This window comes from Mytilus californianus, unplaced genomic scaffold (genome assembly GCF_021869535.1).
Source record: "Mytilus californianus isolate M0D057914Y unplaced genomic scaffold, xbMytCali1.0.p SCAF_11, whole genome shotgun sequence".
NCBI classification, from domain to species: domain Eukaryota; kingdom Metazoa; phylum Mollusca; class Bivalvia; order Mytilida; family Mytilidae; genus Mytilus; species Mytilus californianus.
This window is the reverse complement of record NW_026262593.1, coordinates 4,858,284-5,002,462: the sequence shown is the minus strand read 5'-3', so window position 1 is coordinate 5,002,462 and position 144,179 is coordinate 4,858,284. Positions and strand designations below refer to the sequence as shown.

General features: G+C 32.6%; 4 protein-coding genes and 1 long non-coding RNA gene across 5 annotated transcripts; 2 read left to right on the top strand and 3 right to left on the bottom strand.

The window, feature by feature from the left end:
- The first annotated feature begins 66,031 nt into the window (after positions 1-66,031).
- Positions 66,032-71,605, top strand: LOC127720760 (uncharacterized). The gene is made up of 4 exons (XM_052227513.1): positions 66,032-66,068; positions 67,604-67,668; positions 68,413-68,700; positions 71,594-71,605. The coding sequence occupies exons 1-4, from the start codon at positions 66,032-66,034 to the stop codon at positions 71,603-71,605; spliced, it is 402 nt and encodes a 133-aa protein (XP_052083473.1).
- An 84-nt stretch (positions 71,606-71,689) lies between these two features.
- On the bottom strand, positions 71,690-92,023 carry LOC127719415 (trafficking protein particle complex subunit 4-like). The gene is made up of 5 exons (XM_052225519.1): positions 91,785-92,023; positions 74,960-75,134; positions 73,604-73,707; positions 72,931-73,057; positions 71,690-72,030 (listed from the first exon to the last, which is right to left on the bottom strand). Exons 1-5 carry the CDS (start codon positions 91,957-91,959, stop codon positions 71,958-71,960), a joined length of 654 nt encoding a protein of 217 aa, XP_052081479.1. The 5' UTR covers positions 91,960-92,023; the 3' UTR covers positions 71,690-71,957.
- Positions 92,024-97,450: 5,427 nt separating this feature from the next.
- Positions 97,451-109,661, top strand: LOC127719413 (EEF1A lysine methyltransferase 4-like). Its single transcript, XM_052225517.1, has 4 exons — positions 97,451-97,584; positions 106,040-106,196; positions 107,125-107,411; positions 109,313-109,661. The coding sequence occupies exons 2-4, from the start codon at positions 106,040-106,042 to the stop codon at positions 109,613-109,615; spliced, it is 747 nt and encodes a 248-aa protein (XP_052081477.1). The 5' UTR covers positions 97,451-97,584; the 3' UTR covers positions 109,616-109,661.
- Positions 109,662-111,768: 2,107 nt separating this feature from the next.
- Positions 111,769-115,305, bottom strand: LOC127719424 (uncharacterized). The gene is made up of 4 exons (XR_007990298.1): positions 115,106-115,305; positions 114,331-114,421; positions 113,822-113,901; positions 111,769-112,001 (listed from the first exon to the last, which is right to left on the bottom strand). It is a non-coding gene; the product is annotated as an uncharacterized LOC127719424 (long non-coding RNA).
- Positions 115,306-117,810: 2,505 nt separating this feature from the next.
- Positions 117,811-125,349, bottom strand: LOC127720759 (uncharacterized). The gene is made up of 5 exons (XM_052227512.1): positions 125,094-125,349; positions 123,616-123,669; positions 121,601-121,633; positions 121,110-121,154; positions 117,811-118,208 (listed from the first exon to the last, which is right to left on the bottom strand). The coding sequence occupies exons 1-5, from the start codon at positions 125,347-125,349 to the stop codon at positions 117,811-117,813; spliced, it is 786 nt and encodes a 261-aa protein (XP_052083472.1).
- Positions 125,350-144,179: the final 18,830 nt, after the last annotated feature.

The following is a 144,179-nucleotide window of genomic DNA, read 5'->3' as shown; positions in this document are numbered from 1 at the left end:
CTAAGATATCAAGCCACCCACAACAACCTGATGGACTTGGAGGACCAGAACCAGAATGTCATCACAGGGGCATGGAGAAATGACAAAGTACTTCTGGGTGTTAACCATGAGAGGGCAAGGAACACTGAAACCCAGGAGTGCAGGAAAGTTAGAATAAACCTGGTTCACTACTTTACTTCAAAGGCTTGTTCGGTGAAATAGCAAGATAAGATGACCCAGTAACTATAAAGTCAATACATAGACACTAACAGTGTGATGATGAACAAATTAGTTTTACATATTGCATGATAACTTTAAGCAAAATGTGTATGGAGTAATACATTTTATTTCTGAAATTTTGATTGAAAATTACTTTAATATAGAAATTAATAAAATAATTTGAAAAGTAAGGATAAAGTTAAAAAAAATATAGGTAATTAATCTGAATTTCCCAAGGTCGGCCAAGGTTTTTTACCATCGGGAGGTCTCGTGACGCCTGCGGGACTAAGTTCGAATGCATTGTACTCTCAATACGACATCGTATAGCCATCGTGTTGCCCTCGTTGGTCCTACGTATAAACATCATAATAAAAATTCACATCTTTGTGTTGCCTTCGTGTGTGGTTCGGGTGTCATCGTGTGACCTTCTGTAGGCATCGTACTTGCATTTGTATATATATCATTTACTGTTTTACTGTTGTCAAAATCCTCAGACACACCTAAAATGACTTCTTTTGCGCTAAAAGGCAAGAAAATGTCATAATTTCTACTCCAGTCGATCATGGATATCCAGAAATTTTGTACATTTACATTCCCAAAAGATGTGAAAAATTTGCATCTACGATTTCTGAACATAGTTCAGTTTCTTTTAATTTACATTTCAATAAAAATGAATTACAAGGTTGAATCCTATGAACAATCTTAAAATAAAAATTGTTAAAACAAGTTTCAGGTTATAATAACTGAATAAAAGGCATGGATTAAATGGTAAGACATAACTGTATAGGTACCTATCGACAAATTATAACTTAAAATACCACATAAGAGACCATTTCAATTTTGAAAAACTTCATACTAATTAATCAACTTCCCTTTCTGCGATGGCAATGTTCATGTTGTTGTATTGTAGGACATGACAATTTCACACCACGTACGCTTTGCTTGGTTATTTTCTCATGCATTAACACAAAGATGTTTAACAGATACACAAACTTTTGATTACGATCAAAAGATGTTATAGTTGGTCTCAGCTCCGTAAATGTGCTTCTTTGTTAAATATTTGTTTGTTTTTGTTGTGATTAAGATTGTGATACGGTGTTGACTGCTGTATCCCTATTTTGACATTTTTACCTATTATGTCTGTTTGTTTTATTCACGCATCGTTCCCAAAATAATAGAATTTGATGCGACTGTCATACAGTCAATCTACCATTTTCTACATAAGAAAATGCCTGTACCAAGACAGGATTATGACAGTTGTTGTCCGTTCGTTTGATGTGTTTGTGCTTTTAATTTTGCCATTTGATTAGGGACTGTCCGTTTTGAATTTTCCTCGGAATTCAGTATTTTTGTGATTTAACTTTTTAAATGTTTTCCATAAAGAATATATTAAACTCTCAATCTACCTTTTATTTTTATATGTTAAATTGAAAGAAAAAATTGAAAATCATAAATTTAAACTAAATGAAAAAAGTTCTTACATATCATAACACCAGGGGTTACAGACGTGATCTACTAGTTCGGTCAAAATTATTTTTTCTTCCGATAGTCGGACGATTGTAAATACATTAACATTATGTGTTTTACTAGTTCAACCTGACACACCATTTCGCCAAAGTATGTCTTCTAATGTAGTTTGAACAACGTACTACTATTATGTCATTCATCTCAGACGGAAAAAGTTCCATACAAATTATAATCTTTGTGATTATAAGGAAAGAAATGATAACATCTGCGTTTACTAATACAGCAATACATTCATTTTCAAATTTGGTCAAAATGTCAGACTTGTATAATGGAAAATAAACACGCAAACGCAATTTACATCAATTAGTGAAAGATAATTACAGACCGAACCATTCTATAACATGACATTTCCATGCTAACGAATCTAAAATAATGTATTGTATTCCAAAAAGAACGATGTATTCAAATATTTGATAATGTGATGAATACAGAAGAAAAAAGGAAGTAACACATGGACTTAAAAGAGACAATAATAGTTTATGTATGTTCATCACTCATAGATGCATTTTGAATATACAATCATGAGAAAATAAAATTATGGAATAGCCTGCACTTCAAAAAGAGCATATTGCGTTTCGAATCCAAGCTAATTAGATAGTTCACATAGGTCTGGTAAGTTATCAACAATCTTGTTGACAAATTGTATTAAAATGTCAAATATTATAAAACCATCTTTCATAATATAGTTAGTGCTTTAATTTTAATTTGATTCAAAAAAAGTTTGTTTGATTTAACTTATTAAAAAGTAAGGAGAAGATAACAAGGGGGGTTATCAAAGTCCAATAAACACAAATAACCCTATAACAAAACAAAAAGGACAACAGGCAGTTCCTTGTGGAGCCTCATTTAGACATTACAAATATAAAATTAATCATATTGATATCATTTAATTATACTTTAAAAGGAACTTTACAATTCTGTACGCCAGACGTGCTTTTCGTCTACAAAAGACTCATCTCTGACGCTCGAAACAAAAATGTTACAAAAGCAAAATCAAATACAAATTAAAGAGAATTGAGGTTTGTATTGCAATCACAACGCATAAAGAATTCATTTTTACGATAAAAATCACGATGACTTATATGTGCTAACATCGACGACTTTTAAGCCTTTAATGGATAGTTCTCTCATTCTCAATCATACAACATCTCTCTTTTTATACTATTATTATGATCTGATTTATGACAAAACAATTAAACAAAGTAACAACCAACGACAACCACTAAACTCCCTAATTGTGATGGGCACATAAGGAATGTGGTAAGGTTAAATATGTTTCTGAGCGCTCAACCCCCAACAAAGCTTAAGATATTGAACAATATAAGAACCAACTAAAAAATCAGTTTGATATGAAGAACATAATTTCTAATGAAATACATAACATCAAATTATATGTCATAACAACTGAATTATTGAAAATTGCAAGGTTATTTCTTAATATAACTCACAACATGTTATCCGTATAAGCCTTACAAAGAAGAAGCGTTAATGGTGAAACCATTATATAGACTATTGCATGCTACAGCGGTCATTCCTAAGACTATTGGCCGATCGGTAAACAACATGCTCAACAATGGTTATCTATCAAAGGTCGAACGTTATTTTAATTTGAAGTGTACAAATAATGCAGTTCTAAAGATTTTTAAGAGTATGAAATGGCAAATTAAATAAGTGTTAGGACATGTCAATAATAAAACTACATCTTTCATAAACATGGTTAGTGATTTTTCTTTAACGCCGGTGTATAGATGCAATGCAACTTAAAATGTCAGTAGGTCATTTGTATGATTTTCTGCAATATATACATCTTAATGGTAGATTAGTCACTATTCTGGTTTGAATGCATTCAACTATGCTTTCCAATTTTTAAGGATAATCTTGTTTAATTGAGAACCATTATAAACCTGTACGTTTTAAAAAGGTTAGAGCATGATACTTTTCTTAGATGTACTGAATATATGGGGTTGATTAGAACTAGTTAATTTCAATGTAAATCTGTAATTTTACACATAGGCACTCAAATCAATTTGAAACTTTATGTAAATATCTTATGCAATACTTCACACAACATGAGTTTTAATGACTGCTCAGTTTCTTGAACTTGATTTGAATTTTTGATTATCTTAAAAACCTTGCAATTTTCGTTTATTTCACTTGTTATGACATATAGTTTGATGTAATGTATTCCATATCGTATGAATTAATTAATTGAGGAATAATTCGTCCAAATAGTATAGACTAATTAAATATTCAAAGTCATATGTCGACTTGGATAGCTATTTATACAGTAGTTAACCTGTGTTTAAAAAGAGAAACATGTATTAGAAAGCTCGAGATGTATAACGAGAGAACGATACCCACCCAATCAGGAACCTGTTTACGGATTTATCGAAATGACGTCATACGCGAACTTGTGCCATTCCAAAATTAAGTTTTCGACAATTGCATTGTTAAAATTTGAAGCCTTTCCTTAACTTTCAACAGCTATCTGCATCTAAAATGACAGCGGTATATAGGAAATGATAGTTGAAATAAGTAAAAAGCATATGCATATTGCCATTTGACCTAAAATAACACATCAGATCATCTACTTTTGTTTAACTTTGGAACTAAAAATGGTTGTGTTGATGTATAATGAATATGACGTAAATGTAATAATGTTTTTATCATTCACATACGGTTTGCTGCTAAAGCTATTTTTCGCTCATATCAGTACTCTTTATATGATTTATATACGATGTGATAAGAACTTCAGTTTATGATAAAAGGCTGTCATCCTGAAATCTCTTCTCATCGCATTCTACAGTAATGTTAAGCTACATAATAAAATTGAGAATGGAAATGGGAATGTGTCAAATAGACAACAACCTGACCATAGAGCAGACAACAGCCGAAGGCCACCAATGGGTCTTCAATGCAGCGAGAAACTCCCGCACCCGTAGGCGTCCTTCAGCTGGCCCCTAAACAAATATGTATACTAGTTCAGTGATAATGAACGCCATACTAAACTCCAAATTATACACAAGAAACTAAAATTAAAAATGATACAAGACTAACAAAGGCCAGAGGCTCCTGACTTGGGACAGGCGCAAAAATGCGGCGGGGTTAAACATGTTTTTTGAGATCTCAACCCTTCCCCTATACCTCTAGCCAATGTAGAAAAAACAAACGTACAGCAGTACGCACAGTAAAACTCAGTTTAAGAGAAGTCCGAGTCCGATGTCAGAATAGGAAACAAAAGAAAATAAACAAAATGACAATAATACATAAATAACAACAGACTACTAGCAGTTACTGACATGCCAGCTCCAGACCTCAATTAAACTGATTGAAAGATTATGTCTTCATCATATGAATATCAGGCACAATCCCTCCCGTTAGGGGTTTAGAATTATACCATCACAAAATATATGAGAAGAACATATCCCGTGTCATGCCAACAACTGGTTTTAGAATAAATATGTTTAATTCCGATGCAAAGAACCTATAAGTGAATCAATATTAAAGCCAAAATATGCAATCTTTAATGACCTGACAACAGTATCGTAACTATATCCCTTCTTAATAAGTCTGTTTAAAGGTTTTGTTAGCTTTTGAGGTGAATACTGACATTTTTGTGCTTTGTAAAGAATATTACCATAAAAGATTGGATGTGAAATACCCGAACGTATAAGATGTCTGCATGTTGAGTTATATTTACGAATGATGTCCTTATACCGATGATAAAATTTAGTAAATATTTTGATTAGTTTATGATATCGAAAACCCTGGTGTAATAATTTTTCAGTAACACATAAATTTCTCTCGCTAAAATCTAATACGTTGTTACATACACGAGCGAATCGTACAAGTTGAGATATATAAACACCATAAGATGGTGACAAGGGAACGTCACCATCTAAAAATGAATAATTAACGATAGGAAATGAAAAATCATCTCTTTTATCATAAATTTTTGTATTCAGCTTCCCGTTAATGATATAGATATCAAGATCGAGGAAAGGGCAGTGGTCATTGTTAGTATTAGCTTTATTTAAAGTAAGTTCAACAGGATAAATTTCTTTAGTATACATACTGAAGTCGTCATTATTAAGTTACTTAGAATTGAAGGGTTGTAATCACAGTATAGTTGATGGTTTAACTCAATTTTGTGGTGTGGAAGGTTTCTGACGTTTATGTTTTACATCAAGATTATTGAAACGTACTGTTGTTAACCACAATACATGTCATATAAATTAAATGAAATCTGGGATATGCTTTAATTAGACAGCATCTAACTACATAGAAAATACACCACTTGACGTGCGTAATAAAAGACGAACACTAACAAGAGGTAAAGGGGTCTGTAATTTAAAACTGCAACTGTGCGAGTATTTAGTGAGTCCATCTGTTGGTTAACTAATCGTGCAGCCAATTTGGCTTTTACCAATGAAATTCAATACATATTAAAGATCAAAGGGAGAAAGCATCTACATTTATGTTTGCGATAATTTTGTGTGAGTTGTTGTTATGATTAATGAAGCTCTGATTATGAGACAGAGGGACATTTTATAGTACAATTATAAGATAGATGGATATTTTCTGATGTTGTAGTACACTACGATTTTATCGATTGTCATTATATGACTGCGATATCTTCATTAGCCATAAAGATACTTTATCATTTTGATGATTTTCTGTTTTGATCCAAAACCCTATGTGTGAAATGACTTTTAAATTAAATATATGCATTTCAACAGGTGTAGAACGTTAGTAAGTAAGAGTGACTTCATAAGGGAATTTTCTGAACTAAGGGTCAAGAATATACCACTCTATTCATTTATCAGTAGACCTTGAACAAGAAGAAAAATGCTATTTTATGCAATTTTCTGTATATAATTTTTATGTGGATCAAAGCACAGCCGAAAAAAATAACAAAGTCAGAGAAGCTTCCTTATAACTTATAACATAATCTGGCCAATATGGAATTGTAATTTGAGTGTGCCGATTTTTTTTCCAATCTGAAAATATACGAAAAACATTGATAGAAAATAAGAAAAACTAGATAAATCAACAAAGAAGAAAGTATGACAACAGCCATATTATTGGGCCCTGAAATTGAAAAATTGTAAAATTATTCTAACAATCTAAAGTATGTTGTTAAATCAAGAGAGGTATTTGCTTCAACAAGCAAAAGTACTTGGTGATAATACTAATGGTCAATAATTTAACCAAGATATCATATGAAATGCTGACTTATTGTTTTCTCAGACTAGTCATAAGTGAAGCACAATATTTTAGGCATAATCGGAATTTATGCATACACTGTAGGCGATGCAGGCTTTATAAAACCTTTAGTTCTGCATTACATTATTTATATAGATGTGTCATAAAATACGTTTATATCTCAAGATCTTAATGTTAATTAAGATATCAAATCCTGATTATAGGTCGTATTAGTAATTTATGATCGGTCATTATAGGTGTTAAAAGAAAGAATGGACTGCTTATTCAATAACATATCATGAACTTCCCATGTGAATGTTATGAAATACGAATAAGTATTAATAATCAAATTGATATATCTATATAAGGATTTAAAGGTAAGAGAAGAGTGAAAACAGTCAAAAAGTGGCGAAGAGATTTCTCATTGGCAATCATGCCATATCTTCTTATCTTTTCATATATATTGCTTATTGGTATATTTTAAACCGATAATGAGTTGATTTTTTTTTTTGCATTTCGTTTTAGAAAAAACTAAAACTCATTCAATGATGTTTGATAAGTATTTGAAGTTTTGTTTTTGGAAAGATGTAATCACATTACCTTTCGAATAATAAACTCCACCCAAAGCTCTTTCCATCCCAGCTTGTTCTTTGCTTAACAAAATCATATGATACGCTATCAATGGTTGCCAACTAGTTCCGGTTACATATTTAGCGTCTGTTATTACAGATCCTAACCAATCTAATATGACGTCATTATCGTAAGAGTAAAAGCTAATTACTTCACTGGAACTCTTGTTGAGGCTGTCGAAAGTATTTCTATGTGCCCGAAGTCGTTGAAAATATGTATTTCTGGACCGGAAGTAACCAGGGGTTGACAATGATATCCATTCTCCTAGAGCGTTTAAAGATATGTCTGTCATTGTTCTCTTGCTTTGTAGAACTGGTAGAATATCCATCCTTCCTGACGAAACGTACATTGTTGTGGTTCCCCTTTCAATTTGTAAATTATGAACGAGTTGTCCGATTTCTACACTAAACTTTATATCTGCTTCGACTTTGTTTTGTATTATTACATGACTGTTATCATCAGCAATTGTTATCCCTCCTTGAATTACTAGAACAATGATAGGAATGATAGCCAATACTAATATTTTGACGAGTATAATATTTTGTCCACGTTTAGTCGAAAGATTTTCATTGCAAGTGCAACAGCGCTTAAATGGAACAAATAAATCTGTTTGATCCATATTACTTTGCAATATAAATATGAAGTTCGTAAATGCTGTTATTAGAAAATATTCCTCGATATATGTTGTGCAATGGAAGAGATCTGTAACGTAAGAATGTTCAATACTATTGTTGATATGACATTTATTGCTCTTGAATAGTTTCTGTGTTTTTTTAAAGACTAAATGATTGATGATAATTAAGATCCTTCAAGAAAAAAATTTCTCTATATTTTTTATTTATCCTTTTTTAATCTGTGCGTACTATATCACAAAACAAGCAGTGTCTGATTTATAATTTCATCAAGCTTATGCTGCCAACTCAAATTGATATAGAACAGATTAAAGGACTGTATTGATTATGAATAATGTCATGTTACTCCTGATTTGTTGAAAGTTATATGGTGTATGAATATGTTTAATTATCTAGATTCCTCTTAATCATTGAAGATTTTGTTAGGAAGTGTTGTGTTTTCAATGGATTTAAGTAATGTTTATGTAATAGTAATACACTGAGGGATAGGTGTGTCTGGATAAGAAACCCAAGAGGCCGGAGGGGTTTCTTATCCAGACACGCCGTATCCCGAACTAACTTACACCCGATGCTAAACCCTATATTTGTTTACATTGAATATTAAATGAAAAAGAACGGATAGCATTTTTATTGACAATACCAAACCATGATTAATAAGAAAAACAGTTGTGTTTATATGAAATACCACTAGTAACCTTACTTTGACGATATTTATTCAAACTTTGACAAGTGAGTAGATTTTACAAATGTCAACGTTGCCATCATCAGCTAACATATACCCGTTAAATCCATGTGCTAATATGGACCAGCAGGTCAAGGTTGACCGTATCTTGCTTTCATATTACAAAAAAAAAACATCATGCTCCTTGTATGCAGTTGTCGATATGAACGGGTATAAGACGAACGACATTTTGAGTCAGGCGTTGGATTTGGTAGATAAATAAAGGCAACAGTAGTATACCGCTGTTCGAAATTCGTAAATCGATTGAGAAAAAACAAATCCGGGTTACAAACTAAAACTGAGGGAAACACATTAAATATAAGAGGAGAACTACGACACAACAGAAACACAACATTAAAATGTAACACACACAAAAACGAACTATAATATAACAATTGTCATTTTCCTGACTTGGTACAGGACATTTTAAGACAAAAATGGTGGGTTGAACTAGGTTTTGTGACTAGCCAAACCTCCCGTTTGTATGGCAATGTTAAATAAAACATTAAAATGACAACATTACATAACAGGACTGCAATACAAATACATGGGAGAACATATAGGACAGAGAAACATACGAATAATAGCTAAAAAAAGGTACCAGGTTTAAAATTAAATACGCAATACGCGCGTTTCGTAGAAAAGACTAAAGATAAAGGCAATATTTATAACCCAAAATACGTACATGTATCAGTTAAATGAAGGTAATCATAAATGTATTTTATATATTTTATATGTAACGGTTTTATAAAAAAATAAGCCCCCCTCTCTTCTCAACATTTAACAAACATTCATATTCGAACATACTGAGGGATAGATGTGTCTGCATTAGAAACCCGATGACCGGACACGCTTTACATACAAAAATACAGATTGCATATTTAGCAACTTCTTTTTTGGGGGCCATCTAGGGGGGAGGGGGTTCCGGGGGTTAGAACCCCCCCCCCTTTTTTACGATCAATGCTTTCGAATAGAGACATATGACTGGACCCCCTTTTTATCCTGGGTTGGCATCGCTTTTTGAAAAATGCCTGGATCCGCCCCTATGTGCAATCATTAGTCTTCAACAATCCAAATATTAAAATTTATTTTATGATTAAGACTTTGTCTAAATGAAAACTATATGTTTTTAATGCATAATTCAAATAAAAATTCTTTACATGTATGTTCTTTAAGACATTGCCATTTGGGATCAAAAATTTAAGCTTCACGCAAAGGAGAATTTAAATGATTTTTTTTATTCAAAATAGATGCTTAATATTTTTTTCGCTATTCGAATTTCCCGAAATGTGTTTTTTTAATATGTCTTGAATCAACTTGCAGTGAAAACTATTAGTAATCTCTAATGTTCATGTTATTTAAAAAAAACAACAATTTCTATTGTTATGAATGACAATGGATTGTGTTTTCGGGATGTAGAAGCAGGGATTTCCAGGAACCCCGTTCGGCGCACCCTGTGGTCAAAATCCATTGTTATTCGTAACAATAGATCTATTCAATTTACACTTGTTTCAGAAATAGAAACTATGAAGTGTAACAATAGAACTGGGGTGTAAAGCGTTTGATATTTCATTAACATCAAGATAAATTTACATTTTTGTTCACGTTTAGTTTATAGAAAAATAGAAAACTTTAAATAATATCATATAGCCCTTCACATGTTATGGTACTTTAACATCTTTGATTTTCAAGTATTTAGCTTTTTGCGTTTCTGATAAAGGTACATTCAGAAAAGAGCGTCTGACGCAATACATCTACAAAGAGATATTTTCATGTTTAAAAACATAACTTGCACACATCGTTTAAAATAATGTTTGCAGTTCAAAATGCGTCTCGTTTCATGTTCAAATTATGTGGTAGGCAGTGAAACCCTGCAGATGGCAAAATCTTACGTACTTTATTCATGGAATTTGCACCAGGTGACTGGTCCTTTTAATGAAATTACTTGCCTTAGTAGATTGAAAATATAAATTATACCACTCTTTTTGAGGATAACGTCTTTGTCCGTCTTGTATATAAAACTAGCGTGTCTTTGAAAACTTAAATGTGCGGGTAGTTTAAGGGGTAGAAGCACTTATGTTGACTGCTGTACCCCAATTATTAACATTTTACTTTATTATGTATGTTTGTTTTGCTCACACATTGTTGTCAATATGATGGAATTCTATGCGACTGTCATACAAAAGAGCGGTTTAGCTCGCTATAAAACAAGGTGTAATTCACTAGCTTCTACATAAGAAAATGCCATTACCAAATCAGGAATATAACAGTTGATTTCCGATCGTTTAACGTGTTTGAAATTTTGATTTTGCCATTTGATATGGGAATTTCTGTTTTGAATTTCCTTGGAGTTCGGTATTTTTGTTATTTTACTTTTTGCTTATATCATTGACCTTCTACCGATTCCTGAAGTAGAGCTAGACGTTAATAAAAACAAAGCTAAGGTAGATTTATAACAAAAATCATCCAATTTGTAGACGGAATGACAGGATGTATAACGACTATCATAACACTTCCTAATGATTAATAAAGAAATTATTAAGAAAAGTAGGTTCAAAAGATCTCAGGCAAAGTTGAACTTTGATGATTTGGATGTTGCTATACCCTTTGAGTCGTTTTTGGTCATATAGCTACTGACGTTTCTACTTATTTATACATGCCTGGCTTACAACATCTTCGCTAGCCAAGGGTTACGATCCACTTCCCTCCTCTCCACCCTTGGAGGATTGAGATAGAATTTCGGAGACACAAGGTAATGATTTGCATTGGTTGCAGTCGAAACTCGCTGCATCAAATCAAAAAGCGCCTATAACATGATCACGTGTAAATGTAGAAAGTGTATGTAAACAATTGCCACGTGCTTATTGTGCAACAAGTCTTTACATCCCTAAACATACGACTATATTTAGTGGCAATTTGAATGTTTTCAATCAACAACTAGAAGTTCCTGTGTATGTTTCTTGCACAAATGCATAAATGTCAACGTATATTTTCATTTCCTGCTTTACAAAGTGTGTAGAATCTAGACGCTACCGTGTTTTTACCTCCAAATTGAAGAATTCAAGTGCTACCATTGGTGAAGAATAATGTATTCGGAATGGGCGTGACTTTAATCTACCGATAGATGGCGCAACATTGTTATCACAAATGTTGGCTTAATCTGCCAAGGGTGGAGAGGAGGGAAGGGGATCGTAACCCTTGGCTAGCGAAGATGGGCTTACAAATGCTTAAGTTTTGTCGTTCCTGATGAAGTTAAATTCAGACACCTGAAAAACAAGATATTTACATATTGTTATATCCATTTGATAGTTTTGCTGGTGGGGGACTATTGGTCGCCATAGGTATCAACAGTTCAGTGGTTAGTGCCCGAAGCACTGATATGATTTATAACGGTCATCTGAAGAATTCTTTCATAAATTAAGAAATCATTAAGGAACAAAGGTTCAAACTCCCTAAGGCAAAGTTGGCCTTAAAGTTAGATGAGGATGGTTATTCTTTTTAATGTCCTTTTGGGTCATATAGCTCCTAACCTTTCTACGTATTTATACATGCGTGGCATTCAAACGTTTAGTTTTGATCTCTTCTGATAAAGGTTTATCCAGAAAAGCGAATGCAATTTGTAGAATTATCTCATTTCGAAAATAGGATCGATACCACTGTTCGTGGACTATTGGACCCCGAGGATATCAATAGTGCAGGAGTTTATACTGACATGATTAATAACAACTATTCTAAAGTTCCCTATTCACAAAGTAAGAGATGATAAATAAACGAAGGTGCAACTCCCTGTATCTTAGTTGGCCTTAGATGATTTGGCTATTCTTTGAAGTCCGTCATTTATCTCCTAACGTCTTTACGTATTTATACTACATGCCTGGCTTTCACATGTTTTGTGTCAGAATTACTGATGAAGGTTAACCCAGAAAATGGCTTATTATCATATACCTCATTTTCGTACAAACTTGTACACTATGCACATGTTTACTATAATTTCCGCATTCGATAAGATATTTCATAACCCGTTATCTACAATGGATCACTACAAATAGATACAATCTGGCATATTAAATCCGATAAAGTGTCACCACGTTCATTACCCAATACACACTGAGTTGAACCCGCTAGTATATATCCTGATGGAATACTATTCATCCAGCAACATCACTGACTAGTGGGGCTAATATAAAAGATTGTTTATGTACGTACCCACGACACGTGTCCCCAGTAGAAATATCCTTGTCCAGTTTGCTAAAGACCAAATGATTTGGATTTTAAACAAAAATATTTAAATACAAGGAACGATTGTAGAAAGCATTCGAACCAAAAAATGTGAGGTAGTTCAAGTTGAAATTTACCCACTATGTGTTTTCGTAATGTAATTCTTACCGGTAATTTCTATGTGGATTTTTCTTTTCAATTTAGTCTGGCCTTTTATTTGAACCAATTTATCTGTAGTTTTGTAATGTTAAATAATAAATTTCAAAGTTCCCAAATCTTTATGATGGAATTAATATTCTAAAGATTGCTTGAGATTTATTTGTATTAAAATATCAAAATTGTTCTTAATATATTTATCAATTAATACATTTATCAACCTGCTAATGACTATAAGAAGGAGATCATTTCAAACGTGTTGAAAAAAAATTGTATTGAAATCTTTTGTTAACATTTTTATTTGAAATAATTTGAATATATATGAAATCTGCTGTATGAGATTTTTTTAGGTAAATACAAATCATACTAGACAACAATAGCTTCTAGTTAGAAAATGTTCTCAATTTTATCTTTAAGTAAATCTGTTATCGATGAGGATGAGATGATAAACCAAAGAATAGAATAACATCTGCGATTGGAGTTTCTCCTTGTAGTTGAATGACTGTCAGTGTTTGCATTAAAATATTAAAAAATTCTTTGTGTCTTTATGTTTGTTTTATTTTTTGCTTCATTCAGATCTAATGAAACAGGCTATTTCTAATTGATGTTTACAGTTTGTTCTTTTGTTGTGCGTTTGTACATCTGTCCAAGTAAGGGAGGATTTGCTTTTGCCACATTCTATATGTACGGGATCGGGAGCGATCAAAAGTTGCTATAATCTGCTGCATATGGACTCCGTTTGATACAATTGAAAACAATCGATATAGAAAATATCGGTAAGTATAAAATTAAATTAGAGGTAAATTTTAACTTAAACTACCTCTGATTTTCTGCTACCACTGTTTTCGTATGATTTCTACTATCATTCATTGTATTTAAATATTTTTTAATTAAAATCATAAAAGTTTGGTCTGAAGCAAACTGGACGAGGATATTCCTACCAGGGACACTTGTCATAGGTATGTGCGTAAACAATCGTTTATATTAGCCTCACTAGTCAGTAATGCTGCTGGTTGAATAGTATTCAATCTAGATATATACTAGCGGGTTCGACTCAGTGTGTATTGGGCATTAACGTGGTGACACTTTATTGGATTTGATATGCCAGATTGTATCTATTTGTACTGATGCATTGTAGATAACGGGTTATGAAATATCTTATCGAATGCGGAAATTGTAGTAAACATGTGCATAGTACACACATTTGTACGAAATGAGGTAAATGATAATAAGCCCTTTTCTGGGTTAACCTTTATCAGCAATGCTGACACCAAAACATGTGAAAGCCAGGCATGTATAAATACGTAAAAACGTTAGGAGCTAAATGACGGACTTCAAAGAACTGCCAAATCATCTATGATCAACTTAGTTAAAGGGAGTTCCACCCTTCGTTTATTTATCATCTCTAAATATATCAACAAGGAATTTTAAAATAGTTGTTATAAATCATGTCAGTGTTGAATCACTGAATTTTGCTCTGTTGATATCCTCGGGGAACAATAGTCCACCAACAGCGGTATCGACCCTGTTTTCTAAATGAAAATAACCCTACAAATTGCTTTCGCATCCGACGCGAACCTTAACGTTTGAATGCCAGGCATGTATAAATAAGTAGAAAGGTTAGGAGCTATATGACCAAAAAACGACTCAAAGGGATATAGCAATAGCCAAATCATCAAATATCAACTTTGCCTGAGATCTTTTGAACTTTCGTTTCTTAATAATTTCTTTATTAATCAACAGGGAGTTTTAAAATAGTTGTTATACATCCTATCATCTCGTCTACAAATTGGTTGATGTTTTGTTATCAATATATCTTAGCTTTGTTTTTGTTGTCGTTTAATTCTTTTTTAGGAATCGGTAGAAGGTCATTAATATAAGCAAAAAGTAAAATAACAAAAATATCGAACTCAAAGGAAATTTCAAATAGAAATTCCTTTATCAAATGGCAAATTCGAAAGCTCAAACACAACAAACGAATGAAAAACCATTGTCATATTCCTGACTTGGTACAAGCATTTCCTTATTTAGAAAATTGTGGATTAAACCTGGTTTTAAAGCTAGCGAAACCTCTCTTTTGTATGACAGTCGCATAGAATTTCATTATATTGACAACAATGTGTGAGCAAAACAAACAGACATAATATATAGGTAAAAATGTCAAAAAGTGGGGTAGAGTAGTCCACATTGTGTTATAATCTTAGTCACTATAAAACAAACAACTATGTTAACATGATTATGTTGATGAATTGTTGTTGACATAAAGTTTAGGGAATATATTTCATTCAAATTGGGTGGAAATGCTAAGAATCGATAAAATGCAACTACTCTAATACACAAAGATATAAAAAAACCAAGTGAACACAAACTCGTTTTGTTTATGTTTTAAAAGAATGTTGTAAAAATATCGCAGAAAAATATTAAAATTACATTAAAATGTATGACGCTAAAAATTTTCTAAAACATTTTCCTTAACATGTTCGAGACATTTTCAAAACGTCTTTAAAATGTTACTGAATTTGTAGACAATGTTTGTAAAATATTTAAAAATGTTTTGAATGAATGTTTTTATATGTTTATATAAAATATCATTGAAACATTTTTAAAAAATAAAAAAATCATTTAAGCAGGATAAAATGTGGTGAAAATGTTCAAAAAACATTTTACTTAATGTTTTAATAATGTTCATATTCTCAAAACATCATTTAAATGTTATATGAATATCACTAAAATAATGTTTTCTAACAACATCTTTCAAATGTGCTCTAAAATATTCTTTAAACATTTTAACCATGTTTAAATACTGATCTTTATCATACATCTCCCTTTACACTTGTTTGTTGTTGAAGAAGGTTGAATCTAGGTTTTTGTGGGGGTTATATTTGTCTGATTGATGTCTCATTAACATTACTCCACTATTTCCTGTTTAGATATCATTATCAATCACAAATCTGATTTTTTATTAAATGGTCCATTTTTTAATTTGCAGTAAGTCCCATGAACACTTTACACTTTGTCATGGTTTCACTTAGAGGTATTATTTTTTTTCAGATTTTAAAAATCTTTCTGCATTTTATATGGTCTACACACTGAACAAAACATTTTTCAGAAGTATTGTTAATCTCTTCAGTCTTGTTAAATCAGTCTTCTGATAGATAGTTATCTCATTTTCAATGAAACAACATCTTCTTATTTGTATAATGAAGGTTTGTGGAAAAATTAAAAATTTTCCACACAAGAGATTATTTAATTTGTCTTCTCATTGTGAATTTATCTTTTCTAAGCATCAACATTCCGATAGCACCTACATTGTGTGCATATCTCTTATGCTACGATATATTGTCATTGCATTGTCAGTTTGTATTTGACTTATGAGTTTGAATGTTCCTTTGGTGTCTTTCGCCTCTCTTCTTGGTGTTATAAAACATTATTATTCAAATTATCCTGTTTTACTCTCAAATTACAGCCAATTAGTATTAGAGAACGGGAAAAAAAGATGATAATTGCAGATTATAAAAAGTACATACATATTTTCTAAATAAATTGCTAAATGATTTCAATACAACTACTTATGTGATCCTATTATAATTTAAGATGCGATTTTCTCCAATTATCTGCCTGTCCCTAAGACATATGTGATCATACTGATTCCGTTGTATTTTGAGATATGACAATTTTGTAGACTGTTGTTTGTCTTTTGATATTTTTCATTTTTTTCACAGCATTGTGAGATCTTTTCGACCTATGAGTTTGAATATCAATTTGGTATTTGAGAGATTTAGCAATACAAATAACAAATGCTATAAAAATTGTTCAAATAATTCACTCGACAGATTGGAATATTCGTCTTTCATTTAACTCGGGTGTTGTTGAATATATGTCCGGTACCTTTACACGACGTACGTTTTTTTTTAATATGGTAAAAGAATGTATTCCTTCAAAATTTTATACCGTTAGGAAGTCATGAAATTCGAAAAAAGTACGTTGATTAAATGTTTTTGTTTTATTTCAAATATCAAAGAAGACGACTGTCGTCATTTCCTTTCTCCCTAGATTGAAAATTAAACATGCGTCATATTCCTATAATTTAATGAAACCGTTGATATAATTCAAACTCACGACTAATAAAGATTAAGGCTGCAATGTATTTCAAATTTCTCCTAAAATAAATTAGCATTATTTCAGAAATGATTTTCAATATATCGCCTCAACAATGCTCATTTTTATATAGATTAGACCGTTGGTTTTCCTGTTTGAATTGTGTTTTACACTAGTCGTTTGGAAGCCCTGTATAGCTTGCTGTTCTTTGTGAGCCAAGGCTCCGTGTTGAAGACTGTACTTTGACCTATAACTGGTAACTTTTTATACATTGTGACTTGGATGGAAAGTTGTCTCATTGGCACTCATACCACATCTTCTTATTTATAATTTGTCTACAGCTTAAAGATTTCAAGTGTTATTGCAATTTACAGAAAAAGGAGGATTCAATTTTCACTTCCAATTTACAAACCAACCTCTTTTATAAGTTGTGTTTGTAAAATTATGTTTCCAGTTGTATATCAAAATGTATTTAATTTATTTTTAAAACTGTGTTTGATTATTTAATGAGAATCCATGTTTCTCATATATTTCAACGTATGCATGAATGTATGCATGAATGTCTTCTAAAAGGCACACCACATCAATGTGTCATACTGTTTTTGCTTTTTTGCTACTCGTGATTCTGGTTGCGGAAAATCTTGGGTTTCTTAACAATGGTCTTTCCTCGTCTATATGTTGCATATCCGGTCTTTCGATGAATTCCCGTGTGTTATCGTGGTTGTTAATAAATGTAGATGTGTTGCCACAAAAATTTAGATAACGGCCCAATATATAAGAACGAACAGTTTGATCACAAACACAAAATAAAATAAAATTCCAAAAAGCCTGCGCACCATAGAAATTGTCGCCTTCTTTTTTTTCTGGAAATATAAATATTTTTTACTAATAATCAATGTTGACACTTTGACAGAGTTGCGATTTGCACGGTGAAAGATAAATAAATATCGTCAGACGGCAAATAAAATAAAACACTTTATAATTTTATGCGTCCGAAGCGCTTTTCTAGATTTATCTTCATCAGAATCTTACACAGCCGAATATCGGAAAGCAAAAAATAAATAAGAACCGAAACAGTTGAAGAGCAATATGAACAAAAAGGATCTACAAATAATAGCCAACTTCATCAAAAGCCAACTTTGCCTGAGGGAGTTTAATAGTGATAATTTATAAATCTATAAACGGACAACTAATGAAAGGATTGTAATAAATGATGTCAGTACCGAAGAACAGACTACTGAGCTGATGATAACATCGGACACTGATAGTCCATCAGCAGCGGTATTGACTGAAATCTATAAAAACAAATTAAAACAACGCTTTATGAATTGACTGCTTCCGAAGAGTTTTCCTTGTCGAAACAGTTGTAGTTGTAGGTCTCGCACTGTGGGATTGATGTGGTCCTTCAGATTTTTTCCTGTGGTTGATATGTTTTAAACCAATTTAAGAGTGTTAACATTGTTTAAATACTATTGCCTCGTATTTTCTTTAGTTCCGGGAAACGTTCACATCATGGTACAAATGAAACTTTTACCGATTTCACAATAGATCAAATCAGTTAAAAGTAAAATACTAGTAACAAAAATACCGAACTCCAAGGAAAATTCAAAACGGAAAGTCCTTTATCAAATGACAATATCAAAAGCTCAAACACATCAAACGAATGGAAAACAAATGTTAGATTCCTGACTTGGTACAGACATTTCCTTATGTAGAAAAATTTGGATTAAACCTGGTTTTATAGCTAGCTAAACCTCTCACTTGTATGACAGTCGCATAGAAGTCCATTATATTGATATTAATGTGTGAGCAAATCAAACGCAAGATTAATGGTTTCAACCATATTTTCAATGTAGACACCCAACCTTTCAAACTTCCCGGCAGTTCCAGTTCCGTTCTGCACCATACTACTCTACACTTGTTGATGGATTTCCGGACTGGAAACGATCACTGTACTGAGTTTGCCAACCTTCGAAATAATTTAATGTTAATAACCGAACCAAAATGCAACTATTTTAAATGGAGCCGAAACTTGTTATTATGTCTTTCCAATTCAGTTGTATTCTTGTATTCATACCATAGGGTGTTAATGTGCTATTTAAGGCATATTTTCGGTTTTATTGTGAAATCTATTCGCCCATTGTCCAGACTGGGGCTGTTTAGTACTTTCAGTTACATTATTCTATGATCTAGATTTCTTTGCGTTTTATGATGATCATATGTTTCATAACCTGGAAGTGTTTTGATGGAAATAATGAGAATTGGTATGATTATCTAATATGCAATGTCCAACCGACTGCTACTTGTAATAAAAATATCGGTATTTAATAAACTTTACAAAAAAAAAAACCAAAATAGTGCATATGAATAAAAATCATGTATCACTCCTACGACTGGTGCTGTCAGCGTAAAGGTGTGGTGTTGACTGTCAAAAACCTTGCTTCATTATCAGTCAAACCATCCATCCAGCCATATATATCGGTGAAGTGATGAAAGAATAACAAAAAAAAGTGACATAATAATATATTAATTCTCCGGAATTTTATTCGAGGACATTGATCGAACTAGAAAAGTACAGTCGTCTTTTAAGCCAAAAGGTAAGCTTAAAATATTTTTAACAAATAAAGGGGGGTTGGTGCTTTCAATCATGTTTAAACCCGCCACATTCCCTATGTGCCTGTCCAAATTCAGTAGCCAGTAGTTCAGTGGTTTTCGTTGATTCATGTCTGTCATATTTATATTTAGTAAACTGTTTTGCTATAAATTAGGCTTTTCGTTTTCACAATTGAATTCATATTTTTCATGTCAGGGCCTTTTAAAGCCGATTTTACGGTATGGGTTTTCTCATTGATGAAGGCCGTTTTGTTGCCTATAATTGCTTATATCCACGACATTTGAACTTCGATGGATAGTTATTTAATTGACAATCATGCCGCATCTCCTTATTTTTAAATCATTATACGTTTAACATACTTGCAAACTGTCGGCTTTGATTTCATAATTCTGAATATCGAATGCACTACTAACGGCAAGTTGGATTTCCTTACAGCGAATGTTGACAGCGAGTACGATGTAAAAATTATTCAACGAACATGATACACAAAACCGTAGATCTGTTAATGTGTTTAAAGAATTAAAGAAAAGAATAGGAAAAATAATAATATAGGTATAATCTAACTAAAGGTAACATGGTATTAGTTTTTTTTTACGCATTTTTATAGATTTTGCATACGAATATTAGAGATAAAAAGGAATCATACAGTCAACACGACTGTAAGATTAAACCATTAAATCATTTACAAATGTTAAATGTGAGCAGTTTCCACAGAATATACGAAAGTAACGAAACAATGTTTCATTTTAGAGTAAAACAGGTAAATCGTATCGCAGCTACCGGCGTTTTACTGTGACACATACTTATCCTTTAAAGAAATACTTCCAGGATAAGAGTATTTATATTATAACTCAAATTGCAGTCTCAATTATTTCCGATTAATGCAAATGTAGTTATTAGAATTGTATTCCAAAAATACAATAGAACATAGTTTTGATTAGTTGGTTAGAGATATCCACCTAATAAGTGTGTAATAGACGTAAACATGACTATTTATTTGGTCAACGATAGACAATTCCAATGATTTAAGAGTCGGGTCTTCCATTACAAATGCATAATATGTAACCGTATAGAATGCACTTGTTATCGTTCTTAGCATACAACAACTCGTAATTCAAAGTAGCGGGGACAGGTAACAGCTATCTTATATTTTAATTTCAAAATTATCAATCTCCCCACCTACGTAGCAATATACCAAATTCACCTACATATGGGATATTCATTTCCCAACTCATTCGGTATTCAAGAGCTTGCAGCTGCTACTCAGACTTTATAAAACGTCACCAGTGTCGGAGCAGAAGGTTGATCAACCAGGGTTATGCTAAATAACGTCTCGTCCTTTTTTCTAAAAAATGTTCATCGAAGATACTAGGACCTTGTTGATAAATATTCCGTATCAACTTCACAAACAATACATGATGGTCTTCAAGTATAGATTCTAGGTACTGACGTTGTTTATTATCTTAATTACGTGTTATAGTGTTCTTATATATTTTTGTTTTCTTTGTAAATTATTAGCCTTTACTGTTTAGTCCATTTTTGGTAATATTCTTTTGGCGTGGATCGGTACTTATGCATCCCGCCATGGCGTTGTTTTGCTGTGGTAATTTTTTGTATTCTGGTCTTTCATTTTTGCTGATGTGCTTTGTCTATATGCCATTTTGTTTTACTTTGTCGACATATTTGTTTGTTTTTATAGTGACTAGGATCTTAACACAATGATGACTTTTATAACATAACGTAAATAAGGACAAGACCTCCAACGAAACACCTTACTTTTGGATGAGTTGTATCTATATGTTGTAACTTGAATCGGAAATTAACACAACTAGCCACCCAGTAAAATTAATTCTGATTTTCTTGACATAATACGGAAAAGCAAATTGATGCACTTATAACATTTTAGAAAAGGTAACCAAACAATTGATGCGTATCCTATATGTTAGAAATTAGAAAGTATAAATGTTGAAAAGTAATCAAAATGCATTTAGTTATAAATAACGCCAACGTGAGTTAAACTTGTCGCTTGTCCAGAAAAATTCCAATTTGTAAATCGTTAAAATGCTGAGTTAGAAAAACATACATACCTGGAATTCACCATGCTACAACATGCACAAATATATTCTTAACTCCAGATTAATGTATAACTTGAGAAAACCAAATGCAAATGAAAAGATAAATGTCAATGAATGATGTCCACAGAAATGAAGCAATACTCAAAAACGTCGTAATAAAACTTTGAACTTTGCAGAAGTCATCCGATTCGGAAACACTAGTGCTGCCATTATGCATTCCAATTGCATACCATCTTGCACTCGCCGTTAAGTAGCCGAATGCTCTTAATATATCTGATAATGTTAGAGCTATTAACATACAACGAACAGTATTAAATTTAACTTTGTCGTTGAAAACCGATGCCATATTCACGTAGAATTTTTTCCGCGGTACCTAAATTGAACTGTACACGTACATCACACTTTACAATAAACCTCACCTAACTGAATGAGGACATTCTATTTTTATCTTATTAGAAGAGATACCCAAGAATACGATTGCATAAAAAAACCATACAAGTAGACATGTAGTATTATTTATTTGTTAATATTGGAAATTTGCGCATTTCCACATTAAAAGGTTTATAGTGTTGGACTTCCCTGTACGATTAAAAAAACCCTTTTAGAGTGTTTTATAAAAATAGCAAAAGGATAATCAAACTCTGAAGTCTGAAACAAACTGACAATGCCATAGCAATAACCGAAAACAAACTGACAATACCATAGCAATAACCGAAAACAAACTGACAATGCCATAGCAATAACCGAAAACAAACTGACAATGCCATAGCAATAACCGAAAACAAACTGACAATACCATAGCAATAACCAAAAACAAACTGACAATGCCATAGCAATAACCAAAAACAAACTGACAATACCATAGCAATAACCAAAAACAAACTGACAATGCCATAGCAATAACCGAAAACAAACTGACAATGCCATAGCAATAACCGAAAACAAACTGACAATGCCATGGCAATAACCTAAAACAAACTGACAATGCCATAGCAATAACCGAAAACAAACTGACAATGTCATGGCAATAAACGAAAAACAAACTGACAATGCCATAGCAATGCCATAGCAATAACCGAAAACAAACTGACAATGCCATAGCAATAACCGAAAACAAACTGACAATGCCATGGCAATAAACGAAAAACAAACTGAAAATGCCATAGCAATAACCGAAAACAAACTGACAATGTCATGGCAATAAACGAAAAACAAACTGACAATGCCATAGCAATGCCATAGCAATAACCGAAAACAAACTGACAATGCCATAGCAATAACCGAAAACAAACTGACAATGCCATGGCAATAAACGAAAAACAAACTGAAAATGCCATAGCAATAACCGAAAACAAACTGACAATGCCATAGCAATAACCGAAAACAAACTGACAATGCCATAGCAATAACCGAAAACAAACTGACAATGCCATAGCAATAACCGAAAACAAACTGACAATGCCATGGCAATAACCGAAAACAAACTGACAATGCCTTAGCAATAACCGAAAACAAACTGACAATGCCATGGCAATAAACGAAAAACAAACTGACAATGCCATAGCAATAACCGGAAACAAACTGACAATGCCATAGCAATAACCGAAAACAAACTGACAATGCCATGGCAATAAACAAGAAACAAACTAACAATGCCATAGCAATAAACGAAAAACAACCACAAGGAAAAGAATAGTATACAAAATACAAGACAGAAAAAAACCTAAAGACTGATCAACACGAACCCCACAAAACACTTGGGATGATCTCTGGTACTCCAGAACAGTAAACAAAATAATAGTAATGCATTATTAAAATTTGACGTATGATGTTATAAATAATCGACTGTGTCGATACCGCTGATGATGGAGTGTAAGGACACGAGAGTTTCATCTACTCAGTAGTCAGTGATTCTGTACTCACGTGATTTGTAACATATTTTTTTCTAATATTCCCCGTTGATAAACTAAGAAATTACTCAGAAACTAAGACTCCAACTTCTTCACGCAAAGTTGACTAATGCTGGATTTGGCTATTCTGTTTAGGTCCCTTTTAGTCATATTGCTCCTAACTCTTCTAAATATTTATACATCCTTTGCTTGTAAATGTTGGGTTTGAGATTAATAAGGAAGGTAAATCAAGAAAAATGCTTTGGACGCACGAAATTTATTAAGTATCATTTTCATTAATTCTAAGACATGCTATACCACAACGCCATGCAATACGCCTCTTTCCATGAAGGCCTATTAGAAAAATATAGAAAACAAATAAAATAACATAAAATGTGGATATGATATAAATAGCATTGCAAGGACTGTAATGTATCAAGCAAACTTATCAATATCAATTATGTTTATATTATATATGCACATATATCTTATATTCAGCAAAATGCTGACACAATTCTAAATCTCATCTTCCGAACAATTAATTTAAAGATGTTTGTGATTAATTGCTTGTAGTTTGTAATCTTGTAGACGAGGCCTGATTTATTATTTTTCTGTACTATTCGTCCTTTGGGAGAATTCTTCCATTGCCTGACCAAATTATTTTATTCTGCGTCCTTATAGTAAATTTGATAATACACTGTAAAATACATATGTAAAATTCAACGCTTCGTTACAGTAAAGGGCTTTGATCAAGTCAACTATGTTAAATTATACTGATTAAAAAAAATAAGTTCATGATTTATTTCTCTGTCTGTTGATATTGTGTTCGGAAGTGTTTTATTCCTTAAGGAATAACTGTTGTGTTGAAACTTAAAAACAACTACTTTGTCCTGGTATGCTTATTCTGTGAAGTATAACGTTGGCGTTGTAAATGTGTACAAAATATTGTACCCTGAAGTGTTTTATTCCGTAAGGAATAACTGAAGCGTAGAATCTATGTACCCACTGCCTTGTCCTGAAGTGTTTTATTCTATGAGGAATAACTGCAGCGTAGAAATTCTGTACCCACTACTTTGTCCTAAAGTGTTTTATTCCGTGAGGAATAACTGAGGCGTAGAAAGTATTTACCTATTACTTTGTCCTGAAGTGTTTTATTCCGTGAAAAATAACTGTGGTGTTGAAACTCAGCACCCAACATTGTTTCCCCACTTCTTTGTCTTGAAGTGTTTTATTCCGCGAGGAAAAACTGTGGCGCGAAAACGCAGTCGCCACTTTTGTTTCCTGAAGTGCTTATTCCGTGAGGAATAAATGAGGCGTTGAATGACTCAGCAACCAATATTGTGTCCAGAATTATTTTATTCCGTGAGGAATAACTGAAGCGTAGAAACTATTTACCCACTACTTTGTCCTAAAGTGTTTTATTCCATGAGGAATAACTGCAGCGTAGAAAGTATTTACCTACTACTTTGTCCTGAAGTGTTTTATTCCACGAGAAATAACTGTGGTGTTGAAACTCAGCACCCAACATTGTTTCCCCACTTCTTTGTCTTGACGTGTTTTATTCCGCGAGGAAAAACTGTGGCGCGATAACGCAGTCGCCACTATTGTTTCCTGAAGTGCTTATTCCGTGAGGAATAAATGAGTCGTTGAACTCAGTAACCAATATTGTGTCCAGAAATATTTTATTCCGTGAAGAATAATTGTGGCGTGGAAACTCTGTACCCACTACTGTGTCCTATCAACCAGAAGGTCTTCATCTGACCCTTTCCCTGTAAACATAAGCATATTTGATAAAATATATCACCCCTAGTTTTGGTAGGTTCATGATGCTCAGTCTTTAGGTTTTTAAGTAGAGCGTAATTTTTCTTTTCGTGGTTTTTGATCATGATTTTGTCGGTCAATCTTCAATTTATGCATTTGAGTTCACCCTTGGTACTTTCTGCCTCCTTTATGCATCCTTTCTTTTGTCATGGCAGTTCAAAGGTATCGGTCATCATCAAATAAAAAAAACCACTACAACTACCCACGAAAAGTTATTTCATAAGATGAATAAACTGATAAAAAAAATATTTCTCAATTTAACATATTTTGTGGGAGACCACTATAATATTATATAGGTCATATAAGATACGGAAGTGACTTTAGCTAAGGTGTTCGTGCGATTTTCTTTCTGTTTACTTATTATGAAGGCAATATATAACAAAAAATGAATGCATGTAACGGTTTGACTGAAACGTATAACACGTTAAAATAGTTATATCTTTATTGTCATCTCATCCCTTTTTCTGACCTACGACGATGTGATTAGTTACCTTTATCGTTATGTCACCTCGGTCTCTGATGAGAAATTCCGGATATGCTTCTAAAGCTTCCTTTGTAGCTGAAGATATCTGAATCATACCAGCTGAAACATAAGCAAATTGATCTGTATTTGCGAGGATTAAATTAATAATGTAGATAGAGGGAAAATATCGTAACTAGATATGTTTGGATAATGTTACTGGTTTTATGGGTTTTTTCTTCTTGATGTTTGAAGTAAGATTGCAGATATTTTTCAGTACTTTATGTCACAACTCATGTTATTTTGGTATAAATCTTATACATTTTGTTGAAATACGTACAAACATTTTCGCTTTGAGGAAATATTTTTATGCAACGTTTTCACTTTTCTGTTAGGCTGGTATTTTGATTAGTAAAATTTACATTTAAGATAACTGGAAATAAAATATTAAAAAATTCAAGAAGTTCGTTTAACGCCTGCGTTCAGATCGACAACTGCACATGCGTATTTACTAGTTATACTGCAAAGACAATCTACACATGGATTATACAAGAAATAGTGGTCTGACTTCTATTTCAAGTTCCCCTTTGTGTTGTACTGTTACATCATTGTTCCAGGTTAAAGAAGAGTTACACGTTTAACCCTTCCACATTCTGTATGTGCATCTCATATGTCAGAAATCTGTGCTTCAGTGGTTATCGTTGGTTACTGTCTGTTTTTCAGAGGTTATCGCTGGTTACTTTCTGTTCTTCAGTGGTTATCGTTGGTTACTGTCTGTTCTTCAGTGGTTATCGTTGGTTACTGTCTGTTCTTCAGTGGTTATCGTTGGTTACTGTCTGTTCTTCAGTGTTTATCGTTGGTTACTGTCTGTTCTTCAGTGGTTATCGTTGGTTACTGTCTGTTCTTCAGTGGTTATCGTTGGTTACTGTCTGTTCTTCAGTGGTTATCGTTGGTTACTGTCTGTTCTTGGTTTACTGTTTTGTCATAAATCAGGCTGTTGACTTTTTCAGTCGAGTTGTTTCACATTTTCTCATGTCGGGGCCTTTTATAGCTCACTATGCGGAAAGGGTCTTGCTCATTGTTGAAAGTCAACGTAGAGCAGGCTATAATTGCTTAAATCCACGTCATTTTGACTAGTTGAGTTCTCACATTGGCAACCATACAACATCTCCTTATTTTATATGATTGAAATTGTAATTTTGTGATTTAACTCAGTACATTTTGTGTCTTAATACTATTTTATTGGCTTTACAACTTACTCGTGATAATTACTATCTCCATTTAATTTAGTTTATCATTATATTGAATAATTTTCTTTTATACAGTACGTGTTTAGGTAGTACATGTGATGTGCATGTGTTTAAGATAAATAATAATATATTTCGATCAAGGTAAACAGCTTCGTTAAATATCTTTTTGCTCACGTTTTCCAGACGATTCCATTCTAGATGCTACATTGACTGTGTCACCAAACAAACAGTATCGAGGCATCTTAGTACCAGCTACTCCAGCTACAACTGGACCTACATTAAATATTTCAAGAATTCAATATCCGAAAATACAGTAATTGTAATTATGTCGATTTTTTTCAACGTTTGGCAGCCATTAGTACATTACATAGGTCTGTTCACGTTTACCGATAATAATATATTTGGCATTAAATATGAAGGTAATAATCTGATTCATTAACAAAACTTACCATGAAAGAATTTAAAAGTTTTTTTTCAGATTTGAAACAATTCTTATATACAACTACGCAAATTAGATCTTGCAACGATGTTCAATGAAACTTAGATAATTGATTACAATTACAAGAAACAAGAGAAAATTGTAGTGTAATAGACAAAGAACGTACTCAAAATGCAAAATTTATGTTATATATTTATATTGTATTTGAAAATGTTTATAATCTTGATAAAACTTGCGGAAATATAAACGTCACAAAAAAAAACCCAAATTCAGTTGTCTGTTTGTAGTTTTTCTCCGCGGTCTTAATATTATCATTAGGCTTATAAAACATAGTTTTTGAAAAGTCTTCAAATAATAAAATTTACTGCAAAAAATATTAACGATTAAACTTAAATGAACATGAGCTACGATTTACACAAAAATTTACAATACCGTAACGATTCTTTTGTTTCAAGTATTAAAGCGGAATTTTGAAATGATATTTCGTTATAAACAGTCAGTTTGACCCGAATTTGTAAAAAAAAGCTCAAAAACATCGCTGATGTATTATTGACTTGCAAGTCCATATTTCGACCTATTGTGAATCCCTATCCATGTGACCTTCAATTTAACCACTGAGCTGGAGATGGGTTACGCATGTACTAGGTGTGTTCAACTATCTAAAGAATGATGATGGCGGATAGATGCTAAATCCAACGGCAAATTAATATGCATATTCAGGACGAGAACATGTTAATGTATTATGAATATTAACCCTGCTTTGTACTAGACCAATTCACTCAGCCGGATTTTTTACGTGCTAGTTCACAAGGTAACAGTCCGCAAGAAGACATGTTACCTTCCCCGTACACGTTATTGTGACTCCGAGTCGACCAGTCTTTGCTCTTACTTCTTAATGCTGGGTGCTTGTCGGAGAAGTAGCAAATACCAATCTTAAAGTCTTTAGTTTGACCCTGGCAGGGTTCGAACCCACGCCCTCCCGCACTCGAGGCGAACATGCTACCACGAAATTAACGAGGCGGTTCCTTTTAAAAGGAAAAAAATGTTACATTGAAAGTGAAAAAGGTTGAACCATTTCGTTGACTGATTCGGTCCACGAAAAATCATTCTAATACAGGCAAAAACTTCGATTAACATATTTTTGTTAAACTATAACATGGAATCAAACAGAGATAGAACAATCCAATTGCACGTGCTCGCTATCTATTTATATTTATATTTATATCGGGTTATATGATCATCGACAGTCTTCGGAGGTCATCTCGATGGTTTTTAGATTTAGATGGCGTTTAGACTAAAATACACATGAAATGCTGATACATATTACCGAGTCCACGCATTTTTAATTGTTTGTTTCATACTTTCTTTGTAATTTGAATATCCGTTTTAGAATATAACAGATCAAATATGAGAATTTGAGTCTAATGCCCCTTTAATGCTTAGTGTTTCGTCTTCGTACGTCATCATTATAACTTCAACTTTTGGAATTACCATTTAATAAATTTTAGTACCTGTATGTATGCCTATTCGAACTTTCCATCTTTCCTGTGGAATATGAGGAACCGTAGCTTCACTGACTATACTCATGATTTCTAATGACATTGATGCTACTTCTGTTGCATGTTTTGTTCTGTTCTTTGCAGCTACTGGTAAGCCTGAGGCCACCATGTATGCATCGCCTGGAACAATTAAACTGTACAATGCATATCATTGTCTGTTCTATGGTCGGGTTGTTGTCTCTTTGACACATTCCCCATTTCCATTCTCAATTTTATATGAATAAAAATAATCCGAATAAAAGTTAATGAGACAGCAATTTCATGTATCTCATGATTACCAAATATAGTCATCAATAGGCTGCAACATAGCTCATAATTATAAGAAACACCCGTGTAGAAGGCTCGAAATAAGTCATTGGCACATTTTCAATTTTCAAATATTTTAACCATTTAGCGTATAGAAAAAAAAACCTGAAAATAACACAAAAATCCATGTAAACAACTACAGTGACAACAAAAACAATTTCCTGATTCGAAAAGTGGTTAGACTGTATTGCTTGAATACAGCTGGGTCTATAAGAACGCAATACATTCCCGACATAGTTGCCGGATATCAGATGCATCGCCTAACATTCAGTGGCAAATAGTTCATGCATATTCAGGACGAGAAAAAAACAAACACAAAATTCAAAAGATAGTGTTCTGCAAAGAGGGTAGAGAGCGATGAATTGCTTAAGATCTGTCGGGTGAGGGATATAAATTAACTTTTGCAACAAGCCATCTTCGCCACCTTTCCAAAAGAAGCGGATATAGCGTCTCAGTTCTAACTTGACGTAGCTGCGTATGTATTTATCACGCACAGTAAAAAGGATGCCCCTCTCAAACACCATTTTTACTTCCGGTTAAGGTCCAATCAAGAACCTTTCCTTCCAAAATCTATACCATTGTGAGTTAATGTAAATTTTTTGTGGTCCACAATACGTATAAAATATATTTGCCTCTGGACGTCGATGAGCGAAAAACAATTGATTAATATTTTGTCTATGGAATTATTCACTAATTTTGTCCTTTGTAAATATATAGTGTTTGCCTAATGTCTGTGAGAGTGTTTCCTCTAATGACAACGAGCAATTCATGTAATGGTAAATGTGCACCGGTTTTGGACAATTTTGAGAAAGTTTTATTCCTGCACCTCAAGACATTGAATGTAAATGTATCATTTCATAATATAGAATTTTAAATTCTTCACATTACGCCGTTGTTTAAAGTGTATAACATTTTACATTTCTTTGTATACATACCTATAGTTTCTACTTTATAGACGTCGAAAGCTTCAAGTTTGGCGTCCATCATAATATATAATAAGTTTAACATATAGATAACCTGCATCGGAGAACTTTTGGAACATATGTCAGTGAAACCAACAATATCAGAAAAATATATTGACACTGAATCATAATGCTCTGGAATTATTGGCTTCTTCTTCATCATTCTCTTGGCTATAGATATAGGAAGCAGCTGATACAATAGTTGTTCCGAACGTCTACGTTCCTTTTCAAGGTCATATGTTTTGTTCCTGAGTGAATTTGCAAATTGTTGAAGTTTGTTTGTGAGTCTGTATACGAGGAACACGGTAATTGGAAACAATAGTATTGCAAAAACCATCTTTATTACATTTATAATCAAATTTGTCTTCAATGACGTTACGTAGTCTTCGAGCTTTTCTATCATTTCCTAAAATAAAAAAAGATCATTGTCTTTTTCGTCGAATGTTACCTACCGTATAAGAGATCGCCACCTGGTTGGTACTTACATAAGCAACTCGACTAGTGACACGTGTGGAGCAGGATATGCCTACCATTCCAGAGCACCTGAGAACAAACCCAGTTTTTGGTGGGGTTTCCTGTTGCTCAGTCTTTTGATTTTTATGTTGTGTTTTGTATACCGCTGTTTGTCTTTTGATCCTTTTTTAGTTTTTACCATGGCATTGTTAGTTTGTTTTCGACTTATAAGTTTGAATGCCCGGTTGATATATTTCGCCTCACTTTTAGTAAAAATTAAAGTGAAACTGTTAAAATACATTTCTCTAATTCTATGGAAATTTATCCCTTTCCGAACCAATTGTATACAAAAATTTAATCAACGTGTGGTTGCCAGTGATCTCAGAAGATGATTGGATGAGTTTAAGGGTCATAACCTTTCTCAGCTCACTGGATGCATCAAAATATGCTAACAGGTGTTAATGAAATTGACAACTTTATGGAAAGTGGAAGGCACTCGAAGGGGATTTTAGTTTAGCAAAAAAGGAAAATTTATTTTTTAATCATTAGAGAAACAGATTCTTACATAGTTACTCGTGGATTATCGGATTTATCCAATCTCGATAGTTAAATTATAAATTTTAAAGTCCTCGCCGAGGCTCGGACTTTAAAATTGATAATTTAACTATCTCGATTGGATAAATCCGATAATCCACTGGTATCAATGTAAGAATCTATATGTAAATAAATGCTTAAAGTGTTCACATTTCATTCCTCCTGTCATGGCTTTGTCATTTTAATTATGTGTTGTATAATGTATCTTTAACTTATAACATAACTTACTACTTTGTTTCTCCGTAATTGTTTACCTGCATTAAGATATCTTGTATTTCTTTCAGTAAATCTATATAACTAGTGATGTTATTGGACCATGCAATACTGGTTTCAGCAGATCCATGAGTTGAATTATTAGCCAATATGTCTTTCCGCATGCTGTTTATTACTGCTTCCAGTTCACTTGAGGTATACCTGCTGTTTATCTGTTTTCGTACTGTGGTAGAATATTGCATACTCATCGCTAAATAGCTTACTCCAAGTGTTGCCTTTTCTTTATACCACAGTAGTTCCAATGATGGAACACTTCCTGCAATTATTTTTTCAATCAGTTATGATGGTCATACCTGTAGCTGTAGAATGGATATTCATACGACATTATCCCAATCTATGTAGTTGAAGACGTTAAGAAGGTGCATGTAATGGTGTTAAATATTTCAAATTTAGTTATCTTTAGACACACCTTCGGGGAAACTGGAAAGCGTAAATACATACAAAATTTCATAAACAATGCAAATAATCGTCAAATTACGTTTACTTCGCGTTAAGAATCAATGTCCCGACTGAAAAAGAGAGTTAAAAGACTAAAAGACAAACAACAGTATACAAAACACAACATAAAAATCTTAAAACCCTACCAAAAACCGAAGCTGATCTCAGGTGCTCCGGAAGGAAGAAATGCGTTGATACTCGACTGGTGAAAAGTAAAATAACAAAAATACCGAACTCAGAAGAAAACTCTAAACGGAAAGTTTCTAAGCAAATAGCAAAATCAAAAGCTCAAACACATCAAACGAATGGATAACAACTGTCATATTCCTGACTTGGTACAGGCATTTTCTTATGTGGAAAATGTTGGATTAAACCTGGTTGTATAGCTGGCTAAACCTCTCATTTGTACGACAGTGACATAAATATCCATTCTATGGACAACGATGTGTGAACAAAACAAACAGACATAATAGGTAAAAATGTCAAAAATAGGGGTACAGCAGTCAACTTTGTGTTATAATTCTTATCACTTTAAAAATAAGCAAATATGTCAACAAAGATAAACAAAAAGGCATTTAGACAAAGCACATTAGCAAAAACGAAAGACATGAATACAAAAAGTTACCAATAACACAATGACGGATGTATAAGTACCGAGCCACGTCAAATGGTTATAGCCAAAAATAGACTAAACAGTAAAAGTAATAATTTACAAAGACAAATAAAAGAATACTATAACACGTGATTAAGATGATAAACAACGTCATTACCTAGAATCTACATGTATACCTCAAGACGATTGTGTATTATTTTCGAAGTTGATACGGAATATTTCTCAACAAGGTCTTGGTATCTTCCGATGAACTGTTTTTAGAAAAAGGATGCGACGTTCTTTGACGTACCCTTGGTTCATCAACTTTCTGCTCAGACACTGGTGACGTTTTACAAAGTCTGAGTAGCAGCTGCAAGCTCTTGAATACCGAATGAGTTGGGAAATGTATATCCCATATGCGGGTGAAATTGGTATTTTACTATTAAGGTGGGGGAAATTGATAGTTTCAAAATTAAAGATGTGAAGCACACACATTTGAATAAAACCTTACATCTTAGTCAACCGGAGCACTCGGTGGTCGAGTGCACCAACTAGTTTATCAACTATTAGTTAAGTGTTGCCTTTTCTTTATACCACAGTAGTTCCGATGATGGAACACTTCCTGCAATTATTTTTTCAATCAGTTGTGATGGTCATACCTGTAGCTAGTAGTTTTAAAATGGAGTCTATCTTTACCTTTGTAGATACATTCTGATCATTCAGGGATCACGTGACATAGTATGGTACTGGTCCCTTAAGTAACTTCATGTGTGTTAATGGAGCAAAGATGATCAACCATTAAAGGTTAAATGTCAGAAACGTCCGCAAAATATCACTTATCATTATTTTAGCTATAACAAGTGCTTTACAGTTACAGCACTGTCCTATTGTAAACATCCTACGTTTATAGAATGGATATTCATACGACATTATCCCAATCTATATAGTTGAAGACGTTAAGAAGGTGCATGTAATGATGTTAAATATTTCAAATTTAGTTATCTTTAGACACACCTTCGGGGAAACTGAAAAGCGTAAATACATACAAAATTTCATAAACAATGCAAATAATCGTCAAATTACGTTTACTTCGCGTTAAGAATCAATGTCCCGACTGAAAAAGAGAGTTAAAAGACTAAAAGACAAACAACAGTATACAAAACACAACATAAAAGTCTTAAGACCCTACCAAAAACCGAAGCTGATCTCAGGTGCTCCGGAAGGGAGAAATGCGTTGATACTCGACTGGTGAAAAGTAAAATAACAAAAATACCGAACTCAGAAGAAAACTCTAAACGGAAAGTTTCTAAGCAAATGGCAAAATCAAAAGCTCAAACACATCAAACGAATTGATAACAACTGTCATATTCCTGACTTGGTACAGGCATTTTCTTATGTGGAGATTAAACCTGGTTGTATAGCTGGCTAAACCTCTCATTTGTACGACAGTCGCATAAATATTCATTCTTTTGACAACGATGTGTGAACAAAACAAACAGACACAATAGGTAAAAATGTCAAAAATAGGGGTACAGCAGTCAACTTTGTGTTATAATCTTTATCACTATAAAAATAAGCAAATATGTCAACAAAGATAAACAAAAAGGCATTTAGACAAAGCACATTAGCAAAAACGAAAGACATGAATACAAAAAGTTACCAATAACACAATGACGGATGTATAAGTACCGAGCCACGTCAAATGGTTATAGCCAAAAATAGACTAAACAGTAAAAGTAATAATTTACAAAGACAAATAAAATAATACTATAACACGTGATTAAGATGATAAACAACGTCATTACCTAGAATCTACATGTATACCTCAAGACCATTGTGTATTATTTTCGAAGTTGATACGGAATATTTCTCAACAAGGTCTTGGTATCTTCCGATGAACTGTTTTTAGAAAAAGGATGCGACGTTCTTTGACGTACCCTTGGTTCATCAACTTTCTGCTCAGACACTGGTGACGTTTTACAAAGTCTGAGTAGCAGCTGCAAGCTCTTGAATACCGAATGAGTTGAGAAATGTATATCCCATATGCGGGTGAAATTGGTATATTACTATTAATGTGGGGGAAATTGATAATTTCAAAATTAAAATTGTGAAGCACACACAGTTGAATAAAACCTTACATCTTAGTCAACCGGAGGACTCGGTGGTCGAGTGCACCAACTAGTTTATCAACTATTAGTTACAGTAGCACTTGACTGTCAGCACTGAACTTTTGAATTTCGAAACTTGCACATTGCCGGTGCCTTCGATTCCGATCTTCATTGACTAGGAGTGCCAGAGTTTAGCCATCTAATGAAAACCTTTTTATATTTTCTTTTTATTCCTTTATTTCTTTTCTTTTTTTTGACACATTTATCAAAACACTTTAATCGTTATTCTATACGACGATTCTAAAATGAATTAATATTTTCTGTAATAAGAAATAAACCAGTTTGATTGATATATTTACGTGACCTGATTATGAATATAATGAGTTTTTATTTGACATCGGCTTATGTATTTTTTCTGACTCTTTCAGAGATAATGTATCGTTGACATCCGATTATTTGTTTAATTAAGATCAAGAACGCGTCCCTTTTATTTCAAGAGTATGAATAGTTTTTTGAAAATGCGGTTACAAAATAGCATCAAAACTTAACATATTTGTTTACTAGGCAGTGACAGGAATAAAAGTGTTTTCAAACGAAGTCCAAAGTGGCCGTATTTTGTTTTTATTTTGTCTGATAATAATTATAACAGTTTGATTTATGAATATAACAATAAAACTAAAAGCAAATATGATAAACAACATACGACAACCGCTGAATTACAGGCTCTTGACTTGGGACAGGAACATACACAATGTGGCGAGGTTCAAAATGTAAGCGTGCTCTCAATCCTCCCCTTTAGAAACTCTTTAGACTTTTACGAGCATATAACATTAACCCTGCACCTACTTAAAAGAGAGGCGAAAGATACCAAAGGGACATTCAAACACATAAGTCGAAAATAAACTGACAACGCCATGGCTAAAAAAGAAAAAGACAAACAAACAAACAACAGTACACAAAACACAAAACACAACATAGAAAACTAAAGACTGAGCAACACGAACCCCACCAAAAACTGGGGTTGATCTCAGGTGCTCCAGAAGGGTAAGCAGATCCTGCTCCACATGTGGCACTCGTCGTGTTGCTCGTGTTAGTATAAACCCGGTAATAAGTCTAATTTGCTAGGTCCCATTCGGAACATATCCTCTATCATCTGTGAAACGGATATTCGATAACGGTCAACCAACTCGTGATGGCGTCCGGAAAATATACGAAGGGAGGATTTCAACTTCATCACTTGGAACTCTTGGTTTGATAGCTTCCTTGTGAGCAGTAACCCTCTATCAAGGAAATCATGATAGGAAATACAAGCCCTAGAATATCGTTTCAACTGGGAGATATATACTCCGTATGCAGGCGCTGCTGGAATGTTGCTACATAGAAATGGAAAGTTCACAATTGGAAAAATGAAATCATCACTTTTGTCGTAAAGTTTTGTTTTCAACCGACCCTCATTGTCAATTTCTAGATGTAAGTCAAGATATGAGGCAGACTTAATTGTATCTGTTGTATCCTTAATCGCAAGTTCGATGAGATAGATGCGGTCAATTAACATAGTCACCTCAATTTGAATTATTTAGTGAGAGAACATCATCTAAATAGCGGAAAGAAAAGTTAAAAGATACTTCTAACTTCTTTTCTTTCTTCCTAAGAAGTTCCTGTATGAAGTCAGTCTCATATAAATAAAGGAACAAGTCGGCAAGAAGAGGGGCACAGTTGGTTCTAAACACATTAATTTAAATGGTAGTTTTACGGAAATGTACAGAATCTTGTCTGTTCTACCGTCTAAACTTTGTATTTTGATGTTTATTTTCAACGTGGAGTCTTGTGTGACAAACATTACAAATTTTTTTCTATCTAGATTAAACTATCAAACAGTTGAATTAATCCGCTTAACTACCACTACTTATATATTACAGCTACTACTAATAATAATGATAATATAAATAGAAGTAATGAGTTTTGAATGTTCCCTTGGTATACTCCACCTTTGACTGACTATCATGCAATGGAACACTTTTCCCGAAAGACGTCGTCAGTGTATCTGCATAACAAAATAAAGATCTTTAATAATAAAAAAACATTCTAACTGAAAGTATGATCATACTTGTATACTATCAGTTCCAATTGTATACTATCAGTACCACTTGTATACTATCAGTACCACTTGTATACTATCAGTACCACTTGTATAACTTATCTCCTTCTCGTACTATAACTACTACTGTTTCTACAATACTAATACTTCTACTACTGTCACTACTGTCACTACTGTCACTACTGCCACTACTACTACTCACGGATAGGCACGTAAAGTGGCTAAATATATTTTGCTATGATATTCGGGAAAAAAATCAAATACGGTCAAGTAATTTATTTATAAAGAAAGTTAAATGATTAATTTAACCTTGAACTCTTTCAAAGATTAAACGGATTTTGTCAAGTAAAGTAAGATGATCTTTGATCTTGACTTATACATCATGGGTTTTAACCATTTATATTTTAAGATTAATACCATTTGTTTTCTCTTTTACAATAGAATAAGATGTGCTGCTTTGCATGATTTAAAATCAGAATCAACAGTTATGTTATAATAATATAAGATTGCTTTAACATAAAAAGAAATGATTTCCCACATGAATCTGCTAAGTTTTTTTTTTTCGTGGAATCATATGTAAAATAAGTTGAGGAATTGCTCCTATATATCATGCAATTCTTTACCGTGTTCGTTTATCTTTTGGGATAAATCCGTATACCGTTATATATCAATAAAATGAGGTATAGCGTGGGGTATTCGTCAATTTCAAAGCAAACCAACTTCGTCTAAATCAATGTTAATATAAATATAGTACAATAGATCCTTGATGTCCGTGCAGGTATGTATCAAATGTTATTGCTAGATAAAAAAAAAAGCTAATTGATAATACAAATCTTTAACCTTAGAGATCACTTCTGTCATGATATTGTATAGTTGTGTTATTAGTAAAAATATTTGTGAGTACTTTATACATCCTTAGTCGTAGTTGACACAATGATTTTAGGAATTTGAAGTGTTAAGGACGTACTAAGGTGAAATTAAAACAATCTAGAAATTAAAATTGATACAATAAGTCGGAAGTGCATTAGTTAAGGAACAAAATAAGCTAAAAAGATTGATAGGTTATGGAGCTCCTTTTCGAGATATTTACTTTTTTTAAATGGCGGGAAAAGGTTGACTCGGACTTTTACCTTATATTTTCATTGGTATTATTTAGTCTCAAATCGAAAGAAAAGAAATCTAGAATCGGCTTAAATTTTGGTAAATGACCTTTTATACTATTGAAGTATTATATGAAAAGAAAAATGGGTGTAATGGGGCAAACTATTTAGCCCTGTATCGTAGGAAAATACCAAGGAGTCCGAACATCTGAAACAAATTCCTAAACCTGACCTAAGTACATCCTTAAATGCTCTTTAACTTCGTATGAATTTTGCCATTCTGAGTTTTTTGTATAGTGACACTGGTGAGTCTAATACAGACAAAAAACAAGAAAAAAAACCAACATCCCTTATTTGATTTGACTTAGAGCTAAACATATGACAAAAACATTTACTTTTTGTTGACTCCCAGAAGTCTTTTCTGGTTTCATTCTGTTGTTGCGTTGACTTTTGGCATCACGACTCAAAAATCTTCCTCTAATTCAAATGTAGCCTTCACACCATGACAAAAAAAAACGTATTCGTTAATTCTGTACTAGAAATATGTACTTGCTTTCTATCTAGTTAACATAAAAAAGAAAAATGCAACCGCTTTAATTTCCAATTTCAATTAGAAATGCAGTCCCTCAATTACCAATTAGTGAAGCTTATCTCTTCATGCGAAAAAAAAATGTATTATGTAAGCCGTTCTTTGATATTTAGATCAAGAAATAAAACCTATAAAAAATTACTTCATATTTTAAAGGCTTTTCTATGAATAATGTGACTCTTTTGTGCACAGAGATAGAAAACTGATACTTTTAATGTGTGTGCTATATTTGTCACGCTAATATATGATTACGAGTTTGAGTGTATCGCTTACAAAAGAAATAAACCAAAAGTTATAATATCCTCTTACAAGTTACACTTTTATCAAAAACGTTTGAAGTTAAATCCATAATATGGGGAAAATCTTATGAATGAAGGCTTAATTAGCTTCTTAAGGTCTCTTTTTAAAAAAAATGTCGGTGAAAGAGTGTCACTTTGTTGACTGATGTATTGATTGATCGGTCTATTGTTACATTGTAATTGTCTGTTGCTTGTTCAGAGCTGTATATAATAATCTATATTAACAATGTTTCAGGGTCGCATATTGATGTTGAAAATGGTCAAAAGAAATTACAGGAAATAAAAAAGTAAAAATAAGTCTAAACAAGTACTATCTTTAAAAAGAAATAGTGGACGCATTCAGATGTGAGCATAGAGTTTACAACAAACCTTGAATCTTTTTCAGGGTTTTGTTAACATAGTTAAAAAAATGCACAGAATTTGACGTCTAAAGGCTGACGATTCAGAAAATTGAGTATATGTGCTTTTCTCTAGAGAATTAAAATTTATACTGGTACTGAACTAAATGTATATATAGGTGTTTTTCTAGAGATAAAGAAGAACATAGCTGTAAAATAGACATAAATATCAGATATTATTAGGTTACAATCTCTAATGAATAACACACTTATAACATTTTAGAACCTTGAAGAAATGTTAATTATAACTATATGCCAAGCACAACTTTGACAATTAGAAAAACAACCCATTTCGGTGTGTTTATCGGGGACGGACGGACGCCAAAAGGAGATGATCTATATAATACAGCTTTTGACAAGTAATTAAATTTGCGATATATATATTTTGACATTCTTTCTTTCAAGTATAATATTTTGTACTCTTTGAAATTATTATTACGCCTTGGAAGTTGAAGACTGCACTTGCAAGTATACAAAGTCTATAAAATATATTTATAGTACCTGACAGTGGTATTTACCTGCTCATGTTTTAAAGTCTAAGCCTATTAAATCCAATCAATTAATTTGATCTGAATTATTCCTAACAACTTTAGGTTTTTCTATATACAAATCATATTATGTATCTAATCAGAAATTGACAAATGTAAATGCTTATCCAATTATTGTTCGAGAATACATAAACAGATATAACGAAAAAAGACCAATAAAATTAAATCCATTACTGAAGTCACTAACAGGAAGTATATACAATTGAATAGATGAAAAATAATGCATAAAAAATTTTGTACAATTGTATTTCAAGAAATGTGTATATACATATATATCAACAGCTGATTTCTAACCTGGGTAATTGGTGGAATATTACAGGATTACATCAAGAAGAGCTTGGACTCTTATAGTAACAATGTAACAAGCATTTTCGGTGAATAAATATATAATGTCGTTAAAAAAAACTCCAAACAATTCGTTAGTGGTGATAATGACACCTTCTTTACCTGAATTTATTTTAAACTTTGATTTTATGTATTTATTTTTTTCCTTTTATTTTAGCATATATTTTTTTTAGGGGGGGAGGGGGGTTGTTCGATTCCGTCATTTCGTCCAATAAGAGTAAAGATTGGCGACATCGTGCATGTCGTTACCACAGCTAAGCGTCCTTAGGTTTTAAACCAAAATTATTACTGACTGCGTCAGTAAAAAAAAACAGCCAAAATAATTTCCGTTAGCCAGTTAATATTAGGAAAAAAATGCCAATGTTCATCCGTGGGACACACTATTTGAAAACACTTTCAACAAATACACCCTATGCCAAAAGTTAGGAATGCCAAATATACATATTTTGTATGAACATCAAAATAAAAATACAGTAGCAAAAAATCTGACTGACACGCCCGGTCTGTGGTTTGTTTGTTGCTGTTCTGCTTTGTGTCGATCTGATGAGTTAAGCATTTTTTAAGATTTTTATAGTTTGTTCTTATGTTATACTGTTATATCATTTTCCCAGGTTTGGGGGAGGGTTTGGCGTCAGCAAACATGTTTAACACCGTCACATTCTATATGTTTCTTTCCAAAGTCAGGAGCCTGTAATTGAGTGGTAATTGTTTATTGCTGTTTCTCATATTTATTTTTCATTAACTGTTTTGTATAGTTTGTTCTTTTGTTGTTCCGTTGTACGTTCCACTGTCATAAGTTAGGGGAGGGTTGGTGCCTTCAACCATGTTTAACCCCGCCACTTTCAGTATATGCCTGTCCCAAGTCAGAAGTCTGTAGTTCAATGGTTGTCTTTGGTTTGTCTGACATAATTGGTTTTCGTAAATTGTTTTGTTATAATTTAGGCAGTTAGTTTTCTCAATTGTTGTTTCGCATTTGTATAGCCGACTATACGATATTGGTTTGTACCATTGTTGAAGACCCCACAGTTGCCTTTAATTGCTAACATCCACTTCATTTGAACTTTGGTGGATAATTGTCTCATTGGCAATCATACTGCATCTCCTCATTTTTATATAGACATGATTAAGACTTAAATGTTGCTGCTTGACAACGTTTTGTTCGTTATGGCAAGATTTTTAGTCGTAAAATTATCTGAATTCCTCGGTACAATAACTGTGCATCTCTAGACTCTAGTTGCCGATTTTCTTCTTTCTCAATGGAAAACCACCAGAATAGGGAAATTAACACTTAATGACAAACAGTGATAGCTGATGATATACTTATATTTGATAATCTCGATTTTATAAACATGCTGAATGTTTTTTATCAACAATAACGTCAGCTGAATAAAGCTTATCTTGCACATTCAATTCGAGTAAGACATAGCTGTATAGGAGACCAGTTCATCTTTGGCTTTATCAACTTCCCTTTCTGAGATGACAATGTTCCTGGTACTGCATTCTAAGGTATGAAATTTCACAACGTGTACGGTTTGCTTGAATATGTTATAATACAAAAGTTTTTTTAAGAGATACATAAACTTTTGAGTACATTCAAAAAATGTTATAGTCGGTCTCAGCTTCTTGCAAGTAAACTTAATGTTTTCCATAAAAATATATTGGCCTCTCACCCTAACTCTAACTTCTATTCTTAGGTCTTAAATTGAAAGAAAATATTGGAAAATTGTAAATTTAAACTGAATAAAAAAGTTCATACATTTTAAAACAGCAGGGGATACAGATGTGATCTACTTATTCGTTCAAAATAATTCTTTCTTCAGATAGTCGGATGATTGTAAATATATTAACCGCATGTTTTTCACTGGCTTATTCTGACACAACTTTTCGCCAAAGTATTTTTTCTAATGCATTTTGAGCTATGTACTACACTTATGTCATTCATCTCAGAGACAGAAAACCTTTAAAGTTCCATACAAGTTATAATCTTTGTGATTATACAGAAAAAAGTGATCACATCTGCTTTTACTAATACAGCAATACATTCATTTTCAAATTTGGTTAAATTGTCAGACTTGTATAATATAAATTAAACACGCACAAGCAATTTACATCAATTAGTGAACTTTTAATTACAGACTGAACCATTCTATAACATGTCATTTCAATAAAAATATTTGCATGCTAACGAATCTCAAACAACAAATAATGTATTTTACTGTAACAGAACGAATTATTCAAAAATTTAGCAATATGCTGATAGAGTAATGAAAACGCAGTAACACATATACTTAATAAGAAACGACAGTATTTTACTTCTGTTCAACACTCGTAAAAAATATTAACAAAGTCAATACAAAGGTGAAGTCCATAAACCTTGACAAAACCGATACTCGACTATATAACGGAACGAATGGAAGACAACTGCAATATTTCAATGAATTTGGAATATGCAAACCATGAGAAACTACATTTAGGGAATAGCTTGAACATAAAAAAGTGTTAAATCGGACGGTTGGCAGGTATGTAAGAATCTCCACCATGAGAATCAAGACTCGTTTAAAATTATCAGATTAATATGCATGTATGATAAAAATGTAATGCCTTCCCTGCTGACATAATCATTTACACTTGGTTTTTTTTATTCCGTATTGATTTCAAGCGATGCCGGTATTTTTTCATGGTCTGGTAAGCGACAAATTGTATCTGAACGTCAAAGATTATAAAACTATCTTTCATGATATAGTTAATGGAAAGCTTAATACTAAAATATATGATAAAAGAGATGATTTTTCATTTCCTATCGTTAACTATCCATTTTTAGATGGTGACGTTCCCTTGTCACCATCTTACGGTGTTTATATATCTCAACTTGTACGATTCGCTCGTGTATGTAACAATGTTTTAGATTTTAACGAGAGAAATTTATGTATTACTGAAAAATTATTACACCAGGGTTTTCGATATCACAAACTAGTCAAAACATTTACTAAATTTTATCATCGGTATAAGGACATCATTCGTAAATATAGCTCAACATGCAGACTTCTTATATGTTCAGGTATTTCACATCCATGATGGTATGATACTAAACCCCTAACGGGAAGGATTGTGCCTGATATTCATATGATGAAGACATAATCTTTCAATCAGTTTAATTGAAGTCTGGAGCTGGCATGTCAGTTAACTGCTAGTAGTCTGTTGTTATTTATGTATTATTGTCATTTTGTTTATTTTCTTTGGTTACATCTTCTGACATCTCTGGAACTGAATTTTAATGTGCGTATTGTTATGCGTTGACTTTTCTACATTGGCTAGAGGTATAGGGGGAGTGTTGAGATCTCATGAACATGTTTAACCCCGCCGCATTTTTGCGCCTGTCCCAAGTCAGGAGCCTCTAGCCTTTGTTAATCTTGTATTATTTTTAATTTTAGTTTCTTGTGTACAATTTGGAGTTTAGTATGGCGTTCATTATCACTGAACTAGTATATATATTTGTTTAGGGGCCAGCTGAAGGACGCCTCCGGGTGTGGGAATTTCTCGCTGCATTGAAGACCTGTTAGTGACCTTCTGCTGTTGTCTGTTCTATGGTCGGGTTGTTGTCTCTTTGACACATTCCCCATTTCCATTCTCAATTTTATTTGTGCTTCAGTCTTAATTTATTTTAAAAAGTTTGTTTGATTTGATCTATTAAAAAGGACAGAGAAGATAACAAGGGGATTATCAAACCCATAAGTCTAATAAACACAGACAACACCATAACCAAACAAAAAATGACAACAGGCAGTTCCTTGAGGAGCACCATTAGGACATTGCAAATATAACATTGATTATAATGATATCATTCTATTATCCCTTTAAATAAACTTATCATAGATACCCAGATTAAAATAGACGCGCATTTCGTCTACAAACGACTCATCAGTGACGTTTGAAACAACAGAATTAAAAAAGCCAAATAAAGTATAAGTTTAAGAGCATTGAGGACCCCAAATTTCGTAAGGTTTTGCCAAAAAAAAAGGTGTGTGCTGTAATCACAATGTATGACCAATTCATTCATCAGGATAATAAGCACGGTGACCTATATTTGCTGACATCAACGTCGTTTAAGTCTTTGATGGATTGGTGTCTCATTCGCAATCATACAACATCTCACTTTTAATATCATCTTATGATCTGATTCATGACAAAACATTTAAATAAAGCAACAAACAACGACAACCACTGAACTCCCTCCCTCTCCTTGGGATAGTCACATACAGAATGTGGTCATGTTATATATGTTTGTGAGCGCTTAACCCCCAACAAAGCCTAGGATATTGCACAATATAAGAACAAACTAAAAAATTAGTTTGATCTGAAGAATCTTATTTCTAATTAAATGCATTACATCAAACTATATGTCATAACAACTGAATTAAACGAACATTGCAAGATTCTTTCTTGATATAAATCAACACATGTTTTCCGTATTAGCCTTACAACGCAGAAGCGTTAATGGTGAGACCCTTATATAGGCTATAGCATGCTACAGCTATCATTCTTAAGACTATTGGACGATTGGTAAACAACATGCTTATCAAGGTTATCTAACAAAGGTTGAACGATATATTGATTTGAAGTGTACAAATAATGCAGTTCCCAAGTTTTTAAGAGTCTGAAACGGCAAATTAGATAAATGTTAGGACATATCAATAATAAACCGATACCTTTCGTAAATGGTTAATGATTTTTCTTTAACGCCGGTATATAAGCTCAATGCTTCTTAAAATGTTGATTGGTATGCCATTTGTATGATTTTCTGCAATATATACTTCTTAATGGTGGCTTAGTCACTCTACTGGTTTGAATGCATTGAACTATGTTTTCAAGTTTTTTGGATAATCCTGTTTAATTAAGAACCATTATCAACCTGTACTTTCCAAAAACGTTGTTGCATGATACTTTCCTTAGATATACTGTAATAGTATAGGGTTGATTAGAACTGGTTAATTTCCATGTAAATCTGTAATGTTACACATAGGCTCTCAAATCAATTTGAATTTTTATGTAAATATCTTATGCAATACTTCACACAACATAAGTTTTAATGACAGCTCAGTTACTTGAACTTGATTTAAATCTTTAATTATCATAAAAACCTTGCAATTTTCGTTTAATTCAGTTGTTATGACATATAATTTGATGTAATGTATTCCATATCATATGAACTAATTAACTGAGGAAGAATTCGCCCAAACAGTATAGACTAATTAAATATTCAAAGTCATGTGTCGACTTGAGTAGCTATTTATACAGTATTTAACCTGTGTTAAAAGAGAAAAATTCAGATGAAGGAGCTCGAGATGTACAACGAGAGAACCATATCCACCCAATCAGGATCCATATAAATCTGTAGTTTTACACATAGGCTCTCAAATCAATTTTAAACTATATAAAATGTCTTATGCAATACTTTACACACCATGAGTTTTTATGACTGCTCAGTTACTTGAACTTGATTTAAATTTTTAATTATCTTAAAAACCTTGCAATTTTCGTTTAATTGGGTTGTTATGACCTATAATTTGATGTTATGTATTTCATATGAACTAATTTATTGAGGGATAATTCGCCCAAACAGTACACACTTATTAGATATTCAAAGTCATGTGTCGACCTGGATAGCTATCTAAACAGTAGTGTAATTATGTTTTAAAAGAAAAACAGATGAAGGAGCTCGAGATGTACAATGAGAGAGCCATACCCTACCAATCAGGATTTAAAGAAATGACGTCATACGAACGCAGGTGGAAAACATGAACTTGTACAATTCCAAAATATAAGAATCAACAATTGCATTGTTATAATTTGAAGGCTTTCGTTAACTTTCAAATTCTATCGGCATCTAAAATGTCAGCAGTCTACTTGGAAATGATAGTTTAAATGAGTTAATAGCATATGGAATATTTCCATTTGACACATCAGCTCAGCTACCTTTTATGTAACTTTGAAACTAAAAATAGTTGTGTAGATGTATAATGAATATGACATAAATGTAATAATTGTTTTTTATCAGTCACATAAAATTTTTCTGCTAAAGCTATTTTTTGTTTATATCAGTACTCCTTATATGATTTATATACGATATGATAAGAACTTCAGTTTATGATAAAAGGTTGTCATCCTGAAATTTCTTCTCATCGCATTCTACAGTAATGTTTAGCTACATAAAGTTACTTAAGAATTGAAGGGTTGTCATCACAGTATAGTTGATGGTTTAGTTCTAACTCAATTGCATGATGTGGAAGGTCTCTGACGTTTATATATTTTTTTATAAAGATAATTTAAACGTATGAAATCTGGAATATGCTTCAATTCTATAGCATATCAATGACATAAAAAAGACACCCCTTAATGGCGGATTAGACAATCTACTGGTATGAATGTATTGAACTATGCATGGATATTTTCATAGAGGATCCTGGTTAATTTAAAAGCATTATAGACCTGTACTTACCATTTACAATTTTCAAAAAAGGTTATAGCATGATACATTTCTTAGATTTACGGTAATGTAGTCTAAAAACTGGTTAATTTCCATGTAAATCAGCAATTTTACACATAGGCTTTTACATTAATGTTAAACTATATGTGAATACCTTATGCAATACTTCACACAACATGAGTTACAATGACTGTCGTGAAAAGTAAAATCACAAAAATACTGAACTCCGAGGAAAATTCAAAAAGGAAAGTCCCCAATCAAATGGCAAAATCAAAAGCTCAAACACATCAAACGAATGGATAACAACTGTCATATTCCTAACTTGGTACAGACATTTTCTTATGTAGAAAATGGTGAATTGAACCTGGTTTTATAGCTAGCTAAACCTCTCACTTGTATGACAGTCGCATCAAATTCCATTATATTGACAACGATGCGTGAACAAAACAAACAGACACAATAGGTAAAAATGTCAAAAATAGGGGTACAGCAGTCAACATTGTGTTATCATCTTAATCACTATAAAAACAAACTTGAACTTGATCTGAATTTCTAATTACCTGTTCCATGTTTAAAATCCTAGAATAAAAAGTAAAATAACAAAAATATCGAACTCCAACGAAAATTCAAAACGGAATCAAATATGTGCTCATTATGAAATGGCACAATCAAAACCTCAAACACATCAAACGAATGGAAAACAACTGTCATATTCCTGACTGGGTACAGAAATTTCATTATATAGAACATGGTGGATTAAACCTGGTTTCATAGCTAGATAAACCTCTCACTTGTATGACAGTTGCGTAAAATTCTATTATATTGACAACAATTATGTGTGAACAAAATATTGTATTCAGTTGTTATACATAAATACAAACAGTTGCATGATCGAATTATAGGCTACTTAACAAATTTTCAAAAGTATGTGTAGAATATAAAAAAACATAAACATAAAGAGGTGTGATATGACTTCCAAGGAGACAACTATGTCCATTTAATCCGAATCCCTAAAACGGATTCAAATTGAGATTTATTATTTTATTTGAGTCTTACAGCTTGACGTACATAAACAATAAGTACATACAAATGATGTACTCAATATAAAACAAGCAATCGACGAAGATCAAATACAAGCACCATTCCTCCAAGAGTGATAAGAGACTTTAAAACATATTTGGCATAAAACTATTATAAGATAATATGGTTTAAATAACTTTATTTTATTTAAAATATTAAAGCAGGTCTTAGAAACCATACCGTAACACTTGTTATTTTGAAAAAAATCCTTAACTTTGTCATCATTATCATCGTATATATGACACAAATCTAAGTTACATTTCATACCTTTCAATGGATTCAGAGTTAATACGTCATTAGACGTCTAGGGAATACTCGACCTTCTGCAATTCCAAAAGTTTAGTATCGACAATTATTACGATGGTTTTTTCTACTTTAATCAAAGGTCGGCAAAGAAAATATCAGCGATCTATATATATATATATATTTCGAAATTACATTTCAAATAAGTTATTATGATATGGAATATGACTATTTGACTATAAATAACAAATCAGCTCATCTTAAATCTAACTGAAAATAGTTGTTGTAGGTTATACTTTTTCTCGTAATCATCTTTTTATCATTCAATTTGCTTTAGTCTAGAATTTTAGTTTATTGAAAGACCTTTTGTCTGATTTTAAAAATATACCTTAAATTGTTATAATATTCGAATTAGCTCTCGCCGCGATATAGCCTTTCTGTGCTAATGCGGCGTAAAGCAAACAACAATCAATCAATCAATCTTTTTATCATTCACACAAAATGTAGCTAAAACTAAATATTACTAAATTCCCCTTATATGACTTTATTTCGTGGGATAAGAACTGCAGTTTATGATAAAAGACTGTCGTCGGGTTCGTGCAATATCTTCTAATCAATTATGTTTAGCAACATAAAGTAACTTTAGATTACATGTAGTTGAAGGGTTGTAAATCACATTATCGTTGAGAATTTTGTTCTAAATCATTTTTTTTTTTTTGGCACGAAAAGGTCTCTGACATTTATGTCTTTTTAAAGATAATTGAAACGGACGGTTGTAGACAATTACACACTCTTCGTATGAATAAAAGTAAGAGAGCAAAAATACCAAACTCCAAGCAAAATTCAAAACGGAAAGTCCTTTGTCAAATGGCAAAATCAAAAGCTCAAACACATTAAACGAATGGAAAACAACGGTCATATTCTTGACTTGGTTCAGAAACGAGACCTTGGATATACGTCAATGAGATAGAACATCCAAAGACATAAAAAAGAAGGTCGTATATAAGTTAAGAATTTACCGAATGCCAATATTTGTCTGCGATATCTTAATTAGCCAAAACGAGACTTTATAATTTAGATAATTTTTTATTTGATCCAGAGCCTCATTTTGGGATTGTGAGCTAAAGCTTTAATCCAAAAAATATGTTGCGACTAGATGGCTTTTACAAAGAGGTAAATGGAGATAAAACGTCTTTTTGTGAAAGTCTAATACCAAAAACTGATATTTGAAATTACTTTTTTTGTCAAATAAATTCATTTCAATGTGTAGAAGTTTAGTAAGAGTGACGTCATAAGTGAATGTTCTGAACAAAGTGTCAAGATTATATCACTCTATTCATTTATCAGTAGACCTTGAACAAGAAGAAAAATGCTGTTTTATGCAGTTTTCAGTATATAAATGTATGTGGAAACACAAGGCACAGCCAAAAATAATTACATAATACATTTATAGCAGCTTTCTGATCACTAATAACATAATCTGACTAATATCAAATTATTTGAGTGTGACGATTATTTTCCTATCAAAACAAATACTATGAACACTGATAGAAAACAAGGAAAATAAGAAAAATTCCAGAGGAAGGAAGTATGATAAGAGCCATATTATTTTGCCCCTGAAATTGCAAAAATAGTAAAATTCTTCTAACAATCAAAAGTATGTTGTTAAATCAAAAGAGGTATTTGCTACAACAAGTAAAAGTACTTGGTGATAATATTAGAAGTCAAACATTTCACCGAGATATCATATGAAATGCTGACGTATTGTTTGCTCGGATAAGTCATAAGCCACGCACAGGTGAAGGGATGTATAAGTACCCTGTCACTTCCATTCTGTGTTTTTGTTATATGTATTTCTGTTTGTATCCATCTGATTAGTTGAGCCTTTTTCAACTGATTTTTACAGTTTGTTCTTATGTTGTACTGTTACACTACTGTCCAGATAAGGTAAGAGGGCGCCCGCTAACATGTTTAACCCCGCCACATTCTGTATGTGTCTGTCCCAAGTCAGGAGCCTGTAATTCAAATATTAATTATAGGTTTTATTAGTAATTAATGATTGGTCATTTTAGGTTTTAAAAGGAAGAAAGGACTGGTCATTCAGTTACATGTCTTATACTTCCCATATAAATTTTATGAAATACGAATAAGAATTAATAATTAAATTGATATATCAATATAGGGATTTAAAGGTATGAGAGAAGTGAAAACAGTGAAATAGTACCAAAGAGCTGTCTCATTATATTTATTTTATATTGCTTATTGGTAAATGTTCAACCGATTATTTGTTGATTAACTGTACATTTATGTATCAATGGTTTAATACACATATTACATGCAAAGAGTACATGACATACTTGATGTGAAACAGTTTATTAATTTTAAAGAATAACCAAATGTTCCCCTAGTTCTGAAATGCATATTTTCATTTCTTATATTTTGGTAAATGCGATCTTTAATTCGACCGTGTTTAGTGTGTTTTCTCTAGAATTCGTCTGCAGCCTGACGCAATTTTCAACTGGGTCCGAAAAAACAATGGAACATCATAATTATCTGTTATACTTTTATGTTTCTGAAACGTAAATGCAAGTACATATTGTTTTTCTTCTCCATAAATATCAAGATAATAACATATGAAGTTTAGGATACTGATATTTTTCAAAAATATGAATTTTTGCTGAATATTGATACAAAAGTTGAAAACAATCATGCATATACCAAATCAAAAGCTCTTTCAATACACCAATTTTTAGAGTATCTCATTAAGTCCTTACCATGGTACATCTAGAATTATTATTACACTTTTCGAGTAGGTCGGTCAGATCATTGTCAGGAGAATTCTCAATATAAAATATTGTCTTTGCGTATACATAAGGATTTAAAAGTTTTGTCGGCTCATGTTTAAAACATTACAAACCATGTATGAATTTGTTGTATTCGAAGCAATTTTCTTGAAAGACTTTCATCAGGAAAGTTCAAACCAGAACATTTAAACCAAGTATGTATAAATACATTAACACTCGAATAGCTATATGAATAAGTTGTCTCAATTGTTGTACATATATGTGAAATGAAGTTGCATTAAATGTTAATTTGGGAATAAGGTCCGTCTGAATTCGCCTGGTGAATTAAATTAAAAATGGTTAATCTTTGTTGTAGATCCATATCAATAGATTTTAGATAATATTGGTATTGTTTTGCTAAACATCCTTGGACTGGTTCAGTTGTAGTTTTAAACGGAGAATTGGAATGTTTCAGTGACATGTACATGTATAGCGAGTAGTAAAATAAATTGAGCTTGGTAAGTCACAGAACGTGTGGAATTTTTTCACTAAGGACATTTTAAAATTTTACACAAAACTCCTGTAGCCTACCATTCTCATTTCTTGCAATGTTCAAAGGAAAATGATATTATTTTATACAATTAACGGGTAGTTTGTTTGATCTCACTTCTTCATTGATCCAAATTCAAAAGTAACGTGGAATTTTCTTGTCTTACTACACATTTATATTGCTACGCAAAGAACAAATGGCGACCATGTCTGATGACGTCATAAAGAAAGAACATATCTTTTTTTTTAGTAAGTGATTGAAAAATAAAAATAAAGTCTGTTTGTATATGGTATAACATTAAACAAAAGAGAAATAGATTCCACCCCGTATCTCGTGCAATAAGATATTTTAAATCAGTACTTTTGTTGTCTTATCATAAATGTCTGATCTTAAATAATATATAAATGTGGCCTTCCAAATACCGTTTCGATTCCTAACATCACTGAAGAGACATTAATTGTCGAAATCCGGATATGGTGTACAAATTTTTGCACCTAATGTTAGCGGTATACCATCTTTTCCGCAAGTTTATTGTTTTCTGTTTGGTAATAAATTAATTATAAGATCTATTTTGTTACATCTTGTGATCCGTGTATTTGGCAATCGCCTATGGCAGTCAGCAGGGTTTAAGAACATCAGACCAAATGAGTGAAAAAGTATATTTTAACAAAACGCATTTGACTAGCAGGTCGAACAACTGATGTTCTTGAACCCTGCTGACAAAGCAAACAAAAGGTGCAAAAAGTAGTACACCATATCCGGATTTCGACAATTAATGTATCTTCACTCATGTTAGGAATCGAAAAGGTATTTGGAAGGCCATATAATTTACATCAATTTAGGATAGACTCTTGAATTTTGAAGAGTCGAAATAGGATGAACGGATCATATAAACCCGAAGGCAAATATAATACAAGCCAAAACGAAAAAATATAAACAAGTCTAAATTGAAAACAACGCTCAAACCTATGATTGCGTTGAATAAAAACCGATAAAGTACGTCTGAACCAGTGACAACACTACGACAGATTTCATCCATCGGATCACCAGTGATGGTGATACAAGGCTGAAAATACATTCTGTATATATAATTCGTCTAAATAACAGCCGAACAATGTTAGATCTGTAAATTTGCAGAAGCAATTTTTTGTTCTTCCCTGGCCGGGATTCGAACTCATGCTACTGAGATATCGTGGCACCAAATCGCCTTGCACTTTGACCGACGCGTTAGACCACTCGACCGCCTAGGCTCTAAAAATAAAGCTTTCGGTGGCCGGGTGTTACCTTTCCTCGTCAGTTTTAATCTAGCGGCGTAACACAGTACATGATATATAAGGCATGAAGATGGAATTTTACAGATCAGCTTAATTATTTATCGTAGAGGATCTAACAAATTAATGTAGGATGCAGTTACAGAAATAATTATAGTATAAGTACGTCTAAACCAGTGACAACTCTACGACAGATTTTATCCATCGGATCACCAGTGATGGTGATACAAGGCTAAAAACATATTCTGTATACATAATTCGTCTAAATAACAGCCCAACAATGTTAGATCTGTAAATTTGCGGAAGCAAATTTTTTGTTCTTCCCTGGCCAGGATTCAAACTCATGCTACTAGATATCGTGGCATCAAATCGCCTTGCACTATGCCCGACGCGCTAGACCACTCGATCTTTCTAGGCTCGACTAAAATCAAGCTAAAATTAAATCAAGCTTTCGATGATATATACAAAGTAAATATTCTTGACAAGGAAACATATATATCTTTTTTTTACATTCCGTTTTTAAAAAAGACATGTAACATCGGTAACTCAACTAAATCGTCGGTTTTTTTTTCTATCGAGCAGCACGATGGGTTCTTATAGAAGAGCAGGAATTTTCGTCCCTTTCAGAGTTCATCCATGGTTAATTGGTGGGTTGCAAAGTAAACTTTACTTTCCTGTGTAGTGTCTTAGGACTATTGTTAGTCTATTCGTGTTTTTTTTTTTTATTTCAGTAATAATGTTGTTTTGTGTTTTAAGTTTGTTTCCACCTTGGTATCTTTTGATGTTTTTGCATTGTGAACTTACATATAATCAACTAAAAATTATTCAATGATGTTTTTTTAAAAGATGTAATATCATTACCTTTCGCATAATATACTCCACCCAAAGCTCTTTCCATTCCAGCTTGTTCTTTGCTTAACAAAATCATGTGGTACGCTATCAATGGTTGCCAACTAGTTCCTGTTACATATTTAGCGTCTGTTATTACAGATCCTAACCAACCTAATATGATGTCATTATCGTAAGAGTAAAATCTAATTACTTCACTGGAACTCTTGTTAAGGCTGTCGAAAGTATTTCTATATTCCCGTAGTCGTTGAAAATAGGTATTTCTGGACCGGAAGTAACCAGGGGTTGTCAATGATATCCATTCTCCTAGAGCGTTTAAAGATATGTCTGTCAGTGTTCTCTTCCTTTGTAGAACTGGTAAAATATCCATCCTTCCTGAAGAAACGTACATTGTTGTGGTTCCCCTTTCAATTTGTAAATTATGAACGAGAAGTCCGATTTCAACACTGAACTTTATATCTGCTTCGACTTTGTTTTGTATTATTACATGATTGTTATCATCAGCAATTGTTATCCCCCCCTTGGATTACTAGAACAATGATAGGTATAATAGCCAATACTAATATTTTGACGAGTATAATATTTTGTCCACGTTTAGTTGAAAGATTTTCATTGCAAGTGCAACAGCCCTTAATTGGCACAAATAAATCTGTTTGATCCATATTATTTTGCAAAATAAATCTGAAGTTCGTAAATGATGTTATTAGAAAATATTCCTCGATATTTGTTGTGCAAATGTGGAGATCTGTAACGTAAGAATGTTCAATAATGCTGTAGTTTCTTGTTTTTTTAAGACTTAAAAATTGCTGATAATTTGGATCTTTGAAGAAGAAAATTTCTATTAATTTTTGTTTTATCCTTTTTTTAATCTTCGCGAACTATATCACAAAATAAGCATTGTAAAATATATAATTTCATCACGATTATTGTGTCAACTTAAGTTGGTGTAGAAAAGATTAAAGGACTTTATTGATTATGAAGAATTTCATGACAGTTCTGATTTATTGAAAGGTATATGGTGTAGGAATATGTTTACTTATCTAGAATCCTCTCGAAGTATTGTGTTTCCAATGGAATCGAATTATGTTTAATGCGTTTGATACTTCATTAACATCAAAATACATTTACATTTTTGTTCACGTTTCATTTCAGAAAAATATACTGACGAATTTCAAACCATATCACATGTTTCAGTACTTATACATTCTTGGCTTTCAAATAGGTAGCTTTGAGCGTTCCTGATAAAGATCAACTCAGAAAAGTGCTTCGGACTCAAACATCTTTAAAGTGTTATTTTCGTTTTTAAAAACATAAATTTCATTCATCGATAAATAAGGTTTTACAGTTCGAAAGTTGAATTGGTTACGTCGCGTTTAATGTTCAAATTATGTTGTAAGCAGTGAAACCCTGCAGATGACAAAATCCTAGGTACTTTTTCATAGCATTTGCACCACGTGACTCACAAACACAAGCACATATACATTGCTGTCTGTAATTGCAAAATGTTCTTATAGTCTAGAAACTTTTGAACACTGTAATAACTAGATTTCGGTCGATACATTTTTGTAATACTACATTTCAATGCTCTTAAACTGCTTTCTTTATTTGACCTTTTTTAAAAACATTTTTCATTCGAGCCTCACAGATGATTTTTTTGTAGACGAATCACGCGTCTGTCGTGCAGTATTTTAGTCCTATTATCTATGATGAGTTTATTTCCAATTGCATGATACTTTACAAACGTTTGTATAATGTGTATGGGAACAGAACATTTGCGCGTTTTTTAGGATTTAATATAAGTTTGCATATATGTTTGTTCATGCAGTCCATTGTATATTAGGTTTATATATTTTGTATCACAATTCTTTTTGTGAAATAAACAGTTTAGAAATACAAAGGAGTTAATCCAACATTCATCATTTCTGATATGCTGATATGACTGATATTATTGGATAGATATATTTTGTTTTCTACTTAGTGTGATTACCTGTTTTAGATGCTATAAATTTGGATTTTCAATGTATTCATTCATTTAACTAGACAACGAATTAAAAAAATACAGTGTTCTGCATTCGTTTTATTTTCTAATAATTTAATTTTGGATGTAACTATATTCTGATTGGCTGACGTTGTTTTGTTTATCAGCTCATAGACGTCATCAACGTTTTTTCATGGTTTTCTCTGGTTTAAAATGGAATTTTGAATTCAATTATAATAAATGACTGTAATATTTTTCTGTCTATTCGAAATAACATAAAAAATGTGGTGCACACTTTAAAATAACCCGCTACGCGGGTTATTCAGTGTGCACCACATTTTTTATGTTATTTCTTCGTAGACAGAAAAAATATTACAGTCATTCCATAAATGAAAGGACGTATTGCGTACTTTTCCATGCTGCTTCTGTCTGTTATACGAATATATATAATTAGAACGGATTTGATTGAAAATGTTAATCTCTTGTTTCATATTGCACGAAGGTACTTATCATATTTCAAATTAGTTTAATATAATTTAACGAAAATCGTTTGCATTTGTAATATTGCAGTATGGGAAATAATATCAACTGGTTATTAGTGACAATATTTGTTTTAGTGTATACGTGATCGTATTGTCTACATTTGTTTATTGTATACTTATGATTATGTTATCAATAAGCCAAATCAATGACATATTATACATTATTATTGGTTGCATAAAAATGGTTTTACAATTGGTATAAGGCTAATTGATCAAAACCATATTTCAGGTTATAGTTTTTGATCATCTGTGCCAATATGCTTTTTTATATCGACTTCGACTGATTTTACTTTGAAAGTTACAATATATGAGATACAGGAATAAAGTATAAGATTTAGTATTGCAAGGACTCATATTATCATAACGCTAACGATGATACCGTCTCAAAGAGATCCTAGTGCGAAATTAACATACTCATCATATATAAGTTTTAATGCAAATTGCATTTCCGCGCCGTATATTTCATGAAAATCTGTGACAATTGAAAGTTGTTATGCATTTCGTTGTATTAGGTAAAATAACAAAAATACCGAACTTCAAGGAACATTCAAAACGGGATCCCTTACCAAATGGCAAAATCAAAAGCTCAATAATATCAAACGAATGAAAAACAACTGTCAAACTCCTGAATTGGTACAGCGCTCACATTTCCTGATGTAGACAATGGTGGATTAAACCTGGTTTAGATAAACCTGTCACTTGTATGACAGTCGCATAGAATTCAATATTGACAACAATGTGTGAGCAGATCAAACAGACATAATAGGTAAAAATGTAAAAAAATTGAGTACTGAAGTCAACATTGTGTTATAATCTTAATGACTATAAAAACAAACAACTTTGTCAACAAAGAAAAACAAAATATTATACAGACACTCCATAGACAAAGCACATAAGCAAAAATGATAGACATGCATGATAAGGTTATCCTTGTTACCGATACATTTCAAAAGAATTGGGACAAGTATGAAAAAAAAACACAATCCGTGATGAAATTAGAGAAAGATGTGCCACTAGAAACGACATCTTATACAATTAGGTGGTATAGACAATGAAGCTTATTCCTAATGAAATATATCGACGAACAATATAGACTATGGGTAAAACATGACAATGACTTCTGCGACTGTCATACAAGTGAGAGGTTTAGCTAGTTATAAAACTAGGTTTGATCCACCATTTTCTACATCAGGAAACGCCTGTACCAAGTCATGAATATGATAGGTTTTTTTCGTTCGTTTTATGTGTTTGAGCGTTTGATTTTTCCATTTGATAAGGAACTTTCAGTTTTTGAATTTTCCTTTGAGTTCGGTTATTTTTCTTTTTGCGGGATAAATACATCGCAGCAATGTGTGGTCGGAAAGTGAACGCTACAAGCAAATCCAATGGCATATATTACGAGATTAACTTGTTGCAAAGCCAAATTATCTGCCCCTATTCAACATAGCCGTGTTGTTTTAAAGACTGAACACCAAAATACGATCCATGAAAAAATAATGGATCATTTGAACAAAACTATTCTGAAAGGTCATCAATTCAGCACTGTTATAAGATTTTTGAATAGTGTTTATTATCACAAAGAAGAAAAACTCTCTATTAATTATAAATAAGAAGATGTTGTATGAGTGCCAATGAGACAACAATCCATCCAAGTCACAATGTGTAAAACGTCAACAATTAAATAGGTCAAAGTACGGCCTTCAACACGGAGCCCTGGCTCACACCGAACAGCAAGCTATTAAGGGCCCCAACATGACTAGTGTTAAACTAAACAATTAAAACAGGAAAACCAACGGTCTAATCTATCTAAAAAACCAGAAACGAGAAATACTTATGAACCACACCAACAAACGACAACCACTGAACAACAGGCTCCTGACTTAGGACAGGTGCATAAAAATCCAGCGGGTTTAACCGTTTTAACAGGCGTCAACTTCATCTTAACCTGAAACAGTGGTATAACATTACAACATAAAAAGACACACAACAAAATATCAATTAAAATGTCTTAACTCGATCAAAAAGACATATTCTATGACACAATATAAATAAAAAAGATGTATCAATGTCAAAAAGACAACTTTAACCTCGCACAAAATGGTGTTAAATAAAGTAACGTACACAGGTAAATTTAAATATAATAATTTTGTTGTTAGGAGTACCGTAACATTTTAACCAAAATAAATTTGTTGTTCATAGTACGAGTTCAGAAGTGAAAATTTATCGTCATACTTAATATTTATCACTAAATAAAATCAAAGGTGGTACATATTAAAAATAGTAAGACGAGATATAACTCAAAATAAGTAAATATTGAATAACAGAAATGCATTAAAAATTGTGTCAACAGGTCAAATTAAAACGAAAGTACGATTTGAGAGTACTCTATTAAGTATTTTTGAGATAGTGTCCAATACAAAATGGGGTCTTTTGTCCGACGCCCCGTCAGGTAGGAATTAATAGGTATAAGAAGATATTTGGTCATTCAATTTAGAAAAGGAGAAAATAATCAATCTGATCAATTTATTTTCAACGTTTGTTTAGAACATCGACAGCAATCATAACCATTGTAATCATTAGGTCTATATGATTGATGTAAGAAATGTTTACACATAGATTTCAAATATATTAATTTGGCAAAATTCTGTGAATAAGACTGTTGATATTTTGCAATTAGTTAGTATTTGTGGATAAAGACGCTTGCTGATGTTTTTACATAATTGTGTTGCAGATATTACTAGTTGATATAAAGCGTTATAAAATAAGGAGATCTGGCATGATTTCCGGTGTGAACAAATTCTAAATGAAGCTGATCATATAAATTATTGATCCACGTACAGACTTCCCCCATACCGTATTGGCAGCTACAAAAGGTCCCGATATGGCAATATCTGAAACAATTCAAACGAAAAAAAACAGCGGTATAATTTATGACACAACAATAAACCAAAATAAAACATGACAGACAACAACAACCACTGAATCCTACTTTGTAAAGAATCACTCTGATTCAAACAAAAAATTCTCTGAAATTGACATTATCAAGATGCTTGATTTCTTGATTGACAACATATTTGTTACGTTTGGAGAACGTGTTTTTCAACAGACTGTAGGAATTCCAATGGGAACCAATTGTGCCCCTCTTCTTGCCGACTTGTTTCTTTATTATTATGAGGCTAACTTCATACAGGAACTTCTTAGGAAGAAAGATAAGAAGTTAGCAATATCCTTTAACTCTATGTTCCTCTATATAGATGATGTTCTCTAACTAAATAATACAAAATTTGGTGACTATGTTGATCGAATCTATAACATCGAACTAGAGATAAAGGATTCTACAGATACAGTTAAGTCTGCCTCATATCTTGACTTACATCTAGAAATTGACAATGAGAGTCGGTTGAAAACAAAACTTTACGACAAAAGAGATGATTTCAGCTTCCCAATTGTGAACTTTCCATTTCTATGTAGCAACGTTCCAGCAGCGCCTGCATACGGAGTATATATCCCAATTGATACGATATTCCCGAGCTTGTGTTTCCTATCATGATTTCCTTGATAGAGGATTGCTGCTCACAAGGAAGCTATTAAACCAAGAGTTCCAAATGGTGAAGTTGAAATCATCCCTTCGTAAATTTTACGGACGCCATCACGAGTTGGTTGACCGTTATGGAATAACCGTTTCACAGATGATATCGGATATGTTCCTTATGTCGTAACTACAATACCCTTCCCTTTTCACGAATATGACTAACCGAATTAGACTATTTACCGGATTTGTAATAACATAAGCAACACGACGGGTGCCACATGTGGAGCAGGATCTGCTTACCCTTCCGGAGCACCTGAGATCACCCCCAGTTTTTGGTGGGGTTCGTGTTGCTTAGTCTTTAGTTTTCTATGTTGTGTCATCTGTAATAATATTTGTCTGTTTGTCTTTTTATTTTTGGCCATGGCGTTGTCGGTTTGTTTTCGATCTATGAGTTTGACTGTCCCTCTGGTATCTTTCGTCCCTCTTTCAAAGCAATCGTTAACTTTTATGGTTGAAAGTTACCTCAAAGTAAAATCATTCCGCTACTTTTTTACAGCAGATTGCATATATAGTCATACTATTTCAATAAAATAAAATAATGGTAACAAATAATGTATTTACAAAAAATCACAAAACTTTGAACTTATCTACTTATAATCTAAGCAGATCGAAGAATTTGTAAGTTTTGAAATAGAGGGATTTTTATCATTTTAATGCAAAAACTGACAGTTATTAAAATACAAGCAGAAAACCCGTTTGCATTTAATTTTGCTGATGTTATTGTATTCTTTGGTTTAGCATCTCATCCTCATCGATAACATATTAACTTAAATATAAAAAAAGAGAAGTGTTTGTCTAACTAGAAGCTATATTTCTCTTGAATGGTTCATATTTAACTCAAAGTAAAAAAAGTAATCTAATAAAGCAGATATTAAATAAAAAAAAAAGAAGATGTGGTTTATATCTATTTTCAAATTATTTCAAGTAAAAAATGGTAACAAATGATAGCTTACAATTTTTGTTCAACACGTTGGAAATGTTCTCCTTCTTATACATGTTATAATCATAAGCATCTCCTGACAGCTACCGTCCGATTACACTTTTGCCGTGTGTTTCAAAGGTCTTTGAGCATGTTATAAAAAACCGTTTGCTAATCGACTTGGATAATATAAACTTCCCGAACTGCCAACAACAAGGATTTCAGAAGAACCTCAGTTGCCTAACAGCTTCCTTTAATCTACACGAGACAATTTTCCATAATCTTGAATTTTGTAGTAAGATTTTTGTAGCTTTTCTAGATAGAAGAAGGCATTCGACACGGTCTGGAGACTAGGTCTCATGTACAAATTGTATCAACTAGGTGTGAACAGTAAATTATGGGTAATAGTCAATGATTTTCATACAAACACCAAAAGTGCTATAGTTGTTAACCAGCATCAGTCAATTTTTTTTCCAGTGTTGGAAGGTGTAAGACAAGGCAGTATGCTGTCTGGTTTATTGTATTTAAATTTTATTAATGATTTAATATGTGAAATTGAAAAATGCAATCAAAACTCAGGTATATACAGTATCAATTACTGCGCACCTGCTCTTGCTGATGACATATCTTGTATTGCCACATCCCCACTGTCTCTTCAACGCATGCTTGATGTGTGTTTCGAGTACTCTAGAAATTGGCGGTTCTGTTTTAACGCAAATAAATCAAATATTATGCAATTCTCCGTAAATACAAGAGAAAGCAATGTTAACTTCAACTGGTGTATTGGAAATAAAAACATTCCATTATCTGACAACTATACACATTTAGGTATAGAACTTAGTTCTCGATTCAAAACTAAGAACAGAACTATAAATGCTTGTAGAAAAGGTAAAAACGCATACTTTGCATTGAAGGGAGTAATGATTGATTGATTGTTGGTTGCTTAACGTCCAGTGGCAAATATTTCATGCATATTCAGGACGAGAACAAATTAACAATAAATACAATAGGTAGGTTCTGTAATAGGGGCGTCCGGGATTAAGGTCGGAGAAATTTAAACTGACACGGAAATGAGGGTATATTGGATAGGGACAGAAATTTAGCCTTGCAACAGGTCACCTACGGACCCCTCAAAGAGTTGTTGCAAGGGTTCTTAACGTGCAAAGAGCGTGGCACTCTCTTTACACGAGGCATCGGATTTAACGTCCCCATTCTGACCGGACGTGGCTGCGAATTTGTACATCCCGCACAGCCAAACGGACGCCCCACTTTAGCAAGGGTTTTACTGCCGGTCGGAGGAAGACCAATGGTGACCATACTTCTATTCCCCAGTCACCCTGTCTGTATTAGTTAAATTATACAAAACTGTAGTCTTACCGAGCGTTCTTTATGGCTGCGAAACATGGAGTAACCTCAAATCCTGTGATATAACGATGCTAAATTGTTTTCAACACTTCATTGTCAAACACGTTTTAGAAATAAAAACTTCTACCAGATCTGATATGTGCGAGAGCATTATTGGGATTCATCCGATTATGAGTTTTATTCACAAAAGAAAACTGTTCTTTTTTTCAAAAACTGTGTATGTTAGATAACAATTATCTTTCAAAAAGAATATTTTTGGTTCGACTATTTTCATTCCTCATAGACCCTCACCGCCGTCACTATGGATACATTCCTGATGTTATTGACATTTTAAAAACATATGGACTTATTCGATATCTTACCGAATATACTGTTACTGGGAGTTTTCCTTCAAAAAGTCAATGGAAATCGATTGTTCACAAAACAGTTAACGAACAGCAGTCAGTCAACTGGTTAAACCGTATTGCGTTAGATGACAATTTTATACGTTTTAAAAATATTCACTAGACAGTTTCTATGACCAACTTCTGGAAAAAAGCACAATCGTTTGCAGGAATACGAAATTCCTATTTCATTACAAAACTGTTAACTGATATACCAAATTCATCAGGAAATAAGTGCGTCGCATGCAAAAACTACTTTGATGATGTCTATGTACATGCATGTTGTTCCTGCATTTGTACTACAGAGCTGCGTGAATTGTGGTGGAATATGATTATTGAGAATTTTTCACTACAACTGTATTGCGAACTAAGTGAATATGATGATGAGGATGTTTATCAAATTTTACTAGGACGAATTCCGTTAAATGTCATTGCCGAACATTCGGAGTTTGAGAAGCTTTGCCACGCCCATGTTGTTCAATGTATGGCGCTTTTTATGATTAACCTTTATCAGAAACGTCTGAAAGCCAGGCGTGTATCAATGCGCCGAAACGTTAGTAGCTATCTGACCAAAACGACTAAAGGGATATAGCAATAGGCAATCATCAAAGTTCATCTTTGCCTGAGATCGTTTTAACCTTCGGTTCTTAATATTTGCTTCATTAATCAACGGGGATTTTTTAAATACTTGTCATACATCCTGTAATTCAGTCTACAACTTGGCTGATTTTTTGTTATCAATATCCCTTAGTTTTGTTTTTGTTTGCGTCTAATTCTATTTCAGGAATTGGTAGAAGGTCATTGATATAAGCAAAAAGTAAAATAACAAAAATACAGAACTCCAAGGAAAATTCAAAATATAAAGTCCCTTATCAAATGGCAAAATCAAAAGCTCAAACACACCAAACGAATGGAAAACAACTGTCATATTCTTGACTTGGTACAGGCATTTCCTTATGTATAAATGGTGGAATAAACCTGGTTTTATAGCTAGCTAAACCTGTCAGTTTTATGATAGTTACATAGTTTTCCATTATATTAATAACAATGTGTGAGCAAACCAAACCGACATAATAGGTAAAAATGTCAAAAATTGGGGTACAATAGTCAACATTGTGTCATAATCTTAATCACTATAAAAACAAACAACTATGTCAACAAGACCATGTTGATTAAGTGTTGTTGACATACAGTTTAGGGAATATATTTTATTCTTATCGCGTAGAAATTAAGACAATCATCTATTCTAATACAAAAAGATATAATTAAGAATGCAAAAAGACATGATAAACCAAGACAAAATTACATAAAGCGTCATTCTAGTCTCACATAATCAGCAGACATGCCTTTTTAATTAATAATTGAAATTTCAGCTTGCAGTATATAGAACATTAAACAACTGTGAATTCCTTTTCCTTTAAAGTTGTGAACAGGTTGTATAATATTGTTCAAATATATTTTTTACGCACAATTGTGGTAGATATGAACCAACAACTTTATATACGCAATTAGTATAAATAAGAGAATGAACAAAAATTGAAATGGAATTGACAAATGACATTTTTACTGGTCTCATTTGAACGCATTTAGGTTTTGTGATCCAAACCTTTTATTCCGATGAGATGATGATGATGATGATGATAAAGGGCTGTTTAACGTGCAGCGGCAAATTAATGTGCATATGCAGGACGAAAACATGATTAACTTAATGTAATATGAATATTAACCCTGCTTTTTACTAGACCGACACGCTGACCCGGATTTCAACGTGCTAGTTCACAAGGTAACAGTCCGCAGGAAGACTTTACCCGGACACATTACTCTAACTCCGAGCTGACCAGTATTTACTCTTACTCCTACATGCCGTGTACTTAGCGGAGAAGCAGCAAATACCAATTTTAAAGTCTTTGGTTTGACCCGGCCGTGGTTCGAACCCACGACCTCCTGCACTCGAGTGTTCCAATGAGCATATCATACCAGAAACACATAACAGCTGAAATGAAATTGGTGTTACATTAAGATAATTAAAATAAGGAAATGTGGTATGGTTGACAATGAGACAACTATCAACCAAATACCAAAGGGTAAGGACGTGAATTATCACAGTGTATGTCGTAACGCCTTAATCAATGTGTAAAACACATAACGTATAGTAAGCCATAGAATGTCCTGCTTTGAGGAGGCCTGTTTTATTCTAAAACGGTAAACAAAAAGTTAAAGTCCTTATCCATCGTTTCATTTGTTGTAATTTATAAGTCTGTTCAATAATACGGCTTAATGTTGCAATAATATCCAAACTTTGACACGATGAAGTTAAATGTGTTATTTTCTAAGACAATCAGTAATTATAGAATAACTAATCGAAGAATTCAAATAGAGAAAAATATTCAACGAGTGACCGAACAACACATTAGTTCACGAATGCGTGTAGCGCATGAGTTAATTATCAGTGTTGTTCGGTCACGAGTTGAATACTTTTCGATATTTGAATTCTTTGATTAGTTATTCTTTTTATTACATTGGCAAATGGCTTTTTTATGAAATTAAAGTAGAAAACGTAAGGAACTATATCTTTTTCTACGCATTCACTATTTGTTTTGATCCGACGTTATCGATGTCTTGACAACGCCTTTTGTTGTATGACGTCAGAGGAGTGAAATAACCACGTTTATTTCACATGTGAAATTATCGGTTTTTATTTCACTGGGAAATCAATGTAATTCATTGCACCCAATGTAATAATATTAGTTAATACTTTTGGAAATACCCGATAATAGCACTTATTAGTAATTCCAAATTTTTACTGTATCAGTTGCCAAATCGAGTTTTTAAAATAGACATGATTATTACCGTGTTTTTGATGGTGACGTCCAATCAAATAACAATACATGTCTGATTAAATCATGTGTTAAAATTAAATTCATTTGTTATCTATAATAACTCTTCCTGAAGATAACATAAAGGGAATTTACATTAATCACATGTAAACAAAAATGAAATTAGATGTTGCTTAAAGATGAACGAAACAGATTTCTCTGATGAAGAACTTACTATTTCTGCTGGTATTACAGTTGCAAGTTCAATTCTTTCTGTTATTGGCGGTATATTAATAATATGGTCATATTCGAGAATCACAGAAACTCAAAATCGAGTGAGAGATTTATTGGTTGCTTTAACAATCGCTGACATTTGCATTGCATTCGGAAACGGACTGGGAGGTGTACAGTTTTATTATTTGGATTTAAAACGGTCTCTTTCAAGTAATGTTGTGTGTGTTGGACAGAGCTTTATTACCACATCTTTCAGTATCTCATCATTTCTGTGGATTTTGTCAATAGCTATGTATCTTTTTCGTTGTGTTTGGATACAAGAAGACCCGTTTCTAACCAGAAAAACAATGAAACTCATTCATGTTATCATATGGGGAATACCAGGTACGTCAGCAAATAGTATCTTGATGTTTGTTTGTTTTTATATTTCATTGTTTTTGTGTTTTGTTTTTTAGTTTAAAGATTAGTTTTTGTTATTATCATTATTATTTTGAAGGAAGCTAAATATAGTATATTCATATATTACATGTTTTAAGAAAATATTATATAAACATATAAATATACATATAAATAAGAAGATGTGGTTTGAGTGCCAATGAGACAACTATCCATCCAAGTCACAATGTGTAAAAAGAAAACAATTATAGGTCAAAGTACGGCCTTCAACACGGAGCCTTGGCTCACACCGAACAGCAAGCTATAAAGGGCCCCAAAAAGACTAGTGTGAAACAATTCAAACAGGAAAACCAACGGTCTAATCTATATAAAAAACGAGAATCGAGAAACACTAATGAACCACATCAACAAACAACAACCACTGAACAACAGGCTCCTGACCTAGGACAGGTGCATAAAAATAAAGCGGGTTTAAACATTTTAACAGGCGCCAACCTTTATCCTAACCTGAAACAGTGGTATAAAATTACAACATAAAAAGACACACAATAAAATATCAATTGAAATGGCTTAACTTGATCAAAAAGACAATACACAAAAACAAGTATAGATTATTTGTTTTACTATGAAAACTAGCTAAGACGTTATAGTATATAAATGTATGCACATTTGCCTAAAATTATTTTTTACTTAAGGTCCATGTTTACTTTTATCACCACTTGTCGTCCATCGTGTGTAGTGGTTAACTTATCTTTGAAATCCCATAAAACACCAAAGCCGATCTAGACAAAACTTGATCAAATCATCTTTAAGGTATCTTGTTTACCAAGTATGACGTTTATTCCCTACAGGTTATTAAAATCAATCCAGTGGCTAAAATAGAATATCAGGGTCAAATCATGGTTGGTTGTTACCTCCTCAATTACAACAGAATGGACAATTAAAAAACGTCTTATGAAAACGATCAGCACGCGCTGATCTGCAACAACGACTATTTTTAGATGCAATTTAGTTTTCTTTGTTGTGTTTTGTGTACTGTTTGTCATTTCCGCGTTGTTAGTTTCTTGTCTATCATTGTCAGTTTGTTTTCGAATTATGAGTTTAAATATGCCTTTGGTATCTTTAGCCTCTCTTGTCCTATAGACAATATTCTTATCCATTTCTGGTCTTGTAGACTATTATAGATCTTCAGATTAGTCAAATGACCGGAGATCATCGTCAATGACTCCTCACTTTAGTTATGATCTGCTTACCCTTCTGGAGCACCTGAGATCATCTCAGGTTTTTGGAAGTGTTCGTGTTCTCAGTCTTTTGTTTCTAAGTTTTGCTTTGTATACTGTTGTTGACTTTTGGTCTTTTTCTTTTTTTGCCATGGAGTTGACAATTTATTTTCGACTTATGAGTTTGAATGTCCCTTTGGTATCTTTCGCCTCTCTTTAAGTAAAATTACCATATTGGTAGTCGTAAGACTGTTGACCTCATATAAACTGTACTTAACTGTTATCTTAATTTGAATTCTTTAGGAGTAATTACCTTGACGGCATATTTCTATGACAAGCTTGGTAATGGTACTTACTCCATAAATGGCGTATGGTGTTGGTTAAAGGTTCCAATAGATGAATGGGGATTATTCTGGATGCTTGTGACGGGTAAAGGATGGGAAATCATAACCTATGTTGTTATTGCAATTCTGTATATGATGATGAAAATCAAAACATATAGACAAGTGAGTAAATTCAAAACATGGTCGCCAATAATACATGTAGGCAATTTCATACACAGGAAACAAACAAACAAATTCGTAATAATCAACCTGAAGCAGATTTCAAATAGCAAAGGATATTGCTGACAACTTATGCTAAACAATGGATATGTAAAGACAAAATTAAAATCTTCAATCTATCAACGTTTTTTGACATTATGAAAGAGTAACAGAATTGTTTATATAGATGATTACCTAGAATACAAGTGTCAGGAATCCAAATTTAAGAATTTTAATATCAGAAGTCATTATAAAACAATTTCAGTAAAATATCAGAATAACAGATGCAGGCAAACAAAAAGCTTTGAAAACTAAAGCTGGGATAATATGAAGTAAAACACAACCAAAAGCAACTTTGTGAAAACCTCATCGTTTTTGAAAAATGGTGTAAAAGGGGTTAAGGGCGAGAAAGACTCTGTTCCAAAACTGGTACCTTTTTATGGTAAATGTAAATTCTAAATGAGCTTCATAAAGTCCAACTCGACTTGGTTGTTCAAAAACTATAACTTTCATTACAGCAGGAACAATAAACATGTAAAACAAATTTAGTGTGAACCATTGTATTTTCAGGGTAGACGATTTAACAGAAACGTTCTTCAGTGGAACCAAATCAGTAATGAATTGAGACGAGAAGATGAAATATACTGTATCAGCTGTCTTATCATTTACTGTCTACGATTGTGGGGAATTATAAGATTGATTCTGGGATTCGTTAGAAAATATAAAACGTTTCACAACAACTGGTATGACCATGTCATAAAACAAGCTTTATTATATCTACATTCATATGGAGATAGTGCGCAGGCGTTTTGGAATTTTATTCTTTTCTGTGTATGTGACAAAACCGTTCGCTCACGTGTAACATCAGCTTTTTGTAGAAGGCGATTAAACAGGTTCGGTGAGAACATAGAACAAAATAGTGAGAGAACTTCATTTTTCTAATTATTTTGCAATTTTATGTTTCTTTCTATTTATATTCTAAAGGTTGTTTACGTTTTGATATTGTCTATCATTAATTTACCCATTATCATTGTTCCTGAATCGCATAATTTAGAATAGAGAAATATCCAAGGAACATTTCTTCATTACAAAAACAAAACTCTTTCCATCATGTCAAACATGGACCCATCGGAGTTAATAACAAGTTAAATATTGAATATAGGATCTGGAGCATAATAACCTGCATTAATATAAGAATAAGGAGATGTATTATGATTGCAATGAGACAACTATCCACCAAAGTGCGAATAAAGTGGATGTAGGCAATTAAAGGCAACCGTACGGCCTTCAACAATGAGAAAACCCCATACCGTATGGTCGGCTATCAAAGGCCTCGACATGAAAATATGAAACAATTCAATTGAGAAAACTAAACTGCGCACTCAGTGAAATAACCTTTTAGGGTTGAAAATTTTGGATATTCACCTTATCAATGGGCCATAATTGTATATCATTCATAATACCGAGTGAATTTGCTAGAGCAACCGATGATAGATATCCATATGAACCAGAAATCCAGCTTACTGTTAATGTAGAATTCGTATATATATTTACTACTCATCTTTTAGTAATATGAACAATCTCACAATTTATAACCAATTAGTTTTCGTCCGCTTATGGTTTTAACATAGATATAGGAACTATTATATCTTCATAAATTTGCAATCAATATTGACCTTCAAGTTAGAGATTCTATACATGTTCATTACACATCTTTTAGTGATGTGCAAAAGTATCATCAATTCACTTGTTACATATCTCACAGCTAACTTTGTTCATAACTAGTAAACATGGACCTAGAATCTACAACATTTAATTGTCATCGACCTTGACCTTCATGCCAGATTTCCATCTAAGTAGCAATACCTTCTAGTAGTCCATGTTTACTATTTATGACTAAAAGTTGATTACTTTAAGGATCCCATATCCAATTTGGTTAGTCGTTAATAAAACAAAGCAGGTATCAAATTAGTCTTTAAAAAATATGCCAATGGTCTGCACTTATTTCTAAAGCAAACTGTAATACACGATTAGGACGTGTTTTATTTACAATTGTATTCACTATATTTATACAGAATATATTCATCATTGTATAGTCTTGTGAGGTAAAGTTCACTAACTATATTCCTGCATCCTTCCAGATGTCTTGAAGATTCGGAGGAAAATGTGGCAAATTTTCTCATTGGCGCATGATATTTTTAAGATTTAGGTTTTCTGCAAACAGGACGTAGAACATAGATGGAGTTGAAAATGTGTCATATGCCATGGCAAAAACGCACGAAGCTTGGTACGAAGAAGATTTAAAGGGTACTTGCCCGGAAAATGCAGCAAAAATGTGTCATATAAAAAGATGAACAATTGGGTGGACGGGGATAAAGCATGAGCAGTATACCCTTTTTTCCTTTGTGGGTTGCAATTCTGTAAATATAGACAATGCAATTTCCCTAAGGAACTCATTTTACATCTTAAACTGTGCTAGTTCTACTATAAAGTTTGTAAAATATTGTATCCTGCAATTCAAAATTCACATGCACTACTATTTTCGGCTTAGGTCAACATATAGGGTTGTGTGGCATATTTTCAACATTTATATGCCTCACACTTCTAAGAGTTCAAACTTATAATAAAATTCTGTACCACCCCTCCATTTATTTCACGAGAATTCAATTTGACAGCTATCCAACTGTATTCATACTGGTAAAATTCCCAAGTTGTGTCTCTATGAGAAGAAACATGGAGATCATATCTGGGAACCAGTAGGTAAACAAAACAAATATCCATGAATCAGAATATTAAGTATCTCCCCAAAAGATGTGTGGTTTGTGAATCAGCTGTATTTACAAAATGCAACCTGTAGGAGGTATAAATATGGAGCATACCTAGTCAATCAAGCATAAATATTGTCATGGTGACCTAGATGCTGAAAAAATAATTTTCTACTCTTGAAGTGAAGACAGTGTGTATTACTTGTAAAATATCACTTAGAATACCACACTCTGTTTCAATTATACATGTATATATATATTCAAATCCTAAATTTTACTTATTATAAGTGTAGAATTTAGGTCATGTTGGTACATGTCACTTGGTTGTATTTATTATGTTTCTAGTAATTGTGAACTATCACACTAAATACCATTATTTATCACCAATCGATACATGTGGTATAGGTTTATACAAGTGTACAAAAGGTCTATTCTTTAACAGTTTGTCAACGTGACATTCATGTTAAGAGATTCTATACACATTCTATTGATATGACCAAGTTTCCTAAATTAACCAGTAATATGAAACTAGACTATTAAAACTAGAATATTCGGTTAAAAATAGGTTCACAGTGTAAATTGGAATTTTTTGTCAGCGTATTGTTATCTTGAGATTTCTAGCTAATTTATTCTGAAACTTTGAGATTCAGTCATACTTTTTGAACTTATACCTGTTTGCAATTATATAAACAAAGAAATATCTTTATGGAATGTCTTGTTTATTTTTATTTATTTAATTATTATTTCATACACATATATTGCACAATTCTTCAAATAAATATATCATGTAACATACTACATGTTTAGAAATTAACTACAAATTAATCATTAACTGTGTATGTCCACATGGTAACCTAGGCTCAGATAGTAATGTGTACATTTCATTTAATTCTATCAAATCTATTTATCACTTAAACTAAAATATCATTTAACAAATTCCACACTGTAAAATGGTATATTTAACTGTTTGTATTCTTTAACATAAGGCCAAAAGATAGCAAAGTTAATATAGAACTTTTGTCATATATCTATGAGTTTATATGAAAAAACATTAATTCTTAATCTTTACAAAATGCTTTGCTCTAGTTCCATCCAATTGAGATGAAGAAGGGAGCCTTTTTTCAGGAGGAGCCTATTTTTTAGAAGGGTCCTATTTTTTAGAGGGTCCTATTTTTTATGTATCCACAAACAGTTTTATCAATGCATCTTATCTGTTCAGAAAGGCTTTCATTTTTTTTTTTCTAAAATTTTTTTTTTAAAACAAAAATTATATGAAATATTACAACATAGATTTCAATAAATTCAATATCTTTAAAAAGGATGACATTTATAAAAGACATCATATGTTTATTATACAGTATTTATTCCTTGTCTTTCAGTTTGTTCTATTGTTTGCTGTAGATTTGTATCAAACAGGTCACATCTGAAAAAACAAACAAAAATGTTTATAAAAGTAATACAGTAATGGGCAATATGCTGTTCATCTTATGCCCATGCAACTTATACCATCATATTTTTATGTCAATTTACCCTTCATCCCTACTCACAATGCTTAGAATTTGTATACATATTTGCAACTATTTGTTTAAACTATAACAATCTTTGCTGAATGAAAAAGAACTACTTCTACATAAATTTCAGAAAAAGCCTTATGACATAATATTACAGTTCTATGTCAATTTTAGATTAGTTTATGACACTTTTAATCATTTAAATACTTTATAAGAAGCAGTCTGACAATTTGGAAATTTGGATATTGGCTGAGAGCCTCAATAGATTTTTACCCTTTCCTAAAGAATAATATGTCAAACATTTTATTCAAGAATTGAATGCTTTTTTGTAATTTTATAGGATCGTTAAAGCATTGACAGAAGCACATTTTGTATGAATTGCAGAACGGCTTCAAACTAAAAATGTGCGCAAGATCAACAATTTTATAACCCTATAAAATTACCAGAAGAAGCATTCAATTCTTATTATGACATGTTAATTCTACAACCATGAAATTACAACAATTTTTTGTTTGTTTTCCTGTGCATTGTTGCCACATTGTCATGAAAAGTATGTCCTGTCATGAATGTTGAATTTTATTGACAAATACACTTTGACATTGGAAAGCCGTGCAATTGCTTTCAGCCAATCAAAAGTATGGATTCTTAAAATGTAATTATGAAGCTGTACATTCATGTTATTAAACCTTTGGAAAACTACAGATACCTAGAAAGATCAACAACTCATCCATCAAATTTGGCCCAATGCTAGAGCTCAGTAATGAGGAGGATCTTTTTATTATAGAATTGAACTAGCTGGTAAACTTCTTTACCTTATAGGCATATCCAAGGAATAAAATGGATTTTTTAATGCAAAATCAGCATAAATCTCATAAAGTCTTTTAAGAAACACATCAACACCAGTTTGCCTAGGATCTGCTATCACAATAAATTTAATTCCTGAAAAACAAAACCATATATTGTTTAATCATGATAATACAACAGCAGTTAGGAAACAAAATTTTTAATATAATGAAGACAAAGCCCAATTTCTTATATCATAAATGTGTATGTGTAATGTCATGGAAACTTGCCTTCTACATGTTTTGGTGAATAATCCAAAGATATTGGTCAATTTTCAACTAGTTTTTGGATCAGCAAATATAATGCACATTCAAATCAAATAAATAATTATGAATTTGTTTGTCTTTATGACCAACACCTGTAATGTAAACATATATTTGGTACTTGCCTGTGCTCCATTATTCCAACTCACAAATATGTGTTAAATGATGTAATTTTTGTGAATTTATAGTAAATTAAATAAATGCTATCTCTTGACCCCAAAATTTCTGTGAATATTTATAACATTTGAAATTACTTACTGTTTAAAATTTATATATATATATATACATGATATATACACATCAATTATCTTTAAATAAAAGGCTTCATTTTATATATTGTAAAAGGATTCATTTTCAAAAGTTTATAACTATGATTTACCTGTCATAGTCTGATGACAATGAAGTTTAAATACATCTGTCTCCAACAACTCTATACCAGAAGATCTAGGTTCTGGAGAAAGCTGGGAACCAATTGTAAATAATCTGAAAACAACAAACAAATCTGTTATTTACCTATCTATCAATGCCATAGGAGGCAGGTTTCACAGATACCGTAAGTAAGTGTAAATTATATAATCTGATCAAAATAACAAATCCTGTTTTGAACAGTTATTATCAAAATTTTGAAACAGCCATTTTTTAAAGAATTTTTTCAAAATTTATTTAACTACAAAACATAGGATATTCAACACAGCAGAAAAATAATCTAATTCAACTAGTTTGGTATGAGTACCTGAAGACTCTGGTCAGTGACAAATATGAATTCTATATAATGGCAAAAAGGCAGAAACTGCCATAAAAACAAGCATGTAAAGGCAAACAGAAATACAAAATATATAATATATATATAGACTTAAAGGAACCTGTGTTGGTCACCTCAATCTTGTGTATCTTCAACAATGGCTACTCACCAACTTTGTAGACTAGAATATAATTTACAACTAAATTCTCTTTTTTGTCATGTTTGTTGATCTTGTATTGCTGATCTTTTTTTTTGTTTTCAGTTTCTTTTCTATTTTCTAGTTTTTACTGTTAAATGTTATTTAAATGAAAATAATTGATAAAATTTGTCTTATAAGGGATATATCTCCTATAAGAAGTTGTCTAACATTGTTTTTAAGTAAACAGACAGTAGGATGATCTCATCGATGGGGAACATTTTTGCTTCATCTATAGCAGTTTTCAAGATAAAAGACAAAATTTTCGGAAGTTTGCATTTTACCCTTATGTTCGATTTTTAGGCATGAATATAAGCCATATTGGTTGGTAGGCCAAATCACAGGACACACATTTTTTAAACTAGACATCTCAATGATGATTGTGGCAAAGTTTAGTATCAATTGGCCCAGTAGTTTCAGGGGAAAAGATCTTTGTAAAAGTTAATGGACAACTACAGAAGACAAAGGACCATGTACACCAAGTGATGAGAATAGCTCACTTGACCCTTTAAGCTACTGTATAGCGGGTTATTTTCGCGGGGTGTAAATTTTCGCTTATTTTCGCGGATAGAACAAATTCGCCAAAATAAATTCCGCCAAATTAAAGGTGTACATGCAAAGGTATTGATAAAGTTTTAAATCCGCCAAAATAATAACCGCCAAAATATTTCGTATACCTAATTCAATGAAAATCGCGAAATTTTACACCTGTGATAATAACCCGCTATACGGTACCTACTGTTTAATATGTAGTAAGCTAAAATACACCAGTAACACAAAATCACTACAATACGTACGAATGAAACATGCTAGCCAACATAATTTTTTCATTTGTTGATAATTTTTGCCTCCCAAATTTTATGTTAATGGGGTAATTTTCTGGTGAAGATAAAACTTCTAAGATTTCTCTGCCATCTTGCAAATATCTTCCTTCTGCAGTAATACCATTAATTCCAAGTACACAATGACCAACTGAAATAAGAAGAAGTTAAATGTTACAGATCTCTTATAAAACATTGTAAACTTATTTGTCTGTTGTTATAGCAAATTAAATAAAATTGAGATGGAAATGGGGAATATGTCAAAGAGACAACAACCCGACCAAACAGCCAAAGGCCACCAATAGTAGGGTGCCTAATGTCCAATGAGTTTGAGTTAACGGATAAGACACGGCTGATTTTTTTGCACATTATAGGAAAATCAATATATTTTACAATCATGATTGTCGTTGTAAGTTCCTATGGTCACGATTTTCTAACTTTCATGTTTTTACAGGGGAACATCAGATACTGTATTTTACAGGGAATCTTTAACATGAAAAATAAAATTATTGCGTTCTTTGTAGGAAGTTAAAACAGTACCTATAATATAGTTTATATATTAAATATATCATATAACGAAATCGGAAAGTATTTAAGTGATTTTGATATAAGTATTTCAGCATTTTAGCAAGAGTAAAATTTTACCTGAAATTTACCCTATTTTCATTGAAAGCAAAATTATTACGTGTATCATCACAATATTTTTTACTCTGATTTAAGCAATAAGACACCGTGCATGTGTGTGCCAAATTGCATGAGTGAAATAAAAATCGTTTTGAAGAAATTAGCATTTAAAAACACAAATTAAGGCAACATTTTGGTATTGATTAAACACGGATTATCTCGTGCCATTAATAATTTTGTTGCTTACACTATAAGGTCATTAACAAGGACAGAGGTCACTCAAAACATTTGTCTTTTTTGCTTGTTGTGTGGTTGATTTTTTTTTTGTGAATAGCAAGCTAACTTTATAGATTGTCACTTTGTTTGGAGAAATCTGTTTTGTGTCTGTTTTTCAAAACTTTAAACTTTTTATTGAATAAATATTTTGTTATAATTGTACTATGTAGTATAAGAGTCAAATCGATCGGTTTTGTTTCACACCCAGAATATGGCACATCAAAAATCTTGTATGATGTTTTCTACCTAAATCCCACTAGGTGGGAAGGACAACAAAAATATACCACAGTTCGTGCAACAACAAAAAAACAGATACAAAAGACAGCAACCAAGGACAACCACTTAATTGCAGGCTCCTGATTTTAATCAGACATATACAGAAAATAGGGACGAAAGATACCAGAGGGACAGTCAAACACACAGATTGAAAACAAACTGACAACGCCATGGCCAAAAATAAAAAAGACAAACAGACAAATAATAGTACAGATGACACAACACAGTAAACTAAAGACTAAGCAACACGAACCCCACCAAAAGCTGGGGGTGACCTCAGGTGCTCCGGAAGGGTAAGCAGAATTTAGAGGGGTTAAACATGTTTGTGATCCTTCATACCTCCCCTGACCTGGACAAAGGTATAACAACACAGCATAAGAAAAATCTGCTGAAAAACAGTTTGAAATGTCTTGACTTATCAAATCGGCATGAAGGACAAAAACAACTAACATGAAGACAAAAAACACAAAGTACCGATATAAAGTACTCGGCATTAGGGTAGAACATTTTATATTCTGAAGAAAGGGATGGGGCTGATGGCGCGAAAATTTATTTTCACTTTTGTACACATTCATATCCTCAACTATCATGACTTTCCTGCATTTCATGTTGAAGAGTGTTCATTCTCATCCTGTCTTGTGCAAAGTCAATCATTCAGTTCATACCAGGCCAAGTAATTCATTTTCAAAATCCTTATTCCCTCCCTGTTTTCGAAATCAAATGAGTGTTCCCTTACTGAACACTAATGAAAGGACGTCATCAATAGTCTGAGAAAAGTATGATCATAAACATCATTACCGTAAAACTTCATTTTTTTCATAAAGGGCCTTTTTATAACTGACCATACGGAATGAGTTTTTCACATTGTTGAAGGCTGTACAGTTGCCTATAATTGCTTGCTTCCACATCTCCAAGTTTTATATTATACAACAAATATTACATAAAATTAACACTATCAATGTTCCATGTACAAAATGATGTAAATGAGGTAAGGTCAGATGAATTCTGCCACAAAATCACGTACACCTTGTGACCATTCCATACACCAAATATATTTAACCCACTACTATCTGAGACTGTACAGACTTGACCACTGAAACTTAACCTTATTCACTGATCCATGAAATTAGGTAGAGGTCAGGTGGATCATGTCTGATGGTCATGTAGACCTTGCAAGAATACCGTATATTAGTTACCAAATATAGTTATCCTAGAACTCGTGATAATTGAGACATTCACATGACGAAATAAATTGCTTCGCTGAGTGCAGCTGGATACGACCGCAGATATCCAACCCTGAAAAGTTGCAGCCAAAATGGACACATTATTCGCGCTTGATACAGGTCTGAATTTGGATTGTAATTAAATATTTGACACATAATAGGTTTCTGACACAGAATAAGTGTAGTCAAAGAACTTAAAATTGGTTATATGATTTGAATTTATATTCAATTTTATGCTTTTGTGTGAAATACACTATGCTGTTGCGAATTGCCCCCCCCCACCCCAAAAAAAAAATTTACCTGTTTTTTTTTGCTTTTGTGCAATACACTATACTGTTGAATATTAACCCCCCTCCCCCCAAAAAAAATATTTGAAGAAATTTTCTTTTTAATTTCTGAAATCTGAAATGAGAAAATTTGTAGCCACCCCCCCCCCCCACAAATTCTTATTTACCCCTCCCCCCCCTCCCTCCCTCCCCTCCAAATTTTTCAACTCCCTTTCCCTTATTCAAAAATAATCTCAATTCAAATTTCTAAGGGAGTTTGCAACGATAACTACTCATTTAAATACATCATAAAATATTAAAATATAAAATGACATACAGTCATGGTTAAAATTAATATTAATTAACAGTAACTTCTAAAAATAAATTTACAGCTAATCATCTCAAGACAATCATCATTTCTTAATACATAATTTACAAGCAGTGTAAGGGAGGTAATCAAACATATATACAACAGTATTCTTTAAATGGATTGGATTACCTCCCTTACACTGCTTTTAAATTGTCTAAATTGTCCTTTAACCATAAAAACCCTTGTTTTCCCCCTTTTATGCCCCTAATTGCTAAATGGTTTGAGCCATAACCCCCATAACCATCCCTTTGTTGTATGAAAACTTGTGGTATAATTTCAGAGAGATTCATACACTTAAACACAAGTTATTGTCTGGAAACTGCAAAAATGCTTATTTGGGCCCCTTATTTGGCCCCTAATTCCTAAACCTTTGGGACCATAACCCCCAAAATCAATCCCAACCTTATGTGGTTACATACCTTGTGTTAAAATTTTATTGATTTCTATTTACTTATACTAAAGTTATTATCCGGAAACCATCTGTCTTCAGACAATGCTGACAACGACGACGACGACAACAATGAGATACCAATATACGACCAAAAAATTTTTAATTTTTGCGGTCGTATAAAAAGCTATACAGTTTTTTAGCAGTCACTCAACCATGAATATGAGGTCAAGAATAATGATTATATGACGGAAACTTCTTAACACAATGCATCTATATACAAAGTATGAATCATCCAGTTCCTCTGCCCTCTGAAATATAAAGCTATACAAATAGTTTACGGTGTTGCCACCACCACCATCAGATTGTATTCTGTATGCCTCGCATTCTGCTTCTTGCGTCGAATGCGATTTAAAAAAGAACAACTGAAATTAGCTATCTTACCTAAACCTAGTCGAAGGGCTTTCAACTTAACAGTAGACAATGAAACGTAATAGCTACTACTAGCTTTGGTAATTTTTCTATGTTGTTTCGCTCTTATTAAAATTCTGATCTTTATTAACTCGCGTGCTCTTATATATAAGCTCAAATGAGTATAACGAAATCAGAGATCTATATTTTAATTAGATTGATGTTGTTTACAAGTGTTTGTAAAATACATCGATGCTGTACAAAACTTTCTTTTTGTAGATAATCTATAACTTCATGTCAATTGTAGGCCAATCTATGTTCAATAAGTCATGTACATTACACTTGATATAAGTGTGTAAGATGGAGTGATTAGCCTGCTGTTTCTAATTCTCATTTTGTTTTCATAACTTGTAACATAAACCCTCCCCTTTTTCACCATTTGCAGTTTGTTTTTTATTTCTGTAAAGCAAATATATACTCAGACCTGCTAATTCAATCAATTCTGCATTAATATTCATCAGTTTTGGAACTAAGTACTATTTGATGAGCTTCCACTTTCACCAAAAGAAAATTGGATATTTACCCAGAAAGTCATGACGAACACCTTCTATCAAAAGACGGAAAAAATAACATTTTGGGAAGGCAACTTATAAATGTTAATATCTAAAAAACACCTCTTAACATGCTTATCGAATCTTATGCATGTTATGTAAAAATTCCGATTTTGGAACTTTTAAAAGGTCAAGGTCACTATTATTTAACAGCTGAATGAAAATTGTAAATGTGCACCCTATAAGTACAAATGTCAATCTCGAACCATATTTGGCAATAAAATTATCAAATTAGTCCTAAATATAGAAACTTTAGTTATAATACTTTGGATTATTCGAATTTATTTTGCTATAAGCGCAAGTATGTAGGGGTGGCCAGCAGTCTACTTGTGACTCTACGTTTTCCTTGAAAATTTAGATTTGACCTTTGACCCAAATTTAAGAAAATCGTGACCACTGCAGACAACGACGACATCAATATTTCGACGAGGCTGGTTCTCCTCTTTCCAATGATATAAAATATAGCCGTGTGTTATTCCGTTAACCCAAATCGATCAAATTTGATGACTGGGCACCCTTAACTACAATGGGTCTTCAGGTATAGAACCACTAATTCAGGCCCGGTCGGAAAGAACATACAAGAAAGTAGTACATATTTTAAACAAAATAGTTCCTACGCATAGCTGTATCTTTGTCAATAGTGGGAATATTTGGGTAGTTTTAGTATCAAATGAAAGCTTGGGTACTTGGGGTCACTGTAGAACCCTTGTTGAAAGTTTTATTTGAATAATAAAGAAGTATAGGAAATTTTAATAGGAGGGCTCATTTGGCCTGTTGTTCAGATCAGAAGTTCCTGTTTTTGTACTATCAAACTTCCGGGAACCAGTACGCTCTAATATGCAATTAAAGGTATGTTGATTTTTTCAGCACAAGTCAGCATAAGGTACAGTTTTGACATGAAATAACTGCCACTTTATTTGAACTTAAGGTAAAGTAGCCATTTATGCTTGAAATTGCAGAATTTAACATAGAAAGCAATGGGGCTATAAATTAGTGGTTTTATACCTATTACTGACAGGCATGTGAAATTCTATTTTTAGAAATCATACCCTTTACAGTGAAAATTGGTCACATTTGTTGTCAGAAATCATGTTACATTATTTTTTTTATGTATTTATTATGTTAGTGTCAAATTACAACCCTCAAATTGCTACAATAAGGTATTTTAGCCTTTTTTGGTCATTTAGCATGCACACAGTTAAGATTTTACCTGAAATTTAAATTTTTGGATTATCTAACACTGAAACCAATGAAACTTGTATATCATGACTAGTTTATAGTATAAATATTGTTTTTGGTCAAATTATCTAGTGAGTGTTCACGTTTCATTGTGTTTCTTGGTGAATTATTTATTTCAAGGAAAATTGGTGTATACTTATATAGGAATTCCAAAATCTCACTTGAAATGCATTTTATAACCAGTTTAGCAAGTTGTCTAGCTTGGAGATACATAAATTGCTTTGTTGATCCATGTTTATATATAAAAGTATGGTTTTTTTACCTAATCACTCTCCTTTTCCAACATGTAGAAAAAAGGGGGGACAAAATTATCAATTATATTTTATGTTTGGACCACTATATTTATATTCAAGGAAGAATCTCTGATAAAAATAAGACATATAGGTAAGAACACTGTTATTTGAGTAGATATTAACAAATCAGAACTGGTAAAAATTGAAAAAGTGTCATATCTGTCACTATTAGTATCCATATGTAGTTTTCTTTGTTTAACGCATATGTTACTACCAGTCCAATTTGAGCTTGAATTCAGTGATATAGTGTTTTGACAAAAGCTTTATGTGTTTTTCTATGCTAGAAATAGATCATAGAAGGAAATTAAGTCAAGCAGAAGTCAATATAACAAGTTTGGTGCTGTTATAGGTATAGAACCACTAATTCAGGCCCGGTCGGAAAGAACATACAAGAAAGTAGTACATATTTTAAACAAAATAGTTCCTACGCATAGCTGTATCTTTGTCAATAGTGGGAATATTTGGGTAGTTTTAGTATCAAATGAAAGCTTGGGTACTTGGGGTCACTGTAGAACCCTTGTTGAAAGTTTTATTTGAATAATAAAGAAGTATAGGAAATTTTAATAGGAGGGCTCATTTGGCCTGTTGTTCAGATCAGAAGTTCCTGTTTTTGTACTATCAAACTTCCGGGAACCAGTACGCTCTAATATGCAATTAAAGGTATGTTGATTTTTTCAGCACAAGTCAGCATAAGGTACAGTTTTGACATGAAATAACTGCCACTTTATTTGAACTTAAGGTAAAGTAGCCATTTATGCTTGAAATTGCAGAATTTAACATAGAAAGCAATGGGGCTATAAATTAGTGGTTTTATACCTTCAACACAGCGAGAAAATCCAGCACCTTGAGGCTGGCCCCTAAATAAAAATGTGTACTAGTTCAATGAAAATGGACGTCATACTAAACTCAAAACCATATAAATGAACTTAAATTAAAAAAAATACAAGCCTAACAAAGGCCAGAGGCTCCTGACAGGACAGGCGCAAAAATGCAGAGGGGTTAAACATGTTTTGTGAGATCTCAACCCTCCCCCTATACCTCTAGCCAAAGTATATTTATATTATAATACCCGTCATCATGCATGTTTCTCCTTTTACTCATGCAGATTGGACAATCACAACCCCACCCCTATACCTCTAGCCAAGTATATTTATATTATAATACCCGTCATCATGCATGTTTCTACTTTTACTCGTGCAGATTGGACAATCACAACCCTCCCCCTATACCTCTAGCCAAAGTATATTTATATTATAATACCCGTCATCATGCATGTTTCTCCTTTTACTCATGCAGATTGGACAAATATATAATCTTTCTCCTTTTACTCATGCAGATTGGACAAATATATAATCTTTCTCTTTTGACTCATGCAGATTGGACAAATATATAATTTTTCTCTTTTTACTCATGCAGATTGGACAAATATATAATCTTTCTCTTTTTACTCATGCAGATTAAACAAATATATAATTTTTCTCTTTTTACTCATGCAGATTGGACAAATATATAATTTTTCTCTTTTTACTCATGCAGATTGGACAAATATATAATTTTTCTCTTTTTACTCATGCAGATTGGACAAATATATAATCTTTCTCCTATTTATTACAGGTGTTGTGGAATCAAATTATACAAAGAAGAATCATTCTAAATTACAAAAGAAGCATGGCCTACTTGTAGTGTTTATGAATATTTACATTATTTTATGACTTGAAATAGAAAATATATTAAAAACAGATTCAGTGTTATGAAAATACTTAGCAACTATAAACTATTTACAAACAGTTTTAACTTAGCATTTACATAATTAGTGTTAGATAGTTCTTTTTAGTCTGGGAGAACCAGATTTATTTATTAGTTGTAATTGGCTTTGAACTAGCCTTCAGTATCTGCAAGTAGTCTGATATCAGTGCTTTGTGTCTATTGTTTTTATGTTAGCATAGAGAATGGAAATATGGAATGTGTCAACGAGACAACAACCGGACCAAGAGCAGAAAGCAACTCCAACAGTCCAATGGGTCTTCAACACAGCCAGAAAATCCTGCACCCAGAGGCAGACTTTAGCTGGTCCCTGAACATAATGCATACTTGTTTAGCAAAATGGACACCACAATAAACTCTAAAATTTATGGTAGTCATTATTTGTGCTCCCTTCTTAAACCATTGATAATTTGTAACCCAAAACAATTAAATGCTCCTTATGTAATTGTAATCATTAATTATTTCAAAGATGTATAGAATAACTAAATAACTAATAGAAGTAATGCTTTTGTCATTATTTTTTAACTTTAAGTAATCTTTTGTCTGTATACTCCTCTCAAATTTAATCAATTCTTAATTCTATGTAATACTTCTTCAACAAGTGATTTTATCAAAATTTATAATCATGTTAGAGGGGCCTGATGGGGTGGGGGGGGGGGGGGGGGGGGGGGGGTGTCTCATCACGATTCATGAGTTAATTTTTTTGTCAATCACGATTCACAGAAAATAAATTTCCATGATCACGGATCACGAAAATATAAAAAAAAAAAAATCTGTAGAAAAAAGGATCACAATAGCGAAAATGCGCCGATCACGAAGAACGAAAATAACCCATCAGGCCCCTCATGTTACAGGGATTAGTAAATTTCAGTAATCCCCTATATCCCTGTCTGTTATTTATCTAATTTCAGCCAGTAAGTTAATGTGCTAAAGGTTTAAAAAGTACCTGTGGAATTTTTCTATCATTTAATACTAATTTAACTACTCTATCACTATGACCATGTATGACAGAGGTCAACAATCTCAAGTTACCTGATTTGATTTCTTTATTTTAGAGCAATTAACTTCAGGGTTTTCTCCTGATTTACAAATCATTCCAGTTTATGCTTATTTCAACAGTCAGGGGACTTACTTAAATGAGTGATTTTCTAAATCACTGATTCAAGTAACATTATGTCCATAAAGGTTGGAAGTAAGAGTTGTCTTTCTTTAATAATCACCTATTTAGTAGTACAAATTAATCACTAGACTAAGTGATTTTAATTTTATTGTAGCTTTAAATATAGAATACTAATGATCCAGGGACTAATTATGTTGCTAAAATTATCAGAACCAACATCTGTGTTGATAGGATGACCTTGTACTAAATCTAGGATAATGACATAAAAATCACTTGTTTAAGTATCATACCTCAATTTCCTTCCAAAAAATCACTTCTTTAAGTATCATTATGTTAATAACCCCACTAATTTCAACACCCCCCCCCCCCCCCCGAACAGTGAAATTTTGATTGCGAACAGTAGAATTTTATTACATAATCTATAAGATGAAACCTTGAAATTTACAGGAAAAATACTCCCACTGCTGGGAAAAATCTGTTAAGAAAGTATCAGTTCATTATGTAAAGCCATTTTTATAGCATTTTTTCAAATAAAATAGAATTTGCAGCTAAATGATAGCATCAAAGGCACAAACCTTGCTGCTTAAAAGAAGCAAAAAGTTCATTTTTTTCAATTTTACTAATGAAAAGATATTATCTAAACCTATGTTTTTAAAATTTTAGTAAAACTACAAAATCAAAATTTGTGACAAAACTTTGAATTTGCTATTTAAATAAGTGATTTAAAAATCACTTATTTCAATAAGTCCCCTGACTGTTCAAATGAACTGTAAATACGCTAAAAGCTGAAAGGTACATATACACTGAACATAACAGGTTTTCTAAATTTTAAATAAAATATGAGTGCTATTTTTTTTATGGAATCTCATACCTGCCAACTGTCACTATTTGAGGGGGATTTCTTTCCCCATGAAAGCTTCCAAATATGGAAATTTTGAAAGAGCAATTTTGTCCACAATTTAAAATAAAAACAATCATTTTACCATTGCTATAGGATTGTAAAAGTATGAAGTCTTAGGGATCTTGGTTTAAAACTTTAGGAGAAGTTGAAAACTTCAAACTGTACCCTCTTTCATAAATTTGCCAGAAAAACTACTAAGTTCCAGTTTAGAAAAATGAGAAAAAAATCCTAAAACAATTCCATAATATCAGGTGCACAACTTCAATTTATGTTCAATTTTCCTGTGAAGTTTCAGGGATCTGGGTTGAAAACTGTAGGAAAAGTTGATTACACAAAACTTGTAGCCTCTATCATAAATTTTGCTGAGAATGACTTAAGTTCCAAAGTCTGGAAAAAGGAGAAAAAATCCTCAAACAATACTCTTGATTCCAATCGTTATTTTTCTGCATCATTTGTGCATTTGTTAGGCATAAAATCTACATCAGTACCTTGAACTAAGGAATGAATATTCTAATGGGGATACATTCCATATATAGATATAAGAAGATGTGGTATGAGTGCCGATGAGACAACTCTCCATCCAAGTCAAAATTTATAAAAGTAAACCATTATAGGTCACAGTACGGTCTTCAACACGAAGCCTTGGCTCACACTGAACAGTAAGCTATAAAGGGTCCCAAAAAATTACTAGTGTAAAACCATTCAAACGGGAAAACCAACGGTCTAATCTATATAAAAAACGAGAAACGAGAAACACTTATGAACCACATCAACAAACGACAACTACTGAACATCAGATTCCTGACTTAGGACAGGTGCAAACAAATGCAGCGGGTTTAAACGTTTTAATGGTACCAAACCTTCACCCTTTTTCTGAAACAATAGTGTTACATCACAACATAGAAAGACACACTATAAAATATCAACTAAATAGCTTAACTCAATCAAAGGACATATTAACACCATTGAACATACACTGAACAAATAAATTTGACCTATGACACAATGTAAATACAAAATAAATAAACTAAGGGAAGAATAATAAAAGTAACATGTTATATCGGTAAGAAATGTTAAACAATTAAAGAAAAAAAAATATGCTCGAACAAAAATACCATCCATTTGCAATAACTTTAAACACAGGTAAATGAAAATAATTTTGTTGTTAGGTATACGTGTACAATACCAATAGAGAAAGGAAATATTTTTACAAAATAAATAATATTGAATACAAAATAAATAAACTAAGGGAAGAATAATAAAAGTAACATGTAATATCGGTAAGAAATTTTAAACAATTAAAGAAAAACAATATGTTCGAACAAAAATACCATCCATTTGCAATAACTTTAAACACAGGTAAATGAAAATAATTTTGTTGTTAGGTATATGTGTACAGTACCAATAGAGAAAGGAAATATTTTTACAAAATAAATAATTTTGATGTTCATAGTACGAAGTGAAAATTTATAGTTATACCAAACACTTATCAAAGCTGGTATATAGACCAGATATAACCCTGAATAACATTAAATAACAAAAAAGCAATACAATTAGTATCAACAGGTCAAATAAACAAGAAAGTACGATTTGAGAGTACTCGCAGTTACTGACAGCTAGTTAAAAGCCAAAACAATTAATAATAAAAAATCATGCATCAGAGACTAAAATCAACTAAAACACATCCCAGGGATTTAGTATTTTAACGTCATGGACAGACAAAGAAGACATGACTAGTGCAATGCCAAAAATAAATGTATCGACAGACAGTAGGGTAGTTAGGAGTTTAACCTCTAATAATAGATCTAAACGAACGTGGGTGTGTCTTTATACATCCCACTTGAAAAAAAATACAAATTTAGTTATGCTTTAATTTGCTGATGACAAAATCGATATTAGTGCCAATGTAAACTATATTCAAAGATCTAATTACAACATTGGTAAGATAACCTTTACTAATAAGCCTGTTTAAAGGTTCGATGAGTTTACACGGATCACATAGTGATTTCCGGGCTTTAAGTACAATATTACCGTAAAATTTAGGATGTGAAATACCGTTTTTAATCAGTTTTCTACAAGTACAGCCAAATTTACTAATCAAATCTTTGTATCTATGAAAGAACTTAGCAAAAGTTTTACGTAATTTATGGTAACGAAATTCTTGATTTAATAATTTACCAGTGATGCATTGATTACGTTCGTTAAAATCTATGACATCACTACACACACGGGCATAACGAACGAGTTGGGATATATATACACCGTATGATGGAGCCAAAGGAACATCGCCGTCTAAAAAAGGAAAATTAACAATAGGGAATGAAAAATCGTCTCTTTTGTCGTAAATTTTCGTATGGAGTTTTCCTTTAGAGATTGAAATGTCCAAATCCAGAAAAGGACAACTACTGTTGTTTATGTTAGATTTAGTTAAAGTAAGTTCTATTGGGTAAATTTCGGTAGTATATTTAGAGAACTCTGGATTATTTAACGAAAAAATATCATCTAGATAACGGAAGGTATTGTTGAATGTATCAACCAAATGTAACAATGACGTGTCTTTACTGAGTTTGGTCATAAACTGAGATTCATAGCAATACAGGAACAAATCTGCTATTAAAGGGGCGCAGTTAGTGCCCATAGGAATACCTACTACCTGTCAATACATTCTATCGCCGAAACGTACATATATGTTGTCCAGGAGAAAATTTAAAGCTTCAATCATATCTTCACATTTCCAGTAAGTGTATCTAGCATACTTTCCTTTTTCGTTACAGAAAAAGGCTTTAAACGAGTTACAGCAAATAAATTTGTAATGAGATTTTTCAAAAGACCATTTAATTAAATATGAAAACTTTTTCTTGATAAGATTGTGTGGAAGTGTAGTATAGAGAGTAGAAAAATCATAACTGTCAACAGAATTAAAAGGACCATCAAAAGCATGTATTTTATCTAAAACCTCTAAAGAATTTTTAACACTCCAAAAATAATTAATACCATTATTTTCATAAGCTTTATTACAAAAGTTAATAACAAGTTCTTTGAAAGTAGTAAGGGAGGTAGTTAGAAGCACTGATAGATTAGTAGTAGAACACTTACTAGATGCGGAGATGAAACGAAATTTAAAATGTTTTTTTGTGCAATTTAGGTAACCAGTACATAGTAGGGACTTTCAAATGTCAGAAGAGGCTTTTAGCTGGGTAGTGGCAGTTGTATGCTTGTTTACAATTTGACTCTCTGTGGAGCGTACGAACCTGAATGTAGAAGAACTGATAATTTCGTTTTGGAGAACTTCCGTGTAGTATATGCGTCACACCACCACTACATTATTTGCTGATTTGTCTGCCGGTACGAACACAAACCGCTTTGCGAGTACTTGGAGTTTATTTTTTATTCTGGAAATGGGAATATCATGGACCCTATTACTAATTTCAGAATTGTTTTCAAAATGAGATATACGAATATTAACAGTATACATAATATTATTCAAATAACTGTCTAGAGATTTTTTATCAGATTTTTCACGTTTACACCAATTTTTACAGTAGACAGACAGAGCGTCTTTAATGATCTGACGACACTGTTTCCAATCTATTTTAGATGGAGGACGATATTTCGGTCCTTTCTTAAGAAAAGTTATGACCTCACGGTCTTCAACGATGTTGAGGTCTCCTGTAAGGACATGACCATAGGGAACATATCTAAAACTAGATGTTTCACAATCTCAAGTGGAAGGAACATTATTTTCTATATTGACGTCTGATGTAACTGACGTATAATTAAAAATCAAACTTCTGCTGGGTTTTTTATAAGAATACGAAATAATAGGTGGTTCTATATTATCAAAATATGGAGGTATTTGGCTTTGGATGGTAGAGTCATTGAATATACTAGATAAGTTAATAAAATCAATACCTCTATTTATATATTTTAATTTAAGAAAATGCCGTTTATGATTTTCAGGTTTATCGATACTAGGAAATAGCCTATGATGACAAAAGGCTGTAATAATACGGGTGTATTCATACATATGACTGCTTCGATAAAATTAATATATTTCTTTCATGTCTTTAGGCAGGGTTGGATTATGTACATTAGAATTAAGACAGGTGTATGAAAAATGTCAAGTAGTCACAATTACGTTGTCAGTTCAAAGATGCAGGGATCCAGTTAGCCTATAAAACGTTTAAATGACGTGAGAAATCGGAGTATAGTAAAAGAGTATTTCTGGTAATGGAAATGATATGGATCAAACGTATTCCATAATAGCATTGAATAGCAGGTGCACAACTTCCACATACGGGCAATCGTCCTGTGATGTTTTAGGGATCTGGGTTGACAACTGTAGGAAGAGTTGATTACACAAAAGTTGTAGCCTCTATCATAAATTTTGCCGAAAAATGACTTAAGTCCCAAAGTGTAGAAAAATGAGAACAAATTGGTCAAACAATTCCATAATAGCAGGTGCACAACTTCCACATATGGGCAATCATCCTGTAATGTTTTAGGGATCTGGGTTGACAACTGTAGGAAAAAACATTTTATTTGTTGATCTTTACCTTTAACATGTTTAATAAAATTCAAACTTGAAAAAATCAATTGGCAAATTAAAAAGTTATTGTATAAATTTGAATAAATTGAAACGTATATTTTCAGGTCTTTTCAGGTCCAAGTTCAGGTCTTCAGTATAACCCATATTTCTGGTATAGATCTCTAAAATTCAAACACATAACAGTATAACCTCGTGACAGATATGATGTCAGAAAATGTAGTTTGAGTGGTTTTCTGAAACTCTTTGCAAAACCTAAAATATAAATATGGGTACGGCATGACATAAATTCTGACAACATTGTGGTTAAGTAACGGCACTGACATGTGATTGACTGTTGTATCAAACAAAAACAAGGTATGTATTATCAGTCAGGGGACTTACTTAAGAAATCACTGATTCAAATAACCTTTTTTCAGAAATGTTGGAAGTAAGAGTTGTCTTTCTTTAATAATCACCTATATAAGTAGTACAAATAAATCACTAGACTAAGTAATTTAATTTTATTGTAGCTTTATATATATAAAACTAATGATCCAGGGACTAATTATGTTGCTAAAATTATCAGAACCAACATCTGTTTGTATAGGATGACCGGTCATGTCAGGCAATGACCTTGTCTGAATCTGGGATAATGACATGAAAATCACTTGCTTAAGTATCATACCTCTAGTTCCTTAAAAAAAATCACTTCTTAAAGTATTATTATTTAAATTACCTCCACTAGTTTCAACACCCCCGAACAGTAAAATTTTGGTCGCGAACAGAAAAATTTAATTACATAATCTGTAAGATGAAACCTTGAAGTTTACAGGGAAAATACTCCCACTGCTGGGAAAAATCTGTTAAGAAAGTATCAGATCATTATTTAAAACTTTATTATATCATTTTTTTCAACAAATATAGAATTTACAGATGAATGATTGCATCAAAGGCATAAACCTTGCTACTTTAAAGAAGCAAAAGGTTCATTTTTTTTCAATTTTACTAATAATTAGATATAATCTAAACCTGTATGTTTAAAATTTTGGTAAAACTACAAAATCACAGAATTTCTAATTTGCTACTTAAACATGTTAAATGAGTGATTAATAAATCACTTATTTCAGTAATTCCCCTGACTGGTTATGCATGTAGGTGTGGGTAAGTATGAAGGGTTTTTTTTCTTGTGACCGACTCCTTACAACAGTCAGTAGAGGAGTTACAAACTATTGCTTCAGGTAAATTATGTGTTCCAATATTAGCGGTAGGTCTTTTCACCACCGAACACCACCGAACACATTAAAATACCATCTAACACACCTAAATATATTGTTTTCATCTATATTTATATATTTGACTTACCTTCTGAACGAGGATGAATATGTTTATACATATATATATACAAATTAATAAGAAATGATAACAAGAGAACCAAAAAGAACAGTCTTGCAAGGCTGTTGTCAGAACAGTACACTTTCAAGTCTAACATTTTTTTAAATATAATTATTGTGATAATTTCACATTAAATAAAATGATTTAACTTATTTGAACAATTTATTTCTAATAATTGAAAAGTAAAGACCATAAGATAATATACAATGAAAAACAGACAATGTAAATCCGGAAAAAATATTGCTGGATCCGGAAGCGTTTTTTTTTTATTTGATTCTCAACTTTAACATCACTTATGCACATAAAAATGTGAAAAACATGAGAATAGGATTAAATTTTACGTAATTTAATCGATTTTATTGTTTTATTGTGTAACATTACTGTTTTTTCAAGGGTTAGTGGTCTTTTTGGGTGTTCGGTGGTGTTCAGCAGTGTTCGGTGGTGAAAAGACAGACCCCAATATTTCTTCTAGTATGTATGTATGTATGTACTTCGAGATTCCGCCAGTTTAGACGCACCCCTTGATTGACTGCAAGGGTACAGCGGATCCATGTACACTCCCTAAGGATTAATGGAGATGTGTCCTTTACAATATTAACCCACCACCAGAACAATCCCCACCCCAATACCGCCCAAAGGGAGCGTGTAGGACACCGGGAAGTCTGTTATTATGGTGGAGGAAGCCGAAGTACTCGGAGAGAACCACGGGCTTCTCGGGGGGAACAGACAACCCGAAGAGATTTCAGAAGATTGATCTCCAGGTCAAGCTTGGAACAACTTTGACCTACCGAGGCCCCCAAAGTATCCAATTTAGTTTAAACTCCGGTCTGGATACCAGAGATGTGTGTGGGAGGGTGAAAATCACCCTACTGATGTACTGAAAATTCGACGTCTCGAGTGAGAATCGAACTCGGGACCTTCAGCACTGTAGCTATCAGTCTTAACCACTAGACCACGAACCCACACACTAGTTTGGCAGAAAAAAAACAGCGGTCTTTATGCTGCATTGGATATTTCTGTATTTTTGTTCGTGCATTTGGCACAACTATAGTTACAATTTATAATGATTTGTTAAGTTTAATACTGTAGTTTGACATCCTGTTACTGAGTGTTCATCACCTTTTATCCCGTCACATTCTCCAAATGCAACTACCACCTTATCATCATAAATTTTCAACATTAAATTGAGAGGATATGCAAATGTTTTCTCCAATTCTGGTCGACTATGATTATGGTCAAACTGGTATATTAAACCACCAGCCTTATTTATTATATATACACTAAATATTGCCATTGCTCAGTATTTTCAGTTCATCAGCTCATTTTCGCTTTCTATAATCAGGGGAAACAATCTTTGTTGTAATCGGTGATTAGGGACATTCCATACAATATGATTGTTTCCTGAGCGAACTACTTAAAATATATCTAAACCCCAAATGTTTTTAACAGCAACGCACCACAACTTTCTGCAAAAACAAAAGAACAACAAAATCTCGGAAAAGATACGTAAAAGCATATCAGTATTTTTCGGTACTTTTCTTTTTTATGCATATTTCAAAATGCAAAATGCCGAAGGAGGATTTTGAAAATGAATATCCTGGCCTGGTAAGAGCTGAGAGTAAATAATCTTGCTCAAGACAAGATGAAAATGATCCCCAAACAGAAAAATAAATGAGCAAATTGCTTTCAAATCGTATTCAAATCTCTTTCAAATCATGATTCTGCGATTTGTTAGTACCATTTGCTTGCGATTCATTAAACAAATCATAAACAAATCAGAATTTTCCAAATTCCCTAAAACTGATTTCTTTGTGATTTCTTTCTATTGTATGATTTGTAAGCAATTTGTTTCTGTTTTTGTGTGATTTCTTTATGATTTGTTTACTTAGAATATCGTATGAAATGATTTGAAAGAGATTTGTTAACTTTGTTAGCTAGAATGGTGTGATTTCGTTATGATTTGTTAACTTTGAATATAATATAAAATGATTTGTTAACTTTGTTAGCTATCTTGGTGTGATTCATTGATGATTTGCTACAATGAATAAAATATTAATGCATTTAAACTTTCTTTGTTTATCTATCTCTCTGACTTCCGGTTGAGGTCAAATTCAAATTTCAAATACTGTTCTATAATAACTGAACAAAGAAGGTTGCAAGATGAGGAGTTTTATTCAGTCTATGAAAGATAATGGTGGTAAGGAATCTCAGTTATTTATTTATAATTTCACATATTCAACTAATACTATTCAAAAGTTAATTAACCTTTAAAATTCAGAAACTGTGCATTTCAGTATCTCGTTATAATCATGATATTTTTGTGCTGTAAGGATTAATTTTCAAAAAAAAAATGTGTAAAAGATGTGTAAACAGATCAAAACATTCATTTCAAGACTAGCTTCCCGTGCCAGCAGACAAAATTCACTGGCAAGTTCAATGTTTTAATTGTTGTTTACTGACCAGGTCCCGGACAAAATGGACAAAGCTATAATACAATGTAGCAGATTTGGACCAAGACTAAGACCCATCACCTATTCGACATCATTCTACTAAGTACACGTGGTTGCCTATGTTTTTTTTTTTCAAATTTCGTTATAGTCAAATTCGGGAGAAAAGTAATAGAAACCTACACAGAGGGAACAATTCGTCCCTCATCGCAACCAAAGATAGTATTCCTTTTTACAATTAGAGGAGTAGCTATTAAAGGTAAAATGAAGACAATTGCGCTTCAAAGTTTGGGGTTTTCAGGGGCAGAACATATTTTTGATCTGGATGTAAATGATTTAATCTGTGAATTGATGATTGATGCCAATTTATTTACGATTTGCTTGGGGTAGGAATATATGATTTTCTTCTGATTTGTTAAAGATTTGATAACAATTTGTTAATAATTTCTTCATAATTTGAAAACAATTTGTTTATGATTTGCTTGAGGTAGGAATATGATTTACTTCTGATTTGTTAAAGATTTGATAACAATTTCTTTACAATTTCTTTACGATTAGAAAACAATTTGTTTGTGATTTGCTTGAAGTAGGAAAGCAATTAATTCTGATTTGTTAATGATTTCAAAACAATTTCTTCACAATTTGTTTATGATTTGCTTATGAATTGTAAGCAATTTGTTCGTGATTTGTTATTGTGATTTGTTAGCTCATTTGCATGTGAAATTTTATCACTTTCAAATCACAAAGAAATCATACGATTTGTTTATCATTTGTTACCATGATTTGTTCCTCAATTTTTTTTGTTTGGGTCGAATATTCTGTAACACAAATTGCAGGAAATAATTGCACACAAAATTGAAGATCAAAGAACAAAGTATGTGGAGCAACAGATTAATATTCCATCTCAAAAAATCCTCCTGCTCCGTCCTCCACCCAATAGATATCGAAAGGTCGTCCGTCCCCTAACAAAATGAAATGCATGTAGTTTCCACGAAACGCCTATCTTGCATAATATTTGTTCAACATTTAAAAGTTAAAGCGACATATTTTTTTTTTATTTTGCTTTCGGCGGGAGGGGAGGGTGGAGGGTAAAAGTAACAAATCATGCAATTGCCAAGACAGCAGAAATTGTTGAGAGTATTAAAAGAAATAAATAAAGTGAACTAGCTAGGACCGAACTGAGCACAATAGAAACAACTTAACATTTTAAGGATGTATACCTCTGAGGAGCCAAAAAATTCTAGAATAATACTTTTTTCTTAACCTGATTGTTGGGTTTATATGACTAAGAAAGTACTTGATGAAGAAAAAATCATTTGGTGGTGCATTTCCTTTTTTGCTACGGCCATTTCATAGTACCTAATTTTAATGATTTTACCATTTTTCATCAATTTTTACCCATTTTTGGGCTTTTATCATGAAAAAAATCACATTTTCACAATTAAAGGGTTTTTAATAATTTCACTTAAGATGAAGTTGACCAATCTGAATAAATTTAACTTTTAAAACTATAGGTAGGTGATAATATTAGAAAGTTTTATAAAATTTTGTTGTTTTTCCGTGTCAAATTGACCATGCTGATATTTTGTAAATTTGGGATTTTTCTCTTTTTTTAAAACAAAAAGCATATTATTTCAACTTCTTTGTTATGAATGATTAATAAAATACATATCAAATAAATTTGAAAAGAAAAATTGGATATGGGGTATACATATTTTTGGTAAAATCATTTCTTGTACCCCTCACCTATTTTCTCAACATTTTTGCTGATGAGACTGACTGGATTGGTTATAAAATTTGAACATTTTATTAATCAAAAACTACTTATTGTAAATACACAATTTTTTCACAGAGTTTAGTTTGATTATAATATTTTTTAAATTCATTGATATTTTCCACTTGTATCAAATGTTTTGGAAATAATTCCAGAACGAGATTTCAACGAGACTGAAACATCAGAAGAATACATCCTTAACTCGAGAGAGCGAATACGGAATTGTTGAACGGATGAACTCTATTATTCTGGAATCCGCCTAAAATGGTATGAACATATATTATAGACTCATTATAACTGACAAGAGGGGTTAACAAATCTCGCAATAAAAAGTTTAACAAGCCATTGTTTTAAAAATAATGCTGGGTAAAAAGGAAATGCATCTGTATCGCAAAAAGAACATACGAATATATATTAAGACGGGGGAACGTTAAGAGATATTGAACACATTGAAAAATAGTAAGGCGAAGGAATATTGAAAGATTAAAAAGGAGTGGGGGAGGGGGCTAAATCAGCAAATATGAAATTAATTCTGTTAAAATTTTGCAAAACGTTTTAAAAAAGTCTACACATATTTTTACAATATATGGAAAATTGAACCGATATCCTTTGAAAATCGATATTAAACTCCGTATAATTAATAACTAGACAACATTATTATCATTATTATGTGGATAGGCCGAAGAAAAACTTCCCGCAATTGTATATAAGTTTTCATTGCATAAATATATAAATCGGATATGATGCTGGTTAATAAAATAAAATGTAAAATACAAGGCATACTTGATGATTGTGTTTGTCATTTGTGTTGGATACCCAGTATTTTATAAGTGCTACATGGCTATATATACTATGTTTAAACAAAATCAAAAAGCATAAATTGGCTTTTGAGACTGGTAGATGGCAAAATATTCCAAGAGAAGATAGAAAGATTTTACTTAGTTTTAACCCTAGTTCGAGACATTGGAAATGAACTGCATTATATTTTAACAAGTTCTACCGTAAACAGTTATTGAGAAGTAAATATAGAAACCTGGGACTATTCTATAATAGTCCCAGTAGAAACCAACCAAAATCATTGAAATTAATGAACTGATAAACAACAACAAAATCTATATGATCTAAACAACTTGTGTAAATTAATAAGGTTAATTGATATGCATGTAGGTTTCCTAGGTTGTGTAAATTAATAAGGTTAATTGATATGCATGTAGGGTCTCCTAGGTAAACCATGTGCGTTACCCTTTTCAGTATTGTTAAAGCTATAGTAAGTTTTGTAAATTCCTCTGTCCTACTTTTGTATGTCGTTACATATGCATTATATATGTTATATATATAATAAGCATCTCTATTCCAATGCAATTCGGTTGGATGAGAAATAATGAAATATATATAACAGCAGCTGACTTCAACGGTATTGGTAGATATCTGAATAGACTTGGCCGTTTAACAATCTATTACTCTTTTATTTTCTCTAATCTTAATTATTGCACAGTCACCTGGCATTTTTGTAGTGAAAAACAGTTAATATGGAAAACATCCAAAAGAGAGCCTTGAGATTTGTTTATGAGATTATATATAATAGTTCATATGAAGATATTTTACACAAGTCAAAACTTCCACCTCTTCAAGTCAGAAAATTAAAAGCAATAGCTACAGAAACTTATAAAATTATACACAAAAAGAGTCCATCATGTCAATGCAATTAATACCTGCAAATAATTAATTGCTTTAATTTATATAGTTCTTTTCTGCTTAATGTGCTGTAACTGCTTATGTGTTTTAAACTACTTTATATGCTTTTAATAATGATTGCTTAATTACTTTTAATATTTCTGCATAGTATAACATAATTATAACTTCATGTCACGTTTGGCGCCTACAAATTTGTTTAACCCCAACACATTCTGCATATGCCTGTCCAAGTCAGGAGACTGTAATTCAGTGGTTGTCGTTTGCTGCTGTATACATGGTATATCATATTTGTTTTTCGTTCATTGTTTTGTACATAAATCAGTTAGTTTTCTCGTTTGACATGTTTTAATTCAATTTGTTTTACATTTGTCATTTTGGGACCTTTTATAGCTGACTATGCGGTATGGGTTTTGCCCATTGTTGAAGGCCGTATGGTGACCTATAGTTGTCATTTGCTTATTTTTATTTTCACGGTTTTAATGTTTTTTGACGATATAAAGCCCAATAGAGCTTATGTTTTCTGTGTTCGTCTATAAATAAAGCTTTTGAACTTGAACTTCAATCCGCAATAAAACCTTTGCCAAAGTAGGCGTCTGTTAGACATGTATGAAGTATTTGTCACTGAACGTAAAGCAATATGTAGCAGAGTGATTTTTATGATCATTTTATATATTGTAAAAATCATCTATTTAATTACTATATTTATCATAAAAGCTTAATTACATATTTTGAATATTGTATTTTAGTTTAAATTATTACTTTTATGTATAGTAGTATTCACTTTATTTCTATGAATATTCATTGGGGATTTACTTGAATCATTGTATCTGATTGGCTGTTAGTATTTTGTGGTCAAGTTTAATTTCCTTTGTTTTGTACCTAGTACATTTCCACGGGACGATAGCCATGACAGTTGATTGTATTTATGTCCCGATTACAATGACCATATAGATAGTTACCTGTATACCTTATTATTTTGGACACAACATAATTATTGAATACTGTAAGTTTACTTCTTTATTAAGGTTCATAAATAGTTTTTGACGTGTAAATACAGCCATATTTGTCCGTTTGTTATGATGAACCTTAACATGGTTATTTATATTTTTCACTTAAATAATATTCTAGTAAAGTTACGATTTTCTTGTATCGTTCTCCTCATATCGCATGCATGTTACACTAGTAAGAAAGATGTACATGAGAGTATTTTTATTAAGTTTCATCATAACAAACGAACAAATATGGCTGTATTTACACGTCAAAAACTACTTGAATACAGACTTACCTGTCCAGTTGGAAACGTTTTAAGGCCTGGCATCCACTAGATATATAAAAGTTAAATGCATTTTGTTTCAGAAAGATATAATCTTGTTTGGTTTTTGATGGGCATTTTTTTTCCTTTCTGCAGAAGGTGTAAAAATAAACAAACACCTGAATTACTTTGATACTTTCCACTCATTTAAACCCTTTAACTCACCTATAGTTGTGTAGATACCTGTTTTCCAGGTCAATCAAGGACAATCAATACAATACAATACAGTTTTTACCTGAGAGGGAGCATCTCAAAGTTGTATCACAACTTAGTTAATTTTTACACCTTCTGCATGAAGGACAAAAAATGCCCATCAAAATCCAAAAGAGATTGTATCTTTCTGAAACACAAAATGCATTTAACTTGTATATATCTAGTGGATGCCAGACATTAAAACTTTTCCAACTGGACAGGTAAGTCTGTACTAAGAGTAGATTTTGGCATGTAAATACAGCCATATTTGTCCGTTTGTTATGATGAACCTTGATCTACGGTTTATTTGCCACGGTAAAATTATATTGTTAATTTGCGTACATAACTATTTGATTATTGTCACGAATAGTCTATATTTTATAAATGGCGGCTTGTTAAACAAAAGACGGAAAAGTGTTTTCATTTATCAGGTTGGGAACAACTCCTCAAATGAGGGGTAACCCCTCAATGTAATGACTATCCCTTTTATGAGGGGTACATTTCAAGTGATAAAAATTTTTTTTTTTGTAAAAACCACTTTTTAGTACAAATGAGCACATATTTATATTATTTGAAGAAACTTTTCTCAAAGAACTATTATACATCTATCTGGTATTATATGGTCAAAACATGTCCAAGAATTTTGTAATATTCCTGGACATATATCTTCTTTATTATTAAAAATAATTAGACCCCTCTTTTAGAAAAGTTGTTCCAAATATAATGAATGTTCCCCCTTTTAAGTTAAAAAATCAAAGTTTTTCTTTTTTTCTTTTCTACAATAGTAAAATGACCCCTTGTCTGAGGGACAGTCCCTCATTTAAGGGATATCCCTCATTTTGGGTGTTGTTCCCAACCTGTTTATATAAAGTAATAGTTTTGTATTGAATAGTTTTTATAAAGTACAAATATGAATGAGTAAAGAATATTTGTCACATTGTACATTTTTATAATTTGAGTCCGAGTATTTATGTTTCATATTTTGGTTTCAGGACTCCAATTGATATACTTATATATAGAACACACGATTGTATGATGTGCTGTTAACCTTTACCAGTTAAACTCTCAGACAATAAGTACAATGCAATAAAACACACCAACTCACCTGATTCGGTCATCCTCAAAAATATAAAAAATGCAAAATATAAAAACAATTATATATACAAAATAAAGGATAAGGTCACCCCGGATGCAGCACAAATGCCAAGGCAACAAACTGGAAACCGGTAAGGACATATTTGGATTCCAAACCTAAATGCCCTGCTGTTTTCCTGGTAGAGAAAAGCCAAAAATCCTACTATAAAGGATCTAGTCGATTCTGGTCGATTCGGTCTTGGTTGTTTCGGCCATGTACCACTTCGGCCATGTGATAAAAGTCGTTTCCGTATTTTACTGATAAATGGCCTTAGTCTCTGATGCATGATTTTTTATTATTGTTTTGGCTTTTAACTAGATCTCAGTAACTGCGAGTACTCTCAAATCGTACTTTCTTTTTAATTTGACCTGTTGATACTATTTGTAATGCTTTTTTGTCGAGCCTGTGACTTTTGTCGCAGAAAGCTCGACATAGGGATAGTTATCCGGCGGCGGCGGCGGCGGCGGCGTTAGATAACTTCTTAAAAGCTTAGTATTGTAGAAGGTGGAAGACCTGGATGCTTCATACTTTGTATATAGATGCCTTATGTTATGAAGTTTCCGACTGTCACATGTCCATTGTCCATGATCTCATTTTCATGGTTCAGTGACTACTTGAAAAAAAAGTTAAGATTTTTTGTAATGTTAATTTCTCTCTTATAATGAGTAATATGATAACTATATTTGGTATGTGCGTACCTTGCAAGGTCCTCATGCCCGTCAGACAGTTTTCACTTGACCTCAACCTCATTTCATGGATCAGTGAACAAGGTTACGTTTTGGTGGTCAAGTCCATATCTCAGATACTAGAAGCAATAGGTCTAGTATATTCGGTGTATGGAAGGACTGTAAGGTGTACATGTCCAACTGGCAGGTGTCATCTGACCTTGACCTCATTTTCATGGTTCAGTGGTTATAGTTAAGTTTTTGTGTTTTGGTCTGTTTTTCTTATACTGTATGCAATAGGTCTAATATATTTGGTGTATGGAATGATTGTTAGGTGTACATGTCTAGCTCGCAGGTGTCTTCTGACCTTGACCTCATTTTCATGGTTCAGTGGTCAATGTTAAATTTTTGAGTTTCGGTCTATTTTTCTAATACTATATGTAATAGTTCAACTATATTTGGTGTGTGGAAATATTGTATGATGTACATGTCAGTTTGGCCGGTTTTATTTGACCTTGACCTCATTTTCACGGTTCATATCTCAGTGTTAAGTTTTTGTGTCTTGGTCTGGTTTTTCTATTACTATAAGCAGTAGGTCAACTATATTTGTTGTATGGAAGGATTGCAATCTGTACATGTCTGCCTGGCATGGTTCATCTGACCTTGACCTCATTTTCATGGTTCATTAGTCAATGTTTAGTTTTCTTGGTTAAGTCTGTATCTTAGAAACTATAAGCCATAGGTCAACTATATTTAGTGTATTGAATGATTATAAGTTGTACATGTATTTCTTGTTTGGTTTACATGACCTTGACCTCATTTTCTTGGATCATGTTAAGTTTATGTGATAGTTGTAGTAAAGCTTTATATTAAGAACTATCAACATAATATCAATGATTAGTAAAGAAGGCGAGACATTTCAGCGTGTGCACTCTTGTTGTTATTTAATGTAAACATGGATCTTGTCTATATACCAGCTTTGATTATTTGGTATTACTACAAATTTTCATTTCTTCGTACTATGAACATCAAAATTATTTCAATTTTCCTTAGATGCTGTTCTTGGACCTGTACAGGAAGTTTTATCTAGCACTAATTGTATAGTTTTATTGTTGATATTAACCCCATTGCACCCCATATGTACCAAGTGTTAGATTAGTTTTATTGATATTAAAAAAAATTTCTTGGTATTCCTAAACGGAAGATTTTATACACACAGAAGAAGAAGTATACTTAACAACAAAATTATTTTCTTTTACCTGTGTATAATATGACGCAGGTTTCTTCAAAAGTGATGATTTTCTGAAAAATTGTTTGACATTTCACAGTGATATCATATACTTTAACTTTGTTTAAACCTGTTTATTTACTTTTGACTTTAATTATTTATTCCTTGTAATTTTTTTTATTAACTGTGTATTTGCATTCAGGTGTCACAGGTCAAATTTATTCGTTCATTGTGTGTTAATTTACGTTTTTTGATTGAATTAAGCCTTCCAATTGATATTTTATAGTGTGTTTTTCTATGTTGTGATGTAATACTATTGTTTCAGAAAAGGGAGAAGGTTTGGTACCATTAAAACGTTTAATCCCGCTGCAAATGTTTGCACATGTCCTAAGTCAGGAATCTGATTACAGTGGTTGTCGTCTGTTTATGTAGTTCATACGTGTTTCTCGTTTCTCGTTTTTGTCGAGCCTGCGACATTTGTTGCAGAAAGCTCGCCATAGGGATAGTGATCCGGCGGCGGCGTTAGCTAACTTCTTAAAAGCTTTTTATTTTAGAAGGTGGAAGATCTGGATGCTTCATACTTTGTATATGGATGCCTCATGTTACGAAGTTTCCGTCAGTCACATGTCCAATGTCCTTGGCCTCATTTTCATGGTTCAGTGACTACTTGAAAAGAAAGTTAAGATTTTGGAAAGTTAACTATATTTGGTATGTGTGTACCTTGCAAGGTCCTCATGCCCGTCAGACAGTTTTCACTTGACCTCGACCTCATTTCATGGATCAGTGAACAAGGTTAAGTTTTGGTGGTCAAGTCCATATCTCAGATACTATAAACAATAGGTCTAGTATATTCGGTGTATGGAAGGACTGTAAGGTGTACATGTCCAACTGGCAGGTGTCATCTGATCTTGACCTCATTTTCATGGTTCAGTGGTTATAGTTAAGTTTTTGTGTTTTGGTCTGTTTTTCTTATACTGTATGTGTATGCAATAGGTCTACTATATTTGGTGTATGGAATGATTGTAAGGTGTACATGTCTAGGTGGCAGGTGTCATCTGACCTTGACCTCATTTTCATGGTTCAGTGGTCAAAGTTAAGTTTTTGAGTTTTGGTCTTTTTTTTCTAATACTATATGCAATAGTTCAACTATATTTGGTGTATAGAAATATTTTATGATCTATATGTCAGTCACGCAGGTTTTATTTGACCTTGACCTCATTTTCAAGGTTCATAGCTCAGTGTTAAGTTTTTGTAATTTGGTCTGATTTTCTTAAACTATAAGCAATAGGTCAACTATATTTGTTGTATGGAAGAATTGTTAGCTGTACATGCCTGCCTAGCATAGTTCATCTGACCTTGACCTCATTTTCATGGTTCATTGGTCAATGTTTAGTTTACTTGGTTAATGTTAAGTTTATGTGACAGTTACACTAAAGCTTTATATTTAAGACTATCAACATAATATCAATGATTAGTAAAGATGGCGAGATATTTCAGCGTGTGCACTCTTGTTATATAGATTAGACCGTTGGTTTTTCCGTTTGAATGGTTTTACACTTGTAATTTTTTGGGGCCCTTTATAGCTTGCTGTTTGGTGTGAGCCAATGCTCCGTGTTGAAGGCCGTACCTTGACCTATAATGGTTTACTTTTATAAATTGTAACTTGGATGGAGAGTTGTCTCATTGGCACTCATACCACATCTTCCTTTATCAGATTTTTCTTTACAGTTAACATTCAGATTAAGTCTGAGTTTAAAGTTTTTTTAGAAATCAATAACTTGTTCAAACCTACATGCATGACATGGAATTTTATGAAATTTGAACAGAAGCTTGTTTATGACCAAACTACATGTACAGTATCCAGAGCAAATTTTTGAAAATATTTATTTTCATTTTTCTGCTATTTACTGATATGTGGACTTAGTTTTTTTTTGTCGAGCCTGCGACTTTTGTCGCAGAAAGCTCGACATAAGGATAGTGATCCGGCTACGGCGGCGGCGGCGGCGTTAGCTAACTTCTTAAAAGCTTTATATTTAAGAAGGTGGAAGATCTGGATGCTTCATACTTTGTATATGGATGCCTCATGTTACGGAGTTTCCGTTAGTCACATGTCCAATGTCCTTGACCTCATTTTCATGGTTCAGTGACTACTTGAAAACAAAGTTAAGATTTTTTGTAATGTTAAATTCTCTCTTATTATAAGTAATAGGATAACTATATTTGGTATGTGTGTACCTTGCAAGGTCCTCATGCCTGTCAGACAGTTTTCACTTGACCTCAACCTCATTTCATGGATCAGTGAACAAGGTTAAGTTTTGGTGGTCAAGTCCATATCTCAGATACTATAAGCAATAGGTCTAGTATATTCGGCGTATGGAAGGACTGTAAGGTGTACATGTCCAACTGGCAGGTGTCATCTGATCTTGACCTCATTTTCATGGTTCAGTGGTTATAGTTAAGTTTTTGTGTTTTGGTCTGTTTTTCTTATACTGTATGCAATAGGTCTACTATATTTGGTGTATGGAATGATTGTAAGGTGTACATGTCTAGCTGGCAGGTGTCATCTGACCATGACCTCATTTTCATGGTTCAGTGGTCAAAGTTAAGTTTTTGAGTTTTGGTCTTTTTTTCTAATACTATATGCAATAGTTCAACTATATTTGGTGTATGGAAATATTTTATGATCTATATGTCAGTCACGCAGGTTTTATTTGACCTTGACCTCATTTTCAAGGTTCATTGCTCAGTGTTAAATTTTTGTGTTTTGGTCTGTTTTTCTTAAACTATAAGCAATAGGTCAACTATATTTGTTGTATGGAAGAATTGTTAGCTGTACATGCCTGCCTAGCATGGTTCATCTGACCTTGACCTCATTTTCATGGTTCATTGGTCAATGTTTAGTTTACTTGGTTAATGTTAAGTTTATGTGACAGTTGTAATAAAGCTTTATATTTAGGACTATCAACATAATATCAATGATTAGTAAAGAAGGCGAGACATTTTAGCGTGTGCACTCTTGTTTTACATTTCACAAGTAGATAGAGTCCAGGGTTAAAGTTTGTTTCACATCAATTACTTTGTCAAACTGGTATAGAGTGTTTTGAAACTTTGGCAGAAGCTTTTTGTCTTGCCTTGACGGAGTCAAAAAGCGAGACATAGGTATGCTGTTTCCGGCGACGTCGGCGGCATCAACAATGTATTAGTTTGTGATTAGGTCTAGTTTAAGGTGAATCACTAGTGGTTGATCAGTGATATTTGGTATGCAGTTCTATTAGCACTGGTACATCTCATTTCCATAGAAATTATTTGGCCCTGCCGCCTCAGTCATGGTCTATTGACTTTGAAATTTTTGCTTAGTTTACATGTATTAGTTTGTGATTAGGTCAGTTTATGGGGAACCACTAGTGGTAAGTCAATGATATTTGGTATGCAGTTGTATAAGCATTGGCATATCTCATTTCCATGGAAATTATTTGGCTCCGCCCCCTCTGTCATGGTCTATTGACTTTGAAACTTTTGTTTAGTTTACATGTATTAGTTTGTGATTAGGTCAGTTTAAGGGGAACCACTAGTGTTAAGTCAATGATATTTGGTATGCAGTTGTATAAGCATTGGCATATCTCATTTCCATGGAGAATATTTGGTCCCATCCCCGCAGTCATGGCTATTGACTTTGAAACTTTTGCTTAGTTGACATGTATTAGTTTGTGAGTAGGTCAGTTCAAGGGGAACCATTAGTGGTAGGCCAATGTTAATTGGTATGCAATTGTATAAGCATTAGCACATCTCATTTCCATGGAGAATATTTGGTCCCGCCCCCTCAGTCATGGTCTATTGACTTTGAAACTTTTGCTTAGTTTACATGTATTAGTTTGTGATTAGATCAGTTTAAGATGAACCGCTAATGTTAAGTCAATGATATATGGTATGCAAATTTATTGGCATTTGAAAGTCTCGTTTCCATGGAGATTATATAGCCCCACCCCCTCATCATGGTTCATTGAGTTTGAAACTTTTACATTATTTAAAAGTCAATGTTTGTGTTTAGGTTTGTTGAAAGGGAACGACTTATGATAAGTCTATGGTATTTGGTATGCAGTTGTGTTAGCATTGGCACAACTCATTTCCATGGAGATTGTTTTGCCATGTACCTTCAGTCATGGTTCATTGACTTTGACATGTTTGAATATTTGCATAACTTACATGTTAAAGTATTGCTATTTTAATTTCAACATTTGCATTATCAAAAGTACAAAAAGGCGAGACATATCTCTGTGTTAACAGTTTATTAATGATTAAGAGATAATGTTTGAAGCAAACCTTTGAAAAGATTTTTTTTTTACATTTTTAGTAATTTTCTGAAATATGTCAAACTTCAGTTTTTACAGTTAACATTTACAGACAGTCTGGGATTAAATTTTTTTAACATGATACATTTGTAAACCTTCATGGATTGTTATGAAAATTGGACAAAAGCTAATTTTCAAGACCAAGAAATAGCATCTAAAAAAAAGTTTGAATTTGTTTTTTAAATTCTGTATTTTACTGATAAATGGATTCACTTTTTAAGTCAACATAACACTTTTACACTGACAGCAGCAATCGCAGGCGAGACACACGGTTCTGTGGAACCCCTTAAAAAATTTTTGAAATAGTTTTCTGATGATGTTTTGATGATCAACTTTGTTAAGCACACTAACCACGGGATCATATAATGCTGTAAAATCAACAATACTTATACATTGAAATATATTTGTCATGTTTGTAGTAGCTTAGTACAATACATTTGTTCTGGATTTAGAAATAATAATGCAAAATATAAATAATAAGTAATGGTTATAAGTAACTAGACAAAGGCATGTTTAGAAATGTATTGAATGTCTTTTTATTTAAAAATAAATATTACAATACAAATTTGATTTGCAGATGGAGTTACCAGACAGAAATACAGATTATCGTGACAAGTCATATTGGGATGAACGTTATTCTAAAGAAAAAGCTTTCGACTGGTTTTCTGATTATGAAGCATTCAAACATTTACTGAAAGATGACATTAAAACAGCTGACAACATTCTTATATTAGGTGAGGATGTGATTCTTATTCATTTGCTATATGAAAAATGGAGAAGATAAAAAGGGGCAATTATTTGTCAAAGAAGAACATACAAAACCATTGCCAAAAGAAAACAGACATACAGACAAACAACAATCTTAAAAAGACCATACAAAAAACAAAAGAATCGACACTTGAACCTCCACCAAAACAGGAGGTTAACTCAGTTTTCCTGATAGGGTCAGCAGTTCCTGCTCCATTAGTGACTCCTGTTATCCGTTTGTTTCTTACATTATGAAGACTGTTACATACATGTATGTGTGCACACATGCACACATGCACACATCTAAATCCTTATAAACACACACACACTTGCATCATCTACATTTACTCCACTATGAAAACAAATAAAACAATTATTCAGTCATTCTTAAATTTTTATATACCTTTTTACGGGAAGTATTATGGTATAACATTGTCCGTCAGTCTGTCAGTATGTCCGTCCGTCCATCGTCAACATGTCGGACAATAACTCAAAAACGCTTTAACCAAATTTCATGAAACTGTGGTGAATTTTTTAAATATCTATTGACGTAAGCTCCCTTTCGATTTTTATAAATTTTAGATTTTACGTTTCCGAGTTATGGGATTTTATTCATAAAAAAGGGGGGATTTTCCAGTTTTCAGACAATAACTCAAAAATGCTTTGAGCAGTTTTCATGAAACTTTTTGTGACTGGTTTATATCTTTTAAAATAACCTCCCTTTTGTTTTTTTATAAATTTCTGATATGACATTGAGGAGACCGGGAACTTTATTCATTGAAAAAGCAACAGGCGTATCATGCGCTCATGGTGCAGCTCTTTATTGACATTTGAGTTGAACTTGAAATAATTTTATTTAAATGAATAGCCAATTTTAATGACCTTATTTTATTATTTATATGTTTATGTACATAGGTTGTGGCAACAGTTTAATGAGTGAACAAATGTACCAAGATGGCTTCTTGGATATCACTAATACAGATTATTCTCCGGTTGTTATTGAGAACATGAGGAACAAATGCCAACATAAGTATCCCGGCATGTCATGGGAAGTTATGGACATTCTCAATATGACCTATGAACCAGAAACATTTGATGTGGTTTTAGAGAAAGGGACACTTGATGCTTTAATGGTTCATGAAAAAGATCCATGGAATATAAGTGAAGAGACAGAGAAAGCAATCGAAAATGTGCTACATCAGGTACAAATATTATAATTAAAGCATGTCAGTGGTTGAATTATGAAAACAAAATCTTATGTTCCATCTTTACTAATTTTCTGTATGGTCCTAATTTGGAAACAGAAGACCATTTAGAACAATTTTTTTTCAAGAATACAGAAAAAAAAATACATCTGTGGCTTACTTTAAAATAATAATTAACATGTTACCTTTAACTATTAAAACAAATTATAAAAATATAGGTGACTATTATCACAAGGTAACAAATGTTGTTAGCAACGTTTACATTAGATCTATGAACAAGTTATAATGGAAAATTTTTGTTTAGAATTCTGCAATTTCCTACAATTTTTATGAATCTTAGATGCATTGTTTGAAAAAATCATAAGAAATTCTACAAATTCCTATGATATATGGCATGTTTGTTTTGAATATAAGATTGGTTGATTGATTGATTGGTGGTTAACGACACTTTCAGCACTATTGTGCTATTTCGTGGCGGTCAGTTTTTACTGGTGGAGGAAGTGGGAGTGCCGAGAGAGAACCTCTGACTTTCGGTAGGAAAACTGACAATCCTAGTCAATTAAAATTGGAGTTGAAAGCACTTGCCACGTGTGGGATTCAAACTCACGACCTCACTGTTGACATGGAATTTAAGAAATATAGATTCTACCACTGCATCTAGTGTGATTTACTGTCATTTGAAAATTTTTTGCATGCATACGTTATTGTGATTGTTGGATAAAGGACAAAAATACTAGTATTATAGAGATAAATTATTATGATTTTAGGAAATCCAGCAAACAAATAATGCAATGCAAAATTAAAAAGCAATTTTTCGTTTTTTCTGAAATTTATCCTGTCGATTTTGAAAATAATAAAAAAACATCCCAAACATTGCTGAATTTACTGCAAAGATAATCTTCTCAGTACAGTTAAAATTCCGAATTTATAACGTGAGGCTTGGCGGCCTAGCCTTTTAAAAATTTCAATTTTATCCTTTGAGATTTATTGTATTGCTCTGTTGAGGAATTTATTTCTCTAATGATGATTTAACAATATGTAAATAAAATTTTCTTTTTTCAAAAATATCCTGATTTTTCTATGTTTGCCTATTTTTGTGATGTATCAATAGCAAATTAAAGGAAAACAACAAAATAATGACGAATTTTGACCAATGAAGATAAGTCAGTCAAACCACACTTTGATTATAAAAATATAATCAACTATTCTGGGAAAATATAAATCTGCTAGAATATTCTAAGAATTATTTATTGAAAATTATAGCTGTGCTTCATATGTATATCATCTTAGTGGACTTCTAAAAATAAAAATAATCAGGTCAAACAACAGTCTATAAAACATTGCATATACTAACGAACCCCATCAAAGACCAGGGTAGGTAGATCCTGCTCCACATGTGAGGGGGGTGTTGGTTAGGAGGGGTCCTGATCCCGAAATCCCGGGCTTAAAAACATGGAATCCCGAGGTCCCGAATTTCAAAAAATTTAAATCCCAACATCCGGAAATTCGAAAATAGAATTCCCCGATCCCGAAAGGATCAATCCCGAAATCCCGAGCTTAAAAACACCCGATCCCGGAGTCCCGATAAAGGTCCTACCCCCCTCACATGTGGAACCTGTTGTGCATCAATAAACATTTATTTATTAATTTTTTTATATATTTAAATCAACACAGAGTTGCATTGTACTGTTTCTCACGTTTCCAAGGCAACATTGAGGATGTTAGTTTATGATGTCAACACATTCTCAATCTTTAAAACCCCATCTCAGACAAGAAGCTTAAGATGGAAAATTATTACTCAAAAAGATTCTTCTAGAAGGTTTATGAAAATAGCCATAATAACACAAACTTACTGACCACTAAGAATATTTTGATAAAAAATGTTTATTATATTTTAGGTTCGGACAGTGTTAAAGGCAGATGGAAAATTCATATCAGTAACTTTTGCACAGCCTCATTTTCGGAAACCACACTATGCAAGAAAAATATTTGATTGGTCAGTGGAGCAAAAACATTTTGGACAAAATTTTCATTATTATTATTATGTGATGCTGAAAGATTCTAATTTGTCAGTGGAAGATATTAGAAAGGAAAATGAAAGGACTGCAAAAAGGTTAAAAAATAGGACTGAAGAAGACAGAACTATTAAATATCTTGAGTATGAAGATAATGCAAACTTTTTAAATGGGATTGAACTTTGATTTTATCTCATTATTTATTTTGTAAATAAAGTCATCCTGAAAAACATTTGATTAATTTCATTCATTCATTAATTACCAGAACGTATGACTCACTGCTTCAAGTAAGATACATGTATGTAATTTTTAAAAATGTTCTCTTTAATAATTACACTTTTGACATCAGTTACACAGGCCTCTTTATTTGTACTTTTTATGACATTGCTGTATGAAGATGAATAACAAAAAAGATTTCAATATAATCCAACAGTGACCCTAAACACCATGAAACACAAAAAGACTTCTATAGCTAGATGGAAATATCTAGCTTACAGGTGTCACACCACCAATTCCATATCATATACCTTCAAACAAAATTTACACAGTTCTCTAAATACCTTAAGTTTAACTTCATGAAAACCATGTTTATCCTGAATTGTACATTTTAACTTTTAATCACCTTTCCACGTGCACATGCAAATTATCAACCACTATTTAAAGTCTTGTAGTGACACATACCATTATTTAAGTCATGTATATGTGCTACTAAAAACAAAACTAGTTTTCTGAAAATCTAAGTAAATTTGGTAGCAAAATAGTCAAAATATATTTCTCATTCAGCAAAAGTTTCATTCATGTCTCTTCAGTTGCTAGTTTGGCATCACTGAAGAGTCACATTCATTGTCGTAAAAGTTGGTGTAGTAATATTGGTACAATTAATGTTATAAAGAAAATATCAGCATTAAAAGAACTATTATTTCTTAGAGCTTCTTTGACATATATGTTCTCAATGTGATTGAGTTAATTTTTTTTTGTGGCACCTTCAGCGAAAGACAAGTATCTAAACCATATATGTAAAAAAAGAAGATGTGGTATGATTGCCAATGAGACAACTCTCCACAAGAGACCAAATGACACAGAAATTAACAACTTTAGGTCACCGTACAGCCTTCAACAATGAGTAAAACCCATACCGCATAGTCAGCTATAAAAGGCCCTGAAATGACAAATGTAAAACAATTCAAACGAGAAAACTAACGGCCTGATTAATGTACAAAACAAATAAGATATACAGCAACAAATGAAAACCACCGAATTGCAGGCTCCTGACTTGGGACAGACACAAATGTCAAGCTGTTAAAATGCTGAGTCTAGACCAGATGTTAATTAACCAATGATCTGCTTTCAATATTGAATTATGGAATGGGCTTAAACATAAAGATATAAACAAAGAAAACCATTGATAACATTACACACTTTGAAAAGATACATTAATATATGACGTACAGTAATGAAATATTTCCTTTCAATCTCAAAATAGTGCATGGTGAAATATTTTGTTAGTTAAATAAAAATAGTTTTGCACATGTAAACATTGATTTAATGAAAGGTATACATTTTAATCACAATCATATCAACATTATCAAATTTTAAATAGGTTTTCATATTGTGATTTAAACATGTTAAACAAAAGTAAGCTATCTGTAAACTTTGAAATTTGTCAGACTGACATTTTCAAACATTGATAGAAAAGGTCTCATATTTTATGATTTGAAACAGAATAACAAACAAAAAGTGGAAAAGGAATAAAATACAAAAACAAAAAGGTACTCTACCCACTTTAAATTCTAAAGACCCATCACTTATAAAAAGAAACATAAGAGCTTTAGGTATTACCCTCATTCTCCTGTCTTTTTAGCTTCTTTTTGTAGTTTATAATATTGGTTGTTGACCAATTCTTTGTTTTGTGAAAGATAGAGTTGTTTTAAATATTCCACTTCTCATTGGACTTTCAAAATTGAGATAAAATATGAAGTTTTGAAACAGTCCAACAACAAAAATATATGGGCTCTATTCAAACAATTTAATACAATTATACATGAATACCCTGTAAAAAGTAATAATGTCACACAAATGCTAATAAATGAAAAGCTGCATTCAAATTGAGACGGGTAACATATTTACCGTAAATTTAGAAATTATTCGAGGTGTTTATTATTGCGACAAATGCGACAGAGTTGTAAATGCAATAATTTAAACTCGCATTTTAAAATATTTTATATGAACTAAACAGGATTTTTCTCAAAATAGTAAAAATTAAAATCGCATGTAAGTCTAAACTGACAAAATCACAATGATAAATGCACGCAATAATTTCTGAATTTACAGTACTCTTACAATAAATTTAGCACTATCAGAAGACTAGTCTCATTCGAATTTGTATCAATGCACATTACATTTCCCTTCCTTTCACTATTGAGTGTGTTTAACACAATCCTTTTATCCACACACTTTCTTTCAAGGGGAATTAGATCTGAAAGGAATCTGACATTCCTCCATATTAACACTCTTGACTCCTAGTTGCTCATGCCAATTATCTCGACTCAGATCAGCAGGACGATATTTTTATCTGGAATTAAAATATTTCTTTTCTCATCATTGTTACATTGAATTTTAACAGTTGTCCTATTAAATATCTTTTACTTATTGTTACATTGAATTTTAACAGTTGTCCTATTAAATATCTTTTACTTATTGTAACATTGAAATTTAACAGTTGTCCTATCAAATATCTTTTACTTATTGTTACTTTGAATTTTAACAGTTGTCCTATTAAATATCTTTTACTTCTTGTTACTTTGAATTTTATCAGTTGTCCTATTAAATATCTTTTACTTATTGTTACATTGAATTTTATCAGTTGTCATATTAAATATCTTTTACTTATTGTTACATTGAATTTTATCAGTTGTCATATTAAATATCTTTTACTTATTGTTACATTGAATTATATCAGTTGTCCTATTAAATATCTTTTACTTATTGTAACATTGAAATTTAACAGTTGTCCTATCAAATATCTTTTACTTATTGTTACTTTGAATTTTAACAGTTGTCCTATTAAATATCTTTTACTTCTTGTTACTTTGAATTTTATCAGTTGTCATATTAAATATCTTTTACTTATTGTTACATTGAATTTTATCAGTTGTCATATTAAATATCTTTTACTTATTGTTACATTGAATTTTATCAGTTGTCATATTAAATATCTTTTACTTATTGTTACATTGAATTTTATCAGTTGTCATATTAAATATCTTTTCCTTTTTTGTGTTATCAGATTTCTTAACAAACATCTAAAAGAATAAACAAAAAGAGCACTTCAACAGAAATTTTCGACTTATTATATTATAGATTTATATCCATTTGTTCCTATTAATTATCAATTTCTATCATTTCTTGTAACCAGTATAATTAATTTGAGTTAAGCGATACCTGTGAATCTTGTTTGTTCTGTAATTTGAGTTAAGCAATACCTGTGAATCTTGTTTGTTCTGTAATTTGAGTTAAGCGATACCTGTGAATCTTGTTTGTTCTGTAATTTGAGTTAAGCGATATCTGTGAATCTTGTTTGTTCTGTAATTTGAGTTAAGCGATACCTGTGAATCTTGTTTGTTCTGTAATTTGAGTTAAGTGATACCTGTGAATCTTGTTTGTTCTGTAATTTGAGTTAAGCGATACCTGTGAATCTTGTTTGTTCTGTAATTTGAGTTAAGCGATACCTGTGAATCTTGTTTGTTCTGTAATTTGAGTGATACCTGTGAATCTTGTTTGTTCTGTAATTTGAGTTAAGCGATACCTGTGAATCTTGTTTGTTCTGTAATTTGAGTTAAGCGATATCTGTGAATCTTGTTTGTTTTGTAATTTGAGTTAAGCGATACCTGTGAATCTTGTTTGTTCTGTAATTTGAGTTAAGCGATATCTGTGAATCTTGTTTGTTCTGTAATTTGAGTTAAGCGATATCTGTGAATCTTGTTTGTTCTGTAATTTTAACCGATTGTGTCCTATTCCCGATTTTGACATTTTGACTATTCGCATGTCGGATGATGCGTGCAAAGCCAGTGATGCTTACCCTGAAGACGAACACAGTTCAATTCCATTTAGATTCCATTCAAGTCCCTCAGTTTTTATCTTAAACCTTGATTTGTCTCTTTTATCGATTGACGAGATTTAGAGGTAAATAAACAACTGTTAAATTTAGAATCAACGGACAAAATGCATTTTAATTGCAAAAATAAAAGTTGTTAGCGTTAGAAAGTGAATATGTTATGAACATATATATATTGATTATATGTGAAAGGTGAAATAGCTGCATTTTCAACCACTAATTATATAAACGTATAAAATGTACATAGACAGTTCTAATGTCATCTAACTTGAAATTACCTCATCTAAATATCCTTCGAAGCTGTTATATGGTCCACCTAAACCAAAAGCAAATCCCGACTGCCTTTTATATATGGATCCTGTAAAACAACAATCGTTTTAAAAATATCCCCGTTCGATGCAATATTTATAAAATAAATACATTTAGAAATAAGTGGAGAATGTGTCCATGTGACACAGATGATGCCCCCGCTTGCATATAACGTTATAAAGGAGCATAACTCCAGAACGGTGAAAGTGAAGCCACTCAAATTCGAACTTGATCTGAATTTTGTAGTAATAAGCATTATGTATAAGTTTCATAACATTTGGTTGATGCACACTAAAGTTGGAGAACGGAAACCAATTTCGGGACGTACGTACGGAAGTACGGACGGGACGGACAAGGGTACACCTTAATGGTAGCGGAGGGGGCATAACAAAAAGGATTAGATGATGCTTACCTCAACCTTTATTCAATTAATGATTGTATGGGGTAAGATTCTGAAAACTACGAATGGTACACTTACCATCAAGATGAATAACTTTAGACATCTGATTAACTTCGAATACAACATCGTGTAGAGTGACATGTACTTGTACTGCATTAGTCTGTCCTACCTGAAATGATTTGAAAGCTTTAAGCGCAACGTACTTATTCATTTTGTGGAATTTATAACAGCTAATCCAATTACATAGTACGAAGCCTAACACGCGCGGAAAACTTGTGATGAGTTATTTAAATCTTTTTGAATCACCCTGATTTTAGTGTAACTCTATCATTAGTTTTCAGCGTTACTAGAAATGTTTTTCTAACTGTTGTTTGTCTAGAATGATTTTTATTTTTGCTTTGGTGTTTCTCTTCGTCTTGTCTATTTAGATTGGCCCGTGATATTTCCCGGGCTCTTTTAAAACAAATGAAAAAAATGATTTCCACTGCCTATTGTTGCATGAAATTAAATACACCATAATATACTTTAATGACTGTATAAAAACGTGTAAAATTCATATGTATTAGGGTTTCTAATTTCCTTGCTATGATTGCACCCGTATCATGGAGAGGAAATTAATTATTTATATGTTTAGTCTGCTTAAAACCACCCATACCATGCATTTATAGATCATGTGTAGGTACACATCTGAAAGCTTTAAAACATTTCGTTCCCGATCATATTTTTAGAAATAGAATTATCATCGATTGTATGAAAATAATTTGCTTCTCATATCATATAAAAGCCGTTGCTTCTGGAATATTTTTCAATGAAGTAAAAAAAGAAAAGACTGTGGAGAAGAAACATATATTACCCTGTATGGTATCCATTCACTGACTGTCATTTCAATATTACTAACTGAATTCACCAACAGCCTTATTCCAATGGTTGACTTAGATCTATCTATCAGGAGAGCAAAGCTTGGATCACAAGCTGGTGACGGATAACAATTAGTCAGTACAGATTGGAAATGTGTACCCGAGTTTATGGTTAAGGTAGCAAATTGAAATTCTATCACCAGGTTTCTGCAAGGAAAAGGTAATTAATTGTATATAATATTTGAAAAATATCATAGCTTTGAACGTTGTTTTCAATTTAGACTTGTTTATATTTTATCGTTTGGGCTTGTATTATATTTGCCTTCGGGTTTATATGATCCGTTCATCCTATTTCGACTCTTCAAAATTCAACAGTCTATCCAAAATTGAGGTAAATTATATGGCCTTCCAAGTACCGTTTCGATTCCTAACATCACTGAAGAGACATTAATTGTCGAAATCCGGATATGGTGTACTAATTTTTACACCTTTTGTTTGCTGTATATCATCTTTTCCGCAAGTTTATTGTTTTCTGTTTGGTATTAAATTAATAATTAGATCCATTTTGTTACATCTGGTGATCCGTTTATTTGGCAATCGCCAATGGCAGTCAGCAGGGTTTAAGAACATCCGTTGTTCGACCTGCTAGTCAAATGCGTTTTGTTAAAATTCCTTTTTCATTTTTTTGGTCTTTTTGGAAAATGTTGTTTGTGCTGTATTTAGACCCCTCTACCAAGAAATTTGTTTTGCATGCACTCGTATAAAAATTGCGGTTTTTACACCACCGCAATCATAGGTTTGAACGTTGTTTTCAATTTAGACTTGTTTATATTTTTTAGTTTGGGCTTGTATTATATTTGCCTTCGGGTTTATATGATTCGTTCATCCTCTTTCGACTCGTCAAAATTCAAGAGTCTATCCAAAATTGAGGTAAATTATATGGCCTTCCAAATACCGTTTTGATTCCTAACATCACTGAAGAGACATTGAATGTCGAAATCCGGATATGGTGTTCTAATTTTTGCACCTTTTGTTTGCGGTATATCATCTTTTCCGCAAGTTTATTGTTTAATGTTTGGTATTAAATTAATAATTAGATCCATTTTGTTACATTTGGTGATCCGTGTATTTGGTAATCGCCAATGGCAGTCAGCAGGGTTTAAGAAAATCCGTTGTTCGACCTGCTAGTCAAATGCGTTTTGTTAAAATATACTTTTTCACTTTTTTGGTCTTTTGGAAAATGTTGTTTGTGCTGTATTTAGACCCCTCTACCAAGAAATTTGTTTTGCATGCACACGTATAAAAATTCCGGTTTTTATCCAACGCAATAATAGGTTTGAACGTTGTTTTCAATTTAGACTTGTTTATGTTCGAAAAATATATATATATATTAATATTAGATCATTCATTTTCTATGAACTTAGAGAGAATGGTTTATATATATCTAACCATTAAATAGGAGAATTTTCCATAGCTATTAGTACGATGTATACATATTTTACTCTTTTATTGATGATAATTATCACAGCGACGGGTGTCGCATATCGATCAGGATCTGCTAACCCCTATGGAGCACACGAGATCACTACCGGTCTTTTTGGTGGGGTTCGGGTTGAGCAGTCATCAGTATCTATATTGTGTGTTGTATACTGTTGTTTGTTTTTTGGTCAATTTTTGGGCCATGGCATTGTCAGTTGGTCAATGTTTGGGCCATGGCATTGTCAGTTGGTCAATTTTTTGGCCATGGAATTGTCAGTTGGTCAATTTTTTGGCCATGGAATTGTCAGTTGGTCAATGATTTTTTAGTTTGAATATCCCTTTGGTATTTCCGCCTATATATATATATCTTTTACAGTGAATCCTTTAACACGGACCAAATATGTTCACACCTTACTGCAAATTAAAGATGGCTCTTAGCATCATCGGGTAAGTGTTGAATTTAATACTAGATGTCGATCACGCTACATCTGTGCATTGAAGATCAAAGATTTCCGATCAACAATATATAGACTATACAGAAATTTAACAAATGCTCTCATAAATTGTCAGGAGCCATCACTACAAAAACCAAAAATAACAACAAGGCGCATTTAGATTGTTGTTAGATGATTTAGTAGAAGAATAATGTACGAATAAGGTAAATGAATTGGTTGGACTACCCAACGATGTAAAGATGATACGTAAACAAACCAAAAGGGGAAAAGCGACGTAGTACACACAACAGTTGATATCTTCTAGTGAGGAATAAATACTCCACAACTATTTTAATATAATCGACATAAAGCACCACGAAAGGTACGGCTTTCACACACATCGACAACAAAAGGATAAGGTTTATTTATTCTAAGACGCCAAGGCCTACACGAGTTTGACAACACCAAAACGTAGAAACGTTGTTATAATTGTTATCCATCTCAAAGTCATAGTGAGGTCTTTAATACGTAGAAAAAACACACATCACTCAAAGTTCAAGATAAATCTATATTTTGTATGTATCCTTAAACATATCTATGAAGCCCGACATTTATAATGAGATATCACTGGTTGTTTCCGGAAAAAAAAATCATAACATCATTGAATAATATTTTACTCTGAAGTTTGTCTCAAAATGTATCAATTTATAAGCTTTTAAAAAGTATCTTCTTGATCATATGTACAAAATATAGTACAAAGGTGCAATCGAAATACATGGTTAAAAAGATTACCTGAAGTCTATACTGGCAAATCTCCACAAGTATATGAAACAGTCCTGGTATCCAAACACTGCCTTCCCATCTGGACTATCTGTTATATTTATATTATGACAACTCATAGGGGTCGACATCCCTGATCTATCCATCATACCATTTGGATCATCAGGACTTTTATTGAAAGTCAGGTAAAGATTTGTTGTACATGACTGTGTTTTAGGTGTTGTCGTGGCATCTATAGTTTGATTTTTATTATTGTTGGAACTGTCTGTTTGGACTAAAGTTGAACAACTGCAACTAGATTGTTGGAATGCCGTACCTGGAGCACAATGTCTGGTTATGGTGCCGTGACCGGTAACATGTTCCAGATAAAGTGTGGGATCGTTAGGATCTGGTTTTAAACTGCAAACTGGAAGATTATAAAACTATTTAACTGATTGCAAGACATTTTTTCCTGACCTTTGAAATCGAAAACATATTTTGAACTGAAAGAGCAATTATGATATGGACCAATCTTTTTAGACTAAACTATGAATCACTAGAATCGATATGAAAAGAAAAAGATGTGGTATGACTGCCAATGAGACAACTCTCCACCAGAGACAAAATAACGTAGAAACAAACATCTCATTTATTGTCTAGTTTGCCATATTCAGTGTTCCTATCACGTTACAACTTTATCCAGTACTATTCAGAGTCTTTGCTTTTTTATCAACAGAGATATACGCAGCTCATTTTCAGAAAGATCATTACTTGTACAAAATAATTAAAACTGGTGTGTCTGAAAATTGAATGAACAGTTCTGAAAAATACCGCAAGGAAGAGTTCTGAAAAATACCGCAAGGAAGAAACAGTAACTTTTTATAATGATGCATTTATTGTTGCTTGCTTCAAAAAATACTTTCAGTGGCAAATATTTAATGCATTTCCAGGGCGAATATTTCAAGACATTTCTTTTTATATCATTAGACAAATTTCCTTTAAAACCTAAATGTAATAACTAGTATCCTCTATTAAGATATGCAAGTACATTAATATGATATCATCGCTACGTCAGAATCTATATAAACTCCAGTCGGCAAATCCAGTATGCGATAGCCAACAATGGACACGAGTGTTTTTTTTCTTGTGTAAATGTCCATGGTGATTAGTTAGGTCATTCTCTGAATTCATGCAAAGCAATAAACACCTTCAGATCTAAAACTACATAGCTTAAAACCTTCAGAACGGGATATTGTATGGGAAAAGGATAAAGTATTGCGAACTGCATACTCCTGTGTATCTAAATACAAGCAAATGGGAAGGGGGCGGGCTTCGTGGCCAAGTGGCCTAAGTAGCTCATCTACAGATATCATTAGCCTGTCAACACTGAGGTTGTGAGTTCGAACCCCGCTCGTGGTAGATGCGTATGATTCCCATCTTAATTGACTAGGATTGCCATTTTTTCCTACCGATGGTCGGTGGATCTACTCCGGCTTCCTTCATGTATAAAACAACTGGCCGCTTCGATATAACCAAGTGTACAGAAAGTGGTGTTGAACACCAACAATCAATCAAAATATCCAAATAAACTGCTTTTTGTTTACACACTGTTGTGGCACAACAAAATCCTTTATATACAATACCTTGTAAAGTAGAATTGTAAACAGTGGGTGGGCATTCGGTGTTGCATGCACTAGATTTGCATCCAGAACCGTCCAAATAACCAGTTCCAAGGGGGCAACATACACCTGTAATATCGCCATTCAAACACACCCAGTATCCTCGGCAGTTGTTTTTCATTGGTGAAGTTAATTTGTTCCCACACAGATCTGAATTAAAAAAAATAATAATTCCAAATTATGTCTACCGTAACCACGCAAGTCCTGGTGTATAAACTATCGAAGATTTTCCGTTTTCAGGTGATAGGTTGTTCAACCATGGTAAGAACCGCGGCGGTAAAAGCCGATTATTCATTCAAAGATATCTCAGTTTATGACTAATGTTTTCAAAATATAAACTAACGTTAAACTAAACCACTTCCTTGAAAATTAAAACGTTGTTGATCGTTGTTTAACATATTTAAAATACCTACCAAGTTTGCAGGTTGAGTGTTTGGGTTGCACACAAGTCAAAGCATTTTCGTTATAAAACTGTCCAAATGGACAATTTCTTTCGTGAAACACCTTAACACCGGAAGCATCTTCTGTCTCTATGTACTTGTCACAATCTGTCGGATGTGGAAGAAATTGGCGGTTGACGTCAACAGAGCCTGTAATTAAAATAGCTTGTGAGTGGTTGATACCTTTTATTCTGACATATCTCATAAAATACTATAGTCAAAACAAAGACAAAAAACAGGACATAAACATGTCTGGCGTTTTAAATCATAAGCCTGGTACCTTGAATATAAAAATAAGAAGATGTGGTATGAGTGTCAAAGAGACAATTATCCACCAAAGTTCAAATGAAGTAGATGTAAGCAATAATAGGCAACCGTCCGGCCTTCAACAATGAGAAAAAACATACCGTATAGTCGGCTATAAAAGGCTATAAAATATGAAACCATTCAATTGAGAAAAAAAAACCGGCCTAATTTATATCAAAGCAATTTGATGTCAGCTGTCTTAAATGCCTTCTTATGACCGTCTGGTTGATGCAACTCATTGTTGACGTTTCGTTTCGTCTTATAGGGTATTGCCAACCCGAAAGTCAATGCTTATGTGCTGACACCAAATGTCTTTGAAAGTCATTTCCTATATAAACGTTAAATCATGCAAAAGAAATCATTGAATATACCAGGCTTACAGTTTGTACGCCAGACGCGTTTTTCGTCTACAAAAGACTCATCAATGACGCCCGAATAAAAAAAATTGAATGGTCAGATTAATAAGTTACGACCTTGAAGATCATGAAGATATTTCGTTTCCAAGGCAAAGCAAGCCTCAGCCAGATTTGGCGCAACTTATGTTGAATTTGTGTTTTCAATGCTCTTCGAGTCATACTTGATTATATGTAAACCTTCCAACTGTTTTGTATAAACAACATATTCAGCTTGAGTTCTTTAGCCTTTCAATGAATATATAAGACAAATATCTCTCTATCTAATGCAATGTGTTTGCAGTCAAGAGTTCTAGAAGATCAAACTTATAATTCAAAATGGTCCAAATTAATATTTGGACAACACAATTATTAATTCAATACATATTGGCGTATGACCTTTCTGACAACTCTCTGTTATTTTTTTTTTATTTAATAATTACAATTTTCTGTAAACTATAAAAGTGTGCGACAGCTAAAGAACAACCCTAACTACTAGAACATGACTTACCATCATTAATAACAATGTTACTTGTCGTAGAAGTACCGACTCTATCTGAATAATACATCAATGAAAAGAAAATTGTTAGCTTGCTGAATGTTCCGAATATAAGTCTTACAATTCACAACCCAAAATTCTCTCGTTCCATGCGACCGACGTGTTGGAATCGTTCTGTTTTTGTTATGTATTAACCTGTTCTCGTTCCAATGTTCGTAAGATATTTGCCAATAGACATCAACAAATACAGCAATCATATTTCATAATCATTCATAAAACAAAAGGTTGATCCCCTGAGTTAACCGCTATTGTTATAGTGTCCATATATTGAATTGGTTTTCGTCGCCTTTTCCATATATTAAAAACTATTTGAAGCCCTTAAGCAAGTATGTTATACATTATTTCCGCATAAAATATGCTCTCTCTCTCTCTCTCTCGCTCTCTCTCTCATTATAAAAAAATACCTAAGCATATATATGTCAATTACTAAATAGAGAACTTACCATTAATCTGAGTTCCATCTATTCTGTCTATTGCTGTAAAGAGAATGATTGATCATGGCAACGATACATAGGCCGTATTTAACATGTTTTTGTTACAATCAGGAAAAAGCAACAATTTGTGTAGACATAACATGTCTTGTTTCATATGGAATGAATAGGAAGATATTAATCCTTGAAATTTGCTAGAAATGTATTTGAGTATGTACTAAAAATATTAAATAATATCACTTTTACAAGAAATACATGCTTCATATTGATGTGTGTCATATATATTATATATCTGTAACTTTTGTATTCTTAACATAATGGAACACTAATGGACATGGCTGTGAAAAAAATCAACCCTTTGCCAAGAAAACAGCCGGAAGGTTAACAACGTGATAATGAGGACCAAATAACAGGCTTGATATTCCCAGCATTTCAATAAAGTGAATAAAATACAAATTTACTGTGTGTAACAAAAATAATGTATAAGAAACGACTTTCTTATTTTTCAAATTTTTGTGGTAAAATGCAATTATTGCTGATTTTTTTCCAAGTACATTTATACAGCAATGTAATTAAAAGTGAAGTAAAGCATTGAGGACCCAAATTCCGAAAGGTTTTGCTAAATACAGCTTAGATAATCTATTCATCTATTCCTGGGGTAGAAAATCCTTACTGTATTTTGAATAATTCAAAGTTTATAAACAGTTAATTTATATTAATGAATCAATGCGTCTTTTTGGAATGGTTTTACTGTGACCTGTATCAATATATCTATAATTGCTATATGTTGATAAAATAAGACATTTGAGTACAGGTCAACGAGATACCAACACCCAATATTTGTCTTTGCTTTAAATATAATATAAGCATGAAAAGCTTTATGATAAATATTTTTTTATTGATGACTCGACTGCAAATGCAATAAAACTTGCGAACTAAACCACGTTTTAAGGGGTCTATTAAGGATGTATTCTTCTGATGTTTCAGTCTCGTTGAAATCTCTTTCGGGAACTATTTCCAAAGCTTGTGATACAAGTAGAAAAAAATCAATGAATTTTAAAAATATTATAATCAAACTAAACAGTGTGAAAAAAATGTGTACTTGTGATAAGTAGTTTTTGAGTAATAAAATTTTCAAATTTTAGTGACATCAGCCAAAATGTTGAGAAAATGGGTGAGGAACACAAAGAAACGATTTTACCAAAAATATGTACATCCCATATCATTTTTTCTTAAGAAAGAAGTTGAAATAATATATTTTTTTGTTCTAAATAAAAGAGAAAAATCCCAAGTTAACAAAATTGACAGCATGGTCAATTTGACACGAAAAAGCTACAAAATTTTATAAAAGTTTCTAATAATATTAACACCAACCTATAGTTTTTTTTAGGTTAAATTTATTCAGATTGGTCCACTTCATCTTTAGTGAAAGTATGAAAAGAAGTTTCATTGTGAAACTGTAATTTTTGTTCATGTAAAGCCCAAAAATGGGTAAAAATTGATGAAAAATGGGAAAATCATTAAAATTGGGAACTTTCAAATGGCCGTAGCAAAATAAAAAGTGCACCACCAAGTCAGGTAAGAGCAAGCTAAAGAAGTAAAACCAAGCTTTCAATCGGTACAATTTTGGGGGAAAATTACCTGGTTAATATTTTTTTTCACTACAAAATCATCGGAAAACAGTAAACTTTCCCCTCAAATTACACCGATTATATGTTTGATTTTACTTATTTTGGTTGCTCTTACTTGACCGAGTACCATGATGTCCAAGGTAACCAGTCGACAAATTATATAACTCGGAGTCAAAAGTCGGTAATATGAAAATAGTCTATTGGTCATATTAATAGTATGAATGTTTATGAAGGGGCATCATCCCAGACAAACACAGAAATGATTGCGGAGGGCAAGCATTGTGAAACAGACTACGATCGACTGTAACGCTCTCTAAAGTTTATAGGAACGATCAACTAAGACAAACAGTAAAAGAATTGTTAAATAATATGTTATTCTAATGAATGATGACTTACCTAAATCTTCGGATGTAGTACTTTTATAAGTTGTTGTTGTTGTTCCAACATTTACTAAAGCAAAAACAAATCAAATTAAAGAAAAAGTCTTACTCAGTTTCATGCAGTACCTTGCTTAAACATTGGAATGTTACTATTGTCCGAATTAAAAGCACAATGATTGTAAACAGGCTTTCTATACCGAAAGTAGTGCCATTATGCCCCATTTTAAACTGTTAAAAAATCAAATTTATGTTGATGAAAAATTTAATAAAAAATGCAATCATTTCACAACAGTATTTATAATGCTATAAGGCAAAACAAAAGAGGAATTGAAGGACTACTCCAATACTTGTTTGGTTTATGACTAGCAATAAAAACAGTCTGATTTCACTTTTTACTAATCTGATTAAACTCGGATATTTCACTCTGCTCTCTGGATTTGTTTGTCGGAATTACAGGTCTATCGGTACAGAGTGAAAGATCTAATTTGATCAGATTATCTTTTTATCGAAACTTCTGTCTATTCTACGTGTTTATATGTGTACAATGCTGAATAAGTCCATCTGGTATAACACATCATGTAATATGACATTCACCTGTTTTTGAACGCCTGATGGGTCAGGTATAATGAACTGCCACAAAAAAAAGAAATATTCACATTACCGTTTCTTCAATATGGACGCGGAGAAACAGGAGACTTTATTTTTACTAGTAGACAAATAAAGCAAACATTTATTTGTGTACCGGTGATGTGTGCAATAGAAGGTTGATTACAGGATAAATATATAAATAAATATATATTAGACAATAACTGTTTAGTGTCTTTAGATATCAGCTGTATTTGTACGAGGCTCAGAAACAGTTGTAATGCTATTACTCCTGTTTCGAGCCGAGTTATTGTCTTTATCCTGCAATTAAATTTGTACATTTTTTCCCATCCCAATCGTTGAATTTGTTTTTGAAAGAAATCGACATGACTTAAAAAATTAGGACCCCAAATTGGACTGTGACGTAAACAGTATTTTGATATAACCGTTCGCCCGCAACAGAAGCAGGATACCAGAAGACTATATACGTCTAGTATACGTGTATCGCTTCGTGTTAACTGTAGACCTGTATTAGTATAGTAGAAAGGTCGATTGCAGGATAAATATATATATATATACAAGTCTAAATTGAAAACAACGTTCAAACCTATGATTGCGTTGGATAAAAACCGCAATTTTTATACGTGTGCATGCAAAACAAATTTCTTGGTAGAGGGGTCAAAATACAGCACTAACAACATTTTACAAAAGACCAAAAGAGTGAAAAAGTATATTTTAACAAAACGCATTTGACTAGCAGGTCGAACATCGGATGTTCTTAAACACTGCTGACTGCCATGGCGATTGCCAAATAAACAGATCACCAGAGGTAACAAAATGGATCTTAATTATTAATTTAATAGCAAAAAGAAAACAATATTTATATGTATATATCAATTTTGTACTTACAGTTACATATCTCCGTTGCTAGATTTGTGGGTAATGCGCTATAGTCTGGCACCTCTTTCACATAATCCAGTTGGCTGGCAATAAACACTAACTCTGTTTTAAATACGTGTTGACCAATACCTAAGGCAAACATTTGTATTCCTTCCTCGTGTGCCCTCATTGATTCAATTTTTGTATAATTAGGACTGACAGACAAGCCATCAGTGATACAAACTGCTACCTTGGTTGCGCCAGGCCTTGGTGATCTATTAAACATACCACGCATCAGTGTTATTGCTTTATGTGTTGAAGTTCCATAGTTAGACATTTGTATGCTCAAAATGGCGGCCGACAATGCGTCAAGTGTATCATATTGTCCTAGTTCTATTTTGGTTCCAATGAATGTACCGAATTCTACTATCCCAACTCTCGTATGTGTTGGGTTAATTTCAAATGTGGATATTAAATTGACGGTGTAGTTTTTAACTAGATCGAAATTAGGTTTGGTAACACTTTGTGATCCATCTAATAGGAATATCAAATCCAATTCATTCTTACAATTGGTGGGTGGTACTGAAAATAAAATATTCAACAGATTAATAAATATCAAAAGAATTACAACTTCTGACATAATTTTGCGATCAAGTTTAGGAAACGACTGTACCAGTTGCAACAGCTATTACAAGTATACAATAAACATTCCCCATCTAAGCAAATTTTAAACCTGTTGATACTTAAAACAACAATAATCGTCTACGCTTCCTACAGATGATGTTTTCAGCATAGCATATTTCTATAATACATAGAACGATTTTCAAGTTGTATAACCATTAACTTCGTTGTAAAGCAGATTTATCATAAACATATAAACATGTTGTTGGCATGACACGGGTTATGTTCTTCTCATATATTTTATGACGGTATAATACTAAACCCCTAACAAGAGGGATTGTGCCTGATATTCATATGATGAAGACATATTAATCTTTCAATCAGTTTAATTGAGGTCTGGAGCTGGCATGTCAGTAACTGCTAGTAGTCTGTTGTTATTTATGTATTATTGTCATTTTTTTTATTTTCTTTTGTTTCCTATTCTGACATCGGACTCGGACTTCTCTTATACTGAGTTTTACTGTGCGTACTGTTGTGCGTTTGTTTTTACTACATTGGCTAGAGGTATAGGGGGAGGGTTGAGATCTCAAAAAACATGTTTTACCCCGCCGCATTTTTGCGCCTGTCCCTAGTCAGGAGCCTCTGGCCTTTGTTAGTCTTGTATCATTTTTAATTTTAGTTTCCTGTGTATAATTTGGAGTTTAGTATGACGTCCATTATCACTGAACTAGTATACATATTTGTTTAGGGGCCAGCTGAAGGACGCCTCCGGGTGCGGGAGTTTCTCGCTGCATTGAAGACCCATTGGTGGCCTTCGGCTGTTGTCTGCTCTATGGTCGGGTCGTTGTCTCTTTGACACATTCCCAATTTCCATTCTCAATTTTATGTAGGTTCTATAATTTTTTTTGTGTTTTGTTTCATTTTGAATTTATTTGAATTATGTGTTTTATTCATTTTTCATTATTACTGTTAATTCAGAGAACAATTTGACCTTTAAAACATGACTGTGATATTTATAAAAAAAGCATTCGGACTAACGATCAGGAAATTTACATAATGATGACAGGCGTACTAAGCATACATGTCCAAGACATACCCAGATGTCGATATCGTCGATATCGTCGATATCGACAATGTCGACACGATATCCGATCGATAACATAACATAACCAGATGACACTCATAACATAACCAGATGTAGATTTTAATGACTACACTAATAACAAAACCTGATGTCGATATCGATGATGACTTAAGATAATGAATCAAAATAAGACATATCAAGCTGATTAAATTAAGACCGATTATGAAGATTGATATAGGGATAGACGATGGCTGAATTGTAACCTATTTATTTTTTTAAAAAGACAGAAAGGTGGTCACTTCTCCAAATTACTGTTACAGTATCCTTTAAAAACAAATTAAATAATGTATTCTTCAAATTTATTAGTTGAAATTAGATTTTAACTTGATTTGAATAGTTTCGAGTACTCTTAGACCGGTACTTTGTGATTTTGTCTATTTGTTGTTGTTCTTCGTGCAAATTTGATAAGTCAAGCCTTTTCCTACTGAATTTGTGGTATTGATGCTACACCACCGTCCTAGATTTAACGGAAGGATTAACGCTCAAGTTTAATCCCGCCACATCCTCAATGTGACTGACCCTTCTCGGGAGCTTTTTGATCAAGTGGTTGTGGTCGTTTACTGTCAGTCATATTTGATGTTTGTTTATCATTTATACATAAATCAGAATGTTTGTTTTACCATTTTAAATATTAGACATTTTGTCATGCCGGTATTATTGTTAATCTATTTTGAAGACTTTGAGGTGACATATATTTCCTTCAGCCTGAGACAAAATGAGTTGAACTTTCAACTTCGTCTGGACCTTCATGTTGTATAAGTCTACATTTAGTATACATAGTATTCATTTATTAAAAGAAATGCTTGGCCAATCGATGTACAGATTATTCGTTATGATTAGGTAGTCGATTATCTTTTTAATTTAAATGGGTCGAAAAATATTGTTTTCATCCTCGGAGAAATAGATCTTTCAAAGCATCTACACGATATAATACAATAATAATAGATAATGAAGTCAATTTGATACAGCATAAAACATGAATCGCATACTTATGTCTCGTCTTTGGCGTTCAAAATCAAATTGGAAATGATAAAAAAGAGGAGCTACACGAACCCACCAATAACTAGGGCGATCTAAGGAAGGGTAAATGTTGGAGTGCAATAAACCCATAATAAAAACAAGGAAACCAACATAACTTTAAGAGCTTGCTTGCATCAGGAGGGTAAAATATAATATCTTGACAGTTTAACAAATGTCATATAGTTTTGTCTACTGAAAATATCTCAACAGCACTGTCTACCGTGCTCAGCCTAGTGATAATTTTCTTCAGGGACTTTTAGTTTACTTCATTGAAATTATATACACCTGACAATTTTTGATTTAAATTTCCTCACACAATCAGGTATTTGGCAGCTTGTTATTCTTGTGCCATAATTGTATGTACATGATCAAGCTTTGATTTTAAGAAAATGAATTCCCGATAAAAATAAATCAGTGTTCTTAAATTAAGAAGATAATCGCCTATATATAGCACATAAACCACAACAAACTGACTATAAAGATTGTTATTTATGATACCAAAATATAACTTTTGATGTGTACATTTGTACACTCATGCGAACGTCCGAGAAGCCAGAGGCAAGATCACAACATCGACGTTATTAAATTGTTTGATCCAATGAGGTCAATATTGTTTTTAGACATACATCTTTTTCAATCTAAGGTAAACAATGTTTGAAGGCAAACTAACTGTCAGTAACGGCGAGTACTCTCAGATCTGTAATTCGTGTCTTTTGTGTTGTGATGGATATGTAAATATCCTGCCACGTCCGGTCTCTGTTTTTGTTTAATGTTTTCTGTGTTGTGTCGGTCTGACGAGTTAAGCCCTTTTTCAACTGATGTTTATAGTTTATTTTTATGTTGTACTGTAACACCACTGTCCCAGGTTATGTGGAGGGTTGCTGCCTTCAAACATGTTTAACCCCGCCACTCTTTATGTGCCTGTCCCAAGTCAGGAGCCTATAGTTCAGTGGTTGTCGTTGGTTCTTGTCTGTCATATTTGTTTTTCGTACATTATTTTGTTATAAAGTAGGCCGTTAGTTTTCTCAATTGAATAGTTTCATTTTTTTCATGTCGGGGCCTGTAATAGCCGAATATACGGTATGGGTGTTTCGTATTGTTGAAGGCCGTACGGTTGCCTATATTTGCTTTACATCCACTTGATTTGAACTTTCAATTGGTGGATAGTTGTCTCATTGGCAATCATACCACATTTCCTTGTTATATCACATATATCAAAACCAGTGGCGGATCCAGAAATTTTTATAAGTGGGGGCCCACTGACTGCCTAAGAGGGGCCCGCTCTAGTCATGCTTCAGTGATTCTCTATATAATCAACCAAATTTTTCGATCATAGTCGTTATCAGCTTGCAACAAAATTACTCGTCCCGGAAATAATCCCATGAATATTAACGTTGTCAGACATTCCGAATCATATACCGAAACTGCATTATGGATAGCTATATTGAGCAAAAAACTATGATTTCACACAATGCCACACTCTTTAGTTTTTAAAAATTTGCAAAAGTGTCTTTGTTTAGTATTTTGTTTCATTGTCTTTTCTTTTTATACTTTAATATCAGTAAGGCATTGTCTTAAAAAGTTGCTTAAGCGTTATTGTGCAATTTAATGAAAAAAAAAACTCACCCATTAAGCCAAGATATCGGTACCATGATCGACCTTTAGAAATACCCAAATAATGCTAAAAACATCAAGCGTGTCTGTACCCTTGATTGAGAACTATGCTTTTCAAAAGCATAATCAAAAGAGTTTATTATTTTTTTATTTGTGCTTTTTAACACACATGTTGATGTATGAGATCACTTCATTTTCCATGATTTTTAATCGCTCGCTGCGCTCACCATTAGGAATAGATTTTTTAAAATCATATTTGCACTCCATTTTAGTCTAACTTGCGTGATGATGCTTGATATTGCTTTTTAAATGAAACATATCATGTCCTGAGCAGTTTATATTACATGCATTTCTATCAAATAATCTGTTATTCTTTAAATGAACATAAACAAAGCTTACCAGTTTGAGGAATGCTAATATCAACTTGAAACATAAATAGGAAGGTAAATATAATCGTAATAAGCATTGTTCATTTCTGTGTGTCTGTGGGAAATCTACAAATACGAAATGTTAAATTATATATAACAACATAGTTTAGGGGTTGTAATTGTGAATATGTCTCTTTTCATGTGTGTATGTCTGTGTTGTCTTGATCTTCTGTATAATTGACCATTTTAATTACGATACTCTATTTTACATGATTGCACGGTTGCTTCGGTATGTTTGTGACCTCTATTTGATTTAGTAAACCAGACTAAAAATTACACAGAAAAGACACAGCATGAAGCTGATGGGTACCGTATGTGGAGCAGGATCTGCTTACCATTCCGGAGTACCTGCGATCACCCCAGGTTTATGGGTGGGGTTCGTGTTGCTCAGTCTTTAGTTTTCTATGTTGTATTTTGTGAACTGTTGTTTGTCTTTTCGTCGTTTTTTCGTTTTTTTTTTTGCTGTGGCATTGTCAGTTTGTTTTCGACGAGTCACGTGATTTATTTTTGTCTATGTTTTATAGTGTGCGTTTACTTTACGTTTGTCCTTCAACTAGATAAGGGTTTTCTCTACAGCAATAGGTTGATAATTATGACTATCAGTTTGTTAGCTCCATCTTTTTCTCAAAGTCTTTCGTGAAAAATTTAAAATGCCAGAAATGTCGGATTACATTTCGCATCGCATCAAAGACTGTGATTTAGCTTTTTTGATAATGTTGTTTTAATTTAATGTTGTCATTGACAATTAATTCATTTTTTTACTATAACAATCGGTTGTTATGGTAAAATTAAGAATTGCAAAAGGCAAAACTTGATATATATAACCAAGGAGGATATAACAAACAGCTAATGTGTAAAATACTACTAGATAAAAATCAAAAAATGAGCGCTAATGTTTAACATATTGAAAAGAAAAAAATCATCGTTCTTACCTTGTTGCTAACTGTTGTTGAAATAATTATTTTCCATAATTGGTCAGTGTTTGTCTGACCTGATCGGACCTCGTGTCTACACATATTGTGATACTCATCAGCCCGGGGGGTGTTTGTGTTGTTTTAGTCCCTATCAGGATCTGTATCTCAATCCCTAGGGTCAAACATTTTTGATAACGATCAAGATTCGCTTTTCTGAAATATTTGATACCCTAGTTACAAGATAATTGAATAAGATATACTATTTTTAAAAACAAAAGTGCTTCCTACATTACTGCGTATCATTTTAGCTGTCTTTTTCCTCTGTTTGTTTTTGTTTTTGTTTGCTAACATGTATTTACAGATTTTTGTAAGTATTCGCCACCTGCAATTTTTTGCTATATATTTCATATAAAACTATGTTTTTTTTCAAATAAATATTGTGAGAGATTTCTGGTTGAATTGTACTTGATATCAACGGAAGCAGAATTGTCAGCAGGTTTATTTGTGTATTTTATGTTGTTTTGTTGTGAGACGTTTTCATGTTCTAGTGATATAATCCAGAAAATTTGAATAGCGTTCAATCAAATTAATTTGTTAAAAAAATAATACATGTTCAGATCAGAAGAAAATAAAATCAACGGAAGACAACATTATGACCAAATAAAGAAATTTACTTTAGACGGGTCTGTGTACATGTCTTATACATGTTTTTGTTGAGACAGCGAGACAAGGCGATCCTGGATTCCGTCTTCGTGGGCGGCGGCAGCAACATTTAGATTCAGTCTTTTTTAGACATCAATAAGTTTTTTCAAACCTTTATTGACTTTTATGAGATTTGGAAAAAAGCTTTCAAATTGTATGACCAAAAGATAGTATCAAGAGAAAATATCTAAAACATTTATTTTTATTTTTCCGTATTTTATTATTAAAAGGACTTAGTTTTTTTTTCACAGTTAACATTAAATACAGTCTAAGGTTAGAGTTTATCAGTCGCCAATAGCTTTGTCAAACCTTCATGGAATTTTACATAAGTTGGACAGAATCTTTTTTCATGATTATAAGACAGTATCCATGCAGAGCAAAATAATGATTTTTTTCCATTTTTATGTATAAATTATGTATTTTACTAATAAAAGGATATTTTTGCAGTTAACAAATTGAAATAACATGTATGTACAGTCACATGGTACAGTCTAGTGTTAAAGTTTGTTACACATCCATTAATTTGTCAAACCTTCATAGAATTTTATAAAACATTGGCAGAAGCTTTTTTATGATTCAGAGATAATATAAATAAGAAGATGTGGTATGAGTGCCAATGAGACAACTATCCACCCAAGTCACAATATGTAAAAAGTAAACAATTATAGGTCAGAGCACGCCCCCCCTCCCCTCCCCCACCCCCCCCCCCCCCCCCAACACGGAGCCCCGGATCACATCGAACATCAAGCCACAAAGGGCTCCAATATAATGTCTGAAACAAACTTTTGAAAATATATTTCTTTCATTTTCAGTGCTTTACACTTGCACATTGACAGCAGCCATTGTAGGAGCAATACATGGTTCCGTGGAGACCTTTTCAAATCCATTTATTAATGCCTTCAAAATAAAAATGTGTTTTTATATAATTACATAGAAAACATGTATATGCGACATATACCTATTGTATTTCACTGGATATATATACATTGGAGGTTTATGCATTCTTAGTCATTTAATTTCATGCCCTTTTTTTATTGAGAAAGATAGGGATAGTGGATTTTTTGTAATATCTGCGGATGGTCTCAAAACAAATTGGTACATGGGAGATACGGTTATTAGCTTACTAAGGGTATACTGATTTGTGCTACACAAAACAACATGTATGTCAAAGCCATCCATGAAGTGCAAAGACATATTTAATGTTTCTATCATTATAAATATGATGGTAAAATACAGGAAATGAATGAATGAACGAAGAAAAAGAAGAAAAGGGAAGACATATTTGATATCAAAATTCATGCAAGAGTCAAATCAAATTGTATGAAATTAAATGCCAAAAAATGTAAATCAATGATTATCGGTTCAAAGAGGCTTTATTCAACTGGGAACTGTTTAGATATCAATATTGCAGATGAACGATTAGAGACTGTACATTGTGAAAAACTACTTGGTAACCTAAATTGGAATGAACAAATAGATAAAATGTCATGTACAATATAAAATAGAATCAATTTATTACAAAAGATACGAAAGTATTTACCTAAGCATATACGTAATATTTATTTAATGCTTCTATTCTGCCATTGTTTGATTATTGTTGCAATATAGGAGGTACTTGTAATGAAAGTGGAATAAATAAACTTAATAAGTTATTAAAGAAATCTGCTAGGGTTATAGTAGAAGCTGACATGATGACATACTCCACTTTATTGTTTAATAGTTTAAATTGGTTGAATGTGGAAAAACGAATTCAATATCAAAAGGCAATACTTGCATTTAAAACATTAAAGGATATGGTTCCTAACTATTTACGAGAAAACTTTCATTTTACTGATTATAAAAATTATAATTTACGTTCAGCTGATAAAAAAACTATCTTAAAAACTTCTGAAGCCAAAAACAAAATTTTTTGAAGAAAACTTTTATATATTCTGGTTCTTAAATATGGAACAGTTTACAAAATGAAATACAGACGAGTAATACACTTGTATCTTTTAAAACAAAATGTTACAAATTTTTCATGAAGAAGACAGATTTATATGCTTTTTTTATTAATATCTATATAAAAATGTGTATTGTGTATATATCATTATGATATTGTATGTTACTGTATGCACGTATGTATATGTTATCATTATTTTGAGGACTCTCAGGAAGATTAGTTTTAACTTATGGGATTATCCTCTTGAAATAAAGATCTATTTATTTATTTGATTTAAATCTATGTCCAGCCTAAAATCTGTATCCTTGCCTCAGATCTGAGTCCCGTGACGTCTTTTAACCTTCAAACATGTGGCCCTTTGTCCAGTCTAAAATATGTGTCCTCTCCTAAAAATCTGAGTACCGTTACGTCTTCATACTCAAACTTATGGTCTCGTGTCCAGCCTCAAATGTGTGTCGAGTCCTCAGATCGTGTCCCATGACGTCATGAAACAGACATCTGTGGCCATTAGTTTACTTAAATCGGTATTCATTTCAGTAATGTCACTTGAATAGGTACAGACACATATAGAATGCGTTGGATTTAAAACGATAGACTTTTATACACTGATCGGGTATAACTTTTAACAAATTCGGTTGATATACCTAATTCTCTTGGCAAAAACTACGAATACGAGAGAATTATATTTTTTTTTGGCAAATTTTGTTGAAACTTTTTTACAAATTACTCTCAACGGACTTTTCTACAATAAAACTCCCTGCATTAAGAGATCAACGACCAATGGACCGAGTTTCAGATAAACCGAATGACGCCCTTGACGTTGAGGAAATGTTAATATTTCAATGTTTAATTTTTGAAATCATCCTGGACAAGGATTGGACTTCTTTTTGCCTTTTAAGGGGTCAGTTGAAACCGGATCTGACTTTGTTGTTACTTTTTCAGATAACTCTCTACTGATGTAAATATTACAAACTGTCTTTAAACACTTGAACGGCGTTTTTCATTGATATATGGAAATTTAAGCATGGGTGACCCGAAAATTGATTGATTGATTTATCTATTTTACAAATCACCATCACTGCCAAGAGATCGACGGACTAGATTCTTGTCCAACACCTTGAACTTTTATTTTTAATTTGTTGTGTGGTATCATCGGTCTCGCTATTTCAAAATCATTTTTCCCACCTGTCTTTTATCAAGACAATATGTCATTTACCTAATGACTTCTTTTTGTCTTTTTAGGGGTCAATTGAATTTCGGATTTGACTTTGTCGTTACTTTTTCAGATAGCTCTCTACTGATGTAAATATTACAAATTGTCTTTAAACACTTGAACGGCGTTTTTCATTGAAAATAGAAATTTAAGCATGGGTGTACCAAAAACTGATTGATTGATTGATTGATTTATCTATTTTACAAAACACCATCAATGACAAGAGATCGACGGACTAGACTCTTGTCCAACACCTTGAACTTTTATTTTTAATTTGTTGTGTGGTATTATCGGTCTCGCTATTTCAAAATCATTTTTTCCCACCTGTCTATTATCAGACAATATGTCATTTAACTAATGAGACAGCTTTGATCACAATACTAATTGACATCTGATTTAATTTCCTTAGTGTTGGACAGTAAGAATGATGGAAAACCTCGAAATTCTAATAACTGTTTTATACTGGTGTGAAAATGTTTTGCCTGACAGCGAATAAAGACATATAGTGCCACACTGATATCCAATCTCGTCAATTTTCACGAAGTGCAATATACATCGAGATTGCCGCTGAATTTTAAGAGAAATACATTGCCTGTCATAATTGTTTGATAACTTATCAAAACACTTTTTAAAAATAATATTTCAAGGATATGTATTTGTGTTTCATAGTTCACTAGCAGACCCGGATGTAAGAAGCGATCTTACAATCATACGGATCATAATTATGAATTACAAGACTAGGTTATGACGAAACTTTCTTTACATCGACACAGATTGCCTTCATCTGGAAACATTCGGGGTACTTTCAATAAAACAGTTCGATACACACGAGGAGATATATATAATTTTGGTTTCTTTAGTGAAGGAAAAATTCTCATGGCTAAAGAAACGAAATTGTTACAAAATAGACATCTTAGTGTAGAGGATGAGGACCACAGTGATGATTTCTCAAGGAAAATGAGTATTGACAACTTAGAGGACATGGCTATGCCGAAAAACGAATGTGGACGAAAAGACCAATTTGAGTTGTACGAGTTACAGAGACTGACGATAATGTCGGCTTGTTTGACGGCATTTATATTTTGTGTAATTGTATTTTCTATATACCAGAGAGTCCGAGGAATCTGGATTTGAAATTAAGTTTTTTTCTCTCATAAATTAAAGTGTCAAATAATTTAAAAGATAAGTTCTTTTTATCTTTTTATCAGTATGTACCGTTATTGTCAAACTTCAACAAATTGAAGGAATGTTATGGGAGGTATAATTACAACAAGACATAGACAAATTTCAGATATATGATGATGATGATGAAATGTTTACATTTGGTATGAGTTTTAGAGGTTATGGGTTGTTAAAGGTATCTATCTGTAACAGAACGAGTACATAATGAATATAAATTAATACAAAACCATTAAATGTAATATTTTATAAATCTACATTATATCAAAATAATTAAAGAGACGTGGTATCATTGCAAAGGAGACAATTATGATCCACCATAGAAGAAAAACAACGTATTGTCACTGTACGGCTATCAATTATGAGCAAAACCAATACCGTATGGTGTAAAGTGTAGTGTACAAAAGGACGAGGAATTAAGCCTTTTTCAACTGATTTCTATTTTTATAGTTTGTTTTAAGTTGTGTTGTACATCACTGTCATAGGTTTGGGGAGGGTTGAGCGCTCAAAAACATATTTATACCCCGCCACGTTCTTTATGTGCCTGTCTCAAGTCAGGAGCCTGTAGTTCAGTGGTTGCCGTTGGTTCATAAAATTGAGAATGGGAATGGGAAATATTTCAAAGAGACAACAACCCGACCAAAGAGCAGACAACAGCCGAAGGCCACCAATGGGTCTTCAACGCAGCGAGAAAATCCCGCACCCGGAGGTGGTCCTCAGCTGGCCCCTAAATAAAACTAAATAAAATTATGTCTGTCATATTTGTTTTTCGTAAATAGTTTTGTTATAGATTAGGCCGTTAGTTTTCTCTTTGAATTGTTTCATATTTTTCATGTCGGGGCCTTTTATAGCCGACTTGCGGTATGGATTTTTCTCATTGTTGAAGGCCGTACGATTGCCTATAATTACTTACATCTACTTTATTTGAATTTTGGTGGATAGTTGTCTCATTGGCAATCATTGGCAATCATACCACATGTCCTTATTTTTATATCTATCTATAAAAAAATATGAAACAATTCCAAAGGACATTTAAAGGACTGATTTAAGAAATAAAAAAACAACGTTAAACTATACACAACTACATTTATAAATTAGTCGTTCTTTTCCTTTTGAAACGATTTAATTCATTTTTTTTTATTCGTTGTCTTGCGATTCGTGACCGAGGAAAATTTCCTACATATATAGGGTGTTTTTTTTTAATTTCAAAGATTTCTTATAATGTACGCTGGATATTTTCTGACAGTTTAATTAAGAATTTAATAATCGTAAGTTATGTTTTGAATGACATTTTAAATTTTATTGTATTCATGATTTATCTGTTTCTAAAATGTGTGGAAAAACCCCTTTAAAGGGATTATGATTAATTATGTGTAATTTACGCAAGCTTTGTTAAGTTCATTTATTGCTTTAACCCGTATATGTTTTTTTTTTATTGACGTAAAGTGACAATCTTTTCAATGTCTTTTTTTAACAGTTCTTGTCCAGAACATGTATAATTACAGTGACAGTTATCCGTTTTCCAATCATCGTCTATTGTACAACTTTTAAAGTTTTGTAAACTTTCTCAGGTTTTATTGTTTCTTTGGTAACCTGTAAACACTATCTTCCTATATTACTTGTTGCCTGACGTTAAGTCTTTAGTCGGAGCCAGCCTTACGAACTGACACCATCCGTTACTTGAAAGTAAATATACAATTCCCTAATGAAAGTTATTGTTTGAAATCGCTCTACCAGTCTGTGAGATTGACCCGCCAGTGGGTGTGTGTTCTATTGGTACACATACATAAAAGCAAAAAAGCTTAATGTGCATGTTGGAACACAAATCATAAGTAACCATATAGTGAAATGTTCCTCTGGGGAACACATAGGATAATGTGCCTTTTGGAAAACACATATCTAAAGAAGTTACCATTTATTTAAATGTTCCTCTGGGGAACACATAGTTTAATGGGCCTGAAGGAAACACATACTACATTTTGTAGTACCAAAGTTACCAAAGTTACCATTTAATGTAATGTTCCTCTGGGGAACCATTTAATGTTGAATGATCACAGTGTTAACACGTAATAACTGCTATCATTTAGTGAAATTTATGTTCCACTAGTTAACATTTTATTATTTTTCTTATCAAAATAAAAAGTGCTCCACAACTAAAGATAAATGGTCGGTGCCTTAGCACCTCTGTTAGAATCACCGTTATGTCATTCGTTCCAAAATAACAATACGTACGTTTCTAGTGTCCGTAACAATCGGGAAATGTTCGGTAGATCATGATTGTTATACATGTAAACATATTACATCATTATCTCATCATTTGGAAACAAACGTATTGCAGTTGTCGATGACTTGATTCAGTACTAAATCTTGTCGCCATATCTTTAATATGACTGTAAGACACAGTAGAAATTTACTATTTAATAAATCTATATGTATATAAAGTGCCTAGAAAATCAACCTAACAACGTTAGAGTAGATTTGATTCTTTACTTCATCCCCGAGCGGGGCTGGAATCTGTACTTTTTTCACTTCATACTTCTACATAAAGACTTATAACCTGTATATACAACAGTATATGAATGTTATCATTACCCTGGCTAAAGAGATAGTTTTTGGTCCATTCATTACATTGTTAATTATCTATGTTTTTAAAGTGCCTCTTATATTTGTACCAGTACCAAAAGAGTTATTTTAGAATGACTCCTCCGAAACGATTTTTTTTTGTCTTTGCAAAGATAAAATTTATCATACGAAATTCATATGGAAATTTCTAAATGAAATCTTGCTGGCGTGATAACTCCTCTGCATGCAACTGTGCTTCTAAACGAATAATAGAAAATCCGACAGGTGTCAGCGTCCAGTATGATGGATGTCCATATACCAATAGCATACTTTACATAATGTTATTATCTATTATCCGTATTATATCTGAATTTAAGAAGTTGTTAACATACAATAAGGAGAGATGGTATGATTGCCAATGGGACAACTTTCCAACAGACAAATAACTCGGATTTAAGCAATTATATGTCACTGTTCGGTCTTCAACAATGAGCAAACTCTGAAACAATTCAAACGAGGAAAATAGCGGTTTTATTTATGATAAAACAATTAACGTCAACCAAATACAAAAGACAGCAACTGCCGACAAATACACATGCACTGAACTAAAAGCTCCTGACTTGGGACAAGCACATACAGAATGTGTAGATTTAGACATGATTGCAAGAGCTCAAACTTCATCGAACCTGGGTTACTCTGATTCATTCTTCTTAAGTGTATCTAATTTATTGCTTGCATTTTTATAAAAGCAAATACAATCGTTTATCAATTTAACGAAAGAAAAAAACCAGGTTAATTACCATGATTACAGTAACTGATATTCCATAAAACATAGCATTCAGATACTTACAACATAAGGATTTTTAAAATCAAATTCTGATACATGTATACCATGTATACGTATCTGCATTCGTTACCCTATTGTAGGTTTTTTTTCTATTAAGTAGCCAGTAAATTCGTTATATATTTAACGGTTACTTAATAGAAAGGTATATACTATCATTTAGTGATAAGGATTCGTATATTCTTTCTATATCCGACTTTATTCATTGATTTTGTCTATCTCCCTTGCGGGTTAAATAACTGAAAGAAATTTATTCTAATGCAATTACGGATTAGTGAAATTAATTGTTTACCCAAAGGCGTCTATTGAATTTTAAAGGAAAATTTACATCTTTTAAATGTGTGAATAGAAATCACACGTTATTTAAAAAAAAGAAAATATTATCTAGACGTGAAAAGGTTCAAGACGGTTTTAATTCTAACAGATAGAAAGTGAAGGACTGTGTGTTAACTTGGATGGATAGAAACATATTCGACACACTTTTGATTCAAAGCAATTCATCTATTTTTGTATATGGATTAATGGGCACGTGTTGTTTTCACGGTTTTGAGCTAAGCTAAATGGAGCAATCAAAAATAATGGAACTTGAAAGGCAGGCATTTCCAACGGTAAGAGAAAAAGGGAAAAACAAATATGAAAAACAACCTTGTTGTGAGAAAACGGAACTGTGTTCATGTAAAATAAGGAAGATGAAGCTCGTTCTCGAAGCATTTCAACTTGCTTTGTCATCTAAGAGAAGACTTATCGTGAATAAAATTTTGGGTTCTAATATGCCAGAGAAAAATAATAACATTATCAAAAGAAGAAAAGGGATAAAGGGAACTATAGCTCCGTGTGTAAACAAAGGTGCGCTAAAGGAGGAGGAAATGGACACAGATCAAAGTTCACTTATGATACACAGACCCAAACTGGATCCCGATACAGAGCGATGCTTCAGGCGTACATTGATTGTATCAGTTGGTATTCTCACGTTCCTAGTTTTTGTGTTAGCTTATTCTATTGAACAAAGACTAAGATGATGATCACTTGTCAGAAACTGTTGTTCACGCTTAAAATGAACATTTATATTTTCCATGTTAATAAGTTCTTACGTTTTGACTTGTTTTCAAAACTTAAATTGATTCGCGTGTAGTCTAAATCACTATTAATATCACTTTGAAAATGGATTAACATGACGAAGTTCATATTCAGCATTTATAGGAGGAAGATTTAAATTTTCTCTATCTTAACAAGTTCATGCTCTATATTAACTATGTGGCAGGTCTAGTCTAGATTTTTTGGATTGACTCCTTTCTATTTTGTTTCCCTTTAAACAACCCAGCATTATAAAACATTGTTTAAAATCAATGTGATCATGTTTCTAATTGGCATCAAAGAATATTCTTACTTCTAACATTTTGTTGTAAATAAAAAAAAGTGTGCACAATTTATGAAATATCGCTCAGAAAAATAAACAGACATCAAGCGACGAATGTAATGTTACATTTTGGCGGGAGTTTGCATCTATTAGAAGCATTGTATATAGTGTATAAACTTATTATTTTGTACTGAACCATATTTGTATTTATTATGTTACTTATCATTGTTTATAACAACAGTTACTTAATACTTCAGTCATAAAGTTTTGTGCTTTGTATTCAGGGATTTAATTTGTTGTTATTTGTTATTTTTGGGGCCCTTTATAGCTTGCCAAGGCTCCGTGTTGAAGACCGTACTTTGACCTATAATGGTTTACTTTTATAAATTTTGACTTCGATAGAGAGTTGTCTCATTGGCACTCATACCACATCTTCTTATATCTATTATCTGTACAATACAAATATAAATAGCTTATTCACGTCTCACCATTAATATTACAAACCATAACATAAAACACGAATACATAAAATAATATAAATATCAATGCCATTCTAAAAAGAATTATGAGAGACGGGATTAAAAATAAATATTTCAATGTACAGCTAAACTTTCAAACTTCTTTAAAAATATATACAGTTAAGACAAAAAGTTTAACGATATTAAAAATGATGTCTTCTATCTAAAATTAATTTGCAGATTTTGGCATTAATTATAATGCTTATACCCAAACAAAAGAGCTACTGTTGACCTAAATTTCGAACTGAAACGATTTTCATTGCAATTGATATAAAAATAAGGAGATGTGGTATGATTGCCAATGAGACAACTATCCACCGGAGTTCAAATGAGGTAGATGTAAGCAATCATAGGCAACCGTACGGCCTTCAACGATGAGAAAAACCCATACCGTAAAGTCGGCTATGAAAGACTCCTACATAAACTTGTGAAAGAATTCAAACGAAAAAACGAACGACCTAATTTATAACAAAACAATTTACGACAGACATGAACAAACGACAACCACTGAACTACGTGCTCGTGACTTGGGACAGGCACATTAAGAATATGGCGGTGTTAAACATGTGTGTGAGCACTCAACCCTCCCCTTACATGGGACAGTGGTGTACAGCAGAACATAATAACAAACTGTAAAAATCAGTAGTAATTGGTTCAACTCAAAAGATCAGCACCTAAATAAGAGTACTCGCAGTTACTGAAAGCTAGGTCAAAGCGAATTACAACTGATAAATAATTCATGTATTAAGTGAGTGTTTCTATGTAGCAGTAGAGAAATTTTGGTACATGCATTTTGAAAATATTGTATTAAGATCAGTATCTCAGAAACACATTATGACATACTTTATGGCGACTTTCAGAGCGAATGCTTTCAACTGTGCGTGGATTACTCTGAACTATCTTTTTGTTTGTATTTAGTGTTGGTATTTTATTACAGATTCATAAATTATGAGTCTTAAAATCCAAGTGACTTAAAATTACCAATTTTAAAATTATTACAGAGGGTCTGTATGGCGTTTACAGAATAGAGAATAATGGCCGAATGATACAATGAAAAGAGAAACAAAAGTAAAAATTAAGAAGAACTGTGGAAAATAAACGAGTCAGGTAATACAATACCTTACCTGAGATAACTTTAGTACTATTAGTACAATACTATACATGTATAGTACCCGTCTGGTCAAACCTCGGACTTTAAAGTTGCCGTTTGCCGGTTATCCACTTTTCACGTGGCATTATAAGGAGTGAGGAACAATAACACTTCTATTCTTTGAAACTGACTCAGAGGTCAAGTGTGCTTGCAACGATTGCATGGAGGTAATGGGTCAAATAACATTAACGGTACCAATTTTTCCTCACTAGATGCGCATTTCGGCAATAAATGTCTCTTCAGTGTTGATTGAGGCCTAAATATTTAAAAATTCAAAGCTTATCATAAAATGAAGAGCTTATAAACCAAAAAGAACAAAAAGTATAGTCAAAGTCGGACAAGTAAACGGAGCTTTGCATGAGGGAGATATATTCCTTAATTTAGAATAATTTCCAAAATTTTGTAATAGCAAATTTTAATAACACGAAATCCGTATTTTCATGCCAGAATCGAAGTACTGGCTACTAAGCTGGTGATACCCTCGGGGACTAACAGTCCACATGCAAAAGAAAAGAGGGACGAAAATTACAAGAGGGACGGTCAAACTCATAGACCGAAAACAAACTGACAACGCCATGGCCAAAAATAAAAAGACAAACAGACAAATAATAGTACAGATGACACAACATAGAAAACTAAAGACTAAACAACACGAACCCCACCAAAAACTAGGGGTGATCTCAGGTGCTCCGGAAGGGTAAGCAGATCCTGCTCCACATGTGGCACCCGTCGTGTTGCTTATGTTATTACAAATCCGGTTAATAGTCTAATTCGGTAGGTCACATTCGTGAAAAGGGAAGGGTATTGTAGTTACGACATAATGAACTTATCCGATATCATCTGTGAAACGGTTATTCTATAACGGTCAACCAACTCGTGATGGTGTCCGTAAAATTTACGAACGGATGATTTCAACTTCACCATTTGGAACTCTTGGTTTAATAATAGCTTCCTTGTGAGTATCAATTGGGAGATATATACTCCGTATGCAGGCGCTGCTAGAATGTTGCTACATAGAAATGTATCGACCCAGTGGTAGTAATAACATTTACGGTACCAATTTTTCAGCACCAGATGCTCATTTCGACAAAAAATGTCTCTTCAATGATGCTCGAGGCCTATAAATATAGTGAACTAAAACTTTAAAAACCCAGCTCAGTCAGTCGGTTTAGTTCAAAGCAGGGTTCATATTCATAACGTATTTTTTTGTTCTGAATAATTTGCCACTGGACGCTAAACAGTCATTAATCATCATCATCATCACCAACCTAATTGGGATTCTAAATTTAGATGCATTTTTTTTCTGATTTCCATAAAGCTGCTGATCACTTGACATGCAAGTCATATCACATACGTTTGCCTGTCCTTATATATGTTAAGAACCTTACACAGACTTCAAATAAGAGAATCATAATATTTAGACTTTATCCTTTGAAAAGCTTCGCAGGTCGTTTGGTAGTGTGCTCCCCTCGAGTACGTGGACGTCATGGGTTCAATTCCCGGTAGAGTAAAACCAAAAATTTGAACATAAGTATTTACTGCTTCTCCGCTATTAAAACACGAGGCATTTAGGTAATATAGAAAAGATTGGCCGGCTTAAAATCCCAAGTAGGGTGCCATGTCTTCCTACGGACTATTACCTTGTGATCTATCACAATAAAAAATCGGACTCCGAGAGTCTAAATAGAACAACACAGGGTTCATATTCATATTTCATTAGCATGTTCTCGTCATGATATGAGTTTAATATTTACCACTGGACATAAAACAAGATACAAGATACAAGATATTTTATAACCAAAATTTGAGCTATACAATCAAATGATATACAAAATAAAGCACAGTAAATGATTAGAATGATTAGAGTGATCAAAGTACATTTAAACAAAAACATGTATACACATTTAA

Excerpts from the sequence above, each read along its gene's own strand:
- LOC127720760 (XM_052227513.1), top strand. The coding sequence starts at position 66,032 with ATGAAACTCATTCATGTTATCATATGGGGAATACCAG. Across the intron at positions 66,069-67,603 it reads TATCATATGGGGAATACCAG|GAGTAATTACCTTGACGGCA; the intron begins GTACGTCAGCAA and ends TGAATTCTTTAG. Across the intron at positions 67,669-68,412 it reads GTACTTACTCCATAAATGGC|GGTAGACGATTTAACAGAAA; the intron begins GTATGGTGTTGG and ends TTGTATTTTCAG.
- LOC127719415 (XM_052225519.1), bottom strand. The coding sequence starts at position 91,959 with ATGGCAATATTTAGTGTATATATAATAAATAAGGCTGGTGGTTTAATA. Across the intron at positions 75,135-91,784 it reads AGAATGTGACGGGATAAAAG|TTGGTCATTGTGTACTTGGA; the intron begins GTGATGAACACT and ends TTCTTATTTCAG. Across the intron at positions 72,031-72,930 it reads TCCTTGGATATGCCTATAAG|ATGTGACCTGTTTGATACAA; the intron begins GTAAAGAAGTTT and ends TTGTTTTTTCAG.
- LOC127719413 (XM_052225517.1), top strand. The coding sequence starts at position 106,040 with ATGGAGTTACCAGACAGAAATACAGATTATCGTGACAAGTCATATTGG. Across the intron at positions 106,197-107,124 it reads TGACAACATTCTTATATTAG|GTTGTGGCAACAGTTTAATG; the intron begins GTGAGGATGTGA and ends TTATGTACATAG. Across the intron at positions 107,412-109,312 it reads TCGAAAATGTGCTACATCAG|GTTCGGACAGTGTTAAAGGC; the intron begins GTACAAATATTA and ends ATTATATTTTAG.
- LOC127720759 (XM_052227512.1), bottom strand. The coding sequence starts at position 125,349 with ATGTTTAATAGATCACCAAGGCCTGGCGCAACCAAGGTAGCAGTTTGT. Across the intron at positions 123,670-125,093 it reads AGCAACGGAGATATGTAACT|TAAATGTTGGAACAACAACA; the intron begins GTAAGTACAAAA and ends TTTTTGCTTTAG. Across the intron at positions 118,209-121,109 it reads TAACATTGTTATTAATGATG|TTTGCAGTTTAAAACCAGAT; the intron begins GTAAGTCATGTT and ends ATAATCTTCCAG.